Source organism: Chlorocebus sabaeus, chromosome 23 (genome assembly GCF_047675955.1).
Source record: "Chlorocebus sabaeus isolate Y175 chromosome 23, mChlSab1.0.hap1, whole genome shotgun sequence".
NCBI classification, from domain to species: domain Eukaryota; kingdom Metazoa; phylum Chordata; class Mammalia; order Primates; family Cercopithecidae; genus Chlorocebus; species Chlorocebus sabaeus.
Genome location: NC_132926.1, coordinates 9,267,582 through 9,391,219, shown reverse-complemented (window position 1 = coordinate 9,391,219; position 123,638 = coordinate 9,267,582). Strand labels below are relative to the sequence as shown.

Here is a 123,638-nt window from a genome sequence, read left to right as displayed (position 1 = left end):
GAATTACAGGTGTGAGCCACCACACCCAGCCTAAGACTGGCTGTCATGCTGATGGGTTGTCATGGCAACAGGCAAGGGCTGTAGCTAGCTCACCTGTAGCCAGCTCACCTGTGGCCTGTGGCCAGAATCCCTCTAGTTTTTTCTGTAGGTAGATCCTGAGACATGGGAACTGAGTAATGAGAAGGAAACTTGGTCCTTCCTCCTGGTACTGCCTCTCTTAACATAGGACAGGAGGCAGGAAATACTGGGTAGAAGAGAGTGGTTCTCTCTTCTAGATGCCAGCTACAGCTGGCATTCAGGTCTGCTGATGTGCTTTACGTCCCACTGTTGTGGTTTCAGAATGTCGTACCCATTTACATTACACTTTTCATCTTGGAGTCTGGACCTTGTGAAAACAAGATGAAAACTCAAAGTTAAAAAAAAAAACTGTTGGCCATAGTCCCAAGTTTTGCTGTCACATGAGGGCAATCTATGACTTTGTGGATTTGTGGGTTAAAAAAAATACTTTGGATAATAGGATGCCCTAACTTCATCATCAATTTTCCGAACTTCGGCAGCCTCTCTGAACAATTGACTTCCTTCACTTGGGAATCTAACTTCACTGGGTTAATCGGATTGGGTTATTTGGTCCACGCCTTCATTTGCACTTCAACAAACTATTCTCAAGGCTACAGGTCTTGATCTTCTTATCGATCTGTTCCTCCACTTTGTTTTTATCATCCTACTTCTGACCTCATCAACAAAATGTCTTACCGTACCTGTCATTTGGGAGTATTTTCTATAACAAATGCTAAATTGTTTTCACTCCTTAGCTTCCTGGTTTGCTATCAGTTAGAGTTGCTGATACTACCAGTGTATGTTCAGCTCAGCACTGACAAGATGAAACAAAACAAAAAAGCCATAGCAGCTATAGTTGTCCTAGGAGTTTCCAGTCTTAGTGAAACAGTCAAAACAATTTTGAGAGGAATGCTGCCTTGGAAGATAACAGAATCCCAAAGACCTCTGAGTCGCTGGCTGCCTTCTCTTTGCCAGGCTACTTTCCCTTCTCTGCTGCTTCTCTACTAAGAAGCTTCCAGGCACGTCCCTCCCTGTAAAGTGGAGAAGGGGGGCATCTATTTTTAAATTTTATTTATTTATTGAGACTGAGTCTTGCTCTGTTGCCCAGGCTGCAGTGCAGTGGCGTAGTCTCGGCTCACTGACCTCTGCCTGCTGGGTTCCAGCAATTCTCCTGCCTCAGCCTCCCAAGCAGCTGGGATTGCAGGCGCCTTCCACCACGCCCGGCTAAATTTTTCTATTTTTAATAGAGACGGGGGCTTCACCATGTTGGCCAGGCTGGTCTCAAACTCCTGGACTTGTGATCTGCCTGCCTCAGCCTCCCAAATCGCTGGGATTACAGGCGTGAGCCACCGTGCCCGGCCTAAATTTTATTTTAAATACAGATAGGGTTTCACCATGTTGTTCAGGCTGGTCTTAAATGCCTGAGTCAAGTAATCCTCCTGCCTCAGCCTCCCAAAATGCTGTGATTACAGGCGTGAGCCACTATGCCCAGCTGGGGGTATCTATTATGCATCAGGCCCTGCATTTAATTCTCAGAATCAACCTGTGAGGCAAGTTATTACAGAAATTAAGGAACAGACGGGTTAGTTACTTATTCAAGTAAGTTTTTCTAGCAAAAACGTGGTACTGAAATGCATATGCGTCCTGCTCTTAACAACCCTCTAAGGGCTCCCTTCTGATGAGCTCTGTGTTGGATTTTGGGGTCAGTCTCTTCCCCCAGGTTCTGATCTCCTCCAGGGCAAGGATTGTATCTTCAGTGCACACATGAGGCACTCCACAGATATCAGTTTATTTCTCTCCCGTTCCTATTCCTAACCCCCACCCATCACTAAACACAGGCTGGAAGATGGTTATCTAATGAAGTGCTTTGCATTCTTTCTTCATAACTCGAGGATTTGTGTTTATGCCCACTTGATTTTATTGAAGAAATAGTATCAACACACATGATATGAATAATACAAAGCAGTAAGTACATTAAGTGCTTAGTTCGGCGGTAGAGGAGAGGAGATTAATGAGGGCAGAAATAGACATAGTAGAAACAGATTCCATGAAGGAGGTGAGATCTTGAGCCATGGAGGTTGAGCAGAATTTAGATATTAATCTGTCCATTCAGACCACGAGCAGGCTCCTATTCTGTAGTAGGACTGGTGCTAGGTATGCGAAATGGGACGGGGTGAGGAATCAGGGTAAATAAATGGGAGACTAGAGAAGGATATTTGGGACCAATTGTAGTGCTTTCTGTGGAAGAAAGAAACCGAGGCTCAGAGCTGTCACATGAAGAACACTGTGTCCTCTTGAGAGATCAGGCAGTGGGAAGAACTGACCTTTCTTCTTCCCCCAAATAATTATTTTCTTTTATTTCATTTTTAAAAGATTAGTCAAGTGCAGTAGTCAGGGAAAAGAGCAGAACAAGGAGTTCCATCTGTAACTAACTGTGAACAATAGAGATAATTCACTACCTTTGGACCAGCCCAAATAATTTTTTTTTTTTTTTGAGACGGAGTTTTGCTCTTGTTGCCCAGGCTGGAGTACAATGGCATGTTCTCAGCTCACTGCAACCTCTGACTCCCAGGTTCAAGCGATTCTCCTGCCTCAGCCTCCTGAGTAGCTGGAATTACAGACACCTGCCATCACGCCAGGCTAATTTTTGTATTTTTATTTATTTTATTTATTTATTTTTTTGAGACAGAGTCTCATTCTGTCACCCAGGCTGGAGTGCAATGGTGCGATCTCACCTCACTGCAAGCTCCGCCTCCTGGGTTCATGCCATTCTCCTGCCTCAGCCTCCCTAGTAGCTGGGACTACACATGCCCACCACCACGCCCGGCTTTTTTTTTTTTGCATTTTTAGTAGAGATGGGGTTTCACTATGTTAGCCAATGGTCTCGATCTCCTGACCATGTGAGCAACCTGCCTCAGCCTCCCAAAGTGCTGGGATTACAGGCGTGAGCTACCGCGCCCAGCCAATTTTTGTGTTTTTAGTAGAGACGGGGTTTCACTATGTTGGTCAGGCTGGTCTTGAACTCTTGACTTCAAGTGAGCCATCCGCCTTGGCCTCCCAAAGTGCTGGAATTACAGGCATGAGTCACCATGCCCAGCCCCAGATAATATTTTTGGTAAGATGAACGAAGGATGGAGGCCAACTGCCAACCATCAATCAGTATCTCTTTTCAATTCACTCCAGTCTTCTCAGAAAGAAAATCAGTTTTTAGTGTCAGAAGGACACAGCTTTTCCTGGAGATCTTCCAGCTTTGAGTTAATTAATCTCACTTCTAAAGCTGTGACGTCTTATTTAACAAATCACACAGGCCTAGAGGGGTCGGGAAAGAAAACATTTAGACTTGAAATAACACTCTCTTAAAAGATGTCTATGTGAGCAGCAGGCAGAGCTCAATCTACTGTAATGAAGATTTACACACAGTGCAAATTTATGACCTACAGGTCATATGGAAAATTAGGACCCGTGCCAACCATTTTAATTCTTTCAGGATGTGGGCTCAGTGTTGAAGTTAAAAAGATCATAGAGAATACCCAGTTTTAGTCCTGATCCCTTGTGGTGAAGAAATTGGAACTCAGAGAGGTCACCTTCGCTCTTATAGTTAGTGGTACAGCTCAAATTGGAGTCTTGGCTCCAAGAACAGTGTTCCAAACACATGAAGGTTTAAAGCAGGTAAAACGCCTGCACATACAAAGGATACCTCTGGAAGAATGTGGGTAACTGTGGTTCCCTCTGAGAAGGGAAAATGAGTAGCCAAGAAACAGGAACAGGACAGAGACTTTATATTCACTGAATACTTTTTTGTGCCTTTTGAATTTTGTACCACGTATATATGTTAGCTAATCGAAAATAAAAAAATACTTTCAGAATTAAAAGGAGTTAAGAATCTATTGCTTTGTTTCCCCCATTGTATCATATGTGTGTAAAGCGTGTTTTTTCTGACTCACGCTATTCCGGTATGTAAATGATTCCGCAGGAGCCCGGTTAAACACTTTGAAAGTGCTGATGCCCATTGGTTACTACTTTGTGGCTAGAACAAGAAGCCAATGATATTAGAGAGTTCCAACTTCCTGCCAACTTTGACTGTGACAGAATCTGGCAGGATAAAACCCAGAGAAACACAAATCAATTCAGAGCCAGTGATTTCATTCATTTCGGAGCAGGATATAGTAATTAACAAACCTTGATGGAAAGGTCTCCTTTAGCCAAAACCTCATCCTTTCCAAGACAACGGAAGAGGGAAAGGTGGGAATCCAATGTGATTCACTAGTAAACACCTTCAGTGGGCCGAGTCTCACACTAGGAGATAAACCTGGCTGCCCACTGACCCCAAGGAACTGCCCAGTAGAGGAGATGAACATGCCTGTGTCCAGACGGCAGTGTATCAATGGAAGGTCTAATCATCTCCTGGAGCCTTTTCAAATATAGTATTACAAAAGAGGATGGTCTGTCATGTACGCCGGGGAGATTTAATGCATGAATCTCATGTGAACGAGTCAAGGGAACTTGGCTTAAACGTCCCAAGCTAGTTTTTCTCTTTTTCAATTTTAAATTCCAGTTGATGTGGAAAATTAGAATGTGGTGTGTGTTAGACTTAAAACAATTATAATCCAGGTACTCACTGTGCAGTAGGGGAAATCCTCATTCCTTCATTGGGCATGGAGGCCCTACTATGTGGTTGGTATTGTGGTGGCTACAGAGATTTATGCTTTTACTTTCCTGTTAGGTATCTACATATAGCTATCTATTCATTTTGTGTACAGAAGTATTATTTTAGTGGCTGTTAACCTGCTAAAGTCTAAAGTTATCTGTACTTGCTATTTAGTCTACAGTACATCTTCTAAATGATGCCCTTAAACAATTTAATAATTCAACTATTCATTAAGTGCTTACTATATGCCAGGCACTCTGATAAGTGCTTTATATGAATTATTTCACTTAGTTCTCATATCAACCCCAGAAAGTACTAACGGAGGAGGAAATTGAGCTTCACAGAGGTTAATTTGTGTTGCTTTACACGTGGTGAGACAAGCATGCAAATCCAGACTATTCATTCAACCAGTGTGCAATGACCGCCTATGTGCCAGGCATGGAAGGTACAGGATAAACACTGCCCAGTCCCTGCTCTCCTGATGATTATGATCTGTGCGTCTTTTTGATTCCAAAGTCCATGGTTTTGACAACGACACTATACTACTTCTCAAAATCTGTGCAAAAGGGAGTCACATTTTCAAAGGCGATTCCTCCTGACAGAAACCTGGGCAGGCGTCTTTATTCCCCAATCCTCCTTTCCCTGTGCTTACTAAAATCAAATTTCTGTTGTGTGTTCGTATCAATTCCGTGCCTTTAAGATGTATAAAAAGCATCTGGAAGAATAGGCTGTGATAAAAGACAAGGGCTCCAGCCCTAGCTAGTTCACTTACTAGCTGCCTGACCTCCGGCAAGCGACTTAACTCCTCTCAGCCTTAATTTTCCTGTCTGAAAAATGGATATATTACTACTGCATGTGCTTGCAGGGAAAACTAATTGAGACGGTAACCCCACCATATAGTACTCGTTCAATAAAGGGACGCTGTTGTTATTAAGAGGATCAGGAAGTGCAAGAAAACCTCAGGACCGTGTGTCACGGAGGCTCGTCTAGGCACTTCTGTAATAGCGGCATTCTGTTCGTGCAGTCGTATACGGGTCTCTCTCTTCAAAGGTGCACGCAGTCTGATTGATCCCTGTGTCTCGGAATTCGTGCTAAATATTGAGTCGGTGAATGAATGAACGAACGACAAAAGGTAAGCTTTGTCTCTCACTTAATTAAGACGTTCAGATGGGGAGGCGGTCCATTACCCAGGTCATCGATACAATCCCCCTACTAATGAAGTTAGTTACTTCAAGTTTCAGCGCACTTAAACTACAAAATGGGCAAACGGACACCTCAGACCTCACAGCGCAGTACTGAGATCTGATAAAACGCTGGATTTCAAGCCTTTGTAAAAGGAACATCCTCTCCCAACCTGGGCGTGCTGCCGGGTATCGGAGACGTCCCCGCCCACACTGCAGAGGCCGGCGCCGAGCCCCCGCTCCGCCCTCTCTTCCTGGTTTTTCCCGGCAACCCGCCCCTCCGGCGACACGTGACAGGGGTGCCCGGCCGGACCCAGCCCCTGATTGGCCGGGCTGTGGAACGCCTCGCGATTGGCCCGAGGCCGGCGGGCCCCCGCCTCCCTCCTCCTCCTCGCCGCGGCCCACGTGAGGGGGGCGAGTCACGCGATTTCCGGGAACCCGTCAGGAAGGACATAAACAAAACAAACCCGAGGCAGCATGGAGAGGGGCCGTGGCCCCTGCAGCGGAACCGGACCCAGTCCCTGAGCCGCCCCTACACCCACAGGTGAGCGCCGCCACCCGCTGCCCGGAGCCCCCAGGGGCCTGGGCTGGGGGACGAGCGGAGCGGGGGACAGAGGGCCGCTTGCCTAGGCGGCAGCAGCGCTGGGGCTCTGGGCCGGGGCGGCGCGGGGCGGGGGCCGGGACCACGGCCGAGTGCGAGGGCGCGCGGGCCTTAGGCCACCGCCTGCGGGTCACGGGGGCTCCGCTCCCCTCCCCCACCCCCGGCCCGGGACGGTTACATAAAAGCGCGGGGCGGCGGTAGATGGGACACGCGGGCGGGCAGTAGGTTAGGCCGGGGGTGGGCAGCGCCGGGCGTCCGTCCTGCCGGGCCGCCCGGCCCTTCCCCGCTGCCTCCGAGCCCGGGGCCGCTGCTGCCGGCAGTCGGCCTGTCAGAGAAGAGAGCGGGTGGGAGGGGCCCGAGAGGGGAGGGGAGGCGAGACTGGCGGGGGAGGAGGGGAGAGAGGGGCGTGTGAGGAAGGGCCGGGGCCGCGGAGGTTGGAGCCAGGCTGGCAGGAGATGAGGAGGCGCGGGCTGGGGGTAGGGGGGTCCAAGCAGGGCGTCTCGGGGGTAGCCGCTCCCCCTTCTGTCCCCGCCTCGGAGGCGACGGGCGAGAGGGGCCTCCCTCCCGGGATTTGTTTATATGTCTTCTCAAAGCAGCTTGAAGCGGCTCAGGGGCGGAGCCCTCGGAGCTGAGTGGCAGGCCTGGCGTCCAATGGACCGGGCTGATGGAGACTTCTGCACCAATGGGCGTGGGGGAGGCGGTGCCGCGGGGGCCACCAACTGGTTAGGCTGTGCCGGAGGTGGGCCGGGCGGGGCGGCCATGTTAGATGGGAGGGGACCAGTGGTGGTGGGTCACTGAGAGGGGAGGAGACAGGGCAAAGGGCGAGGGAGCCGGGCCGGGGGTGTTTCGGGTGTCCGAAGGCGAGTCCGATCGGACCAGGAAGTAGCTCAGGGGAGCCTGACCCCGACCCGCCTTTCTCCTCACACGAGCTGAGGAGGCAGGGAAGTACCGAGGGCAGTCAAGCCTCCCCTGGGGGTGGTTCCTGGGACTAGATGGAGCTCAGTCTCTGGATTCTCCCTCTTTCTTGGCCCTATGCTTCCTGACAAACCTGGCCGCCAAACCCTGTAATCGCCCTCCTGTTAACCCAAGAAAGCAAATCTTTCTGCCGTTTCTGAGCTGGCTTGAGCCTTAAGACTACCTTAAGGAGGTACTTGGATAAATAGCGGTCTGAATTTCTGTACCAGGCCTCAGATAAGAGACAGGGAGTGAGGGGGAAGTTTTGCTTTTCTCAATTTTATAAAAGAAAACGGGACTAGAAAAGCTGAGAAAGTTGAGGGCTGGGCGGGGTTTCTCTCCACCCCCGCCATCAGGATGCCTTTTAAAGATTAGGCCCCGTGCTTGTCCTAGTCTTAGTAGTAATTTGCTCCTCTTGCTAACATAAGTTGGTAGCTCACATTAATCAGCTTCTTGAGAAAACAGCCCAGAGAAAGTTATTTAGTTTCGAAGGTTCTTTAGGACTTTCTCTTGCGAATACCCTGCAGGTGAAAAATAGGATCAAGGCCTGGAATTTGTTTTCCTTTTTTTTTTTTTTTTTTTTTTTTTTAAAAAAAAGCAGAAAACAAGACTTCTGTGTAAATCTTGTGATCTGTCGTAAACTAGTTGTCACTTGATTGTACTTTTAAATATCTTTAATCTTTTAATCCAAAATAGCTAGGATATACACCAGAGGCAGGGGAAAATGGTGTGAATAATTTGAAAATAACTTATTTTAATCTAATTGTATTATGATTATTTTGGCATCCTTTTGGCCTTGTTAAATGCTTAATTTAGGCTTGTGTTTACATCGGATTACAACCTGTGGCTACGTTGGTATTGTCAATGGTACCAAACTATTGATGCATCTTTGGTTAAGTACTTAGGCGTAGGAACATGCCTTGGATAGATCGTGCAGGGGCCAATCAAGAGTTAGCTGTATTAAGAATTTGCTTTATCTTCTATTTTATTAGCTGGAGAAAAAGAATAATTGGTAAATGATTCATCAATTTTTTTTTTTTTTTTTTTTTTGAGACGGATTCTCGCTCACGCCCAGGCTGGAGTGCAGTGGCGCCATCTTGGCTCACTGCAAGCTCCACCTCCCGGGTTCACACCATTCTCCTGCCTCAGCCTCTGGAGTAGCTGGGAATACAGGCGCCCACCATCACGCCCGGCTAATTCTTTTGTATTTTTAGTAGAGACGCGGTTTCACCGTGGTAGCCAGGATGGTCTTGATCTCCGAATCTCGTGATCCAGCTGCTTCGGTCTCCCAAAGTGCTGGGATTACAGGCGTAAGCCACCGCGCCCAGGCTTTTTTTTTTTTTTTTGAGATGGAGTCTCCCTTTGTCGCCCAGTCTGGAGTGCAGTGGCACGATCTCGGCTCACTGCAACCTCTGCCTGCCGGGTTCAGGCAATTCTCCTGCGTCAGCCTCCCCAGTAGCTGGGACTACAGGTGCGTGCCACCATGCCCGGCTAATTTTTTTGTATTTTATTTTATTTTTTTTTTAGAGACAGAGTCTCGCTCTGTCGCCCAGGCTGGAGTGTAGTGGCGCGATGTCGGCTCACTGCAAGCTCCGCCTTCCAGGTTCATGCCATTCTCCTGCCTCAGCCTCCTGAGTAGCTAGAACTACAGGCGCCCGCTGCCACGCCCAGCTAATTTTTTTTTGTATTTTTTAGTAGAGACGGGGTTTCACCGTGTTAGCCAGGATGGTCTCCATCTCCTGACCTTGTGATCCGCCCGCCTCAGCCTCCCAAAGTGCTGCGATTACAGGCGTGAGCCACTGCGCCTGGCGTGTATTTTTAATAGAGACGGAGTTTCACCATGCTGGTCAGGCTAGTCTCGAACCTCTGGCCTCAGGTGATCCACCCATCTCGGCTTCCAAAGTGCTGGGATTACAGGTGTGAGCTACTGCGCCTGGCCTGATTCATCAGTTTTTGTAGTTCTTTGGCATGACTGACTCGGTTCTGTTAATAACGATACATGAAAACATCCCTGATTATTTGATAAACTTGAATTCTTAAGTATAACTTTTGCGGTCAATAAGGGTATTAGCTTATTTATCAGTTCTTATTTTTTTCTTTCTTCTTTTTTTTTTTTTTTTGGAGACGGAGTTTCCCTCTTGTCGCCCAGGCTGGAGTGCAGCGGGAAGATCTCGGCTCACTGCAATATCCGCCTCCTGGTTTCAAGCAATTCTCCTGCCTCACCCTCCCCAGTAGCTGGGACTACAGGTGCGTGCCACCATACCCAGCTAATTTTTTGTATTTTTAATAGAGACGGGGTTTCACCATGCTGGTCAGGCTGGTCTTGAACTTCTGGCCTCAGGTGATCCACCCACCTCGGCTTCCAAAGTGCTGGGATTACAGGCGTGAGCTACTGCGCCTGGCCTGATTCATCAATTTTTGTAGTTCTTTGGCATGACTAACTCAGTTCTGTTACTAATGATACATAAAAACATCCCTGATGATTTGATAAACTTGAGTTGTTAAGTATAACTTTTGGGGTCAATAAGGGTATTAGCTTATTTACCAGTTCTTATTTTTCTTTTCTTTTTTTTTTTTTCCGAGTTTTGCTCTTGTCACCCAGGCGGGAGTGCAGTGGGAAGATCTCGGCTCACTGCAATCTCTGCCTCCCCGGTTCAAGCAATTCTGCGTAGCCTCCCGAATAGCTGGGATTACAGGTGCCCGCCACCACACCCGGCTAATTTTGTATTTTTAGTAGAGACGGGGTTTCACCATGTTGGCCAGGCTGGTCTTGAACTCCTCACCTCAGGTGATCTGCCCGCCTTGGCCTCGCAAAGATTACAGGCGTGAGCCACCACGCCTGGCCTGTCAGTTCTTATTTTATGAGGTGGCATTGTGTTGCTTTTGAAACCTTAGCCCTTACAATGCCCTAGTTTAACAGAGAAGTATAGTGAAAATTAAAATAAAAACTTTATTGATACCTAGAATTTTCATTGATACCTAGAATATTCCAGGCAGTTTTCATTGTTGCATTGGTCGATAAAGTCAATCAATTAGCATTGCTTATATAATGCTCTCTTATTCTGAGAATGGCAAATAGATGCAATAGAACTTACTTGGGTATAATTCCTTCATATGACTGGTATATCAGCTTTGGGATTTTTATGTTCATAAACATAGAAGAGGTTAAATACTTCCAGAAGAGAGTCTGGATGCTCGATTTACCATCATTCTCTGTCTGTCATGGCAGGTGAAAGCAAACTTTTATATAGACAATGTTCTACTTAGTTTACAGAGTGGATGTGTGTGGGTTCTAGGATACTAGTGTGAGAAGTAAAGGAATAACTAGCATGGTTCCTGGTGGTGGTTAACTAAATACAAGTGACGAGTACAGTAAGTTTGTGTATTGATTCTATTAATGTAACTCAGTTTTTAAAAGATAAAGAGCTAAAATCACTGTTTGCTTTTAAAGCTTAATTTTCGGTCAAGATCGGCATTTATGTATATATTTAAAAAATACATATATATATGTGTATATATATATATATTTTTTTTTGAGACGGAGTCTCGCTCTGTCGCCCAGGCTGGAGTGCAGTGGCCGGATCTCAGCTCTCTGCAAGCTCTGCCTCCTGGGTTTACGCCATTCTCTTGCCTCAGCCTCCCGAGTAGCTGGGACTACAGGCGCCCACCACCTCGCCCGGCTAGTTTTTTGTATTTTTTAGTAGAGACGAGGTTTCACCGTGTTAGCCAAGATGGTCTCGATCTCCTGACCTCGTGATCCGCCCGTCTCGGCCTCCCAAAGTGCTGGGATTACAGGGTTGAGCCACCGCGCCCGGCCCATATATATATATTTTTGAAACGGAGTCTAACTCCGTCGCCCAGGCTGGAGTGTGGTGGCATGATCCTGGCCCACTGCAACCTCCGTTTCCTGGGTTCAAGCGATTATTCTGCCTCAGCCTCCTGAATAGCTAGGATTACAGGCGTGCCCTGCTATGCCCAGCTGATTTTTGTATTTTCAGTAGAGACAGAGTTTCACCAAGTTGGCCAGGCTGGTCTTGAACTCCTGATCTTAAATGATCCGCCTGCAGTGGCCTCCCAAGGTGCTGGGATTACAGGTATGAGCCACTGTGCCCCCCCCACCCCAGTTTTGTGATTTTGAAATAAATCCTTGCAGGGTTGAACTTGGATTTTTTTGAGAAACAATTCACTGACACTTTCACCATATTCAGTAGCTCATTTCGGGATAGATAAACTCTTAGACTAGACATAAATTTGTCAGATAATTGGTTCTGATTATTTTAAGACAAGAGTTGACAGACTTTTTTTTTGTACAGGATCAAATAGTTAATATTTAGGCTTTTTCAGCCTTATAGTCTCTTCCACAACTACTCAACTTTGCAATCTGTAGCATGAAAACAGCTGTAGAAAATATGTTCTGCATATTTTTGGGCTGTATTCCAATAAAACTTTATTTACAAGATCAGGCTGTGCCTCTATTTGTGCTTCCACGGCTATAGTTTTGTCAACCCCTGTTGTAAGACATCAGTCACTGAGGTTTTTTTTGTTTGTTTGTTTTTTGAGACGGAGTCTAGTTCTGTCCCCTAGGCTGGAGTGTAGTCGCAAGATCTCGGCTCACTGCAACCTCCGCCTCCCAGATTCAAGTGATTCTCCTGCCTCAGCCTTCCAAGTAGCTGGGATTACAGGCGCCTGCCATTGCGCCCAGCTAATTTTCGTATTTTTAGTAGAGATGGAGTTTCACTGTGTTGGTCCGGCTGGTCTCAATCTCCTGACTTCGTGATCTGCCTGCCTCGGCCTCCCACAGTGCTGGGATTATAGGGGTGAGCCACCACCCCCGGCCCAGTCATTGAGCTTTAAGTACTTAGATGTTAAGGTATTTCAGAATATACAAATAGACACTTTAGGTAAATTTGAGCATTTGTAGATTGTACACATCTCCTGCCTTGAAGAATTTTTAGTACAAGAGCATATGGCAACATTGTATTTTGTATTTTTACTTTATTTACATATAAATGTTTTCTTGAAAAGCTGTTTAAAGTAAATATTGGTACAAATCTTGTTGATTTTAGAGACACATTCTGATTGAAAAAACTTTGGCCGTAAGATATATTCAGGATATGGTTGTCTTGAGGTTTCCAAGCACATTTAGCATATAATCCTTAACAAAACTGGCTGTTTCAAGAGATGATAGTCACGTAAATAGTCAACACATGTTCTTATATTTAAATACACAGTTAACTTAGAAGCTATGAAGACATTGAGTGCTTATTGCCTGACATGCTTGAAGAATTAAAGAGAGAAGGATGATTTTTCCAGGCCCAAAAGGTACAGGTTACCTCCTCTCTTTTTTCGGGGAAAATGTCAAGTGGTGCTAAGTGCCTAGTGAAGCAGAGATGCCATAATCTAAAAATATAACTGGCAAATACTTAAATTTTTTTGATAGCTTTTGCTTTGTTTTTAATGTAATATTTCACCATTTTTGTTGACTTGAACTGGATTTCAAGTGGAAGCATAAAAGTTTAGAAAAGAGAATATATTGACCTTTATGAACTGAAAAACATGTGGCCTGCAATCTTGTTTCTAGTTCTAGCTAGCCTAGGTTCTGGCTGGATGACTACAGATAATCTCAGTTTATTAATTTGTAGTGGTAGGGATTAATGATGTTTTCCATCTCACAAGGGGATACTGGGAAATTTTTAGTTACTATATTCTTAAACTCTTGTACTTTGAATATGCTAATATTTTGGGCTGCTTGAAACCACTTCTCAAATCTGGATTCGATTTTCTCTTGGCTTATTTGTCTTCTTATTAAACTGTGAGCTCCTTGAGGTCGGAGTCTGTGTTTTATTTCTGTATATTCACTGCCTCACACTGTGCCTGATACCTTTTAGTGCTCTTGAACTGTTTAAATGAATGCATGCATTGCTAAGAACTGCTTATCTGGTAAGTAATAAAGTCTACTATTAGAGATGTTGGGCTTTTCTTAGTTAGAAGGGAGGAATTAATCACCATCTGTTCAAACAAAAAGCCTTCATTCTAAAACTGATCCGTTCTTTTAAGAAAGTTTTTAGAGAAGCTATTTTGATGATGTTTAAAAATCTCTTTAATTCCTTTGTTAATTTGTTTTCAGATGAACTCCATTAGTTAGACTTGTTGAATATTCCTTGCAGGTATTAAAAAAAAAAAAGTTGTGCTTTGTTCTTTGGATTTGTCCTATTTGGCAAATATGGATGGAATCTCTTATTTCATGTAGGTTTGGGATAATTTTTCATCTGCATAGTAGGATCTTTTTTTTTTTTTAGGGGGGCACTGTAAAATCATTCTTGCTAATAAGGCTGACTCAACTTTGTGGGGTAGGCTAGGATTTGGAGCGAGTTTGATGCAGGGTGTGGCAATGGTATCACCAGCCAAGCCTTATATGCATTTTTACCAATTTATGACCTTTCCTCCAAAGTCTATGTTGTAACTCTCCTTCCTAAACAGCTTTCTAAACTACTGCTTTCCCTACTTACTCTTGGCAACTTAAATCATCCTCCACTCTGTCCTTTCAACACCAAAACCACTTTTATATCTTTTGGGTATTATTGATTTTGAGAATTTCCTATGAAAGCCTCACAAATTTGCTGTTTTCTTTTTCTCTTTTTTTTTTTTTGAGACGGAGTCTCTTTCACCCAGGCTGGAGTGCAGTGGTGCGATCTCGGCTCACTGCTACCTCCTCCTCCCTGGGTTCAAGCAATTTTCTTGTCTCAGCCTCCTGAGTAGCTGGTATTACAGGAGCACGTCACCACACTCAGCTAATTTTTTTGTATTTTTAGTAGAAATGGGGTTTCGCCATGTTGGCCAGGCTGGTCTTGAACTCCTGACCTCAGGTGATCCACCCGCCTTCACCTCTCAAAGTGCTGAGATTACAGGCGTGAGCCACTGTGCCTGGCCTGCTGATTTCTTTTTCTTATTTTTTAATTTCTTAATTAAAAAATATTTTTTTCTTGTTTTTTTTTAATTTTTTTTTTGAGACAAGAGTCTCACTCTGTCAACCAGGCTAGAGTGCAGTGGCGCGATCTCTGCTCACTGCAACCTTCGCATCCTGGGTTCAAGCAATTCCCCTGCCTCAGCCTCCCAAGTAACTGGGACTACAGGCATCTGCCACCATGCCCAGCTAATTTTTATATTTTTAGTAGAGTCAGGGTTTCACCATGTTGGCCAGGCTGGTCTCGAACTCCTGACCTCAAGTCATCTGCCCGCCTCGGCCTCCCAAAGTACTGGGATTACAGGCGTAAGCCAATGCATTGGCCTAAAATTTTTTTTCTTGAAGACTAGTGTGATAGTAAAGCTTGCTGGTTTTTTTTTTTTGTTTTTTTTTTTTTTGCCTTCCAGTTTTTTTTTTTTAGATTCCTGTTGTGCATTTGTTTTCTTCAGTGTAATGTTTTGTCCTGAGGGTTTGAGGTGCTCCTTTTATACAAGCAGTTTCTTTTTTGGCTGCTGATGGAATTGCTGCCTTTTCTATTATAGGTTAGTCATTTACTGAAAAATTTAAAGCATTACAAAAATAAAACATTTAAAAAGGTCTTTGATGATATGCGGGGGGAGGAATTAGGGGTAGGGTGGATGTACTTTTGAAAATATTCACTGTAGAGTTCCTTAAAACAGCAAGGCTTCTAGCATCCTACTGGTGTAGTATAAATGAAGTGGACTTGTGCAGTTTTTGTTGTTTTTTGAGACAGGTTCTTGCTCTGTCACCCAGGCTGAAGTGCAGGGGCACGATCATGGCTCACTGCAGCGTTGACTTTCCAGGCTCAAGCAATCATCCTGCCTCAGTCTCCTGAGCCTCCTGAGTATCTGGGACTACAGGTGCGCACCACCACACCTGGCTAATTTTTTTTTTTTTTTTTGAGACAGAGTCTTGCTTTGTCACCCAGGCTGGAGTGCAATGGCACACTCTTGGTTCACTGCAACCTCCACCTCCCAGGTTCAAGCGAGTCTCCTGCCTCAGCCTTCCAACTAGCTGGGATTACTGGGATGCATCACCATGCCCAACTAATTTTGTATTTTTAGTAGAGTTGAGGTTTCTCCATGTTGGTCAGGCTGGTCTTGAACTTTCCACGCCAGGTGATCCACCCGCCTTGGCCTCCCAAAGTGCTGGGATTACAGGTGTGAGCCACCGCGCCTGGCCCACCTGGCTAATTTAAAAAATTCTTTGTAAAGAGAGAGTTTTACTGTGTTGCCCAGGCTGGTCTTGAACTCCTGAACTCAAGTGACCCTCCTACATCAGCCTCCCAAAGTGTTGGGGTTACAGGTGTGAGCCACTGTACCCAGCTGTACAGTTTTTGAACTGCTTTTTAGTAAGGTTTTCATCTTTACCTTTGAATCCTCTACTAGAGTTGCCCACAGACTAGGAGAGGAAATACACATTGCAACCCAATGTTACGATGGTTTTTCAGAACAAAATGTTCTGAAATATGGAAGGACTGCTGACTCTGCCTGGGGAAAGCTGAATATTCATAGAAAAAGTGGTGTTTGAACTTAGTTTTGAAGATTAGTGAAGGAAGCATTCTAGTACAGTTGAAATATAAAAGATGTGTAGTGTGGGGTTGGGTATGAGATGGTTTGAGCTAAGGCAGAGGTGGGAGGGAGAATGGAAGAGGAGGAAACTGATTTGTAAGATTTAGGAGGAAATAGCTGTTTTTGCTTTCACTTTGTCCTCTAATTCTCTTCAGTCTGTTCTATGCTGTCAGGTCTCCAGTCTCTTCTCTGTAGCTCCCTGTACCTCTGACTTTGGTTGATTTGTCTTTTCCCGTAGTGTTTCATTTTTCTTTTAGTCCCACCTTTTCTAATGTGTTGGTACTAAGGTACCTTTCATTCTGACTCTATTTGTTTCTTGCCTTTATTTCACCTCCCACCCTCCCTCCCTCTCTCTCTTTATTCCCTTTGGGTTATATTTCTTTTCTCTCCTTCCTTCCTTCCTTCCTTCCTTCCTTCCTTCCTTCCTTCCTTCCTTCCTTCTTTCCTTCTTTCTTCTTTTTTTTTTTTTTTTTAGACAGGATCGTGCAGTGGCATAGTCATGGCTCACTGCACCCTTGACCTTGGGTTCAAGTGATCCTCCCACCTCAGCCTCAGGAGTAGCTGAGACTACACGTGTGTGCCACCATGCCCAGCTAATTTGTTTTGTAGAGACAGGGTCTCCCCACATTGCCCAGGCTGGTCTTAAATTCCAGGGCTCAAGCCATCCCTTGGCCTCCCAAAATGTGCGCTGACAGGCGTGAGCAACCGCACCCGGCCCCTTTGGGTTTCTCTTTGCTCCTACCTTTATGTTTTATTTGCTTTATTTATTTTTTATTTTTTTGAGGTGGGGTTTTGCTGTGTTGCCCAAGCGGGCCTGAAACTCCTGGTGTCAAACAATCACATCTCAGCCTCCTGAGTAGCTCAGGCTGCAGGTGTGTGCCACCTCTCATTATGTTTTATTTAAAAGCAAAGCAAAATAAATTCTTCCACACTATCTGCTTATTTTGCATGTAAATAGCATATAAATTGACTCCCTCTTGGGAAATCTTGTAACATCAACTCCTTTTGATACCTGTCCAAAGACTTAATTATCCATTTTTATGAATTTCTTTTTATGAAACGTTTTCCCTTGTATTCAAAGATGCTACTTCTTCAAAGGCCAGAATGTAGAATGTGACTGCCCGTGTGCCCTGTTTTCTATTTCTTATGCACCTACAAATTGTTCTATAACAAAGTCCAATTCACCTTTTCCCTAAAGCTTTCCCAAACTTTCCCAGGTAGTACTCTTCTCGGTAGTTTTCTATTATTTTCTTAACACCTCTTTTTAAAATTCAGCTTTATTGAGTTATAATTTATGTAAAAGAAAATTCAACCAATTTTGAGTTTTGACAAATACATGGTGTCATCTAACCACTGTTATATCTCCATCATTTTTATCACCATAGAAAGTTCCTCATGCCCCTTTCATTCAGTTCTCCTGCCCTCACCCTTGGCTCCAGTCACTGATTTGCTTTGTATCACTATTGTTTTGTCTTCTCTGGAATTTCATATAAATCTTTTGGTATAATGTGTTGTCTTTTGAGTCTGACTTCTTTTAGTTAACAGTGATTTTGAGATATTCATATTGTGTTGTGTATTCGTTGAGTCTTTTTGTTTGTTTGTTTTCTTCTTTTTGAGACGGTTTCATTCTGTTGCCCAGGCTGAGTGCAGTGGCATGATAATGGCTCATTGTATCCTTGACCTCCTGGGCTAGAGTGATCCTCCAGCCTCATGAGTGTCTGGGACTACAGGTGTCATCATCATGCCCGACTAATTTTTGATTTTTTGTGGAGATGGGGTTTTGTCATGTTTCCCAGACTGGTCTGGAACTTTTGGTTGCAAGCAGTCCTCCTGCCTCAGCCTCCCAAAGTGCTGGGATTACAGGTGTGAGCAACCTTTCTTACCCTGAGCCACCGTGCTGGGCCTGAGCCTTTGTTATTGTATGGACATACCACAATTTATCTGTTTACCAGTTGATAGACATCTGCATTGCTTCCAGATTTTAGGCTATTATAACTAAAATGGCTTTAAGTATTCATGTACAAGTCTTTTAGATACCTCTCTTTTAACATTAATTACATTTTATTTGGAAGTTGAGTTGCAGGGCTGTCAAGAGTGAACCCCCAGCATTCACAAATAGGCATTTTGCTAGTTCTGTGGTTTTGAGCATCTTTCAGCTTAGATTTATCATCTGTAAAATGGGACAGGCTGGAGATCCAAGCAAGCTAAAGAGCACAGGCCAATTTAAGGAGGAGATCTCTTTCTTTACTTCAAGTGATCATCTTTCTGGGAATATGTACCCAACGTCTAATTTTTTCCCCCAAAAGAGTAGTATTTGAGATCAGACATCAAATTTTATATGAAATTTCATGTGAAATTTAAATACTGGCAGTTACAATTTAAAAAACACTAATGCAACTGATTTGCAACTGAACACAATTTTGTGGGCATTGTTTTCTCGCTGCAGTCCAGTTTGAGACCTCAGCTGTAAATCTTCAGTTGATTTTGTCTTCTGTTTTAAAATGTGTATCCTCCCAGTAGAGTGCACTTGTTAGGTCCTTTTTACCTTAGTTTTATAGCCCAACATAATAACTTGCTGGTTGTCAAAATTCCCAAGTTAAAAACTAACGAGTTACTGTAAATTTTATTCTTTCCTCTGATTGGAAGGATATTAAGAATACTGCCTGCCTGATGGAGGAGTGGAACTAGGTTCTGATTACTCTATGTACTTCTCTAAGGGCTGCTGATTCTATTCAGTGCTATGTTTTCTCAGCAGTTGGAATAATCTGCCTCACTTGTTTGATTTATCTCAACACTTTTGAGACAAATATGGTATAGATTAAACTCTGCGTGTCTCTTTATTAGAAACTATGCAAGGTATTACAGATATACACATAAATTATATGTCACTCTATTTCCTCAAATTGTCTAGAACCATTTAGTGAAGCCAGTATAATGAACTATGAAAAGGTAATAAATTATATGTATTTGTTTGAACAATAAAGAGCAATAATCTCTCTAAAGAGGCCTTTTCCTCTTTATCTGCCATTTCTTTATTGTGTATAGAGATGACTAGTTTGGAGCTTTGTGAGTTACTTTGTAAGTCTAGAGATTCTTTTGCTGATTAAACCTGCATAATTGACATACACCCTCATAAGGCTGGGGGCAAGGGTGTTAAGTGTCCTGTGTTGCCTGAGTATCCCATATTCACCCTGGTTCTAGCTTGGTGGAATGTGGAATTTAGACAATTTAGGATTCTGAGAGGGCTGGGCATGGTGGCTCACACCTGTAATCCCAGCACTTTGGGAGGCTGGGTCAGGCAAATTGCCTGAGCTCAGGAGTTCGAGACCAGCCTGGGCAACATAGTGAAACTCCATCAGTACTGAAAAAAAAAAAAAAAATTAGCTGGGTGTGGCAGCATGTATCTGTAGTCCCAGCTACTCGGGAGGCTGAGGCAGGAGAATTGCTTGAACCTGGGAGGCGGAGGTTGCACTGAGCTGAGATCGTGCCACTGCACTCCAGCCTGGGCGACAAAGGGAGACTCCATCTCAAAAAAAAAAAAAAAAAAAAAAAAAAAAAAGGAATTCTGAGTTAACTTTGGTTTTATACCTTAATAGCAACATCCCAGGAGTATCACATACCAAGGAATAGATCTGAGAATAAAAATAGCCACCATTTATTGAGTGTCTGTTTTGTGCTAGGGCTAGATACTTTATATGTTGTTTTATTGTTAATCACAGTATCCCCACAAAGTAAAGGGGAATTCTTGCATTTATACGTAAAGTAAGGGAGATGAGAGTCTGGAATGAAAATCTTTTTTTTTTTTTTTTTTTTAATTTTTTTTTTTTTTTGAGACGGAGTCTCACTCTGTCACCCAGACTGGAGTGCAGTGCCTTAATCTCCACCTTCCAGGTTCAAACAATTCCCCCATCTCAGCCTCCTGAATAGTTGGGATTACAAGTGTGCGCCACCACATCTGGCTAATTTTTGTATTGTTAGTAGAGATGGGGTTTCACCGTGTTGGCCAGGCTAGTCTCGAACTCCTGACCTCAGGTGATTCACCCACCTTGGCCTCCCAAAGTGCAGGGATTACAGGCGTGAGCCACCATGCCTGGCCATGAAATTCAAAATATTAATTCCCAATGCATAACCTTTTACCTAGAGTTTGTTCCTCATAAAGTAAGCTTTTTAGGAATGTTAGAGCCAAAGAGGTACCAAGCTTTTCTCAGTGTTAAAAGAGATGACTGCAAAACCATGTTTATATAACCTCTGTACTGGCTCTTACATAGTTTATGCTGGTAGTAAAACCTGTTTCACAGTAGGAAGGAATTTGAAGAGAATTTGAAAATTATCTCTAGTATATTTCATGCTGCTTTTGAAACAGTGCCAAATCTGAGAAAAGAGGAAGGAAACAATTTTTTTTTTTTTTTGAGACAGAATCTAACCTGTAGTCTAGGCTGGAATGCAGTGGCGTGATCTAGTCTTACTGCAACCTGCACCTCCTGAGTTCAAGTGATTTTCATGCCTCAGCCTCCTGAGCAGCTGGGACTACAGGTGTGTGCCACCACGCCTAGCTAATTTTTGTCTTTTCAGTAGAGACAGGGTTTCGCCATGTTGGCCAGCCTGGTCTTGAACTCCTGACCTCAAGTGGTCTGTCTGCCTTGGCCTCCCAAAGTGCTGGGATTATAGGCAGTGAGCCACCATGCCTTGCCCCTACAACGAATTTTGAAGAAGAGCTCAAATCCTTGCTAACAACAGCATCAAAGTTGTTAGAGTGTGTGAAGAATGTATGGTGTCACTGGAATCCTGCTGTGTGCTCCAGTGTATTCTTGCTTGCATCACTGCCTGTTTTTATGCTGCTGCCATTAATTGTACTATTCTCTTTTTAACATTTTGTAGATTTCAGCAGAACAGCTTGAAAAACGAAGTGATTCTTTTTTTTTTTTTTTGAGACAGTCTCGCTTTGTCGCCCAGGCTGGAGTGCAGTGGCGTGATCTTGGTTCACTGCAAGCTCCACCCCCCAGGTTCATGCCATTCTCCTGCCTCAGCCTCCCAAGTAGCTGGGACTACAGGCGCCTGCCACCACGCCCGGCTAATTTTTTGTATTTTTAGTAGAGATGAGGTTTCGCCGTGTTAGCCAGGATGGTCTCGATCTCCTGACCTCGTGATCTGCCCGCCTAGGCCTCCCAAAGTTCTGGGATTACAGGCGTGAGCCACCGCGCCTGGCCACAAAGTGATTCTTTAAAACTTAAATATTTAATATCCTGCATAAAATATTTTGTTTTAATATGGTGAATTTATCTTCCTGCTGTGTAGCTGAATTCAGTTGATTTAAATTAAATTTAATTCTACTTCTTCCTCTATCCTCTTTTCCCTAGACAATAATTCTATCAGGTCTTTAAAATGGACTAAAATTTAAATATCACTCTTCTTGGAAATTAAAAAAAATTCAGTAGTACAATTTTTCATATTTTTACTATATGATATTACAGTGGTTCAAGACTCAGTTTAACAAACTAAGATCTCTGGAGCACATAAAAGATGCTCAATAAATATATATTGAATGACTGACTTTTTTGTAATGTCCTCATTGTGAAGAGCACCGCACTTTTGACTCCTTATCCAGAAGGACATGTGGTCTTAGGGGATTTCCCATTCATTTTCAGCCAACTCTTGTGTGGATGACGGCTCGGAAAGGCATTGCTTTTGGCACTGTAGTGAAATAGATGTGAGATGTGATGGTCATTCTCAGAGATGTCACAATCTGGTAGTGGAAGCAAGGGAATAGGAGAGAAGAGGAAAAATATGAGCTAAGGTATGAAGGTCAGAGTCTCACTACTGGAAATTTTTAGTGGAGTGAAGTAGGATTGTAACTGTCTTGAGGATTAGGGGAAATGGTAAAATCAATCTAATATTAGACTTTAAAGAAGAGTAGTGGAAGACAGGGTTGGAAAGATAGTGTCATTGTGTATGAGTGTGTGTGTGTGTGTATATATATGTATATGTATATATATGTGTGTGTATATATATATATTTTTTTTTTGAGATGGAGTTTCGCTCTTGTTGCCCAGGCCGGAGTGCAGTGGCACGATCTCGCATCACTGCAACCTCTGCCTCCCGAGTTCAAACGATTCTCCTGCCTCAGCCTTCTGAGTAGCTGGGATTACAGGCATGCACCACCATGCCCAGCAATTTTTTTTTTTTTTTTTTTTTTTTTTTTTTTTTTTTTTTTAGTAGAGACAGGGTTTTTCATCATGTTGGCCAGGCTGGTCTCAAACTCCTGACCTCAGGTGATCCACCCACCTCAGCCTCCCAAAGTGCAGGGATTACAGTGTGAGCCACTGTGCCTGGCCTTGTTTTTGTTTTTTTTTAAGAGACTAGGTCTTGCTATATGGCCCAGCTGGGCTCAAGTGATCCTCCTGCCTCAGCCTCCCAAAGTGCTGGGATTATAGGTGTGAGCCACTTGTGTCTGGCCTAAGGTCTGAGTAGTTTGGACATTATCCAAGAAATGTGTGGGAGTTGCTGATGACTTTGGAGCACAATGTTAATATGACGTGTGGTAGGTTAGAAAGAATAATTTTATCTTATATTAATAATTATTTTAGGCTAAGCGTGGTGGGTCATGCCTGTAATCCCAGCACTTTGGGAGGCCAAGGCAGGTGATTGCTTGAGCCCAGGAGTTCGAGACCAGTCTGGGCAACATGGTGAAACCCTCTCTACAAAAAAATGCAATAATTAGCCAGGCGTGGTAGCATGTGCCTATATTCCCAGCTACTCAGGAGGCAGAAATGGGAGGGCTGCTTGAGCCTGGAAGGTGGAAGTTGCAGTGAGCTGAGATCACGCCACATCACTCCAGTGTAGGTGACAGAGCAAGACCCTGTCTCAAAAATTATTTTAATAATTTTCATTAATTTTAATAATTATTTAAAAATAATTTTTCTTTTCTTTTTTTTTGTAAGAGACAGAGTCTTACACTGTTGCTGGGGCTGAAGTGCAGTGGCACAATCATAGCTCACTACAGTCTTGAACTCCTGAGCTCAAGCCGTCCTCCTGCCTCAGCTGAGTAGCTGGGACTATAAGCATGTGCCACCATGCCTGGCTAATTGTTTTATCAATTTTTTTTTTTTTAAAGATGGAGTCTCACTCTGTCGCCCAGCTCAGGTTGGAGTGCAGTGGCGCAATCTGGGCTCACTGCAAGCTCCGCCTACCAGGTTCACGCATTCTCCCACCTCAGCCTCCCAAGTAGCTGGGACTACAGGCGCCCGCCACCATGCCCAGCTAATTTTGTTTTTGTATGTTTAGTAGAGACGAGGTTTCACCGTCTTAGCCTGGATGGTCTCGAACTCCTGACCTCGTAATCCGCCCTTCTCGGCCTCCCAAAGTGCTGGGATGACAGGCGTGAGCCACAGCACCCGGGAGGCTTGTTGCCCAGACTGGAGTGCAGTGGCGCAATCGCAGCTCACTGCAAGCTCCGCCTCCCAGGTTCACGCCATTCTCCTGCCTCAGCCTCCCGAGTAGCTGGGACTACAGGCGCCTGCCACCATACCCGGCTAATTTTTTGTATTTTTAGTAGAGACAAGGTTTCACCATGTTAGCCAGGATGGTCTCCATCTCCTGACCTCGTGATCTGCCTGCCTCGGCCTCCCAAAGTGCTGGGATTACAGGCGTGAGTCACTGCGCCCGGCTGCCTGGCTAATTTTTACGTTTTTTTTTTTTTTTTTTTTTCTGTAGAGACAGGGTCTCACGATGTTTCCAAGACTGGTCTTGAACTACTGGCCTCAATTAATCCTCCTGCCTTGGCTTCCCAAAGTGCTAGGATTATTGGCATGAGAATAATTTTAAAATGGGGCATAAGAACTCGAGAGGAAGAGGAGGATAGAGACAGGAAGACTGTAGGGCAAATACCAGAATGGTAAATATAAGATGATGAGGGCCAAGTAAGGGTTGAAAAAGAGGGAAGGGCACAGTCAAACATGCATTTGTGTGCAGTACAAGGTAAGTGATCTGTATGTCTTTGTTAAAAAGAATTGGTATGATTTAACAAAGCGAGTAGGGGAGAAGAAGTTAAAGAATGAAGGCTGAAATCAGCCTTCTATCCCTGAATGTCAGAGAGTGATAGTATTATTGACAGAATAGGAATGTTTGGATGGGGAGATGGCATGTTGTATCTGAGGTATTGGAATATGAACATGGAGATACCCACATCTCAGATGATAGAGCTCATGCATACACATGTTTAGGTTTAAAATGTATATCTGGGAGTTCTTTAGAAATGATCTTTGAGGCCCTAAGAGTAGAGATAGTCTTGTGACGATGGGTTTGGTTGGAGGCATCCATTTACTGAATGACCTTGGACAAACCTCTTATCCTTGCTGTACTTTTAATTTATTAATGTAAAAGGGTTGGACAGGGACTGGGGGATAGTGGTTATCCTGATACCAAGACTATATTAACTAGATGTTTTATCAAAATACTGGTTCTTGTTACTTCACCAAGTTGTTTTATCAAATGACAGGGTATAGAAATGTACTTCAATCTGTAAACAGCTACACAGATACAAACTGTGAATATTTTGTCCCCAGTGGTAATCAGTTGGCTGGGATTAGAAATGCATCCTCTGGTTCTGTCTAAAATTGGTCCATGCTCTTATTCTTGTGCTCTGAACAACTTAATTGACAGATATCAAGGCTGCAGAAAACCTCCAATACCTTGCAATTGATAGTTTTCAGAAAAAAAATGCAGTCGTTCCCATTCAACTCAGATTAATCTAGACACTTGCTTTAATAGTCTTCTTTTTAGGGCCGGGCGCTGGGTGGCTCATGCCTGTAATCCCAGCACTTTGGGAGGCTGAGGCAGGCAGATCATGAGGTCAGGAGACTGAGACCATCCTGGCTCATATGGTGAAACCCTGTCTCTACTAAAGATACAAAAAATTAGGTGGGCGTGGTGGCGGGTGCGTGTAGTCCCAGCTACTCGGGAGGCTGAGGCAGGAGAATCGCTTGTACCCAGGAGGCGGAGGTTGCAGTGAGCCGAGATTACGCCACTGCACTCCAGCCTGGTGACAGAGCGAGACTCCGTCTAAATAAATAAATAAATAATAGTTTTCTTTTTGGCAGGGCGTGGTGGCTCATACCTGCAATCCCATCCCTTTGGGAGTCTGAGGTGGGTAGATCACCTGAGATCAGGAGTTCGAGACCAATGTGACCAACATGGTGAAAAACTGTCTCTACTAAAAATACAAAATTAGCTGGGTTTTGTGGTGCATGCTGTGTAAAAGTAGCTATGGTAAAAGTAGCTGCGTAAAAGTAACCGTGGTAATCCCAGCTACTTTGGAGGCTGAGACAGGAAAATGGCTTCAACTCTGGAGGTGGAGGCTGCAGTGAGCAGAAATCACACCATCAAGAAGAGCGAAACTCTGTCTCAAAAAAAAAAAAAAACTTCTTCCTTATTGGTTCCCAAAGAGCTTTGACTAAGCTCCCGTATGTTGCCCCTGTAACCCAAAGATTAAAGTTGGATAGAAGCCTTTGGAAAGGAATTGAACAAGATTGTAACTGAGAGTTCTGTCTTCCTCTAACATGACATTCTAAGGAGAGAGATCGCTTTTGAGATGTAGTATATTCTCTTTGCTTTTTAAGATTTTCAGTAAAAGGTGGTTTTCGTTATTTTGTTTAATTACATTTTTCGTGGCAGACCTAATTCACCTCCCATATTTTATTTTATTTTTAAAATTTTTGTTCTTTATTTTTTTATTTTCTGAGACAGAGTCTCACTCTGTCACCCAGGCTGGAATGCAGTGGCGTGATCTCAGCTCACTGCAGTCTCCACCTCTGGGGTTCAAGTGATTCTCCTGCCTCAGCTGCCCAAGTAGCTGGGATTACAAGTGCCCACCAACACACCTGGCCAATTTTTGTATTTTTAGTAGAGAGCGGGTTTTGCCATGTTGGCCAGGCTGGTCTCGAACTGCTGACCTCACGTGATCTGCCTGCCTTGTCCTCCCAAAGTGTTGGGATTACAGGCATGAGTGACTGTGCCTGGCTACCTCCCATATTTTAAAAACTCTCTTGAGTGTGAGGATAAAAGACTATTGGATTGATCAGGTATACAGAGTGTGCAAGGTGGTATGGCAAAAGGATCACAAATTCTTATAAGGTAATTGTAAGTACTGCTATGGCTAGGAAGATGATCTTTTTTCACCTAATCTGAGGGAAAAGATACACCTTCTTCCTCCTTACTTTCCTCTTTTCCCATTGTCCGTCCTTAAAGACTAGCAGCAGCAGAATTTGGAAAATAAATAATGGGCATGTTTTACTAATAATTGTGACATAAACTATAATAATGTATTTTGAATTTTACTTGCCTATTTCTAAATTTTGGAGTCTAGAGAACTGCTCTCAAAGGGTAAAATATTGTGATTCACCTGTAGTTTTGGTTACAGGATTCATATTACATAATAAAGGGAGAACTTGAGCCCCACCTTTCCCCCAGTGTATTCCTTGCATAGGCAACCTCTGCTGCTTAAATGTTTTGGAGACTTTGGGATATCTGATTTCAACTGTACCATGAAACAGGTAGTGGCTTGACTTAGTAAGCATCTGAAGGACTGTTTTGTTCTACTCTTGCAGAGTAGGGTAGTTTTCAAAAGGAAAGGAAAGGAATTGTTGAGCAGGACCTATGAAGTATAACAGGATGGATAGAATATAAGGCAGATGGGTCCTAGTTTGCTAAAGAGCTTGAGTAGTCTGATAAGTTGTCTTTCTTGCCAAACAAGGGAGTCACGTGGGGTATACACATTGTATAACCTTTTCAATCACCAAGGTTGCCTGTTCTTCTTGCCTCCCTGTTTCCTTGCCTCCTTGCCTCCCTTCTTCACTTCCCTTCCTTCCCCACCTCCCTGTCCATACCCCTCCCTTCCCCTGCCTCTCTTCCTTTCCCTTTCTTTCATTCTTTCCTGCCCTCCTGCCTACTTCCCTGTGTCCTTTCCTTTACCTCCTGTCTTAGTCTGTTTTCTGTTGCTATAACCACAGATTAGATAATGGATAATTTTAAAGAAAAGAGATTTATCGCTGGGCATGGTGGCTTATGCTTCAAATCCCAGCATTTTGGAAGGCTGAGGCAGAAGGATTGCTTGAGCCCACGAATTTGAGACCAATATGGGCAACATAATAAGACCCCGTCTCTACAAAAAAGAAAAAAAAGTAATTAAGTAAAAAGTAAAAGAAAAGAGATTTATTTGGCTCATGATTCTGAAGACTGCAAAGTCCAAGAACATGACACTGGCATCTGTTCAGGGTCATCCCATAGTAAAAGGCGAGAGGGTGAGAGCGCATGAGACAGAGGAAGTTGATCTGAATTCATTTTTTTCTATCAACCCACTCCCGTGTCCAGTGATAATGTCATTGATACCTACCTCTTAAAGTGTCGACATTCCAGTACTGGTAGGATGGCAATTAAATTTCAAACATGGCCGGGCGCGGTGGCTCAAACCTGTAATCCCAGCACTTTGGGAGGCCGAGACGGGTGGATCACAAGGTCAGGAGATTGAGACCATCCTGGCTAACACGGTGAAACCCTGTCTCTACTAAAAAAATACAAAAAACTAGCTGGGCGTGGTGGTGAGCGCCTGTAGTCCCAGCTACTCGGGAGGCTGAGGCAGGAGAATGGTGTAAACCCGGGAGGCAGAGCTTGCAGTGAGCCGAGATGCGGCCACTGCACTCCAGCCTGGGCAACAGAGCGAGACTCCGTCTCAAAAAAACAAAAAAAATTTCAGACATGTTTTGGAGGGGACATTCAAACCATAGCATCTTCCTTGCCTGTCTTCTTTTCTTTCTTTTCTTCCTCTTTCAACTTTAATGAGGATCAAGCCTTAGGAGAAATGATTTATTTAAATTAGGGGTTATGGCCAGGCACAGTGAAGTTGAGGTGTGGTGGAGGTTGCAGTGAGCTGAGGTGTAGGTTGCAGTGAGCTGAGATCGCACCACTGCACTCCAGCCTGGGGGACAGAGTGAGACTCTGTCTCAAAAAAAAAAAAAAAAAAAAAAAATTAGTGTTTAGAACAGTTTCTGCCTCTTAGAATTGTGGATCTGGAACAGTTTAAAGACAACAGAGAGAGGAACAAGACCCCTGGTCACATGAAAGAAATGAGCATGAACCAGCAAAGATTAGGAAAGATCAAAGTAGACCATAGTACATTAACTACATAGCAGTATAAATTTATTGGCATTCCTTTTTTGTTTTTCTTTTTTGAGACAGTGTCTCACTCTGTAACCCAGGCTGGAGTGCAGTGGCGTGATCTCAGCTCACTGCAACCTCTGCCTCTCAGGTTCAAGCGATTCTCCTGCCTCAGCTTCCTAAGTAGCTGGGATTACAGGCACCCGCCACCATGTCCAGCTGATTTTTTGTATTTTTAGTAGAAACAGGGTTTCACCATATTGGCCAGGCTAGCCTCAAACTCCTGAACTCAACTAAGCCTCCTGCCTCGGCCTCCCACAGTGCTAGAATTACAGGATGAGCCACTGTGCCCGGCCTGTATTCAGGCACTTCTTATCTAAAAAACTTAAAAAAAATTGTTGTGGTAAAATATATAAAAATTTACTGTTTTAACCATCTTTAGCTGTACAATTTTATGGCATTACGTACATTAACAGTGTTGTGTAACCATCACCACTGTCTATTCCAGAACACTTTTTTTTGAGACCAAGTCTCACTCTGTTGCCCAGGCTGGAGTGCAGTGGCACGATCTGGGCTTACTGCAACCTCTGCCTCCCCGGTTCAAGCGATTCTCCTGCCTTAGTTTCCCAAGTATCTGGGACTACAGGCGTAAGCCACCACGCCTGGCTAATTTTTGTATTTTTTGTAGAGACAGGGTTTCATCATGTTTTGACCAGGCTGGTCTCAAATTCCTGACCTCAAGTGACCCACCCGCCTCAGCCTCCCAAAGTGCTGGGATTACAGGCATGAGCCACCACCCCCAGCCCCCAGAACACTTTTATCTTCCCAAACAGAAAGTGTGTACACTTATTAAATAATAACTGTTGCAGCCCTTAGTAACCGCTGTTCTACTCTCTTTCTCTATTCTAAGCACCTCATATAAGCCTAATCATACAATATTTGTCCTTTTGTGTCTAGTTTATTTTACTTACCGTAATGTTTTTAAGGTTCATTCTTGTTGTAGTGTGTATCAGAATTTCATTCGTTTTTATGGATGAATAATATTGTTGTATTTGTCATATTTTGTTGATCCATTCATCTGTTTGTGGACACTTGAGTTGTGTTTACCTTTTGGCTTTTGTGCATAATGCTGCCATGAACATGGGTGTACACATATCTGTTTCAGGCTCTGCTTTCAACTCTTTTAGGTATATACCTAGGAGTGGAATTGCTAGATTATATGGTAATTGGATTTCGCTTTTTGAAGAAATACCAAACCGTTTCCCACACCAGCTGCAGTCCTACCAGCAAATGCACGAGGGCTCTGATTTCTCTATATCCTTGCCAATATTTGTTATTTTCCACTTTTTGGATAATATTCATCCTAAATGGTGTGTCAAAAATGTTTTAGCATTTACTCTGATGAATGTTAGATGACTCAGAAGAGCTACTTACTGTTGTGAGGAACTAGTTTCCTTAAGTTACTAAAAGGGGGCAATGGCCTAAGTCAGTTCCATATAAAAGGGGAGCTGCAGGGATTCTGGCCATCATATACAGCGTCTCATTATTCATAAAATACTCTCATTTACAAAAAGGTATGTTTATTTACAAAAAGATATGTTTATTATTAATATATATTGTTATTAATACATAATAAATATATATTGTTTGTAAAATACTCTCATTTACAATGAGGTTTCTATATTTCTTGATGTGAACTTTTTCTTTATATGTGGACTCAAGGATTAGCTGAAACTCTCAGATTCAAAAAGAGCACAATTGAGGAGCTCTTGAAAATATGTAAGCTGCCAGGACACACCAGTCAAGTCTTGGGCTTGGCTTTTAAAGTTACGATTACTTATTTCGGCAGTTCTAGGGATGAGCTTTTTGTAAGAAGATTATACCTATTACTTTACCTTTTGTCTTGCCTATCATACATAGTCAGCCTCAATATATGTTCAGAGAAACAAAAACAAAAACAAAAAAAGCCCAGGATAAGACGTAGCAGAAAGGGGCTGTGTAAGAATTTGAAGCTGTGGCTATTTTCAAGTGATACCATTGAACCTAAAAAAATCATGTGTTTCTCCTCATGCTTCAGCTGTCTAGGATCTAGTTCTCTGTTACAGGAATATCTTTGTCTGCCTAACAGCTTTTGTTATTTTTGAATGAGCCTCAGGTACAGGAAATCTGTTGATAAATAATATTTCTAATGTACCACAGTCCTCTCTTGAAAAATCCATAAAACTGTATTGGGGGCTGGGCGTGGTGGCTAACGCCTGTAATCCCAACACTTCGGGAGGCTGAGGTGGGTGGATATCCTAAGGTCAGCAGTTCGAGACCAGCCTGGCCAACATGGTGAAACCCCGTCTCTACTGAAAATACAAAAATTAGTGTGTTGGTACTTGCCTGTAATTCCAGTTACTCGGGAGGCTGAGGCAGAAGAATCACTTGAACCCAGGAGGCAGAGGTTGCAGTGAGACGAGACTGCGCCATTGCCATTCCAGCCTGGGCGATGAGTAAAACTCCATCTCAAAAGAGAAAACAAAAACTGTATTGGGAACTGGTGGAACAGTGCTATGAATAAAAGAAAATAACGACTAGAGGAATTTGGCCTTTCCCTTTTTCCCCCAACTTCCCTGGAAGAAATACAAATCTTGAGGTAGGCATGAGGGCAGGATGGAAGATTTGATGATCAAATACATTTAGGAAATGGTACCTGGGTATACTCACCTTTTGGTGATTTATAAAACACATTAACCACAAAGTTTCCATGAAGTCCTATATCAAAGGCAGTATACAACTTCATTTAATGTGTTTTTCAAACCTCACAACCCTTTTGTTGAGTAACCATTGAACATTCTTTGTAACAAATATTCCTTGGTTCACACTTTGGGAAATTGACAACTGCTTTGTAAATTGAATTTTGTGTTTATTTTTATTTTTAAAAATACAGACAAGGTCTTGCTGTTTGGCCCAGGCTCGACCTGAACTCCTGGGCTCATGCAATTCTCCTGCCTCAGCCTCCTAAGTAGCTGGGCCTGCAGGCATACACACCATGGTGCCGGGCTACTAGACCGTTGCTTTTGATGTATTTTAATATCAAAGCTTGAAGTAAGATATGGATATTCTTGAGTCCAAAGACTTGTAAAGCCATCCTGAAAAGCAAGTTGTTACACCTTCCTTCTCACTGTTGTTATTCTTGCCTTTTTTTTTTTTGAGATGGAGTCTCCAGGCTCCAGGCTGTCACCAGGCTGGAGTGCAATGGCACAGTCCCAGCTCATTGCAACCTCTGCCTCCTGGGTTTAAGCGATTCTTCTGCCTCAGCCTCCTGAGTAGCTAGGACTACAGGTGTGTGCCACCATGTCCAGCCAGTTTTTGTATTTTTAGTAGAGACAGGGTTTCACCATGTTAGCCAGAATGGTCTTGATCTCTTGACCTTGTGATCCACCTGCTTCGGCCTCTCTAAGTGCTGGGATTACAGGTGTGAGCCACTGTACCCGGCCTTATTATTCTGCTTTGTAAATATTAATGTACCCTTTGTATATGGTTTGCTGGTACAGGATACAGTTTTTGAGTAGTGTATCATTATGGAAAATGCTATGTAATGGTAAATTCTGTAGAAAACTTTTTTTCTTCCTTCACTTTTGGGTGGGCACTTTCATTCTTTGTGGTTGTGTTGTGATAAATGTTTTGGAAGAGTACTAAGCATTTCTGGAAAATGGGTATGAAATGTTGGGGATGAAGATAGTTTGTTGTGAAGTTGTATCATTAGTTTTAGAGACTGGGAGCCGTTTATCACTGAAAAGGAGTTCCACATCATAGAGTAGAATTGGTCCTTTCCCTGTCCTATTTGCTGCCACTTGTGAGACTAGGAGAAACAACTAGGTGAACGAACTCAACCCATTACTTGGTAGAGACCCTCTCTGGGAATCAGTGCCTTGAAAACATTTAGCCGTGCTGCTAAGTTATCACAGGTATTGAGCTTTTGAGCTAGACTCGCTGTAGGACAAATAATGAAAAACTAAAAAACAAAAACAAACAACAGGCCGGGCGCGGTGGCTCAAGCCTGTAATCCCAGCACTTTGGGAGGCCGAGACAGGTGGATCACGAGGTCAGGAGATCGAGACTATCCTGGCTAACACGGTGAAACCCCGTCTCTACTAAAAATACAAAAAACTAGCCGTGTGAGGTGGCGGGCGCCTGTAGTCCCAGCTACTCAGGAGGCTGAGGCAGGAGAATGGCATAAACCCGGGAGGCAGAGCTTGCAGTGAGCTGAGATCTGGTCACTGCACTCCAGCCTGGGCGACAGAGCGAGACTCCGTCTCAAAAAAAAAAAAAAAAAAAACGAACAACAACAACAAAAAAACAAAACCAGAAAGCATTGGCACAATATACCTATTGATGATAATCACCTTTCCAAATTTATTTTATTACTACATCATAGTGTAATATGTCATTCATTCCCATAATATTTCTATTACATAGTTAAGAGAGAGTAAGTGTTATTTCTCTGATCTGGGAGCTAAGGCATAAACTTAACAAATTTACTCCAGTTTGTATGGCTGTTTCAATTACGGGATCAAACTTGGAATCCAGATCTCCTAAACAATTGCTGTTTTTGCTAACTGCATTTACTCAAGTTTGTTTTGATGTGTTTAAATACATTTTAAAATAAATACATGTATTTGTATTGAAGTTTTATGGCTTAGACAGTTAAATAACCAGGAAAGAGTATTGTTTTTTTCCCTTAAAGATCAGAAAAGTGAGGCTTAGAAAGATGGCCTTACCTAGTGTTGTATAGTTTGGAGGTGAGAGCTGTGACTAGAATTTAGCCCTTTTTTTGTCCACTGTTGATAAACCAAGATGTCGGTAGATAGTGTCTTTACTGGATGCCAATAAGTGTGTATTGAATAGAACTCAATCTCTTCCTATTTTTTTAAAATTTTTAACAATTTTAAAATTTTTTTGAGACAGAGTCTCACTCTGTCACACAGGCTGGAGTGCAGTGGCGCTATCTCAGCTTACTGCAACCTGTGCCTCCCGAGTTCAAGCGATTGTTGTGCCTCAACCTCCCAAATAGCTGGGATTACAGGCGCATGCCACCACACCTGGCTAATTATTGTATTTTTAGTAGAGATGGAGTTTTGCCATGTTGGCCAGGCTGGTCTTGAACTCCTGACCTCAAGTTATCTACCTGCCTCAGCCTCCCAAAGTGCTGGGGTTACAGGCATGAGCCACTGCGCCCAGCTGACCCTATTGCTAGTAAGGTTAATTTTTCAGATTTTAAAGGATATCAAACTTTTTTCCCAGATCCAGGTTTTACACCAAGATTATACTAGTCCACTTTATTGAACACATGACTTGAATTAGATGCCTTTTGGGAGGCCTAAATCATAGGTCTAGAAAAAGTGACTGACCTTCTTATAGGAGTCAGGAGAGAGAATTAGGGCAGTGACTATGACTACATACCAGTTGTAGGACAACGGCATGAGGTCACATAAGGAGAAACTGCGCAAGAACAGGCCTTTGGCAGGAACAGGGAGCAATCTAGTTATACTGTAGCACTGAATTGAAAAGCACAGTTAACTCTGTCTCTAGGTGGGCACTTGACATTGTTTCCTAGGTTAGACCAGTGAGTTGGGAATGACAGCCCACTGGAGGGGAGAGTGCAGCAAAGATGCAGGAAACACAAATTGTAGTCAGTTTATTAATCTAATTAAGTAGAACAATGATTGAGTCCCTGGGCATGGTGTTGTGTGCCTGTAATCTCAGCTACTTGGGAGGCTGAGGCAGGAGAATCACTTGAACCTAGGAGGTTGAGGTTGCAGTGAGCCAAGATTGGGCCACTGCATTCCAGCCTGGGTGACAGAGTGAGACTTTTGTCCAAAAAAAAAAAAAAAAGGAAATTAATATAATGTATTACTTTAACCCTGTAGCCCAGACAATGTGCTGATTTCAGAAGGCATATTCGTTGTAAATTGATTGTTTACCAATATAAGAAGTGACACTACATCTAGACCAAATTAGATCAAGGATAGGGCAGTGTTTCTCAAACTTCAGAGAGGACCACAATCACCTGGAGGGTGTATTAAAAAACATTGCTGGTACCCACTCCTAGAGGTTCTGTTTTGATTTTGCATTTTATTTTATTTTATTTTATTTTTTATTTTTTATTTTTTTTTGAGACGGAGTCTTGCTCTGTCGCCCAGGCTGGAGTGCAGTGGCTGGATCTCAGCTCACTGCAAGCTCCGCCTCCCGGGTTCACGCCATTCTCCTGCCTTAGCCTCCCGAGTAGCTGGGACTACAGGCGCCCGCCACTTCGCCCGGCTAGTTTTTTGTATTTTTTAGTAGAGACGGGGTTTCACCGTGTTAGCCAGGATGGTCTCGATCTCCTGACCTCGTGATCCGCCCGTCTCAGCCTCCCAAAGTGCTGGGATTACAGGCTTGAGCCACCGCGCCCGGCTGATTTTGCATTTTAAACAAATTTTTAGATTGATGCTGATGTTAGTACTGCTGATCTTTGGATCACACTTTGAGACCCACTGATCTTGGACAGGAAAATGAAGCGAGTATAACTGTTCAGTTCCTCCTGATTAAGGTCTTCACGGTGAAGGGAAAAAACACTAACATTTAAGTCTGTACCCTGTCAAAATCCTGTGCCACGTGATTTGTAGTCATTGTTTAACTTAACCCTTGAAACCACTCTGCAAAGCAGTCCCCAGGCCCATTTTCCCTCAAACATAAACCTGTTAAAAACTTGCTGGAGTAATTCTTTCTTCACTGGCAGCTTATACCTTGTAACTGAAAGAATAATACTGACATATACCCGTACAAATGGGATTTTATTTAATGTAGAGGATATGTTAAGTTCCATTGCTAACTATTATGTATTCATTACTCTTCTTGTTGACTTACGAGAGAGATAAAATGTAGATTAATTTAGCAGTAATGATTATACAATAAATGGAATTAAATTTTGAGATATAGTTTCTCATAAAGAACATAAAGTGAATGAGAGCTTGACTTTAAAAATCAATATATTACATCTTTCAGATCACAGAAGAAATGAGCCTATGTTAATTTTGTGTGTGTGTTTTTTTAATGTTGCCAATTGGTTATTGACCAGCTGTACTTTAGAAAAATACAGGAGGAGGAATGGTAAATTTCAGAATAGTAAGTATTAAGATATGACCAAATCCTTGATAACCATAAGACTTATTTAAAGCACAGTATTTTCTGCTAATATTGTTTTTGAAAAGTCAACTTTTTTTTGAAACGTCAACTTGTTTTTCCTGGAACTCAGTGAAGTTGCTTTGTGTTGTTTGACAGACAGCATCATACAGAATTATTAAAAAAAAAAAAAAAAAAAAAAAAAGCAGTGATCCAAGCAGTTGAATTGGAAGCACTCTGGGGAAACCTGCTGTTTATTGTGAAAATCATCTTCGATCTCGGAATTAAAAGTAAAGCTGGAAAGGAATTTACAAACGAGAAAAAAAAGAAGTTTGGAATCGGATTCACAGGATCTGGGCTTGGAAATGCCTCAGGTAAATCATACAGAGTAGGTGCAAAGTTTTATATTTTCCCACTACAGAAAGTCAATACCATTGACTCTTAAATGAATCTTAACACAACTTTGCATACTACCTTTTTATGGTATCTTATTTCTGATCTCAGCTAGTTTTGAGTACATGTTCTTCCTTCCATTGGCTTCTATTTCTTTCTTTGCTATCACTTGAAGTTTAATGAGTTCTACATAGGTAGTATGGTGAATAGGAAGAAGGTAGACAGATCTGCTGGCTTTATGGGGCAAAACCAACTCCCCTGAAAATTAATCTGCCACAGCAATCCCATTTCTGTCTCCTCACTCTTCCTGTTTCCCAGTTCTTACCTTTCATTTATGCCAGCTGAATTTAGAAGTAATTAAGAGGAAATAGTGAGAGACTTCAGGCTCCCTTCCCCAACCCCTCTCATCTCTCTGTTTCTCATAGACACACACACACATACATATGTGTGCACATATAAATATCTCCTTACAAAACATATCTAAGAATGATTGTATCTGTTTATATTATGGCAGCGACTCTGAATTGATCGGTTTTGGTTTGAGGCAATCACTGAGACAATCAGTGAAGCCCTGTTAGTCCCTATTCTGCTTATCTAAACTCCTCCTTTTCTTCTCCAGTGTTTAGCTCTTGCCCCTTCCCTGTTTGTTTCAGTGCTGGGGAGAAACCTAGAAGTAATGAGTGGGCAGGGACTCTTGGGTGACTTTTTGTGTCTGAGCTATCCTTTGAGCATAGGGAATCAACAATTTGCTGGGATTGTCTGGTGACTTGAGACAGGCAGAAGAGGCAAAGAAAGGGGATTTGGTTAATGGATATTGAAAAGACAGTGGGCGGCCAGGCCCAGTGGCTCACACCTGTAATCCCAGCACTTTGGGAGGCCAAGACAGGCGGATCACAAGGTCAGGAGATCAAGACCAGTCTGGCCAACGTCGTGAAACCCTCTTTACTAAAAATACAAAAATTAGCTGGGTGTGGTGGCGCGTGCCTGTAATCCCAGCCACTTGGGAGGCTGCGACAGAATTGCTTGAACCTGGGAGGCAGAGGTTGTAGTGAGCCAAGATCACGCCACTGGACTCTAGCCTGGGGAAAGAGGGAGCTCCATCTCAAAACAAGAAAAGACAAGACCAGCGGCCTACTGCCACCCCAACTTCTGTGACAGATGGACTGCACATACCCTTTTAGAATGGTTGCCCATTCGAGGTTTAGTTTTATATTTACTGAGTACTTGAATTTGGGGCTTAAATTTTAAACTTACTTTCTCAAGCTAACTTTTTCTAGGAAGAAAGGTTCTGCAGGCCTGGAAATGTTGGGGGAAGGTAAGAGAAAGAGAAAAAGAAAAACAATAAGATGGGACGTACCAATGAAGAAAAATACGATGAGAAGGTCTATGAAAAGTCCAGTTTGTAAAAGATAGAAAGTATATGAAAAGAATAAGCAAATAGATTAATACCATTTAAAAACATTTCTGCAGAAACTTGTAAAAAAAAAAAAACTAAGAGATTTTTGGCCTGGTGTCAGTGGTTCATGTCTGTAATCCCAGCACTTTGGGAGGCCAAGGTGGGTGGATCGCTTGAGGTCAGGAGTTTGAAACCAACCTGGCCAACATGGTGAAACCCCATCTCTACTAAAAATACAAAAATTAGGCCAGGCGTGGTGGTGCGCACCTGTAGTCCCAGCTACTCGGAAGACTGAGTCAGGAGAATTGTGTGAACCCGGGAGGTGGAGGTTGCAGTGAGCTGAGATCACGCCACTGCACTCTAGCCTGTGCGACAGAGCGAGACTCTGTCTCAAATAAAAAAAAAAAAAGCTGGGTGCGGTGGCTTGCACCTGTAATCCCAGCACTTTGGGAGGCCGAGGCAGACATTGAGGTCAGGAGTTAGATCAGCCTGGCTAACATATAGTGAAACCCCCATCTCTACTAAAAGATATAAAAAGTAGCTGGACTTGGTGGCGTGTGCCTGTAGTCCCAGCTGCTTGGGAAGCTGAGGCAGGAGAATCGCTTGAACACTGGAGGTAGAGGTTGCGGTGAGCTGAGATCTTGCCACTGCACTCCGCCTGGGTAACAGAGCAAGACTATGTCTCTCCAAAAAAAAGAAATTGTTTATTGTTTCTCATTCTCTTTCTTCAGCTCAGTTAGATTTTAAAGTGAAGCCTTTCTATTATTTGACCCACTTTAGAAGGGTGAGCCCAGACTTGACTCTGAGGGATTTGTATAGATGTTAAAATGTAAACAGAAGATAGAGAAAAAAAACAAGAAGGAGAATTAATGCTGGGTCTCAAGTCTTTTTTTTCCCCCTTTATTTATTATGGAATGGACTGTGCCCTTTTCGGGAATCAGGATTAAGGCTACAGCGTTCATGCCCAAGTTACTGGTCTTACCAGGGAGATCTTTGGGTATTTAGTTGATTCTGTTTCCGTTACCTTCCTGCAGGCATTGGTTATACTAGATAGTGAATCCCAAACTGTCTTCCAGCTTGCTTTGGAAAATAAGACATGGGACTCACTTAGCAGCACAGAGTGAGAGTGATTTGCTGTATCTGCAGACCCCAGGAAAAGACAGGGAATTCTCTACTGATGATAGTTAAAATAGTGTTGTTAGACAAGGATGTGAAGAAATGTTATATAGCTAAGTGAAAGTACTTGATAGGTGCTGTATGGTGACTGGTGGCTAAATAAGCTTTAGTTTCTAGAAGATATTAATTGCTGCTGTATATTTTTTCAGTTTTTTTTGACAGGGGAAACACTTCTTTAAATTACAAACTCAATTCATTTGGTGTATTTCAAAGGTGCAATACTTTTCTTCATGTATCAGTGAAAGAAGTTAGAAATTAACTCCCCCCAAAAATAAGCAAATGGCAAACCAATGTCCGTGAAAGTCACAGTCATATATAGTGTGGCCTAGAAAACAGAGGAGCAAGACAGGCTCCAGCCACTTTCATGAGTTTCATCAAATACTGAATCTACTCAAGGGTGGAAAGAAAAGGCAACTTTCAAAAAGGAGTATGTTACTAAATGAGGCGTTTACTATACTCCTTCTTGAAAGCACCAGATGGGGAACATGTTTTCTAAACTAGATCTAGGAAGTGGATCCGTCCTCCTCCCCTTAAGGGCTATCCACTGGTTAATTAATAATAAAAAAAAAGACTGAAAAATCGCACACACACTCCCCTCAAAAAAATAGGAGAAAAAAACCAACAACATACCAAGATGTCCCAGATTACTCTCCAGAGTGGAACTGGGGAACAGCTTCAACAATTCCAGTTAGTTTGTTACAGAGTCATCCATAAGCATGCCTTGCTTTTAAACAAATAATAAGTTTTAAAACAACAAAACCTAGTACTAGTCACTTTTCTGACAGTACACAATTACTCAAAATTAACTAGTACTGGGAGGGGGAAAGGGGGACTCATACCTATGGGCCTTGTCCTACACAAGTGCATATGGGTAGGTACACGGCATTTGTCATTATTGCAAAAACGAATTTACTTTTATTTTTATTTATTTATTTATTTTTGAGACGGAGTCTCGCTCTGTCGCCCAGGCTGGAGTGTAGTGGCACGATCTCTGTTCACTGCAAGCTCTGCCTACCGGGTTCACACCATTCTCTTGCCTCAGCCTCCACAGTGGCTGGGACTACAGATGCCTACCACCACACCTGACTAATTTTGTTTTTATATTTTTAGTAGAGACAGGGTTTCACCGTGTTAGCCAGGATGGTCTCTATCTCCTGACCTCGTGATCCACCCGCCTCGGCCTCCCAAAGTGCTGGGATTACAGGCGTGAGCCATTGCGCCCGGCCTATTTTTTATTTTTTGAGATGGAGTTTCGCTTTCGTTGTCCAGGCTGGAGTGCAATGGGACGATCTCAGCTCACTGCAACCTCCACCTCCTGGATTCAAGCGATTCTCCTGCCTCAGCCTCCTGAATAGCTGGGATTACAGGTACGTACCACCACACCTGGCTAATTTTTGTATTTTCAGTAGAGACAGAGTTTTGCTACATTGGCCAGCCTGGTCTCGAACTCCTGACCTCAGATGATCCGCCTGCCTTGGCTTCCCAAAGTGCTGGATTACAGGCTTGAGCCATCGCACCCAGCCTGAATTTTAACTTTTAATCTTTAGTTTGATTTAAACATTGCTTTTAGTATGATGCCGACACCAGCTGTGCAGAAAGGACTCTGGAGAGATGTTCATAGCAGCACACACCTGCAGCTCTTCTTTGATTCTGGAGGCTCCAGGGCAGCCAATATTGCATCGTCAAATATGTTCTTTTTTTTTTTTTTTGGAGAGGTACTTTCGCTCTTGTTGCCCAGGCTGGAGTGCAATGGTGCAATCTCAGCTCACTGCACCCTTTGCCTCCCAGGTTCAAGTGATTCTCCTGCCTCAGCCTCCCGAGTAGCTGGGATTACAGGCACTTGCCACCACGCCCAGCTAATTTTTGCGTTTTTAGTAGAGACAGGGTTTCACCATGTCCAGGCTGATCTCGAACTCCTGACCTCAGGTGGAACACCTGCCTCAGCCTCCAAAAGTGCTGGGATTACAGGCGTGAGCCATCGCGCCCAGCTGTCAAATAAATTCTTTAGGCCTTTTTGTGTGAGTGTAGAACACTCCATGATACCTGACAGCTTTCAGGTCACGGGCCAGCTTTTTAGCAGTCTCCAGAGTGACAGGCTTCTGTTTGTTCTTGGAAAGTTTCTCAATAGTAGAGGGGTTATCTCTGATATCAGTTTGGGTCCCAACAAGCAAGAAAGGAGTCTTTGGGACGGTTATCTCAGGCACCCACTTTTTTCACATTTTCAGATGAAGATGGAGAGACCACTGAAAAACAGAGTAGAAATATATCTGTTCGTGGATAACTCAGCGGTTGTAATCTGTTATAATCCTTTGCCCTACAGTATCAAAAAGTCCAAGAGTGTATGGTTCTCTACCAGTCATAACGGTGACTGCATAGTTGTCAAAAACAGTACATTATTCTGATGGAAATTTGTTTGTTGTGTAGGATATCAGGAGACATGCTTTACCAACAGCAACATCACCCACAACACACTTAATTGTCTGCATTGCTGAAATAGTTTTGTATCCACTTTAAATATTTCAAATCTGATGTTGACCTCAGCTTCTCCACCAGGGCGTTGACAGCACTCTATTTTTTCTATTTTTAGGCATTTTCCTAATTTAAGTCTACAGTTCAGTGTTAGCCAAAGCTCTTAAATATACTATACAGTAGAAGAAAGTATAGAAATGTTTTCTGAAAATAATAAGTTACTTAGTGGGTGTGGAGTTGGGACTCATATGTGATAAATTGGTCTCAAAATAGTCTTTAACTTTCTAAAATAAAAATCACTCTGTTGTAGCCTAGTGTAAGCGGAATGGATCCGCCTTTCGGGGATGCCTTTCGAAGCCACACCTTTTCGGAACAAACTCTGATGAGCACAGATCTCTTAGCAAACAGTTCGGATCCAGATTTCATGTATGAACTGGTAAGCAACATTTTCTTGGTTTTAGTCTTGATTGATTTGGGGTAAAAGTTTGTGGGAGGGTTTTTTATTTATAAATGCCTGGGGAAAAAAAAAAAAAAAGATGTGCTTGGGCCAAGTTTAATTCTTATGATTATACCTCTAGTAATTTTGTTTGTTTTAATTTTTTTGAGACGGAGTCTTATTCTGTTTCTCAGGCTGTAGTGCGGTGGTGCAATCTTGGCTCACTGCAGGCTCCACCTCCCAGGTTCAAATGATTCTTCTGCCTCAGCCTCCCGAGTAGCTGAGATTACAGGCATGTGTCACCACGTCCAACTGATTTTTTTTTTTTTTTTTTTTTGGTGACAGAGTCTCGCTCTGTCGCCCAGGCTGGAGTCCAGTGGTGCAATCACGGTTCACTGCAACCTCCGTCTCCTGGATTCAAGCAGTTCTTCTACCTCAGCCTCCCAAGTAGCTGGGATTACAGCCACCTGGCACCATGCCTAGCTAATTTTTGCATTTTTAGTAGGGATGGGGTTTCACCACATTGGCCAGGCTAGTCTTGAACTCCTGACCTCAGGCTATCCACCTGCTTCGGCCTCCCAAAGTCCTGGGATTACAGGCACGAGTCACCACGCCTGGCCTACTTTTTGTATTTTTAGTGCAGACAGCATTTCACCATGTCAGCTAGATAGGTCTTGAGCTCCTGACCTCAGGTGATCTGCCCGCCTCGGCCTCCCAAAACGCTGGGATTGCAGGCATGAGCCATCCCACCTGGCCTACACCTAGTAATTTTAAAAGTATGCAGCTGTTGGCTGGGTGCGGTGACTCACGCCTGTAATCCCAGCACTTTGGAAGGCCAAGGCAGGTGGACCATGAGGTCAGGAGATTGAGACCATCCTGGCCAACATGGTGAAACTCTGTCTCTACTAAAAATACAAAAATTAGCTGGGCATGGTGGTGCGCACCTGTAGTCCTAGCTACTCAGGAGGCTGAGGCAGAAAAATCGCTTGAACCAAGGAGTCAGAAGTTGCGGTGAGCTGAGATCGCCCCATAGCACTCCAGTCTGGCGACAGACTGGAATCTCACAAAAAAAAAAAAGCATACTGCCGGGCATGGTAGCTCACGCCTGTAATCTCAGCACTTTGAGAGGCCAAGGCGGGTGGATCACCTGCCTGAATTTTAATTTTTAATCTTTAGTTTGATTTAAACATGCATTTATTTATTTGTTTGTTTGTTTGAGACGGAGTCTCTCTGTGTAGCCCAGGCTGGAGTGCAGCGGCACAATCTTGGCTGACTGCAACCTCCGCCTCCTGGGTTCAAATGATTCTCCTGCTTCAGCCTCCCGAGTAGCTGCGATTACAGGCCACCACGCCCGGCTAATTTTTTGTATTTTTAGTAGAGATGGGGTTTCACCATATTGGTCAGGCTGGTCACGAACTCCTGACCTCGTGATCCGCCCACCTCGGCCTCCCAAAGTGCTGGTATTATAGGTGTGAGCCACCGCGCCTGGCCTTACATTGCTTTTAGTATGATGCCGACACCAGCTGTGCAGAAAGGGCTCTGGAGAGATGTTCATAGCCACACATACCTGCGGCTCTTCTTCGATTCTGGAGGCTCCAGGGCAGCCAATATTGCTTCATCAAATACATTCTTTTTTTTTTTTTTTTTTTTTTTGAGATGGAGTTTCACTCTTGTTGCCCAGGCTGGAGTGCAGTGGCGTGATCTAAAATTAGCTGGGTGTGGTGGTGGGTGCTTGTAATCCCAGCTACTCAGGAGGCTGAGGCAGGAGAATCGCTTGAACCCGGGAGATGGAGGTTGCAGTGAGCTGAGATTGTGCCACTGCACTCCAGCCTGAGCAACAAGAGCAAGACTCCGTCTCAAAAAAAAAAAAAGAAACAAATTAACCCATCAAAAATAGTAAAAGATTATGTAAATATCTTCAAATCTAGTTTTTGATAAAGATAATGGACTTTTCAGTGGGAAAACATTGAGCAAGGCATATGAATGACATAAAGAATGTGGCACAAAAATAGCAGTTCCAAACAGGATCTGCCTATACTTATCATTTATTCTTGAGGTAAATAGACACTTAAAATTCATAAGAAAAACATTTTAGGCTGGGCGCGGTGGATCACGCCTGTAATCCCAGCACTTTGGGAGCCCCAGGCAGGAGGATCACGAGATCGGGAGATTGAGACCATCCTGGCTAACATGGTGAAACCCCATCTCTACTAAAAAATACAAAAAAATTAGCCGGGCGTGGTGGCGGGCGCCTGTAGTCCCAGCTACTTGGGAGGCTGAGGTAGGAGAATAGCGTGAACCCAGGAGGCGGAGGTTGCAGTGAGCCGAGATCAAGCCATCGTACTCCAGCCTGGGCGATAGAGCGAGACTCCATCTCAAAAGAAAAAAAGAAAAACATTTTAAAAACAGTTTTAATTACATCAAATTGAAACAACACAAAAATATATAAAAACTGGAAAACTGAGTACTCAAATGCATAAATCTACTAAAAATTAGTGAATTGTATACTTAATATAGGTTGGTTTTATGGTATGTGAAATTATACTTCAGTAAAACTGTAAAAACATAGACAGGCCAGGTGCAGTGGTCACGCCTGTAATCCTAGCACTTTGGGAGGCTGAGGCAGGTGGATCACGAGGTCAGGAGTTCAAGACCAGCCTGGCCAAGATGGTGTATCTACTAAAAACACAAAAAAAATTAGCTGGGTGTGGCAGCAATTGGGGAGGCTGAGGCAGAGAATTCCTTAAACCTGGAGGCAGAGGTTGCAGCGAGCCCAGATCACACCACTGCACTCCAGTCTGGGTGACAGAGTGAGATTCTGTCTCAAAAACAAACAAACAAAAACAAAACGCAGACAACACATATACACACACCCCCAAAAATTAAAAAAAAAAAAAAAAAAAACTCTGGAAGACTGAAAACTTCCTCATTTTCTTCCTGTGCCTCCACCTTCCAAACCTTTTACCAAAACATAACTAACAGGTTTTTTTTCTATGCATATGTAAACATATGTATATCTTTTTTTGTATATATATACTTTTTAATTGGATAATATAGATAACAGTTCTCTGTAACTTGCTCTTTTAAAAATAAAAATACATGGTGGGCAGTCTTTCATTCTTTCATGTTTGTACATTAGAGCTAAGCTGCATTCATTTCAATGACTGCAGAGTCTTAACTGATATTTGAAATTGACATCTCCAGTGGCACAAGCCTGTAATCCCAGCAATTTGGGAGGGCAAGGTGGGCGGATCACTTGAGGTCAGGAGTTTGAGACCAGCCTGGCCAACATGGTGAAACCCCGTCTCTACTAAAAATACAAAAAAAAAGCCTCTAAAATTCATGAGGAGTATTTGACTCTGCCTGCCCAAGTGTTGTTATAAGATCTTGCAAAAGATCTTACCATTCTGTGGCTGAATTCCAGCTCTCTTTGGATTGTTCTTTGCCTCTATATTTAAGTTCCCACTGAAAAGATATCTTCTGTAATGAGGGTGTCTTTATTATTTTCATTGTTATTAATATTTAAAATTTTCCTCTCTCACATATCACATTATTTGCTTTTTAATTGAAGTGTGCCCCCCCACCACTGCTAAGGAGATCCCAAAATCCTTCTAAGATAAGGAAATGTAAACTATTTTCAGGAAGAATGTTTATGGTAAAACTCAAGAGCCCTTGATATTTGGATCATACCTGAGCCTCTCAAGGGACACACTTTCCCTCTTTTTTAAATTTAATTTTTAATTGTTTGTTGTTTGTTTTATTTTCACTCTACTTTTTCTTGCTTAGGGAAATGATGGCATTATATGGAATAATAAAGCATCACGTCAGTAGCCTTTATGTTAAAACAGACCAAAAATCAAGTACTGATTTATCAGTTTGACATATGGAGGTGAATATTTCCTTCCTAAAATATGATGTGCAATTTCTTTTTTAAAACCTTTCTCAGGATAGAGAGATGAACTACCAACAGAATCCTAGAGACAACTTTCTTTCTTTGGAGGACTGCAAAGACATTGAAAATCTGGAGTCTTTCACAGATGTCCTGGATAATGAGGGTGCTTTAACCTCAAACTGGGAACAGTGGGATACATACTGTGAAGACCTAACAAAATATACCAAACTTACCAGCTGTGACATCTGGGGAACAAAAGAAGTGGATTACTTGGGTCTTGATGACTTTTCTAGTCCTTACCAAGATGAAGAGGTTATAAGTAAAACTCCAACTTTAGCTCAACTTAATAGTGAGGACTCACAGTCTGTTTCTGATTCCCTTTATTACCCCGATTCACTTTTCAGTGTCAAACAAAATCCCTTACCCTCTTCATTCCCTGGTAAAAAGATCACAAGCAGAGCAGCTGCTCCTGTGTGTTCTTCTAAGACTCTGCAGGCTGAGGTCCCTTTGTCAGACTGTGTCCAAAAAGCAAGTAAACCCACTTCGAGCACACAAATCATGGTGAAGACCAACATGTATCATAATGAAAAGGTGAACTTTCATGTTGAATGTAAAGACTATGTAAAAAAGGCAAAGGTAAAGATCAACCCAGTGCAACAGAGCCGGCCCTTGTTGAGCCAGATTCACACAGATGCAGCAAAGGAGAACACTTGCTACTGTGGTGCAGTGGCAAAGAGACAAGAGAGAAAAGGGATGGAGCCTCTTCAAGGTCATGCCACTCCCGCTTTGCCTTTTAAAGAAACCCAGGAACTATTACTAAGTCCCTTACCCCAGGAAGGTCCTGGGTCACTTGCAGCAGGAGAGAGCAGCAGTCTTTCTGCCAGTACATCAGTCTCAGATTCATCCCAGAAAAAAGAAGAGCACAATTATTCTCTTTTTGTCTCTGACAACTTGGGTGAACAGCCAACCAAATGCAGTCCTGAAGAAGATGAGGAGGACGAGGAGGATGTTGATGATGAGGACCATGATGAAGGATTCGGCAGTGAGCATGAACTGTCTGAAAATGAGGAGGAGGAAGAAGAGGAAGAGGATTATGAAGATGATAAGGATGATGATATTAGTGATACTTTCTCTGAACCAGGTATTATCATGCTTGCAAGCTTACCAGACTGACCTTTGTATTACTATTTTGAAATAGAAAGGTTTTGGTTTCTATTTTGTTTGGATAATTTCTTTATTTTAGTTTGGGAATTAAATGACTTAAACCTTGGCTTGGATGATCACTTTTGCTCACATAGGGATTCATAAGCTGATTCCTTGAGGGCTTATTTTTTATTGTTTTATTTCTTATTTTCAAAATTAAAATAGACATGGGAGCTTGTTGTTGTTGCCCAGGCTGGTCTCAAACTCCTGGGCTCAGGCTATCCTCCCACCTTGGCCTCCTAAAGTGTTGGGATTACAGGCGTGAGCCACTGTGCCCAGCTGAGGACTTAATGTATCTTATGTTAAGTGACCTGTTTTGTCATTCACTTGAGCATTTATGCTAAGACACCAATAATTTATTGTTTTAAAAATATTCCTGTTTAGGGCCAGGCACAGTGGCTCACGCCTGTAATCCCAGCACTTTGGGAGGCCGAGGTGGGTGGATCACCTGAGGTCAGGAGTTAAAGACCAGCCTGACCAACACAGCAAAACCCTGTCTCTACCAAAAATACAAAAATTAGGTGTTGTGGCACGCACCTGTAATCCCAGCTACTCCGGAGGTTGAGGCAGGAGAATCATTTGAACCCAGGAGGCAGAAGTTGTGGTGAGCTGAGATTGCGCCATTGCACTCCAACCTGGGCAATAAGAGTGAAAGTCTGTCTCAACAACAACAAAAAATAATAAATAAAAATATTCCTGTTTATGCATGTGTCTCTCTATTATAGTTGAGATAAGTTAGGAGTATACAGAATGTTGAACCAAGTGATGTTGGTTTATATTACTCATGCCAATACCCAACAAAGTCTATTTATGAATAATGTAAAAGAGAGCATTTTCTTTGTGTCTGCTAACATTTTAATTTATATCATGTTTTCCTATTTAAGAAAAATACATGCTGTAATTTGGTGAGCATGAAGGAGACTCTGCTTTATTTATATACAGTGCATATAAATAAAAGGGACAAAGAAAATGAAATCTGTGGGGGAACTGGTTCACTTTAGCATTTACATGCTTGGGCTTTTGGCACTGTTGGCTTGTGTGGTTTATTTATAAAAATGGTATTGCCAAGTGGCACATGGTTGAAAATGCACAAAGAAGTAAAGATCTTCAAATTTAAACTAAAGTTATTTTCTTCAAAAATAATGTTGATACTAACTCTGCATGAAAACTAAGTTATTATTATAAAAAAAGAAACCGAAATATCAAAGAGAACCCTTTTGTTATGATGATTGCTGGAATTTCAGGCAGTATAAACATGGATATTTAATTTTCTGAAAGGTGTTTAAAGTATAATACCTGTATTGTAACTAGTGAAACATTATTATTACTAAGAACTTTTCCTTTGGTGAAATCTTTCTATTGCACAAATGTTTAGATTTATGCATTTGACACAAACAAATTTTTTGATTTGGGTGGAGTTTCGGGTAAGTAAAAGATACTTGAATATGGAAGAAAAGGGTTTGTGCCTTCTTCGTTGGTTTACTGTACAACTCTATGTAGTCTAGGTAGAATAATGGTCTTTTTATAATACAGGAAAATTTTTCTCTTGGCAAGTGAATAAAATCTGCTTTGAGATGTTTCAAGGAGACTTTGACTATAGGTAGGGGTAATTTATATAACTCCCTGCACTTGGAAGATCATAGTGCTGTTCATGAGTGGTCCTTAAAGTCTTGACAGATCAGTCCTGTTGCTTTGAGTCTCGTATGTAGGAGTAGGGGAAGGGTGAGACAAAGAGAGGATGGGTAATTAAGGGAAATGGCAAATGTAGGGAAGGAAATGCCTTTAGCAGCTGGTGCTTAAAGGAATATATAGATCAGAAGGAGTCAGTAAATCCTACAGTAAACCCTACCATCATCAAGGCAGCAAGGACTACATTATCTACCTGACTTTTGATTGTAGTTTTGCTTTTCTTTGACTTTTCCCCCACAACTTTATCGGGGTATGTTTGCAAATAGAAATTGTATATGTTTAAACTGTACAACATATTTTGATACATGTACACGTTGTGAAATGATTACCAAAATCAGGCTAATTAACATACCCATCACTTCACGTTGTAGGGTGGTAAGAACATTTAACATCTACTCTCAACAAATTTTGCCTACACAATACAGTTTTGTTTTGTTTTGTTTTGTTTTTTGAGACAAGATATGGCTCAGTTGCCTACACTGCAGTGCAGTGGCACAGTCTTGGCTCACTGCAACCTCCGCTTCCCTGGCTCAAGCTACCCTCCCACCACAGCCTTCCAAGTAGCTAGGACCACAGGTGTGCACCATCATGCCCAGCTAATTTTTGTATTTTTTGTTGAGATGGGGTTTTGCCATGTTGCCCAGGCAAGTCTTGAACTTGTGAGCTAAGCCACCTGCCCGCCTCGCCTCCCAAAGTGCTGGGATTACAGGCGTGAGCCACCACTCCCAGCCCAGTATTGTTATATGTAGTCACAATGCTGTATGTTAGATCTCCAGAGCTTATTCATCCTGCATAACTGAAACTTTGTACCTTTTGACCAACATTCTTCCCATTTCCCCCAGCCCCCAGCCCCTAGCCCCTGGCAGCCTCCATTCCACTTTCTACTCTCTGATCCTGAGTTTGACTTTTTTTCTAAGATTTCACATATAAGTGAGATCATGCTGTATTTGTCTTTCTGTGCCTGGCTTATTTCACTTAGCATAATATCTTCCAGGTTCATCCACGTTATCACAAAGACAGGATGTCCTTTCTTTTTAAGGCTGAATAATATTCCTGTGGGTGTGGGCATGTGTGTATAACTCTTACATTTTCTTTATGTGTGTGTTCATTGTTGGCCCCTTTGTTGATTCCTTATCTTGGATTATGTGAATACTGTTGCAGTGAACATAGGAATGCAGATATCTCTTCAAGATACTGACTATTTATTTTGGCTGTATCCCCAGAAGTGGGATTGCTGGATCATATGATCTTTCTATTTTTAATTTTTTGAGGAACTTCCAGGCTGTTTTCCATAAAGACTGTACCAATTTACATTCCCACCAATAGTTTACAAGAGTTCTCTTTTTTTCCACATCCTCAACAACACTTGCTATCATTTATCTTTTTGATAATAGCCATGGTGACAGGTATGAGGTGATATCTCATTGTGGCTTTCATTTATATTTCTCTGATGATTAGTGGTATTGAGCATGTTTTCATATACTTCTTGGCCATTTGGATGTCTTTTAAAAAATGTTTATTCAGGTCCTTTGCCCATTTTTTAATTGGATTGTTTTCTTGCTATTACATTGTTTGGGTTCCTTGTATATTTTGGATATTAACTCCTTATCAGACGTATGGTTTGCAGATATTTTTCTTCCATTTCATAGGTAGTCTCTTCACTCTGTTAATTGTTTATTTTGCTATGTGGGGAGCTTTTTGGTTTGATGCAATCTCATTTGTTTATTTTTGCTTTTGTTGCCAGTGCTTTTGGAGTTATATATTTAAAAAATCATTGCCCATACCAATGTCAAGAATCCTTTTTCGTGTTTTCTCCTAGTATTTTTATTGTTGGTTTTTATGTTTAAGTCTTTAATCCATTTTGAGTTGATTTTTTAATATGGTATGAGATAAGAGTCTCCAATTTCATTATTCTGCGTTTGAATATCCAGTTTTCTCATAACCATTTATTGAAGAGACTATCCTGTTGTTTCTGGCACCTTTGCCAAGGATTAATTAATTGGACATAATGTGGGAATTTATTTCTGGGCTGTTTCATTGGTTTATATGTCTGTTTTTATGCCAGTACCATATTGTTATAATTACTATAGCTTTGTAATATATTTTGAAATCAGATAATATGATGCCTCCAGCTTTGTTTTTCTTGCCCCAGATAGCTTTGGCTATTCAGAATCTTTTGCGATTTCATATGGCTTTTAGGGTCTTTTTCCCTTTATTTAAGGATTGCATTGAATCTGTGGTTCACTTTGGGTAATATGGATATTTTGGCCATATTAATTCTTCCAATCCATAAACACAGGATATCCTTCTATTTATTTGTGTCTTCAGTTTCTTTCACCAGTGTTGTATAGTTTTCAGTGTATAGATTTTTCACCTTCTTGGTTAAATTTTTTTCTAAGTTTTTTTTTGGTGTGATACTGTTGTAAATGGGATTGTTTTTCTTATTTCTTTTTTGGATAGTTAGCATATAGAAACATAACTGATCTTTGAATAATGATTTTTATCCTGCAGCTTTACTGAATTAGTTTATTTGTTCTAACAATTTTATCTAACAATTATGAAGTCCTTTTTCTTTTTTTTTTCTTTTTCTTTTTCTTTCTTTCTTTTTTTTTTTTTTGAGGTGGAGTCTTGCTCTGTTGCCCAGGCTGGAGTGCAGTGGCGCGATCTTGACTCACTGCAAGCTCTGCCTCCTGGGTTCACGCCATTCTCCTGCCTCAGCCTCCCAAGTAGCTGGGACTACAGGAGCCCACCACCATGCCCAGCTAATTTTTTGTAATTTTTTAAGTAGAGACGGGGTTTCACTATGTGAGCCAGGATGGTCTCGATTTCCCTTACCTCATGATCCGCCTTCCTTGGCCTCCCAAAGTGCTGGGATTACAGGCGTGAGCCACTGCACCCAGCCGTTGTCCTTAGGGTTTTCTATATACAAGATCATGGCATCCACTAACAGAGATAATTTCTTTTCCTATTTGGATGCCTTTCTTTCTTTGTTTTGTTTCTTTCCCTACCTCCCTTCCCTTCCTTCCTGTCTTCCCTCCCTCCCTCACTTCCTTTTGTCTTTCCTTTCCCCTCCTCTCCCCCTCCCCTCCCCTTCCCTCCCCCTTCCCCTCCCCCTCCCCTCCCTACTACTCCTTACCCTTCCCCCGTCCCTCCCCCTCCCCCTCCCCCTCCCTCTCCCCTTCCCTCCCCGTCCCTCCCCCTCCCCTCCCCCTCCCTCTCCCCTTCCCTCCCCCTCCCCCTCCCTCTCCCCTTCCCTCCCCTTCCCTCCCCTTCCCTCCCCCTTCCCCCCCTCCCCTCCCTACTACTCCTTTCCCTTCCCCCATCCCTCCCCCTCCCCTCCCCTTCCCTCCCCCTTCCCCTCCCCCTCCCCTCCCTACTACTCCTTTCCCTTCCCCCATCCCTCCCCCTTCCCCCTCCCCTCCCCCTCCCCTCCCCCTTCCCCCTCCCCCTCCCCCTTCCCCCTCCCCCTTCCCCCTCCCCCTTCCCCCTCCCCTTCCCCCCTCCCCCTCCCCCTTCCCCCTCCCCCTTCCCCCTCCCCTTCCCCCCTCCCCTTCCCCCTCCCCTCCCCCTCCCCTCCCCCTTCCCCCTCCCCTTCCCCCCTCCCCTCCCCCTCCCCTCCCCCTCCCCTCCCCCCTCCCCCCTCCCCCCTCCCCCCTCCCCCCTCCCCCCTCCCCTCTCCCCTTCCCTCCCCCTCCTCCTTCCCCCTTCCCTCCCCCCTCCCCCTTCCCTCCCCCTCCCCCTTTCCCGTCTCGTCCCCCTCCCCTCCCTTTTCCCTCCTCTCCCCTCCTTTCTTCTCCCCTTTTCTTCCCTTCCCTCCCCTTCTCTTCCCTTCCCTCCCCTTCCCTTTCTTTTACATAATTTCTCTAGGTAGGACTTATATTATTATCAATATATTGAATAGTAGTTGAGAGAATGGGCATCCTTGTCATGTTCCTGGTCTTAGAGAAAAAGCTTTCAGGTTTTCATCACTGAGTACAATGTTAGCTATGGGTTTGTCGTATACGGCCTTTATTATGTTGAAGTACGTTCCTTTTATATGTAATTTGTTAAGTGTTTTTTGTCATGAAAGCATGTTGAATTTTTTTAAGCAAATTCTTTCAGATCTTGAAGCATGTTGAATTTTGTCACATGTTCTTTCCATATCTATTGAGATAATCATATTATTTTTATCCTTCAGTCTGTTAATGTGGTATATCATTGGTTGATACGCATATATTGAATCATCCTTGCATCTCAAAGATAAATCTCACTTAATCATGATGTATGATTCTTTTAATGTGCTGTTGAATATGGCTTGCTCGTATTTTGTTGAGGATTTTTGCATCCATGTCCATCAGGGATACTGGCCTGTGGTTTTTTTTTTTTTTTTTCCCCCCCGAGACGGAGTCTTGCTCTGTCCCCCAGGCTGGAGTGCAGTGGCATGATCTCGGCTCACTGCAAGCCCTGCCTCCTAGGTTCACACCATTCTCCTGCCTCAGCCTCCCAAGTAGCTGGGACTACAGGCGCCTGCCACCACACCCGGCTAATTTTTTTGTATTTTTAGTAGAGACGGGGTTTCACCATGTTAGCCAGGATGGTCTCGATCTCCTGACCTCGTGATCCGCCCGCCTCGACCTCCCAAAGTGCTGGGATTACAGGCTTGAGCCACCACGCCCGGTCTGGCCCGTGATTTTCTTACCTCATGTGTTCTTGTTTAGTTTTGGTATCATGGTGATACTGGCCTCGTAAAATGGGTTTGGAAATGTTCTCTCCTCTACATTTCCTTTGGAAGGATTGATATTAATTCTTCCTTCAATACTTGAGTTTTTTGTAAATTTTTGTAAGTTTTTTGTAACTCATTGAGAGTTTTTTGTTTGTTTGAGATGGAGTCTTACTCTGTCACCCAGGTTGGAGTGCAGTGGCACGATCTTGGCTCATTGCAATCTTCACCTCCCGGGTTAAGTGATTCTCCTGCCTCAGCCTCCCAAGCAGTTGGCACTACAGGCACTCACCACCATGTCTGGCTAATTTTTGTATTTTTAGTAGAGATGAGGTTTTGCCATGTTGGCCAGGCTAGTCTGGAACACCAGACCTCAGGTGATCTGCCCGCCTTGGCCTCCTGAAATGCTGGGATTACAGATGTGAGCCCCCGTGCCCGGCTGACAGTTTTTAATTACTGATTCAGTGTTCTTTCTTGTTATTGGTTTGTTCAGCTTTTCTATTTTTTCTCATGATTCAGTCTTGGTATGTTTCTAGGAAGTTATCTATTTCTTCTAGGTTATTCAATTTGTTGGTGTATAATTGTTTATAGTAGTCCTTAATGATTCTTTACATTTCTGTGGTATTAAATCTGATTTCTCCTCTTTCATTTTACTAAGATCTTTTTTCTTAGTTTAGCTAAAAGTTTGTAAATTTTGTTTTCATTTCAACAAAAAACTCTTCATTGATCTTTTTAGTGTCCAGTTTATTTATGTCTGCTCTGATCTTTGTTATTTTCTTCCTTCTGCTAACTTTGGGTTAGTTTGTTCTTCTTTTTCTACTTCCTTGAGGTGTAAAGTTTGGTTGTTTATTTGAGATCTTTTTTTTTTTCTTGATGTAGGTATTTATTACCGTAAGGTTCCCTCTTGGATTTACTTTTGCTGCATCCTGTAAGTTTTGATATGTTGTTTCCATTTTTGCTTGTCTCAACATATTTTTGTGTTCCTCTTTTGATTTCTTCTTTGACCCATTGGTTGTTCAGGAGTATGTTGTTTAATGTCTACATATTTGTGAATTTTCCAATTTTCCTTCTTTTTTTTTTTGAGACGGAGTCTCACTCTGTCACCCAGGCTGGAGTGCAGTGGCACGATCTTGACTCACTACAAGCTCTGCCTCCCGGGTTCACGCCATTCTCCTGCCTCAGCCTCCCAAGTAGCTGGGACTACAGGCGCCCACCACCATGCCTGGCTAATTTTTTTGCATTTTTAATAGAGATGAGGTTTCACCGTGTTAGCCAGGATGGTTTCAATCTCCTGACCTTGTGATCCACCTGCCTCGGCCTCCCAAAGTGCTGGGATTACAGGCTTGAGCCACCGTGCCTGGCCCCAGTTTTCCTTCTGATTTCTAGTTATACAATTGCCAAAATATCATACTTGGTATTATTTCAGTCTTCTTAAATTTGTTAAGACTTGTTTTGTGGCCTCACATAATGATCTAAACTGGAGAATGTTGTGTTTGTGCTTGAAAAGAGTATATATTCTGCTGCTGTCAGGTGAAATGTTCTATATAGGTCTGTTAGGTCCATTTGGTCTGAAGTGTTATTCAGATCCATTGTTTTCTTAATTGATACTCTGATGATCTATCCATTGTTGAAAATGGAGTGTTGAAGTCCCCTGTATTACTGTCTGTTTTTTCCTTTAGTTCTATTAATATTTGCTTCATTTACTTAGGTGCTTTGATATTTACTATATATATAAAACCTCTAGATGAATCAACAAACCCTTTATTATTGTATAAAGACCTTCTTTGTCTTGTGACAGTTGTTTTTTTTTTTTACTGTGGGTTTTTTTTTTTTTTTTTTTGGAGACAATCTTACCCTGTTACCCAGGCTGCTGGTATGACAGTACCAGTACTGTCACAGCTCACTGCAGCCTCAACTACTTGGGCTTCAGCCTCCTAAATAGCTGGGACTATAGGTGTGTGCCACCTCTTGTGACAGTTTTTGATTTAACATCTGTTTTGTCTGATACAAGTATAGCCAACTCTGCCCTTTGTGGTTGCCATTTCCATGGAATATCTCTTTTCATTTCTTCACTTATAGCTTACATGCATCCTTTTTATTTTTTTGAGACAGGGTCTTGCTCTGTTGCCCAGGCTGGAGTGCAGTGGTGCAGTCACTGCTCACTACAGCCTTGACCTGCCAGACTCAAGCAATCTTCCCACCTCAGCCTCCTGAGTAGTTAGGACTACAGGCATGCACCCCCATACCAAGCTAATTTTTGTATTGTTTGTAGAGATGAGGTCTCCCTATGTTGCCTAGGCTGGTCTCGAACTCCTGGACTCTAGTGATCTACCTGCCTTGGCCTCTCAAACTGCTGGGATTACAGGTGTGAGCCACTGTGCCTGGCTACATGCGGGCAACATAGAGTTGGTTCCTGGTTTTCTATTCATTCAGCCACTCTGTATCTTTTTATTGGGTATTGATAGGTAAGAATTTACTATTACCTTTTCTTAAATGTTTTCTGACTGTTTTATAGTCCTTTTGTTACTTCCTCTTTCGCTCTCTTCCTTTGTGATTTGTTGGGTTTTTTGTAGTGGTATGCTTTGATTCCTTTTTCTTTATCTTTTGTGTTATCTATACTACAGATTTTTCTTTGTAATTACCATGGGACTTACATGAAACATCTTTTTTAAGCTGGTAATAGTTTAACTTCTGATATACATAAAATATCTACACTTTACACTTTTTATTGATACCACTGTTAACATCTTTTCATACTGGGTATGTGTATCCCTTTAAGAAATTATTTCATATATAGCTTTTTTTTTTTTTTTGAGACAGAGTCTTGCTCTGTCACCCAGGCTGGAGTGCAGTGGCACAATCTTGGCTCACTGCAACCTCCTCCTCCCAGGTTCAAATGATTCTCCTGCCTCAGCCTCCCAAGTAGCTGGGATTACAGGCACCTGCCACCACACCTGGCTAATTTTCTGTATTTTTTTTTTTTTTTTTTTTAGTAGAGACAGGGTTTCATCATGTTGGTCAGGCTGGTCTTGAACTCCTGACCTCGAGTGATTCGCCCACCTTGGCCTCCCAAAGTGCTGGGATTAGTAGTGTGAGTCACCATGCATAGCCAAAATTATTTTATATATAGTTATTTTTAATGCCTTTTTCTTTTAACTTTTATACTAGCATTAAAAGTGTTTTGCATACCAGTGTTATAGTATTAGAGCATTCTGAATATGACTGTGTTCTTACTTTTACACAGTGAATTTTATACTTTCATGTTTTCTTTTCTTTTTTTTGTTGAGATAGAGTCTCACTCTGTCGCCCAGGCTGGAGTGCAGTGGTGTGATCTCAGCTAACTGCAGCTCCGCCTCCCGGGTTCAAGTGATTCTCCTGCCTCAGCCTCCTGAGTAGCTGGGATTACAGGCGACCACTACCACGCCTGGCTAATTTTTGTATTTTTAATAAAGACAGGGTTTCACCATGTTGGCCTGGCTAGTCTCAAACTCCTGACCTCAGGTGATGCACCCACCTTGGCCTCTCAAAGTGCTAGGATTGCAGGCGTGAGCCGCTGCCCCCGACCCATGTGTTTTCATGTTGTTGGTTAGCATCCTTTCATATCAACTTAAAGAACTCCCATTAACATTTCTTGTAAAGCAGTCCTGCTGGTGATGAACTCCCTCAGCTTTTGTTTTCTGGGAAAGTTTTTTTTTTTTTTCCCTTGAGAGATAGGGTCTCACTATGTTACTCAGGTTGGTCTTCAACTCCTGAGCTTAAGCAATCCTCCCAGTTCAGTCTCTCTCTTTTTTTTTTGGAGATGGAGTCTCGCTCTGTTGCCCAGGCTGGAGTGCAGTGGCGTGATCTCGGCTCACTGCAAGCTCTGCCTCCCAGATTCATGCCATTCTCCTGCCTCAGCCTCCCGAGTAGCTGATACTACAGGTGCCCGCCACCACGCCCGGCTAATTTTTTGTATTTTTAATAGAAATGGGGTTCCATTGTGTTAGCCAGGATGGTCTCGATCTCCTGACCTCGTGATCCACCCATCTTGGCCTCCCAAAGTGCTGGGATTACAGGCATGAGCCACCGCTCCTGGCCCCAGTTCAGTCTCTTGAGTAGCTAGAACTACTGATGTGCATCATCATTCCCAACTCAGGAAAGCTTTTATTTGTTTTTTTCATTTGTGAAGGACAGCTTGCTTGCTGGATATGGTGTTCTGTGTAGGTTTTTTTTTTTTTTTCTTCTTGAGACAGGGTCTTACTCTGTTGCCCAGGCTAGAGTGCAATGGCGTGATCCCAGCTCACTGCACTCTCAATCTCCTGGCCTCAAGCAATCCTTCCACCTCAGCCTTCCAAGTAGCTGAGGTGTATGCCACCACAGCCAGCTAATTTTTGTATTTTTTTGCAGAGATGGGGTTTTACCATGTTACCCAGGCTGGTCTTATACTCCTAGGCTGAAGCATTTTACCCACCTCGGCCTCCCAAAGTGCTGGGATTACTTGCGTGAGCCACTGTGCCCAGCCCAGTGGTTTTTTTTCTTTCAGCACTTTGAATATGTTATCTCATTCTCTTCTAGCCTTCAAGGTTTCGGCTGAGAAAACCACTGACAGTCTTGTGAGAGTTTCATTGTATATGACAAGTTGCTTTTCTCTTGCTGCTTTCAAAAATCTCTTTTTGTCTTTGACTTTCCAGAATTTGATCATAATGTATCTTGGTGAAGTTTGTTTTTTTTCTTTCTTTCTTTTTGAGACGGAGTCTCGCTCTGTTGCGCAGGCTGGAGTTCAGTGGCATGATCTTGGCTCACTGCAAGCTTTGTCTCCTGGGTTCGCGCCATTCTCCTGCCTCAGGCTCCCAAGTAGCTGGGACTACAGGCGCCCACCACCACGCCCAGCTAATTTTTTGTATTTTTAGTGGGGACAGGTTTTCACTCTGTTGGCCAGGATGGTCTCGATGATCTGACCTCGTGATCCACTCGCCTCGGCCTCCCGAAGTGCTAAGATTACAGGCATGAGCCATCGCACCTGGCCGAAGTTTTTTTTTTAAGATGAAGTCTTGCCACTCTGTCGCCCAGGCTGGAGTGCAGTGGCACCGTCATGACCCACTGCAACCTCTGCCTCCTGGGTTCAAGTGATTCTCCTGCCTCAGCCTCCTGAGTAGCTAGGATTACAGGCGCCCACCACCATACCTAGCTAATTTTTGTATTTTTAGTAGAGACAGGGTTTCACCATGTTGGTCAGGCTGGTCTTGAACTCCTGACCTCAGGTAAGCTGCCCCCATCAGCCTCCCAAAATGCTGGGATTAAAGGTGTGAGTCACTGCGCCTGGCCTGTCATTATTACTTTAAATAAGCTTTCTGCCCCTTTCTCTTTCTTTACTCTTTTCACTATTCCTATAATGCGCATTTCATTTTGCTTGATGGTGTCCCATAAATCCTGTAGGCTAACTTTATTATTTTTCATTCCTTTTTCTTTTTGTTCCTCTAACTGGATAATTTCGAATGACCTGTCTTTGAGCTCACTGCTTCTTTCTTCTGTTTGATCAAGTCTTCTGTTGAATTGCCCTGTGGAATTTTTCATTTTAGTCCTTGTGTTCTTTAGCTCTGGATTGCATATAGTTGTCTATGTTCTCTTGTTGCTCACTGAGCTTCTTTAATACAATTATTTTGAATTCTTTGTTAGGAAGTTCATAGATCTGCATTATTTTGGATCAGTTGCTGGTGCTTAATTTTCTTCCTTTGCTAGTGTCATTTGTCCCTGATCATTTGTGATCCTTGTAGCCTTGAATTGGTGTCTATACATTTAAACATGTGGGCACCTCTTCTAGTCTTTATAGACTGGCTTTGTCAAGGAAAGCCCTTCACTTGTCAGCTCATCTAGAGGTTCTGGGTGGACTTGCTGAAGGGCTCTGCAGGCAAGTTTGCTCCTGGAGTCCTTGGATAGGCTGGCCTGTTGCTGGAGTCAGCGGGCAGGTGGACCTGAGGCTTGGGTCTGTAGGGGTCATCCTGGTGCCTGGAACTGTGGAAGCAGGCCTGGAGCCTGGGTCATTTGGGGTCAGTCTGAAACCTGGGTCCATAGGAGCTGATGCGGCAGTGGGGTGGGCTTTGAGTCTGAATCTACGAGAACTTACCTGGCACATGTATCTGTGGGAGTGGACTTGGTCCTGACTCCACAGGCACCCGCGTGGCATGGGGTTCTATTGGGGCAGGCCTGTCAACTAGGACTGTGGGTATGAGCCTGGAGTCCAGGTCTCCAGGGATGGGTGGGCCCTGTGCCTAAGTCTGCGGCTGCTGGCTTGGTGCTGGGGTAGGCCTGTAACCAGGTTCTGTTGGGGCTAGCTTGGGGCCATGGGAACCATTTTGGAGCTTGGGGCCATACTTTTCTTTGATCTTTAACTCCAGTCTAATTTCATCCTTGATCCCTTGACTTCATTCCCTCTGGATATGATGAGAGATAAGGAGGTCTGTGAAGGGAGCTCACATGGTTAATTGATTGCCATTTTTATTTTCTCATCCCTTTGACTCTTACAGGGAGGCAGAACTAGTGTTGTAGTTGTTGTTGTCCTGTCATGTCACATTCTATTCCCTTGACCCTAGTAGGAGAAGCCTTATATGTTAGCATGTTGCTCTTACATAACAGGACAGTGGCTTTATACATTAAAGGGTCAAGTTCTCTTCTTGGACCTATTTGACAATTATTCCAAATTTGTGGATGGCATTTAATGCATTCACTTTCAGTTGACTTGAAGTAAAACTCTTTTGATTAGTATTATTTGGACAGTTCTCACAAATGTTAATGAGCAGCAGGCTTTCACCACAAAATTGTGTTAATTTTGTGGTACTATTTGGACTTTATTCACATTTGCTAGTAAAATTTTCTCCTTTTCCTAGAAGAGCTAAGCAGCTGACTTTAAAGATGCAAAAGTGAGGTACTGGTGAGGAACAGGAAGAAATTCTTCGTAGCAAAAGAGTAAGGATAGCTATAGTTTCTTCAGTCCTATTTTAGGGTGGATTGATTGGTTTAATTTATAGCTGACAGTTTACAAAGGCCCTTTTGTGAGGACTAGCTCCCTTGATGCTGTTTCTTGGCACTTGGCTACAACAGTTCATGAGCCTACAAAGTTTCAGGAAAGGTGCAAAATGGAGTTTTAGTCTCTTTTCTGGATTGGCTCCCAAATTTTAATAGAGCCTTTTCTGTGGACAGGCTACAACTCTTTGGGGTCATGAAATTACATGGTTGTAAGGCTAAGAACTGGGCTCCTAGAATGATAATTTATTTTGTAATTTTCACTAAACATTTTCACAGTTGATTTTACCAGCTTATTGACAGTCTGTACTAACCAGAGATGTGTGATTGAAATTTTAGGCAGTAAATGTGGTATTTGTTACTTTTACTTTTTTTGGTAATCATGTCAGATAGGAATGAGTTAGGTCAGTATGATGATCTGTCACATGAAAAGAAAAGGGAAAGGCCCTAATGGGAAATGTTGCATTAAACAAAATCATTGATTTGTTTTAAAAAATTTTGAGTGCCTACTTTTGTGGTGGGCACTTTGTATATTAGGTATTGGCTATACAGAGATGAAAAAAGTAGACATCTTTATCTTCATGGAACTTAGTGTTAAATGGGTTTATTTACTGTTATGATTTCTTAGAGTCTTTTAACATGTCTATGTGTACTTTGATTTGGCAAGAGAGATATGCAGGATGAGAGATTTTTAAACTTATCTGACTACATAATTCACTTTGGATAAAACCATATCTTATGGTAATAGTGTTCTTTGGAACCTAGTTTGAGAAATATTTAATGACCCTAAATTCAAGACCAGTGATCTTGGGGTATAATTGTTTTCATTCTATTTGATCATTGGTAGTCTCTGTATTGAAAGGTGGATGGTGACTGGGCATGGTAATTCATGCCTGTAATCTCAGCACTTTGGGAGGCCGAAGTGGGAAGATTGCTTGAGCTCGACCTCGAGACCACCTTGGGTAACATAGGGAGACTCCTGTCTCTACAAAAAATACAAAAATTAGCCCAATGTAGTGGTGTGTGCCTGTAGCCCTAGCTTCTCTGGAGGTTGAGGTGGGAGGATTGCTTGAGCCCAGGAGGTCAAAGCTGCAGTGAGTTGTGATCATGCTGCTGCATTCCAGCCTGGATGACAGCAACACCATCCCAAGAAAGGTGGATGGCTTTAGGCAACAAATTCAGAGAGAGAGAGAGAGAGTGTGTGTGTGTGTGTGTGTGTGTGTGTATGTATGTGTTTGTGATGGTGAATTTATGGTGTATGCTATTAGAAAACGTTACTATATTAAGTCAAAGAAAACTGATGGCTTTTAAATACTGGGAAAAAGGCTGAACACCTATAGGTAATAAAACTGGTAACTAATTTGGATGGGACAGAAGAAATAAAAACACTTCATGATTATTTAAACTTAACATGAAATATATGCAGGAAAAAATCTATTCAGATCATTTAATTAGGCACAAGAAAAGTGGGAAGCCCACTTGGAGCAAGACACCTTGAGTTGTGGGGCCTGACTTAGTCCCAGCTGTGCCAAATCATGTCAAGCCTCCATGAGCATTTTAGTTCATATAAATGGAGCTGATAACCTTCTTCCTAACCAGGGACGGTTTTTTGCCAGAGATGCAGGCGCCCGTAGAGAGGCAAAGGTAGTTACTGTCTAAGGGAGAATATCAAGTAAAGTATCCAGGAGGATGGTGTGCATGTATATATATGTGTGTATATAGGCTTAAGTGTGGAACACCCAATTACTGACATTGATAGGAAGGTAGGCGTGTTTTGGTTGGTGCATATGCCTGTGTTGAGGTGTTCGCAGTCAAACTAGGGTAATCTTATGTGAGCCAGTAATTTTTGCTTACCTAGTGTAACAAGGGTCTATTTATTTATTTATTTATTGAGATAGAATCTTGCTCTTGTTGCCCAGGTTGGAGTACAGTGGTGTGATCTCATCTCACTGTACTCCACCTCTTGGGTTCAAGTCATCTCCTGCCTCAGCCTCCTGAGTAGCTGGGATTACAGGTGTGCACCACCACGTCCAGCCAATTTTTGTATTTTTAGTAGAGATGGTTTCGCCATGTTGGCCAGGCTGGTCTTGAATTTCTGACCTCAGGTGATCTGCCCACCTCAGCCTCCCAAAGTGCTGGGATTACAGGCATGAGCCACCATGCCTGGCCACAAGGGCCTTTTTATTTATTTTTTATTTTTTGTATTTTTAGTAGAGATGGAGTTTCGTTGTGTGAGCCAGGATGGTCTCGATATCCTGAACTCATGATCCGCCCACCTCGGCCTCCCAAAGTGCTGGGATTACAGGAGTGATCCACTGTGCCGGGCCACAACGGCCTTTTTCAAGGCCATTTCTGTTGACACAATATGGCCCTTGCATCTTTTCCAAAATTGTGTTGATAATTAGAACAAAATAAATCCTATAATTTGAAAAGAAACATAAGCACAAATAAATAGGCCAAAGCCATTGCTTTATTCTAACACAGTTGTAAAAAATTAGACTTCTAGAAATGATTGTGTCACTCAACTTGTGCGTCATTTTTTAAGAAGAGCCTAAGGGTCACCATCACACTGCTTGCTGTTTTGTTTTAAACTACCACATGTGCACTAATAAAATGCTGTTAATACCAGCAGTGCTACAAAAGCTTGTCTTAACTGTTGCTCAGAAATCATTCTGCTTTCCAAATTGATTCTTTTTTTTAAAGTCATGTTTATTGTGGCATAATTTTCACACAGTAAAATTCACCCCCTTACAGTGTACACTTATATGAGTTTTGACAAATCATGTAATCATATAACCACCACCACAATCAAGATACAGAATAGTTTGATCACCCCCCAAAATTCCCTATTTTATTTTATTTAGATGGAGTCTTGCTCTTGTTGTCCAGGCTGTAGTGCAATGGCACAGTCTTGGCTCACTGCAGCCTCCACCTCCTGGGTTCAAGTGATTCTCCTGCCTCAGCCTCCCGAGTATCTGGGATTACAGGCACCCACCACCGTGCCCGGCTAATTTTTGTATTTTTAATAGAGACGAGGTTTCGCCATGTGGGCCAGGCTGGTCTTGAACTCCTGATCTCAGGTGATCCGCCCACCTCAGCCTCCCAAAGTCCTGGGACTACAGGCGTGAGCCACCACACCTGGCACTTTATGTTCTTTTATTGTCATCCCTTTCCTCCACTGCCAATCCCTGCCAACCACTGTGTCCATATAGTTTTGCTTTTTCCAGAGTACTATATAAATGGAAGCATACTTCTGATTCATTCTTTGTCTGGGGAAAACCTAGTTCCTCCAAGCAAACATGTCATCACCTTCTTATGTTTTCAGGAAGGAAAAATGACCATTTTACTTATGGCCAGTGCTACCTAAGTTTTCCTGGTTACCTTAGGTTTGGATTGTGTACATTCTTTGCATAGCTTATCCCTCTTCTTCATGTACCTAACATTAAGGATCCAGAGTACATCAGAGGTGGCCATTCTCTGAGGGTATTTTGGATTTATAGGTCATTCAATATTGGATCTGACCAACAGTTCTAGCAACTCAGAATTTAAGTATTTTCTGAAACTTCCTTTTAGGAAAATCCCCCCTTCTTAAACAGTGAAGTTAATACAAATAGCTTTCAATAAAATATTAACTGGAATAGGCATGTAAGTTTTTTATCTGATAGCCAGTATGAGAACTATCATCTTTTATACTTTTCCAAAAGAAGTAGGATGAGAGGTAGGAAGAAAACTAATGCTGCCTCATAAAATTCTGCCCAGTAGAATACTATCATAGAAATGTATATAGCTGGGCTAGGCATGGTGGCTCATGCCTATAATCCCAGCACTTTCAGAGACTGAGGCCAGAGGACCGCTTGTGAACCCAGGAGTTTAAGACCAGCCTGGGCAACATAGTGAGACCTCTGTCTCTGCAAAAAAAATATATTTTTTTGGAGACAGAGTCAGAGTCTCATTCTGTTGCCCAGACTGGCATGCTGTGGCACAGTCTCAGCTTGTTATATGCTCTGCCCCCTGGGTTTGAGTGATTCTTGTGCCTCTGCGTCCTGAGTAGCTGGGATCGCAGGCGTGCACCACCATGTCCTGGCTAATTTTTATATTTTTAGTAGAGACAGGGCTTTGCCATGTTGGCCAGGTTGGTCTCAAACTCCTGACCTCAAGTAATCTACCTATCTCAGCCTCCCAAAGTACTGGGATTACAGGTGTGAGCCACCGCCCCCAGCCTACAAAAATTTTTTTTTTAAATTAGAAAAAGAAAAAAATAAGAAAAAATAATTTAAAAAATGTACAGAGCTTTCTGTCTGAGATGTTTCAGATACATAAATATTAGAAGGAAGACATTTAAAAATCATAGTATATGTCTCTAAGTACCATTATCTGATAGTACTTTTGATATTCCTGTGGCTATCCTGTAATTGTTCTCTTAATCCTGTGTGAAGATAATAAAAATAGTATTGCATACTAACTTATAAAAACTAAAGAGAAACCCAAGGAAGATGAACAGTGTAGTTATCCATGTTTATTAATCTCTGAATGTTTTATGAGTTAGAGATTTACGTAATAAAAGTTCTCTTATAGACCTGGTTTTTATTGTCTTTGACGTGCCAGTAATGTTTTCAGATGCAAGGAAATGTATCAAGTTACAAATAGAAGGGATCTTTTCGTTTGTTCTGATTGATTTATTGAAATTTATGGAGCTTAAAAATTGCGGGACCTTTTTTTTTAAGGCTATGAAAATGATTCTGTAGAAGACCTGAAGGAGATGACTTCAATATCTTCACGGAAGAGAGGTAAAAGAAGATACTTCTGGGAGTATAGTGAACAACTTACACCATCACAGCAAGAGAGGATGCTGAGACCATCTGAGTGGAACCGAGATACTTTACCAAGTAATATGTATCAGAAAAATGGCTTACATCATGGTAAGAGGGGATTGCAGTCAGATATTTAGTGTCACTTTAATTAAGTTGAGATACTAATCCGTAATGCTTTGCTTACTCCATGTACCTAGACATTCAACCCTTCCTAGCAAACTGGAGATGGGGACTATAGAGCTGCTACGTTTGCATGACTACTTTTCATCACTCACAAATAGCTTTTACCAGTGTTAAGAGTTCTCACCTAAGCAGGGAGGAAGGACTATGTAAACATGATTTCATTTCTAGTCCCTTCTTAATCTACTTACCCATCCAGGAAATGACCAGGAGGCTGCTGATTTCTGACCTGTCAGTTGCTATAACCAGAAAGGGTTGAGGAGAAAGTGAACGGGCTCTCTTACATTCTTGTCTAATCCCCAGACCTAAATGTAAATGGGGGGACTGGAATTCAAATCGTAGTGGGGATAAAAGGACAAGGAAAGAAAAGAAAGGGAGGATGGTTATGGAGAAAAGGAGTGGTAGAGAAGAGTTGAATACCTGTAGTAGGAATCAAAAGAAGTTTATAAGCTTAGGTAGGTCAGGTCATATGCTGCGACTCATGCCTGTAATCCCAGCACTTTGGGAGGCTGAGACGGGAGATCACTTGAGTCCAGGAGTTAGAGTCTGCGATGAATTTTGATTGTGCCACTGTGCTCCATCCTGGGCGATAGAGGACGATCCTATTTCTAAAAAAATTTAAAAAATGACAGTCTTAGGTAGGTCAGATTTTTTATTGTGATTCTGTACAAATTTTATTTTTAAATTAATCCAAAGTTTCTAGTTCTTCTGCTCTGAATAATAAAAAAAAATTAATACCAACTCTTTACTGGAAAAAGTGGGGAGGGGAACTACTAGTAAGCGTGATGGTCAGTAAACAGGTTATTCACTCATCGTACAGATGTGAGTTGCTAAGGATTTTTGAGGACAAGAATTCCATCTAATATATGTTTGTGCCTCATTTTTCTCATTTTTCCTTTCCACTCGCAACCACGTGTACTATATTGTCGCTCAGTAAATAATTACCAAGTGTTTGCCTTCAGATGAGTTTTCTATCAGAAATGAAACATTAAGTCCAGTCAGTATCCCAAGTAGCATATGATGAGTACTAGGAAAGTTGAAGGGGTTCGGAGGACAGAGCCATCCCTTTTGCCTGGAGTGATAGACCAAGACTCCTTGAGTCTTCTATAATGTTATTTATCAAAGAAACCAAAGAAGAGCTTTTAAACAAGGTTATGCTTACTTGTTGGATTTTTGAGTTCAGTACAAAAATGTGTATGTCTGACAGTTTTCAGACATAGCATCAGAAACATCTTGGTTTGAGTAAAATCTCCAAGCTCTCTTCTGACTGTGTATTATACCCTAGTCCTGATTTTGGTGTTTAGTTGAACTCGTACTCATCCTGAGATTTGAGATGCTTAGTATGCCATGCGAATAATGAAGAATCTGTTATGCTGAGACTATAAGCCTAGGGTGGGGAAGAACTTGGAAAAAGTTAGAACTCTGCCATATCACCCCCCATTTCCTGCAGCCACAAGATGGGAAGGAGAGGAGGCCAGCCCTTCTAGGATAGATTGTTAAACATGCTACATGCCAAGACTTCTGAAAAGAAAGGGTAGTGGTGGGAAGTGGTTTAAAATGTGGCTGTGAAAAATGTGTCTCTTGTTAATTAAAGTGATCTAACTTAAACTTCTTTTAAACTGTTTATAGGAAAATATGCAGTAAAGAAGTCACGGAGAACTGATGTAGAAGACCTGACTCCAAATCCTAAAAAACTCCTCCAGATAGGCAATGAACTTCGGAAACTGAATAAGGTGATTAGTGACCTGACTCCAGTCAGTGAGCTTCCCTTAACAGCCCGGCCAAGGTCAAGGAAGGAAAAAAATAAGCTGGCTTCCAGGTAAATGCTAATAATGTTCACTCATGTGAAGAAAGTTTATGAGGTGAGATTAGGCCCTAAGTGAGTTTTTATAGAAGGACAACCACTTCAGCCATTATTCAGAAATTGTATTTTTCTTTTATAAATACTACAATGAGAATATTATAATTTTTCTTTTGAAAGTAGGAGATGATATTTTTGTTTTATGGAAACAGTTTTTAAGAGGGGAGAGATGAATGGACTCTAGTGCATTATGTTATAGTATAACAATAAAAAATTTTTCATAGCTTTATTTTGTGTTTGCTTTTTTAGTAAAGCAGAGTTATTGAGCTATAACTTACAGTAAAATGTATACCTTTTAATGTATACTTTTATGAGTTTTGACAAACATATCCAATCATATAACCACCACCACAATCAAGATATTGAACATTTTCATCATCTTAAAAAGTTGCCTTATGTCTCTTTGTAAAGGCAAACCCCTTCCTGCACCCATAGCCCCTCAAAACCACTTATCTATTTTCTGTCTCCATAGTTTTGCCTTCTGCATAATGTCATGTACATGGAATATACTGTATGTACGTAGCCTTTGATTGAACCTGTCTTCCTTTTTTTTTGAGACAGGGTCTCACTCTGTCACCTAGGCAGTGGCCTGATCTCCGCTCACTGCAACCTCTGCCTCCAGTACTCAAGGGATCCTCCCACCTCAGCCCCTTAAGTAGCTGGGATTATAGATGTGACTCATCATGCCCAGCTAATTTTTGTATTTTTTGTAGAGATGGGGTTCCACCATGTTGCCCAGGCTGGTCTCAAACTCCTGAGCTCAAGCGATTTGCCTGGCTTGGCCTCCCAAAGTGCTGGGATTACAGGCGTGAACCACCACGCCCAGCTGAATCTGTATTCTTGCATTCAACATGATGCATTTAAGATTCATCCATATTGTTGCCTGGAGTAATAATTTGTTCCTTTTTGTTGCTGAGTTGTATTCCTTCGGGTGGAGATATACTACAGTTCATCCATTCACCAGTGGAAGGGCATTTGGGTTGCCTTCAGTTTTTGGCAATTATGAATAAAACCATCAACATTCACTTACAGATGTTTGTGTGAATATATTTGCATTTGTCTTAGATAAATATCCAAGCATATATGTTTATAAGAAACTGCCAAACTATTCTCCAAAGTAGCTATGTGTACTGTTTTACATTCCTACTAGCAACACATGAGGGTTCCACTGGCATCACATCCTCTACAACTTTTGGTATTATCAGTTTTTGTTTGTTTTTATTTTTGTTTTATAGTCACTTTAATAGGTGTTTACTGATCATAGCTTTATTTCTAAATGTGTGCTAAATTTTTAAAAATCAATTTGCATAAATGATTATGTTGTGTTTTCTGGTAACTCAGTCATTTTATAAACATCAGTAGGCAGCGGTTTTGGATTGCTGTTAGAAAATGAAAGATGAATATTCACTTAAAAAAGAAAGCAGGCTGGGCATGCTGCCTCATGCCTGTAATCCCAGCACTTTAGGAGGCCAAAAAGAGAGGGTCACTTGCAGCCAGGAGTTGGAGAGTAGCCTGGGCAACATAGCAAGACCCCTTCTCCATAATTAAAAATAATAAAATTAAAATTAAAAAAAGAAAAAGAAAGTGAACTAATTGCTCCTTCCTTTCACAGAGCTTGTCGGTTAAAGAAGAAAGCCCAGTATGAAGCTAATAAAGTGAAATTATGGGGCCTCAACACAGAATATGGTAAACCTAAAGTTTTAAGAAGCTGATTAACCACCTATTGATTTGCTGAGCACTCTCTCTTTTCTTTGGTTTGTGATTTGCTTTCCCTGTATTCTGCCTAGTTTTTGGCTAGCCTCCTATTTGTTTATCTGTTCAGTAAGCCACATACTTATTTTCCTTCATTCTTGTCCTCCTTTTAGTATAAGTTTCTGTACTGGTGACTTCCCAATCTACATCTCATCTGTATACTAACAAGCTGATCCACTTGTGACCATGATAATGTATTTATTTTATTTTTTCTGTACAAGATGTGGAAAGTTTTACTATTAAGAATAGGCAGCAAAAGCAACCTGCATTTCTCGAAAGATCACAGTGATTTCTTCTGTTTTATAATTGTGTTACTGGGTTAGCCTCTTTTGTTGACTGATTTTAGTATTTTCCCTAAATTGAATAATGATATTTTAGGCTTCATATGAATAATTTAGACCTGTGTTTTTCAGATTTGATTGCTCATTGGAATTGTCTGTGTACTTGGTTAAAATACACATTTCTAGGCTTCTCTGCAGATCTTCTGAATTAGATTTTGTGTACAAGTAGAACTCAAGAATCCATATTTTTAACACTTGTCAGATCATTATCTTTTTGTGTGTGTAAGACAGGGTCTTACTCTGTTGCCCAGGCTAGAGTGCAGTAGTGCAGTCACAGCTCGCTGCAGCCTCTACCTCCCGGGCTCAGGTGATCCTCCCACCGCAGCCTCCCGGGTGTCTGGGAATACAGGAGTGCGCTACTACGCCTGGCTAATTTTTTGCATTTTTTATAGAGGTGGAGTTTCTACTGTGTTGCTCAGGCTGGTCTCAAATTTGTGGGCTCAAGCAATCCGCCCACCTCACCCTCCCAAAGTGCTGGGATTACAGGCATGAGCCGCTGCACCCAGTTAAGATTATTCTTTTTTTTTGAGACGCCCTGTTGCCCAGGCTGGAGTACAGTGGCTCGATCTCGGCTCACTGCAACCTCTGCTTCCCAGGTTCAAGCAATTCTCCTGCCTCAGCCTCCCGAATAGCTGGGACTACAGGCCTGCGCACCACACCCGGCTAATTTTTGTATTTTTAGTAGAGATGGGGTTACACTATGTTTGCAAGGCTGGTTTGGAACTCCTGACTTCAGGTGATCCACCTGCCTTGGTCTCCCAAAGTGCTGGGATTACAGGCATGAGCCACGGCACCTGGGCCCAAGATTAGTCTTAATGCAACCATTCTAGCACTTATTCAGGAACTACTGGTTTTGATCTAAACCAAAGTGCTTCTCGGCGTTTCACATCGTAGCACATGTAGAAAATTATCATCTCTTAGGCATCATGGAATATAAGAAGAGTAGGCTGCTCATGGGAGGAGGTCCCCATGAGCTGAGGGGATAATTATTTTACACATCTAGAACCCTTTTACAGCACTTCAGGGGTATGGGAAGCTCTGGTTTTGATCTTCTGTGATAAGAACACCTCCCTTTTCTCTTATTTTGTTTAAGCCTGATGTTATAAGACTTAGTATATTCCTTTGCCTCAAAAATTGTCCTCTTCAATGTGTGGTCCTTTTGGGCAAGTTGAATCTGAAAGTGTAACAGTGTGAAAAATGATCAATTTTTTGTTTCTAGAGGTTTTCTTAAGTTTAGCATGTCTGGCACATAGGTGTTCAATAAACTGTGCAGTTTTTCTTAATCCTTTATCTTGATTATTTTCCTTTGGTGACGGCAGAAAAAGAATTTTCAACTGTAAAGTTTTCAACTTATGAAATGAACTTGTGTTTTATTTAACAGCCACTCAGTAAATGAATGAAATAAAAGAATTGTTGGTGTGTTGTAATGCAAAGCTATCCATTTTCCTATTGTTCTTTCTTACTATTGAAACATTTTGGCCTTGAACTCTGCTAGTGGTGCCCTGGCCTCCTCCTAGATATCTGGAAGTCACTGTTACTTCTTTGTAGAACGCTTATTATCCATTACCTATCAGCCCAGTAGTTTCTAGAATTTGTGATTTACAATTTGAAAAAGATTTTGAGACTTGAGAACATAGGCTTGCCAACTTTATATTTTGCCAAGTGAGAACATTAAAAAGAACATCATCTACTATTGCTGTAATTTCATATAAGGAAGGATATTTTAGTATTAAAAATTTGAGAAGGGCATAATCTCATAATAGAAAATACATTTAGCTTTATGAAAAATATACTCTGTTGTCTTGATCATTTTTAATATGTCATGAACTGGCATTGTTCCAGGGACTAGCTTCAGGGGCCTACTATACTACTCATCTCATCCTATCCCACCAAACTTCCTTCTGTTGATTCCTCCTGCCAAAGCTTACTGGAGACTGCTCTGTGAATCCTGTGGAAACTGGTTGACTTCGAATGAGAAATAGAACTGTTAGCCCTTCACCCTGACTGATGTATTTTGTCCCTAAGAAAGCTATATGGAAAAATTAAAACAGAAAATCCCTTGATGAATATGGCATCAGAGGAGGAGGATCTGTTTATGAGTTGAATGTTTGGACTCAATTTCTGAGAGCCAGGTGCTTCTATTTCCTAAACCAGAGGTTTGTGGTAGCATGAGAGCGCTTTCCCTTTTTTCTCCCTGCCCCATAATGTGCTTGGACACTGTCAAGGCTTGAGAAGAACTATTCTGCTCAGTTTTACTTTAGATTTTGTAGTGTTTTTTCTTTTTCTTTTCTGTTTTTTTTTTTTTTTTTTTTTTTTTTTTTTTTGAGACAGAGTTTGACTCTTGTTGCCCAGGCTGGAGTGCAATGGCGCTATCTTGGCTCACCACAACCTCCGCCTCCTGGGTTCAAGCGATTCTCCTGCCTCAGCCTCCTGAGTAGCTGGGATTACAGTCATGCACCACTACACCTGGCTAATTTTGTATTTTTAGTAGAGACAGGGTTTCTCCATGTTGGTCAGGCTGGTGTCCAACTCCCGACCTCAGGTAATCCGCCTGCCTCGGCCTCCCAAAGTGCTGGGATTACAGGCATGAGCGAACGTGCCCGACCGTGTTTTCTCTTTTAAAAGTAACTTTATTTACTTTTAATGTATTGAGTATGGGAGAACCCCATTGTTTTCCCTAAGTCTAGCCTGTATGCAAATATCCTTGAGTAAGTAGTATTCTCTTTCAATTATTCATGGAGGAGAAAACACAGATTTTTTGTTTCAAGTGATTTAGGAGGTTAGCTGTACTTTACTTGTTCAGTGACACATTTTACATATACTGGCCCTGAATGTAGTTTTTTTATTTTTATTTTTATTATTTTATTTATTTATTTTTGAGATGGAATCTTGCTCTGTCGCCCAGGCTGGAGTGCAGTGGTGCAATCTCGGCTCACTGCAAGCTCTGCCTCCTGGGTTCACGCCATTCTCCTGCCTCAGCCTCCCGAGTAGCTGGGACTATAGGCGCCTGTCACTACGCCCGGCTTATTTTATTTTTTTGTATTTTTAGTAGAGATAGGGTTTCACCGTGTTTGTCAGGATGGTGTCGATCTCGTGACATCGTGATCCACCCGCCTTGGCCTCCCAAAGTGCTGGTATTACAGGTGTGAGCCACTATGCCCGGCCTCTGAAAGTAGTTTTAAATTGTCCCTCTCACTTTCCTCTTCAGCTGCAGTTTAGATTGGCCTCTTCTCAGTATTGCTAGATGAAGAATAACAAATTACTGGTTTTTACACCAGGCATTGTGGCATGCTTCTGTAATCCCAGTTACTTAGGAGGCTGAGGTGGGAGGATTGTTTGAGACCAGCCTGGATGATAGAGAAATACCCTGTCTCTTTAAAAACAGAACAAAAACCTCAAATCACCAAGGCAGTCTCTGAAGAGGTAGAGATTAAGTTCAGACCGTAGGAATCCTGTGTGCTGAAATAAAAAATGTGTTTTCCTCACAGCTTTACCGAGGTATAATTGAAGTACAGTACCTCTACACATTGAAAGAGTATAATTTGATTAGTTTACATATACGCATACATGTGTGAAACAATCAAGATAATGAATATTTCCATTACCTCCAAAAGATTCCTAGTACCCCTTTGTAAGTCATTCTGCTCTCCACTCCTATCCCTGGGTAGCCACAGTCTGCTTTCTGTCACTATAGAGTAATTTACATTTTCTAAGATCTTACATTAATGGAATCACAATATGTTTACATTTTTGCCTGGCTACTTTCACTCAGCATAATTATTTAAAAATTCCTCCATGTTGTTACCTGTAACTATTGAAGTTAGATCCTTTTTATTGCTAACTAGTATTCCATTGTATGGATGTACTACTATTTGTTTATCTCATCACCTGTTGATGGATAGTTACGTTGTTTCAAGTTTTTGGCTATAACCAAGGGGCTATGAGTATTTGTGTACAGGTATTTGGGTAGACATATGTGGTTAAATACCTAGATGTAGAATGATTGATTCATAAGATAAGTGTATATTTAATTGTATAAGAAACTGCGAAACTGTTTTCCAAACTGGCTGTACCGTTTTACATTCTTAAAAACAGCGTAGGAGGAGGGTTCTAGTTGGTCCACAGCCTTGCCAACACATGGCAGGGCCGATCTTCTTAACTTTTACAAATCTAATGGGTGTGTGATGGTATCTCATTGTGGTCTTAACTTTTCATTTCTCTGTAACATTGAGCCTCTTTCTTGTGCTTATTGGCTGTTCATATGTTTTCTGTTGTGAAGTGTCTGTTCAAATATTTTGCCATTTTAAAAAATTGGTTTCTCTTCTAAAGGTTCTTTATTCAGGGCCAGGTGCAGTGGCTCATACCTGTAATCTCAGCACTTTGGGAAGCTGAGATGGGCCGATCACCTGAGGTCAGGAGTTCAAGACCAGCCTGGCCAACATGGTGAAATCCCATGTCTACTAAAAATACAAAAAATTAGCCAGGCTTGGTGGTGGACACCTGTAATCGTAGCTACTCAGGAGGCTGAGGTAAGGAATCACTTGAACCCGAGAGATGGGGTTGCAGTGAGCTGAGATTGTGCCATTGCACTCCAGCCTGGGCAACAAGAGTGAAACTCTGTCTCAAAAAAAAAAAAAAAAAAAAAGTAAGTAAGTAAATAAGTAAATGTTCTTTATTCTGGATATAAGTTCTTTGGCTTGACTTTTTGTTTTCCTCATTGGCATCTTTTCCTTTCCTTTCTTTTCCTCTTTCTTTCTCTTTCTGTCTTTCTTTCTTGTTATATCTTTCTCTTTCTCTTTCTTTCTCTTCCTCTGTCTCTCTCTTTCCTTTCTTTCCCTCCCTCCCTCCCCATCCTTCCTCCCTTCCTCCCATCCTTCCTCCCTTCCTCCCTTCCTTCCTTTCCTCCCTCCCTCTCTCCCTGTCTCCCTCTCTCCTTCTCTCTCTTTCTCTCTCTCTTCTTTCTCTCTTTCTCTCCCTCTCCTCCCCTCCCCTCTTCTTCCATCTTTCTTTCTTATCTTTCCTCGCTCTGTTGTCCAGGCCAGAGTCCAGTGGTGCGATCTCAACTCACTGCAACCTCTGCCTCCCGGGTTCAAGCGATTCTCATGCCTCAGCCTCCCAAGTAGCTGGGATTACAGGCGTGCACCACCACGCCCGGCTGATTTTTGTATTTTTAGTAGAGACAGGGTTATGCCATGTTGGGCAGGCTGGTTTCAAACTCCTGGCCTCAAGTGATCCACCTGCCTTGGCCTCCCAAAGTGCTGGGTGGGATTACAGGCATGAGCCACCATGCTTGGCCCTCATTGGCATCTTTCAAAGATGAAACATTTTTAATTTCGATGAATCAATTTGTCAATTTTTTAATATTTCATGGTTTTTTGTGTTGTAAGAAACCTTTGCCGACTCCAACATTTACAAATGTTTTCTTGTATTTTTTTTTTCTTAGAATTTACGTAGTTTTAGGTTTTGCATTTAGGCTTATGATCTATTTTAGGTCAATTTTTGCATATGGTATAAGGTAAAAGATGATGTTCATTTTTTTCCATGTAAATATCTGGTTGATTAAGCACCGTACATTGAAAAGACTTTCCTTTCCCTATTGAATTGTTTTTGCACCTTTGTTCGGTCTATCCATATATTTATGGGTTTACTTCTAGATACTGTATTCTGTTTTATTGATACATTTATCTTCCTTTATGTGGATAAATTTTTTTTTTTTTTTTTTTTTTTTTTTTAAATAGAGATGTGGCTGGGCATGGTGGTTTATGGCTGTAATCCTAGCACTTTGGGAGGTCAGTTGGGAGGATTGCTTGAGGTCAAGAATTCAAGACCAACCTGGCCAACATATTGAGACCCCTGTCTCTATTTAAATTATTTTTAAAAAGAAAAAAAGATAAAAATTATATATATAGATGGGGTCTCCCTGTCTTGCCTAGGTTGGTGTCAAACTCCTGGGCTCGAGCGATCATCCCATCTTGGCCTCCCAAAGAGCTGGGATTACAGGCAGGAGCCATTGCGCCCAGTCATGTGGATACAAAATTGTCTTGATCACTGTACACAACTGTCTTAATTACTGTAAATCTTTAAGTCAGGTAGGGCTAGTTCTTGTTAGACCTCCAATTTTGCTCTTTTTGTTTAAATCTGTTTTGGCTATTACAGGTCTTTTGCATGTCTATATACATTTTCAAATTACTTTATCACCTTTTACAGAAAAGCTTACTGGAATTTTGATTGGGATTGCTTTGACTCTTTAGATCTATTTGGAGAGAACTACTATCTTAAAATGGAGTTTTCCGATCCATGGACCTGGTATCTCTCTCCACCTAGCTAAGTCTTCGTTAGTTTCTCTCTGCCATCTTTTACAGTGTTAACTGTACAGTGCTTGAACATCTTTTATTAGATGTAATCCTGAGTATTTTATGTTTTTTAGTGCTTCTGTAAATGGAATTGCTTTTGAAATTTTGAGTTCTTTGGTATTAATGTATAAAACATATTTTTGTGTATTACTCTTAGTTCCAGTAGTAGGTGTGTAGATTCCCTGGGATTTTCTGCTGACACAGTCATCATCTGCAAATAGGAATGGTTTTATTTCTTCCTTTCTGATCTTTATGGCTTTTGTTTTTCTGCCTTATCAAAATGTCTAGAACAGCCACAATATTAAATAGAGTGGTGATTGCCTTGTTTACAACCTCAGGGGAAACCTTCTATCTTTAGGTATGATGTTTGTGTTGTGCTTTTTTGTGGATGAGATGTCCTTTATCATTTTGAGAAAAATTCCTTCTATTTCTAGTTTTGTTTATTATGAATGGGTGTTGATGATTTTTTTGCATCTATTGGAGCAATCATGTATTGTTCTCTTTTATTCTGTTAATACATCACATATTCACCTGTTAAAGTGGTGAATTACATTTGTTAATATTTGGATGTTAAGCCAACCTTGCATTCTTGGAATAAACTCTACTTGGTTATGATACATCTTCCTTTTTATATTGGAATCTATTGCTAATATTTCATATTATTCTATTCTAATATGTTGGATTCCATTGTTAATGCTTTGTTAAGGATTTTGTGTCTACACTCAAGAGGGATATTGGTCTATGATTTTTATTTTCTTTTTTTATAAGGTTTTAGTACTAGGGCTATACTGGCCTCATATAATTAATTGGACCATGATCTCTCTTCCTTTTTTGTTTGACAGAGTTTTATAAGATCAATTTTATTTCTTCATTGTATCTATGATAGAATTTGCTATTAAAACCTTCTGGGTTCTTTTTTTTGGGGAAGATATTTGGTAATTTCAATTCTTTTACTAGGAAAAGCTATTCAGATGCTTTATTTCTTCTTGTATGGATTTTCTTTTTTTTTTTCTTTTGGGACAGTGTCTCACTCTGTTGCCCAGGCTGGAGTGCAGTGTGTCACGGTCTCAGCTCACTACAGCCTCTGCCTCCCGGGTTCAAGCAGTTCTCATGCTTCTATCTCCTGAGTAGCTGGGATTACAGACATATGCCACCGTGCCTGGCTAGTTATTTTTAGTACAGCTGGGGTTTCACTGTAGTGGCCAGGCTGGTCTGGAACTCCTGGCCTCAAGTGATCTACCCGTCTCGGCCTCCCAGAGTGCTGGGATTACAGATGTGAGCCACCGTGCCTGGCTTCTTTTTTTTAAGACGGAGTCCTGCTCTGTTGCCCAGGCTGGAGTGCAGTAGCACAATCTCAGCTTACTGTAACCTCCACCTCCCAGGTTCAAGCAATTTTCCTGCCTCAGCCTCCCGAGTAGCTGGGATTACAGGCACCTGCTACCATGCCCAGCTGATTTTTATAGTTTATTAGAGATGGGGTTTCATCATATTGGTTAGGCTGGTCTCGAACTCCTAACCTCAGGTGATCCACCCACCTCGGCCTCCCATAGTGCCGGGATTACAGGTGTGAGCCAGTGCACCCGGCCTTCCTGGCCTCTTATATGGATTTTAAATCGTGTTTTCAAGAAATTTGTTCATTTCATCCAAGTTGTTATATTTGTTAGCACCATATTTTCTTGTTATCCTTTTAATATCTGTAGATTCTAAAGTGATAACACCTTTTTTGTTACAGATATGAGTGATTGGCGTCATCTTGTATTTTTCATGATGGATCTACCTGGGTGGGGGGTGTCAGTGTTGTTGATCATTTCAAAGAACCAGTTTTTGGCTTCATTAATTTTCCTTATTGTGTATTTGTTTTCTGTTACATACATTTCTGCTCTTTATTATTTCCCTCCTTACTTTGGGTTAACTTGCCTTTTTTTTGTTTTTTGTTTTTTTTTTTTTTTTTTGAGATGGAGTCTCGCTCTGTAGCTAGGCTGGAGTGCAGTGGCGCAGTCTCGGCTCACTGCAGCCTTAGCCTCCTGGGTTCACGCCATTCTCCTGCCTCAGCCTCCTGAGTAGCTGGGACTTCAGGCGCCCGCCACCACGCCCAGCTAATTTTTTGTATTTTTAGTAGAGACGGGGTTTCACCATGTTAGCCAGGATGGTCTCTATCTCCTGACCTCGTGATCCACCCGCCTCAGCCTCCCAAAGTGCTAGGATTACAGGTGTGAGCCACCGCGCCTGGCTTAACTTGCTTTTTGTTCTGTTTTGTTTTAAAGCTTTTCAAGGTGGGGAAATCTGTTTTTAAAGCTTTTGTTTTTGAGGGACTTGGTTTGATTTATTTAATAAACATTTACTAAGGTCCTATGATTCGATATAGCAGGCACTATCAGGCTCTATCAGGTAGGGCAAGTTGCTTACAGGATGGTGGACATTGATGCATGTCTACAGTGTGTTGTGTTTTTTCATTGCCGTTTTTTTAGTTGGAGATGGGGTCTCACTGTGGTACCTAGGCTGGATCACAGTGGTTATTCACAGTTACTATCCTAGTGCAACTGCCTGCAACTCCTGGACTAAAGCGATTCGCCTGCCTCAGCCTCCCAAGTATCTGGGACTGCAGGTGCACACCACCACACCTGGCTACAGTGCAGTGTGTTATCAAAAGTGCATACCCAATAATCTTGAGGGTTTTTTTGTTGTTGTTAGTGTTGTTGTTTGTTGTTGTTGTTGTTGTTGTTTTTTGAGACAGAGTCTTGCTCTGTCGTCCAGGTGGGAGTGCAGTGGCATGATCTTGGCTCACTGCAACCTCCACCTCCTGGGTTCAAGTAATTCTCCTGCCTCAGCCTCTGGAATAGCTGTAACTACAGGCACATGCCACCACACCTGGCTAATTTTTGTTTTTTGTTAGACACAGGGTTTCACCATTTGGCCAGGCTGGTCTGTAACTCCTGACCTCAAGCAATCCACCTGCCTTGGCCTCCCAAAGTGTTGGGATTATAGGCGTGAGCCACCGCAGCTGGCCAATCTTGAGATCTTTTTAAAAACCAAGTGCCACATCATTTGAAATTAATCCCTTTGGATAGGAGCCACTTGTAATCATCACTGCTTAATACTTTCTTACACAGTCTCAATTTCTTAATTATCTGTTATTACATAATTAAAAGGAAAGTCTTTCATGGTAGTGACATAAGTGTTTTGTTCTGTCTTACAGATAATTTATTGTTTGTAATCAACTCCATCAAGCAAGAGATTGTAAACCGGGTACAGAATCCAAGAGATGAGAGAGGACCCAACATGGGGCAGAAGCTTGAAATCCTCATTAAAGATACTCTCGGTAAGAATAATAATAGATAAATTCATAGCGATTAATAACATATATAAGATGTATGATTTAAGGGGATATTAAAAGTTTTTAGTTGAAGGAAAAACTCAAGTGCTCTCATTGTAATCACTCTCCTTTATGAGTAATTTTATCTTCTGAGATTTAGTGTTTCATAAGCATGTGTTGCAGGTGACCACAGTTTGTAATTTAGACTTAATCATGAAACTATTTTAACATTTAAGAAAAACAAACTTCTAGCAACTTTAACCTTTCATGGAGGACAAAAGGTCCCAGAGCTGTCAAGCCTGCAGTTTGCACTTTAGTGTAGAGATTCTTACTTGTTTTACTCAGTAATGCATTTCACAGGATTCTAACAAACTTGGCTCTCTGGTTTCCCATCCCAGAAAAGATTGCACAATGTGGGGAGGATCAGAGAGGCAGGGATCTAGACGTCAGGCCAACTGAGAGCCAACAGGGAAGAGAGAGCTAGCTAGTATAGACGTAGACATGAGAACTCAGCTCAGCTGCTATAGGAGAAAGTCACTGACAAACAGTAACATCCAAGGCATTATATAACTCACGAAAACCCCCAAAATTTAATTTACACAATAAAAGGTCAAATGTTTTTCTTGAACAAAACTATATTTATATTGAAAACAATCAGGTGGAAAGTAGACCCTAAACATCAGTATTTTCCTCAGCAATCACTTACTTCCTGCTTCCATATGGATTAACTCTGTGCTTGACCTTTTCTTTAAATGGGTTGATGCTATTTTAATTTTTTATGTATTCTTTCATAGCATTTCTTTCTTTTCTTTCCTTTTATTTTTAAAAGCATTGTTATTCTTCCTTTGTTAGCTACAGGGAGAAATTTAACATTACAAGAAAAAGTTATTTTTACCTTTTTATTTTTTAATGTAAACATTTTATGTGTTTGGTAAGCTTATGTACTCCTTTACACTTGAAAGTTAGTTTTACCAGTTATAAAATCCTCAACTCATATTTTCTTTCCTTGAGTATCTTGAATATGATTCTCCATTTTCTTTTGGCGTAAGTGTTGCTATTGAAAAGCTAATACTGGCTGGGCGTGGTGGCTCATGCCTGTAATCCCAACACTTTGGGAGGCCAAGGCAGGCGGATCACTTGAGGTCAGGAGTTCGAGACCAGCCTGGCCAACATGGTAAAACCTCGTCTACTAAAACTACAAAAATTAGCTGGGCGTGGTGGCAGGCGCCTGTAATCCCAGGTACTTGGGAGGCTGAGGCAGGAGAATCGCTTGAATGCAGGAGGGGTGGAGGTTGCAGTGAGCCAAGATCATGCCATTACAGTCCAGCCTGGGGGACAGAGCGAGACTCTGTCTCAAAAAAAAAGAGAAAGAGGCCAGGCACAGTGGCTCAGGCCTGTAATCCCAGCACTTTGGGAGGCTGAGATGGGCGGATCACGAGGTCAGGAGGTCGAGACCATCCTGGCTAACACGGTGAAACCTTGTCTCTACTAAAAAATACAAAAAAAAAAATAGCTGGGTGAGGTGGTGGGCGCCTGTAGTCCCAGCTACTCGGGAGGCTGAGGCAGGAGGATGGCGTAAACCCAGGAGGTGGAGCTTGCAGTGAACTGAGATCATGCCACTGCACTCCAGCCTGGGCGACAAAGTGAGACTTTGTCTCAAAAAAAAAAAGAAAAGCTAATATTGCCTAATTATTTTTTCCTTATAAGTACTTTGCTGTTTTTGCCTAGGTGTCAAAAGGATTTTTCCTTTAAATACCAGTGATTTTACTAGGTTATATCTTAGAGTTGGTAATTTTTAGTTGACATTTTTATGTTTATAGTGTGCTCTTTCAATATGTACTTTCAATATGCTCTTTCAATATGTACTTTCAAATGTTTTTAGTGTTTGATCTGTTCCCTTGGTTTGCTTTTCTTCTGTGGGGACTCACATCTATAGGTTGGCTCTTCTTCGCCCATCTTTAGTATTTGTTTGTCTTTCTTTTCTCTCTCTTTCTCTCTGTCTCTCTCTCTCTCTCTACTTTCTCTCCTTCCTCTCTCTCCTCTCTTTCCTTTCTTTCTTTCAACAGTGTTCTTCTGTCACCCAGGCAGTAGTGCAGTGGCACAGTCTTAGCTCACTGCAGCCTCCACCTCCCAGGTTCAAGCGATTATCCTGCCCCAGCCTCCTGAGTAGCTGGGATTACAGGCATCTGCCACCACACCTGGCTAATTTTTGTATTTTTTAGTAGAGATGGAGTTTTACCATGTTGGCCAGGCTGGTCTCGAACTCCCGACTTCAAATGGTCTTCCTGCCTTGTGTCACTTTTTCTTGAATCATTTTTATCTCTTCATTTCTTTTTTAACATTATTTCTCCTTTTTGCCTTCTGTTTCTCTTAAAGCATTATTTGCTGTCATTAGTTGCTGATCTTAGGTTCCTTTTAATTTCAGGAATTTTCCCCTGTATTTCTAATTCTTTTCTGAATTCTGTCACCTTATTTCTTAGTTATTCTATTTCTGATTTATGTTCTTTCATGTATCGTGCCATTTTCTTTAATATCTTTTATTCTCTTTTTTCTTAGAAAAAGTTGTGGGATTCTGACCTTGATACTTCTCTGTTGTTCATATATATATATGAAATTAGTTCCTCTGAACTTCTAAAAGGAGGTTTGGTTCAGAATAGCTTTTCTTTTTTCACAGAGTCTCCGTTTTTCAGTTAACATTTAAAAACATGGCAGCCGGGTGCAGTGGCTTACACCTGTAATCCCAGCACTTTGGGAGGCTGAGGCAGGCGGATCATGAGGTCAGGAGATCAAGACCATCCTGGCTAACGTGGTGAAACCCTGTCTCTACTAAAAATACAAAAAATTAGCTGGGCGTGGTGGCACGTGCCTGTAGTCCCAGCTACTCGGGAGGCTGAGGCAGGAGAATTGCTTGATCTCAGGAGGCAGAGGTTGACAGTGAGCCAGGATTGTGCCACTGCACTCCCACCTGGGTGACAGAGCGAGACTCTGTCTCAAAAAAACAAAACAAAACAAAAAAAACATGGCACGCCAGCTTTGGTGGCTTTTTCCTATAATCCTAGTCACTTGGGAGACTGAGGCAGGAGGATCATGTGAGGTCAAGATTCTAGACCAGCCTGGGTAACATATCTCTGAAATAAAAACAAAAAAATGGCACCTGGCTTTCTGAGATTTCTTTTTTTTTTTTTGAGGCAGAGTCTTGCTCTATCACCCAGGCTGGAGTGCATTGGCACAATCTCGGCTCACTGCAAGCTCCGCCTCCCAGGTTCACGCCATTCTCCTGCCTCAGCCTCCTGAGTAACTAGGACTACAGGCGCCCGCCACCATGCCTAGCTAATTTTTTTTGTATTTTTAGTAGAGACGGGGTTTCACCATGTTAGCCACGATGGTCTCGATCTCCTGACCTCGTGATCTTCCCGCCTCGGCCTCCCAAAGTGCTGGGATTACAGGCGTGAGCCACTGCGCCCGGCCCTGAGATTTCTTGTTCTGCTCCCCTCCCTCATTTTATATGGACCATCTCTCTTTCATGTCTTTAGTTCCTTTCTTGCTCGATTTTAATTTCAACCCCAGGGTTTTTTGTTTTGTTTTGAGACGGAGTCTCACTCTGTCGCCCAGGCTACAGTGCAGTGGCGTGATCTTGGCTCACTGCAGCCTCTGCCTCCCAGGTTCAAGTGATTTTCCTGCCTCAGCCTCCCCAGTAGCTTGGATTACAGGCACACACGACCATGCCCGGCTAATTTTTGTGTTTTTACTGGAGATGGGGTTTTACCATGTTGGCCAGGCTAGTATCAAACTCCTGACATCGAGTGATCTGCCTGCCTTGGCCTCCCAAAGTGTTAGGATCACAGGCCTGAGCCACTGTGCCTGGCCAGTTTTTTTTGTTTTTATCATGGCTTGCTCTTGTCCTGCAAGAGTCCTGGCTGGTCCATTTTCAGAGTTCACAGAGGCTCAACTGTGTGCCCCTTCACTTCCAACTGTGGGCTCCTTGTACTCACCTTGTATTCAATATTGGGTTGGAGAAAATCCCTCACAGCTTTAGCTGCAGTTCTCAAGTTGACCATGCTGTACTTGCCAGTGGGTAACCTATTGGCTATTTAGACATTTTTTTTTGTTTTCATTTGCATTACTTCCTTTTCGCCCATCCACATAAATATTGATAATGCTGTTGCCGTACATGTCTTAAAGATTTTGGTAGTTTGTTCCCACCTTCTTGAATGTTGGGGTTCCTAGGGATACCTTATCACTTGTAAATATTTTCCATGGGTTTATGGTTTTGCCATTTAGTGGTCTGTTTTTATATGGGGAAATGAAGATTAAAAATCTATGTGGTGGCTGAATGCAGTGGCCCATGCCTGTAATCCCAACACTTTGGGAGGCTGAGGTGGGAGGATCGATTGAGGCCAGGAGTTCAAGACCAGTCTGAACCTGGAAGGTTGAGGCTTCAGTGAGCAGTGATTGCATCACTGCACTCCAGCCTGGGCAACAGAGTGAGACCCTTTCTCAAAAACAACAATAACAACAGCTATACAGCTCTATTCCCAGAATTTGCCTCTAGACCAGTTTAAATGGGTTGGAGTTTTTTTTCTTTTCTTTTTGAGACAGTCTCTTTCTGTCACCCAGGCTGGAGTACAGTGGCACTATCTTGACTTACTGCAACCTCTGCCTCCTGGGTTCAAGTGATTCTTACGCCTCAGCCTTCCGAGTAGCATGTGCTACCACATGCGGCAATTTTTTTTTTTTTTTTTCTGAGACGGAGTCTTGCTTAGTTGCCCAGGCTGGAGTGGAGTGGCGCGATCTCAGTTCGCTGCAAGCTCTGCCTCCTAGGTTCATGCCATTCTTCTGCCTCAGCCTTCCAAGTAAGGTGGGACTACAGGTGCCCGCCACCATGCCCAGCTAATTTTTTTTTTTTTTTTTGTATTTTTAGTAGAGATGGGGTTTCACCATGTTAGCCAGGATGGTCTCGATCTCCTGACCTCATGATTCACCTGCCTCGGCCTTCCAAAGTGCTGGGATTACAGGCATGAGCCTCCGCGCCCGGCCTAATTTTTGTATTTTTAATGGAGACGGGGTTTCACCATGTTGGCCAGGCTGGTCTCAAACTCCTGATCTCAGGTGATCTGCCTGCCTCGGCCTCCCAAAGTGCTGGTATTACAGGTGTGAGCCACCGCGCCCGGCTGACAAATACATTTCTTTTCTTTTCTTTTCTTTTTTTTTTGAGACAGAGTTTCACTCTTGTTGCCCAGGCTAGAGTGCAGTGGCACGATCTTGGCTCACCATAAGCTCCACCCCCCGGGTTCAAGCGGTTCTCCTGCCTCAGCCTCCCGAGTAGCTGGGATTATAGGCATGTGCCACCATGCCTGGCTAATTCTGTGTTTTCAGTAGAGACGGGGTTTCTCCATGTTGGTCAGGCTGGTCTCGAACTCCCGACCTCAGGTGATCCGCCTGCCTCAACCTTTCAAAGTGCTGGGATTACAGGCATGAGCCACAGTGCCTGGCTGACAAATATATTTCTGTTTCCATCCTTTTTATTTTTCTTAATACTTTAAAAAATGTACTTAAACCTCTGTTATTTGATTTACTGATTTTACCTTTTGGTCTTACTATGGAAGATGAGGAAGATGAGAAAATCTACATACTTATGCTGCTCCCACCTTTCTCCCTCTTCTCTTCCAATATTTCTTATTCATTCATTCACTTTTTTTAAATGAAGTAAAGGAAACTTAAACTGTATCCAGTAATTATAAAAATGACCCAAAACATCCTTCAGGTCTATATTTTCAGTTTCATGGGTGAAGCCCACCCATGGAACTTGGTGAGTTTAGAGTAATTGGAAGAGACTGACTGAGAGAACAGGGAAAACCAGGACATGGGAAGCAGTGCCTGTCGGCAGGCTTTGGGTTTGGGTTTGGACTGTTATTTGGACTGTTACACTTGTCATTTACCTCACTTTAAATGTTGGTTTATGATTTTTCATGGCTGTTCCTGGTTTGACAGTAATATGAAGGGTAGCATTGTTTTCTGAGCTGCAATAACAAGTGCCAGGGAATTCATTTGGGACCAGTATCAAGCTGAGGGCCACACCTGATCCTCATATGTTACCAGCTCCTTCCCTTCCCTTCATGGCCTTCCATTTCTGTGTCTACATGTGCCTTTTATTCTTTTTTTCAGGTCTACCAGTTGCTGGGCAAACCTCAGAATTTGTTAACCAAGTGTTAGAGAAGACTGCAGAAGGGAATCCCACTGGAGGCCTTGTAGGATTAAGGATACCAACATCAAAGGTTTAATCAGCCTCATTGGACCACTGGTCAGAAATGTCTGCGTTTTGTCACGTTATCCATTGTAAATTTTCATTCTGTTTTGCATGTCAGTTAGCATTATGTAAACATTTACAATTAGGTTACATTGTTTTAAGAACTAAGTAGCATAAGTGAAGCATGATCCAAAATACTTGATTATTGCATTTTCAGAGCATAAACCATGATTAAAACTGCTACTGGCATCAGAATTGAAAATCATAGTTTAAGTAAATGTTTAGGTACAGATTACAAAAATCTGTTAAATCAAAACATTTTGGAGGAGTGAAATAGTAAAATGCCAAGTATTGTGGCAGATTTATGCTCTGAACCACACACACAAAAAATTGAGGAAGCATTTTTTTAAACGGTCGGTTTAAATTGTTTTTAGAATTATTGCTTTTTGTTCTAATTTTCCACAACCATTAATCTCATTTGTATATGGCACACCCAGCACTTGTGCCTGTGGGCCATATTAGATGTTCATTGTCAGAGCTCAAGATGATATATATAAATATATATATATATATACACACACAAATGTCTGTGCAAGTAAGAAAAAAAAAGCATATTCTTTGTGCCTTGTATTTTGGGGAAACTATAAAACTGGTAATATTTTGTATGATGAAAACCCTAATGAGAAAAAAACAAGATATATAGATGGAAAAATTATGGGGTTTAAATGTTTTTTTGTTCCAACTCTTTTTCAGATTTTTTGAATGTATATAGGACTATGTTGAAATGTAGATATATGCCACAGAGTCTGTGTATTGTATAAAAAACAAAACAAAAAAACAACAAAAAAAAGATGGCTCTAGAAAACTCATATTTCGGTACTTGACCGGAAGAAGACAAATACTTGCACATTATTGCGATTGTTTTATTTTTTGTACCAAAGACAAATGCAACTGATATGGCAAACTGCCAGTCTAAGTAAAGTTTTGCACAGCTTACATGATACTGTATGAATGTATGAAAAAAAGGAGAAAAAAAAAGAAAAAAAAAGGTCAGGGTTAGGGATCTTACTGAACTGTGAATTTTATTTCTGTTTGGGTCCAATTATCTACAGAAGGAGCATCCATACGTACAAATATTATTTTGCTGTTCCTCTAGTTCGCTTCCATAGTAGATAAGTTGGTGGCCATTTAGATGTCTTTTATTTCTGCACTTACTGTAGGAAATTTTAATATATTTCATTTTAGTAAGCTATTGGTAAAATAGTTTTTGACTTTGAAAATTAAAATGTTTATTTAGCTTATTGTAGTATACTTCCACCAGACAACAAAATAGATTATTTTTATTGTATTATGTATATATATATATGTAAAGAAAGAAAAAAGCTAAAAATATCTGATTCTTTAGTTGCCACTTTTCCAATTGATGTATTATTGTGCATGTAATATTTTCAAAGATCAACACAGGCTTAAAACAAAAACAATTTATAGATTTTTATATTTTTGTACAGGTATTTTCAAACTAGCTTCTTCAAACTTAACATGTGACTTATTCTTCTATAGTTTCTAGAATTGAGAAACATTAACACATTTAGTTTTTAGGTGCTCTTTTTTGCTCATATAAAACAGCTTCATTAGTCAGTGTTTTAACTGTGTTCAAGCTTTACCTCTTGATGAGAAATTTCTTATGTCAAGGCAGCATTATAAACCTTCCCCCACAGATTTTTCCTTCCTGTCTCTCTTAACTGTTTTATTCTCAAATCTTGTGTTTTGAACTCTGAAAACTGGTAGCTTAAAAACTAAAAAAAGAAAAAAAGCATATTTAGCAAGGAAAAAAATACCAAAAATTTCAGGCACAGCTGCTGGTAAAATTATCTATTTCTCCATTACCCACTGTAGGATTTCTTTTTAAATCATACTTTGACTATAAAGTGTCAAAGTATAATTTGTTCTTTTCTTTTACTTCTTATACCCTATTTGTAAGCTATAGCATATGAAGCTATAGCTTGTGAAGGTTTGATCTAGAACACCCAGTAACAAATGAACAATGTTGCTTACCTGCATCTTTGACATCTTAAAAAAGAAACCCAAGAAGAATTGCAAGGATTGTCTTACCACCTTAGCTGAACTGTGATGCACAAGATTTTTTTGTGTGTTTGGTGGAAATGTACCTGGTTAGGACATTCATGCTAAACAGATGATAAGCTCAAGTCTAATGGTTTAATAGAATGTAAGTTCATTGTTTAAAGCTTTTCCTTTTTAGGTGAGAGAAGCAAAGCACAGGCTTGCAAGTTGGAAGTATATGAAGTCTTGACAGAATGTGTCTGGTGAATTGAAAAGTGTTTCAAACTATGGCAGTTTTGCAATCAGGTGAAAATCACCTCATGATATTCAGCTGATAAGGTTTATAGAATTGCCCCTTTCTAGCTGCTCTGTTGGAATTCTGGTTTTTGATACTTTTTTCCTGTCTGCAAACCAGAATTTGATTTTTTGGTCTTGCATTTCAAAAAAAAGACTTTGAATCTGTTTAGTAGATTCCATATCCTTGAGTTTCAGTGTTTTATATGTACTACTTAAGTTAAATAGTTAAAAGCTTTTAAATAGTTGAGCTTTTTAATGTTGACACTTTATTTTGTACCTATTTATATATGTATGTATATCTTAGAAAAGCACTTTGTTAAAAAATTGCATTTTATATGATTCCTGCCATTTGCTGCTAAATCTGGGCTGGTCAGAATGCTGCAGCGATACTTGATCTATATAAAAACCTGGCAGTAAAATGTAGAGTGAAAGTTAAATCCTCTTGCTGTTTTAACTTTATCATAAAGATGACATAGGCAAGCTGTGCAGCTTTACATTTTAACCAGGGGACTCTGTGGCATTTAAAACCGTCTAGAAATGGTTGTACTTTAATGCCAGTAATAATCTGCTTCCTCTATTGTCATTAAACTATATATGTTTAGTGTATCACACAAACCAATCTTATAAGGGTAATGTAAAAACCCCAACAATTGTACATGTTCTGTTTTTGAAAATTGTGGCATGTATTTTTGGGTGAAGATCATTAGAGAAGAGTTCTCTAAAGGTTTTCTGTGTTCATACATGGTATACAGATAGCTCATAATGAAGTCCAGAATCTTACTTTAAGTGAAGGCATTGTGATTCACCTCAAGTAAACCCATTGTTCCAAAGCAATTATAAACTTTGACTCTAGTACTACTATGATTAAAAAAAAAAAACCCAACAAAAACCTTTTTTCCTAGTTTCAGATACACTGGATTCTTTATAGAGTTTGTCTCCATATGAAAGCATGCTGTCCAGTCGCTCTTGTTAAGATCTTGTCTGAGTTTTGAATTGGGTGCCACACTTTTCCAGTCAATATAATTGCTTGTTCTACTGTACCATGTATGATTCTTGTCCTTTCCTATATCCTTCATGACAGATTATGATGTGGCTTTATATTGTGCCTTACTTGTACATTTAAAACTAAACGTCTTCATTCCCTTCCACTTCCTACATCTTCAACTTTGACCTTTTTGGTAAGAGAATCAGAACTATTACAAAAGCATCATGAAGGATTTCAGATGGGTATGGTTTCAAATTCCCTCTCTTTATAGTTATTTTATATTTGTATGAAAGACCAGTTTTGGATGGTCTTTGAATATGAGGGGGAAAGATTAGCAGTAATTTCACTACATCCCTTTTCTCTGACTTTCATGCATTTCTCATACATCTTCTTTCTGATGCTTGACTTTATTTGCTTCCTAGCAATAGTCTGCATTTAAAGAAAGGTGTGTTCAATTCATCAGCTTGAAATTGACTATTTCATTTTTCCAGGATTTTTTAGGAGAAGAGTACCCATTTTGTTTTATAAAAACAGATGACAAGTCTCTTTAAAAGAAACAGAAGTACAGTACTTTTGAAATACAATGCTGTTAGTTTGGATTTCTTTTTATATATATATAAAATATTCATACAATGATCTGATGTTTGCCTTCATTAATAAAGCTGTTAGTTTATTCACCAAAATGTCAAGAATGGATGTGCTTTTCTTTATTGCATACGTTTAAAAAATTTAGCTGCTAAGATTTAGTTAATGTTCTAATAAATGAATTCAAGTTGCCTTCAGCAAGAATTAACAAAAACTTACGTTCCCTTTATATAGTTTCCTAAAATTCTGTTCAAGTATTTTCTAGTTAATTATGTAACAGAATGTTAGCATCTCTCCATATCTTGAAACTTGAATTTTGAGAATGCATTGAATTATGCTTTCAGTGTTAAAGTAAAAGGTTTCAATTATCCTTCTAGTGAAGTCTGTTGTGGAATACCATTTCCCATGGAACTGAGGCCATTTCCACAACTTTGCACAGAACTTGCAGTCTTGTTCTTCCCTTGGATCATGACAAATTAAGTCTCACACAGTGCCGTAATACTTGTGGATTCTTTTGTAATCTTTGTAATCTTAATAAGGGCATTATGAGAAGACGACTCCATGTTTTTTTAATACTTCAAACACATTGGGATGTAACAATGAATGTCAACTGTAGGAATGGTTGTTTCGTTTTAAGGAATAAGCATGTTGGGGAAAGATGATGAAAATGTACTACTGAAAGTTATACACTTCCATAGGCAAATGGGATTATGTGTTGAAGCATAGTCCTCATGCTTAATAAACTGACTGAAATTGTAGAAATTACACCTAGGAACTGAGCTAGGCCAAATTGCCATTTTTGTTTAGATAAGAGAGTTTTGGAGGTAGTAGTGAGGGGTTACAACCTTAAAACTGCTTCCAAACAGTATTTTGGAATTGAAGACTTGGTGACTAGTGAAGAACATCAAAGTTGGGTATTTCAATGTGCCAAGTTTGGGTGAACTAGGTTCGGTTTGCCTCTTTCGTAACAATGTAAACACAATGGTGTAGTTAATTAAATTCTGGGTGGATAGGAGCAGGACTGATTACTGTGTCTTGCCCTTCGCCCTGTTTTTTTCAGAACCAAATAACAGAAACGTATATGTGTGTACTGTATCTGCCTTTCCACCACATTTTTATGACACTGTATTCCACTGCCTGCTTTTTTACCTTCTTTCCCTAGGATTTGTCCTACAGCTTAGTATTGTGGTTGACAACAATACTAGGGCTGACAGCACAGAAGTCACAAGAGAAGAGTGGAAGGGCAAGAATTCAAAGCATTCGTTCATACAATGTGGCAACCTCTTTTGCATAGTTGCGTAGGATCCTGTTTGTAATGCTATCATAAATATTCTGTAGTTCTGTTTTTTTTTTTTCTCTCTCCCAACTGGAGCTATGACACTTTTTATTGGATTCAGTCTTGTCTCTTGTCTAGAAAGAACTTTATCTTGTTGACGCATGAGCTGTTTAAAAATTATTCTATTAAATGTTGGTTAATAGTTGTGCAGTTTTTCATTTCAGAAGGAAAGGCAATGCAAATTTTGCCTTTGTTTTCTGTCACCTTCCAACCCCTGAGCACTTCTAGTCAGATACAGATTCATCAGTGTATGCAACATCCTTTGTAATTTAAAATAAAAAAAGACGAAAAGAAAAGGTTCTGAATTGTTTGCCTCGTATTTTCACCCTTCCTTTCTGTAATTGTATCTTGCTTACCTAGGTAACCATCCACTCCTCAAGAACCTATTCCAAAGAAATTCCAAATCACAGAGAGTGGAGAACTGCTGGTCTGCTGCTCCTCTCGTGGTGATAATCAAAGAGCTAACATTTTTTTTGACACGATAGGTTGATTTTTCAATGTTTTACTGATATTTAGCTATTAGAATTATTTGTTGATACAAGCATTTGCATTCTTCACAGTTTAGAGGATATTCTTATTTCTCCTCTTTGAATCTTTGGGCAAGTGTTCTCCATGGGAAATAAAATACTTTGGGTCTCTCCTGATTTAAACATTTGTATGTGTTTGTGTGTTTAATCATTCTAAGTAAGTCTCCAAGCTGTATGGGCATACACATAGAGCCTTAAGCCCAGAGACCTAAGTAAAGGCTACCATCAGAGTATGTGGCTGAAAGTCAGCCAGCAAATATTTGTTGAGCACTTACTCTGCCAGGACCTGTGGTAGGTACTGGGCAATAGAGAGATGAAAGAGAACTCCAGGAACTCACAGGCAGCATGTGAACAGGATTGCTGAACAACACAGGAGCTGTTACAGACATGCAAAGGGCTCCAGGTACATTATCGTTGCCGAGGTGTTTTCAACGACACAGGTACCACATCTAGTGGCATATATTAGAGAATTGATAGACTTGTGTTCTTAGTATCCTGGACCCTTGAGGAAACCCTCTTTGTTTCATGTGAGTGACACTGGGGCCATCAAGAAACAAAGGGGAGGGACATGACCTCCCATGGACTGGTTCTGCATCAGGACTTCTCAAGACCACTGCTCACAGGAGCCTCTGTCAAGGTCTTGAGACTGTTAAAGGGCTGGGTGAGCCAGATCAATATAGTCCTTAGGAAACTAAACCTGTGGATAGCATCCAGTTACCGATGGGTCATTCAGTTGGTGAGCTGTTTAGCCACAGTACAGTGGAGAATTTGAAAAAAAAAAAAAAAAGGCTGGGAAATACTATAATATCCCAGCTAAAAGGTTCAGAGCAGGAAGAAGGCGTTAGCCCTAGGGGAGGGAGTGGCATTCCTTAAGGACTCCACTAGGTGCTTTTTTGTTACAGCAAACTCAGCTGCTACTCTCAAGGGCCCAGTGAGGCTGGTGGTCTTGTACATTTTACAAAAGAGACTAGACTCAGGTGAGGAGACTAGCCCCAGACCTACCTTATATGATTATAGAACTCCAAACTCAGTTGGCTTGCTCCACTACAGAAGTAATTCGTATTCATCTATTTGGGATCAGGCCAAGTCATAGTCAGTATTTGGAAGGATGTCTCTGTAGCGGGGAATAAAGGCCTTAGAATCTGAAAACCAAAAAGAAAGCCAAAACCTAGCAGATAAACAAAAGCTAGTCTCAGGATCAGTGGGTAAAGGTGATAGGGGAAGCAAAACAGAGTTGAGAGGAATCAGTAATTGGGTGTAATGATCACCAGACTGCATATGTGTTCCTCGAAGATGGCCTCTAGCTTAAGGTTTAGGATTGGGTCTCCTTATTGGAAGGAAGTATATTGGAGGGTAGAGAAAAAAGGGAGCTTATGTTTTTTTCCTTAACTGCAGCATAGAGATGCAACTGGGGACTGTTGATTGCATACGTTGAATATCCAACAAGAAGCATGATGTGAAAGGATCCTAAGGGCATATGCGCAAGTCTGCCAACTGCTGCTGGCTTTGGGGCTTCTCTGCTGTCCTAAATAGGGAGCTTCTATGTGAGTATCCAAAACACTGGAGTGACCTGAAGAAAGTAAACCTCAGTTTCTTTACAAGGTTTTAACCTTAAAATATTACCAGGAATAAACTTTATAGAATAACTTAATAATAATTAATAAACCTAATAGAAAATGTATACAAGGCCTAGGATAAAGAAAACTTTGAAAGTACTGTGAAGGACACAGAAGGAAACTGAAATAAATTGAAAGATACACCAAGTTCTTAAACAGGAGCAGTGACATAAAACTAACAGTGCTAAGTTAGATTAAAAATAAAATGTTGCTAAAAAGTGTAATGTCATCCTAAGAAAACATACCAAGAGGTTATAAAAAAAAAGTTTACACAGGGATAAAATCGCTGGAAGATGCTGGTAGGCAGTGGGGGTGAGGGGGCAGTGATGCGGGGGACAAGGGAAAGAGGTATTTAATCCTAGCAGATATTAAAAGTCATTATAAAACCATAGTAGTTAAAACTCATTTTGATGCATGAATAGGCCAGTCAAGCAGAATAGAAGGTCTAAAAGTAGACTCAAATATACACGACAATTTAGTATGGCAAATGTGGCATCCAGAACCAGTGAGAAAAAGGTAGACTCTTCATTAAATAGTATTGGAATAACTGAGTAACCTCCCGAAAAAGTAAAATTGGGTGTATATCTCACACCATAAGCCAACATATATTTCAGAATAGATAATGATCTAAGTGTAAAAAAAAAAAAGTCACAAAAAACCACCCATAAAAACACTACAAGGAAATGTGGGCAATTCCTTTAAATCCCTGTAAGTGGAGAAGGCTTTTCCAACTTGGACCCTGAATCCAGGAATCATAAATGAAGAGTGATAAATTCAGTGTAAAACAAGATTAACAAAATGTTTAATACCAAAACACCATAAGCCAAATCAAAATTCTCTAGACTTTTTAAGGCTGTAGATGTCTTTTAAAAAAAATGAAAATAGAAAAGCTTTGAAACTCATCTCTAAGGACTAATCCTCCTAATATATAGAGTTTCTGGAAACGGATATGAAAAAAACCAACAACCCAATAGAACAACGAGCAGACAACAGAATACAAATAGCTCTGAAGCATAGGTAGAGTTTCTCAACCTCCTTCACGGTCAGATAAGTGCAAACTAAACAAGCCCTTTTCACCTAATCAGATCAGCAAAACTTCCAATGTTTGTTAACCTATCATGCTGACGAGGCCACGGGAAACGGGCATTTATGCCATGTTGCTGGAGGGAGTATGGATTGACATAATCCCTAGGAAGAGCAATTTGGTAATACGTCAGAATTTTTAAATGCATATATCCTTTGACCTAGCAACTCCATTTGCTGTGGGCAAGTCATTATTCCTCTCTGCCCCGTTTTTATCTCACAGAGTTGTGAGACTTAAGCGAGACACACATGAAGCACTTAGTACAAAGTTCCTGGCACATAGGAAGTGCTCCCAAAATGTTGGCTAGTAGTAGAATAACAGCAGCTAACAGGCATTCAGATCTTACCATATGCCACATTAGCACACTGTACTTGGTGCTTTTCATGTATTATCTCATTTAATTATCCAATCTGTGAAGTAGGTGCTATTGATTATCACCAGTTAGCCTCTGAGGAGACTGAAGCACAGGCATGCAGTGCTATGGACAGGATTTGAGCCCAGGCAGATGCCAACCCTGGGATACACTGCCTCTCTATTAGGTGCAGTGGGGTGATGAATACCTTACGAGAGAGTGTGTAGAGGCCTGTAGGAAAACAGACAAGCACAGAGCCCTGCTTACAACAGGTGGGAGCCATATTGATTTTTTGGGGAAAAGATGGCTTTCAGTAGAGGCTGTGCCACTTTCAAGATAGGTAATCTTGCGACAGGGTTGGTTGGTTGTTATTTTAATCTACTTTCAGCTCATCTCCTGAAGTGTGATACTAGTGTAGTGCAATTTCAAGGGTGGTTGTGAGGATTAAGAGAGATGAACATTCAGGTCCTAAGCATTTAGGTCCTCACAATCTATTCTTGCTGAAGTGACCTGAACAAAAGCAGATGGAGTGGGGTCGAGTGGGGGAAAAGCTTTCCAGGGAGAGGGAACACCACATTCTAAGGCTACACATCCAGAAGGAGCTTGAGCAATCCAGGAAGGGCGCAGCGTGGGGTGGCTGATGACCTTGAGGACCAGCTAAGAAACTTGGATTATTTACTAACAAAAATAAAGGAGCCACCATTTGTTGAGGGTTTCCTCTGACATTTCCATCAAAACTACGTAAATCCATCAAAACTACCCCAGCAAGGTAGATTTAATAAATCCAGTTGTATACAAAAGGGAACCACCAGAAGCCATAGAAGGGCTGCATACAGGGAGGCGACTTGATCAATTTCGTGTTTTACAAAGATCCCTCAGATCATGTGTTGGAGTGATAGGAAGTACTCTACTGACTCTACTGAACTCCATACTTTAAAAAATATATAACATTTATCATTTTCTCTTTTACTCCACAATTTATACTCACTGTAGAAAATATTAAAAATATAAGAAAGTTTGAAGAAACAAAAAATTGTCACTTGTACTTTCCAGAGACATCTCAATTGATACTTTTCTTCCAGTCTTTTTTTTCTATGCAAAAAATATATAGTTATTAGAATGCCTGACAGAAGGAAGATGGAAAGAGACCACTGTGACGCATTATTGATATTCCCTCTTCTCTTCCTCTCCATGGTATTAAGGCCATACCAAGAGGAGAGGCTGATTTCCCTACACGTGTCAGGGAAAGTCCCAACTCTGCGGCAGGGACCCAAGCTTGCCATTTTCGCCGGTCTCTAGGGGGCGCTGCCCCGAGACTGGGCGGGGAGGGAGAGAAGGCGGTGCGAAAACGCGTTTGAACTTGGGCCCTGCCGCCGCCCGTAACCGGCGTCCCCAACATGGCGGCTCCCCAAGATGTCCACGTCCGGATCTGTAACCAAGAGATTGTCAAATTTGACCTGGAGGTGAAGGCGCTTATTCAGGTACTGATCCCGGGACCCCTGCCGGGCTCCAGCAGCCCTAACCCAAGCTCTGCTGGTCTGTGAGCTCGGTAGTGTCACTCCCGAACTTTCCCCACTTGGTTTCCCAGGCCACCGGCTCCGCCCCATGACCGGCTCCCCGCCCTGGTCCCTATTTGGTTGTGTCCCCGTGACTGCTGGCCTTGATCCTTTTTCCGGGTGCCACCGGATCGCCCATCTCCAGAGCACCCAACTGTTCTCCGCCCCTGACCCAGCTACTGCTTGGAGGCTCGGCTTTGCCACTTCCACTTGCAGTCCTGATCGTCGCCCCGCCCCTGACCTCCTCACAACTTACCTGCCACCCTGCTTGGCCCCGCCCTCTGATGCTGCTTCCCCATTCTCTGGTAGCGCCCGGTAGGCAGCTAGCCCCGCCCCCTGCTGGCCAGCTCCCCTGGCATCCAAGGGCACCTGGCTCGGGAGGCACCAGGTGAAACGAATGTAACCTGGACCGTAGTTGTGATTTTATGCTTGAGGAAATCGAATACGGCGCCAAGGCCTAGGTTAGAAGGCAGGCCTGGGTCAATGGCAAAACTGGGACCTGGACTGGGAAAGTCAACCTAGGAATAACACCTTAGAGTGTTACCCCGTTTGAACAGAGAGGAAATGAGGTGTTTTCGCCTTAAGCCATTTAAGGGTAGAGGTAAAATAAACGAGTTGACGTAGACAAGAATTAGGAATGTAGACACGGTTCCATGAGTTTAGCAAAAAGAAACCAAGAGTTTTAAACCTTGCTTTTTGGTTTGTTTTGTTTTTCGTCTTTGTTTGTTTTGGCGACGGAGTCTCGCTCTGTCGCTCAGGCTGGAGCGCAGTGGCGCAGTGGCGCGATCTACTCACTGCAAGCTCCGCCTCCCGGCTTCATGGCATTCTCCTGCCTCAGCCTCCCGAGTAGCTGGGACTACAGGCGCCCGCCACCCCGCCCAGCTCATTTTTGTATTTTGTTTAGTAGAGACGGGGTTTCGCCGTGTTAGCCAGAATGGTCTTGATCTCCTGACTTCGTGATTTGCCCGCCTCGGCCTCCCAAAGTTCTGGGATTACAGGTGTGAACCACTGCGCCCGGCCTAAACCTTGGTTTTTAAAGCAAATCATTTTCAACAAAGTCACTAAACATTAGATGTAGACTCAGAGTTTGTAACGAGGTGTGGCAAAAAGTGCAGGAAAGTAGGGCTCCCCAGATAAACCAGATGCAGAATAAACCAAATTAGATGCAGAATAAACAAATACGGTGCAAAGAAGTGTGATTAAATTAATAACCAGAGAAAAAGTGAAATTTGATGCAGATATTTAAAACTTCTCGAACTTCACTTCTCCAATTTATACATTACAAAACTTCTGGGCCAGTTAGAGAAAAATAAACTTAGATTTCATACAAATGAAATCACATTTTCACATAATCTGAATTGCTTAGGCACCCTTCTGTACTCTTTCTAACTTTTGGGTTCTTGTGATTGCTGATGAGAAAGATTGATTATAGCTGAATGTATTGCACCCTTACTGTGTTCCAGCAGCTCTGCTAAGTGCTTTACATACATACATAATCTATGATGTTCTCTGAGGTAAGTAGGGTTGTGATGAGGAAACTGAGACACAGAGAATTTAAATAACTTTCCAGGTAACTTTACACAGCTAATAAGTTGCTACAGCCAGGATTCGAATCCACATGGTCTGTCTCCAGAGCCTGCTCTGAAAACTGGCACCAGTAATTCTGAATGTCCAGCAACAGATTCTAAATCTGCCCTTAAACATGTTTATATAAACACTCTAACTTATCACTGACGGTTTGTAAAATCACACTGAAAAAGTTAATCTCATCATATGAGGCCAGATCTTTAAACATCCTCATCTTACAAATTGAAAGGATCTAAGGTTCTAAAGTTATAGTATAACTTTCGCATGTCCATTCTTGTTGGGCATATAAGCTGTTTTAAGCTTTTTCATACTGGCCAGGTAATGTTTTGTTAAAATTTAGGCACTAAAAATTAGGTCAAAGCAGTTGTGTTTCTTTCTAGGCTTTTATATTAATTCAACATTAATCTAAAGAGGAATGAGAAAAATGCCAATGATAATGTTTTTGCTTGTGTTGCAGAGGTAAACAGCAAAGATCAGGATGAATTATAGTCAGTATCAGTACATTAATATTAGTTGGTCTAAACCAACTCTCTCACTGTATGGATGGTGTCATTTCATTTCATTGCCTTAAGAAAGGCCTTTCATCTGTTCAATGTCTCCTAGGATATCCGTGATTGTTCAGGACCCTTAAGTGCTCTTACTGAACTGAACACTAAAGTAAAAGAGAAATTTCAACAGTTGCGTCACAGAATACAGGTGGGTATTCTCAGAACTGAGATGCTGAGTATCTATCAATGAAGGGGGCTCAGTCCTGGGTGTATCCTCTGCTTGAGAGCCGTCTGGGTTCTTCAAACACCAGCTGATGGGAGCAGTAAACACTTAAGACAGTGAGGGTGACTCTGTACTAACCTGCTCTCCAGGTAAAAACGAGAAACCTTTACGTGCACAACACTGCCAGCTGTGTCAACAAGTGGATGGCAGGAACAGCATTATCCTTGGAATTTTTGAAACCCTGGGGCCACTTCAAATACTTTCTCTTCTCTACCATTCTTTCTACCCTATTCATTCATTCACTACCTCAATCCATCACACTCCTGGGTTTTTTTTTTTTTTTTTTTTTTTTTTAATGCTGTTACTTTGCTCAGCATCTTCCTTATTTCAGTAGTCACCAGTCACATCATGTACACATTCAATATGCCTGAATTCAACTGTGGTATATGTGCTGTCTCAGAAAACACTAGAGGGTGACAAGTAGCAGTTTTGTTTGTTTGTTTTATTTATTTCATGTTTTATTCTTATTACACTGGGCTGGGCAAAGGGTTGTGCACCACCGTATAGATCATGTTATTCTGTTGCTTTCATTTTTAAAAATGAAAATGAGGCCAGTAGTTTGAGAACAGCCTGGCCAACATGGCAAAACTCTATCTCTACTAAAAATGCAAAAATTAGCTGGGCGTGGTGGCACACACCTGTAATCCCAGCTACTTGGGAGGCTGAGGCAGGAGAATCTCTTGAACCCAGGAGGCAGAGGTTGAAGTGAGCTGAGATCATGCCACTGCACTCTAGCCTGGGTGACAGAGCAAGATTGTCTCAAAAAAAACCAATTTTTTTTTTTTTTTTTTTAAATAGAGATGGAGTCTCATTATGTTGCTTGGGCTGGTCTTAAGTTCCTGGGCTCAGGCAATCCTCCTGCCTCAGCCTCTGAAAGTGCTGGGATTACAGGCATAAGCCCAGACTATTGTGTTGCCTTCAGACACAATTGGGATTTGGGTTCTAATTGTTTCCAAGTTCAGGATCTAGATCAGAATCAGACGACGAAGACCACTGTTTTGTGGGTCTAAGGGCTGCTGAGAAAAAGCCAGGAAACAGGTATAGAGCTGACTATGGAGGGCTCATGTTTCAAGGCTCCCATCTGGGCATCCAAGGATCCTGCATGCAGCTCATAGGTAGAGGGGCCCACAGCAGCCCCTCAAAGTGAACAGGGATGGCACAGGCCTAGAGCTGGAACTCAGAAGTTGGAAGGATGACTGTGTCTGCACACCTAAAAAGATGTTGTCCATCTGTATCCTGGAATCCTGTGTAGGCCCTCTCCATGAGGACAGGAACAGGGTTGGCTCCTTGGCCTCTAGTTGGCCTCATGAGTAGTCCAGTAAAAGTCCTGCAAACTTGTCATTATCTGGAGACATTCCTGCCAGCTCCTCTTCACGCCCCTCTACTTGAAACACTAGGCAATTTCTTTATATTGTTCGTGATTCTTCTTCCTCAGTTCTTTAAATTTGAGATAATTGCATTCTTTTAAGAAACTCTGGATCTCCTGGTCACTCCAAGGGTTGATTACTGTTCTGATGGTTTTTCTGGTTTCTTGGTTTCTTCTTCCTTCTTTATTTCCTGAGGGTTTTCTAGTAATTTCAGTCTGATGTCTTAGGTTCTCCATTTTTATCCCTGAGTTTCCTGAGTTTTCTCCTGGGATTGTTCTCACCACAGCCACAGGACCTAATGTTGGGTTGGCAGAGAACTAGCACTTACTCTGCCCTAATGGGATCCAGGAGAGTCAGGAGGTACTCTGAGTGTGGAAACTTGCCTGCTCCTCTAGACTTCTGGAGGTCTCTTAGAAGTAGCAGTTTGAATAGTGGAGATGTTTCCACTGCTGTGCCTTCAGTGGGGGTGAGGTGGGTGTCATGGATCTGCCCATCTGTATTAGTTTGTTTTCATGCTGCTGATAAAGACATACCTGAGACTGGGAAGAAAAAGAAGTTTAGTGGACTTCTGACGTGGCTCGGGAGGCCTCATGATCATGGCAGAAGGCAAAGAGGAGCAAGTCACGTCTTAGGTGGATGGCGGCAGGCAAAGAGAGAGCTTGTGCAGGGAAACTCCTGTTTTTAAAACCATCAGATCTCATGAGACTCATTCACTATCATGAGAATAGTGCAGGAAAGACCCACCTCTATAAGTCAGTCACCTCCCACCAGGTTCCTCCCATGACATGTGGGAATTGTGAGAGTTACAATTCAAGATGAGATTTGGGTGGGGACACAGCCAAACCATATCACCATCCCTGGATAGGTCTTGTGGCACCTGGTCTTGTGGTATTGGAGTTTTGTATTGGGCCTTTCTTGCATTGCTATAAAGAAATACCTGAGGCTGGTAATTTATTTTAAAAAATGGGTTAAGCTGGCTTATGGTTCTGTGGGCTGTATGGGAAGCATAGCAGCATCTGCTTCTGGGGAGGCTTCAAGAAGCTTCCGGTCATGGCAGAAGGCAAAGAGGGAGCAGGCATGTCACATGACAAAAGCAGGAGCAAGAGAGAGAGAGATTGAGTGAGAGCTCACTTATTAAGAGGATGGCTTATGCCATTCATAAGGGATGCATCCCCATGATCCAGACACCTCCCACCAGGCCCTACCTCCAACACCGGGGGTTACCATTCAGCATGAGATTTGGGCAGGGACAAATATTCAGACTATATCAGGTCTAAAGACTTGTGCTTTTTTGGCCAGCACAGTGGCTCACTCCTGTAATCCCAGCACTTTGGGAGACCAAGGCAAGTGGATCACTTGAGGCCAGGAGTTCAAGACCAACCTAGTCAACATGTCGAACCTCCGTATCAGCTAAAAATACAAAAATTAGCTGGGCATGGTGACCCGTGCCTGTAATCCCAGTTGTTTGGGTGGCTGAGGCATGAGAATTGCTTGAACCTGGGAGCTGGAGGTTGCACTGAGCCGAGATTGTGCCATTGCACTCCAGCCTCGGTGACAGAGCAAGACCCTGTCTCAAAAAAAAAAAAAAAAAAAAAAAAATTGTGCTTTTCATATAACATGGCCCCCAAAGCCCACCAGCAACTCTGTTTTTGCTTAACAGAGGTAGACAGTCTGTTCTAAAGCTGGTAGAAAAGCTGGCCAATTGGACCTCTGAGAAACAGGATGTCTGTGTCCTGTGTTTTGCCTACCTAAGAGATTTTCAAGAGCAATTTTGAAAATGTGCAATTTTTGCTATTGGAGTTAATTATAGAATTTTAGCAGCGTCACCATACCTAGCTGACCTCTTCCTGCCTCCATCTTCAGTACTGATTTAATCATCTTAATTTTTTATTTTTGAAAGGATGTTCCTTTTACATGTTTTATATATGTGTCTGTATTTGTATATATCAACATTTGGTGAAAAGTCTCAGTTATGCCCCAGTTTTGTTTTCTGTTCCCCTCTTCCAAACAAGTAGTCACTTTTGTTACTTATATATCACTCAAGTTTCTCTACTCAAATATTTAAAAAGACAAATTTCTTTTTTTAAATTTCTTTTCTTTTTTTTTTTTTTTTGAGATGGAGTCTCACTCTGTCGCCCAGGCTAGAGTGCAGTGGCGCGATCTCGGGTCACTGCAAGCTCCGCTTCCCGGATTCATGCCATTCTCCTGCCTCAGCCTCCTGAGTAACCGGGATTACAGGTGCGTGCCACCACGCCTGGCTAATTTTTCAGATTTTTAGTAGAGACGGGGTTTCACTGTGTTAGCCAGGCTGGTCTCGATCTTCTGACCTTGTGATCCGCCTGCCTCAGCCTCCCAAAGTGCTGGGATTACAGGCGTGAGCCACCGCGCCTGGCCATTAAGTATAATTTTATTATACGTATATTATACGTATATTGGAAATCTTTCCATTTCAGTAATTGGAGACTGTCCTCATTTTTCTTTTTCTTTTTCTTTTTTTTTTTTTTTTTGAGACAGGGTCTTGGGCTGTCACCCAGTCCAGAGTGCAGTGGTACAATCTCAGCTCACCACAGCCTTGACTTCCCAGGCTCAAGCGATTTTCCTCCTGCCTCAGTCCCCCAAATAGCTGGGACTGCAGCCGCACGCCACCTCCCCCCGCCGGCTAATTTGTGTATTTTTTATAGAGATAGAGTTTTGCCGTGTTGCTCAGGCTGGACTTGGACTCCTGGACTTGAGCAATCGTGGCCTCCCAAAGTGCTGGGATTACAGGCGTGAGTCACCGTTCTTGGCCTCTCATTCTTTTCTAAATAGCTGTCTTTTTTTTTTTTGCCAGTTCTCTATCAAAGGGCATTCATTTGAACTGCTTCCACTTTTTTTTTTAAGCTAACTTATTCCTTGACAGACTTTTCTTCAACTCAGCATGACTTCAACTCTCCAGCTATACCTGTTACCTTCAGTATGAGTATTTTTATGTTCTTTTTAAATATCTGGGTGCTCACCCAGTGTTTATTTCCTTCACTAATTAAAATGACCTCACGAATACGTTTACATTTACATATTTATGATGGCACCTAGAAGGGACCTAATAAGCACATGGCCGGTAAATGAATAACCCCATCCCAGTTTCAATCTGCATTTCTTAAGTATTTACATACTGTTTTTATACCTGGAAATAAATACAAGATTCCTGTTTGTTTGCCATTTTTAGCTTTTATTTGAATGTCTTTTTTGTGTGTTTCAAACAAGATTGTGTGATACTAGAGAACTGGCCTCGTATCCTCAAAATCGTGTGTTCAGCACATGGTAAATCTTGGGCATTGACTGTGTGTAAGTATCTGTGTGTTTGTCTTTGTACATAGAGCTCTCAAACTGGAATTTGAGAACTACTCGAGCCCGCCATTCCTTTCTCCCGAACTATCACTGGTTCTCTTTGACAGAACTTCCAGGCAATCTTTCATGAGTAAATTGTACATTTCTCCCCCTTTTTAATCTCTCCCTTTTTCCCATGCATTCATTCTTCCATTCAGTGACTCAGTGCCCAGTATGTGCTGGGCACAAGGAATATATGTAGTGAATAATGCGAGATACAGCTCTGCCTATTGATAAAATTTACATTCTTTTTTTTTTTTTTTTTTTTTGAGATGGAGTCTCGTTCTGTTGCCCAGGCTGGAGTGCCTCCTGGGTTCACGCCATTCTCCTGCCTTAGCCTCCCGAGTAGCTGGGACTACAGGCGCCTGCCACCACGCCTGGCTAATTTCTTTTTGTATTTGTAGTGGAGACAGGGTTTCACTGTGTTAGCTAGAATGGTCTCAATCTCCTGACCTCCTGATCCACCCGCCTCCGCCTCCCAAAGTGCTGGGGTTATAGGCATGAGCCACCACACCCGGCCTGTATAATTTACATTCTAATAGGAAATACAGATTTTACACAAATAATTATGAAAATAATTGATGACATTTGCAAAACTTTTCCAATTCACAGTTGATTATTTCTTTTATTCTCTACCTCAGCAATATTTGGGGGCATAAATTGAAAGTCATCTCTGAGCTATTGAAATGGTGGATACACAAACTTGTTCCAAACCAGCATGTGCAAATTGATACGTAAATAAGTAAATTAGTATAATTGAGCAAATACATTGATATTTCAGATCAATAGCGTGATTGAAGCTAGAACCTGTTTTAATTTGTAAACCAAAAAATGTGAATGGTGTAATGCTATCTTTAATTATAGTCCCTCTGATGGTTCTCTTATCTGAAGTTCTTGGGGTTTAATACTTCTGGGTATGTCTGCTGACCCTCACTTATGGTAGGTTATTTCCTCGGCGTTTGGTTATTTTGGACTGTGAGCACTCATCTTCAGCAGACCTCATCTGAGGGACTTTGTGCGGCTGGGTCGAGGCCAAGTCTCTACAGAGGTTTTTGCATTAGCTTCCCGCCAGGTCTCCTGGGATGATCACAAGTCTGAGAACACTTTTTTTTTTGAGATGGAGTCTCTGTCTGTCGCCCAGGCTAGAGTGCAGTGGCGCAGTCTCGGCTCACTGCAAGCTCCGCCTCCGGGATTCACGCCATTCTCCTGCCTCAGCCTCCCGAGTAGCTGGGACTACACCACGCCCGGCTAATTTTTTGTTTTTTTAGTTGAGATGGGGTTCCACCGTGTTAGCCAGGATGGTCTCAATCTCCTGACCTCATGATCTGCCCACCTTAGCCTCCCACATTGCTGGGATTACAGGCGTGAGCCACCACGCCCAACCGAGAACACTTTTTATGTTAATTTCTCTTCATGGAGTTTCACGAACCACTCAGGGAAGATAAATTGAACTCTAGATCAGTGGGAGGAGCAGCTCCCTGGTTGGTTATAAATTCTCAGGGGAGATTTTTTTTAACCCGTCTATTTGGAAGTCATAGCAAAAAAAAAGGCAGGCATCCATGTTTTCACTCTGTGCTGGTAGATGCACATTTTTCTAGACTATTTTCCTGTGTCTATAACCTTTCATGGGTTTTGGATTTGTGGTGATCTCGGTTCATCTTCCCAACCTCAGCCTCAGATGGCCCAAGGCTTCATTTTTCTGTCCCTACGTGAGCTCTCAAACCTTCAAGTGCTCAAACTGCCTATTACTCGTCTTCAATGAAATAGGCACAGAAATTGCGAGTATCTGGAAATGAACAGCAGTTTGATATTTTAATGATATCTAAGTGTGGGATCAGTGTGCTTGTATTTCGTCATTGTTTTTCTTTTCATTTCGGGCCTGCCTTTGGTGACAGGAGCAGCAGCTCTGACGCCAGGGTAGCCGTGCATACTCCCAGGCTGACTGTTCCAGCTGTTGTTCCCTTCTCACTTTTGGGCCATAGGGGTTTTCCTTACTTTCTTGCAGACTTAGCTATGGATTCAAAAGGATGTGTGTTATATGTTACCTAGCATTCTGAGGTGTTCTGTTTTAAAAGGGTGCTTCAAGTGCTATTGTATGCCCTTGGCAGAAATAGAAATGTTCTTCTGTTTTCATGTTGACTTTTGAAATCATTTTAACATGGAGTTATTTTTCCTCAAAGGACCTGGAGCAGCTGGCTAAAGAGCAAGACAAAGAGTCAGAGAAACAACTTCTACTCCAGGAAGTGGAGAATCACAAAAAGCAGATGCTCAGGTAGGCAGGGCCTGCCCCTACCAGAGGCCTCTGCTGGCTCACTTGTTCCCTGACTTACTGGTCGTTTTTTTTGAGGGACAGTGTCGCGCTCCATGACCCAGGTTGGAGTGCAGTGGTCTGATCTTGGCTCACTCCGCCCTGTGCCTCCCGAGTTCAAGCAAGTCTTCTGCCTCAGCCTCCTAAGTAGCTGGGATTACAGGCACCTGCCACTACCCCTGGCTAATTTTTGTATTTTTAGTAGAGACAGAGTTTCACTGTGTTGGCCAGGCTGGTCTCTAACACTGGCTTCATGTGATTCACCCACCTCAGCCTCCCGAAGTGCTGGGATTACAGGTGTGAGCCACCGCAGCTGGCTGATTGCGTCAGTTGCACACACACGGGTGGAATGTTCTCTCCCAATCAGTAATTCTCAAGTGGGGGCGAGTGGGGAAGGGATAAATAGGGCCTATCTGAGCAGGTGGAGCTGTGCATAGTTTACAAAAGCATATTTAACATTATACTGTATTGTGTATTTTTAAACAAAAAATATGATTGCTTTTGTAATACAGGGTCATTTTTTTATCTAAAAAAATGGTACCAGAAAAAAATCTACAGAAAGAAAACCTGCTTAAGGTGGACCACAATTTAGAAGGTTTTGAGTGGGATGCTATCTAAAAAAAAAAAAAAAGGCAACAAAAACCGTAAATTAAACAAAATTGAGATCAAAAGATAAAACCAACATTGAGGTTGTAATTGCAGGTGTGTGCTAATCCTTGATTATATAATTATAGCGATATGCCATTTCTTGTTATTGAATTGGGAGAGGTTTAACTTTTCCGATGAAATTGTCAGACAACATGAAACAGTATCTTTCCCTTCACATTTGACTTTTGTAGCAATCATAAAGAGGGTTTTTCCAATTATCTTTGAGGTATTCAAATCATTCTCTCTCTTTTTTAAAAATTTATTTTTGGCCAGGTGTGGTGGCTCATGCCTGGAATCCCAGCACTTTGGGAGGCAGAGGTGGGCAGATCACGAGGTCAGGAGTTCAAGACCAGCTTGACCAACATGGTGAAACCCTGTCTCTATTAAAAATACAAAAATTAGCTAGGCATGGTGGTGGGCACCTGTAATCCCAGCTACTCAGGAGGCTGAGGCAGGAGAATTGCTTGAACCTGGGAGGCAGAGGTTGCAGTGAGCTGAGATCGCCGCACTCCAGTCTGGGTGACAGAGTGAGGCACCATCTTAGAAAGAAAAAAAAAATTTTTTATTTAAAAAAAATTAAATTTTAGAAATGAGGTCCCGCTCTATTGCGCAGTCTGGAGTGCAGTCATAGCTGACTGCAGCCTCGAACTCCTAGGCTCAAGCGATCCTCTCACCTCAGCTTCCCAAGTAGTTGGGACTACAGGCACACTCCACTGTGCCTGGCTAGATCATTCTCTTTTGAAACCCCTGCTAAGTCGTCATTCGTATGGGTTTTCTCTTTGTCTCTTGTTCACTGGTCTGCCTCTGCCAGGTCTGTATTTGTGACTTTGCGTCTGATTTGAGCAATTTGCCAGCATCATCTTCCCTGAAAGCAGCTGCGTATGTAACAGTCAGCTGTCAGGAAGACACTGATTGGCAAAAACACAGGCACGGGGAGGCCAGTGTAAGCAGAGGGAGGGCTATATGAGTGGTGGGCAGTGATCCAGGGCTTGGCTGTTTCGCGATTACTTTATGTTATGATGGCTTTTGCTTTCCTGAGCCACCAAGCCTACTCAGATTGTAAACACTGAGTACAGAGGAGCCCTTGTATTAAGTATAGTAAGTTAGGCCAGACACGCTCAGCTTAGCATGGGTTTTAAAGCTGGGAATGGCCATCCACGATGTGGCATTACAGGCCAGAACAGAGAAAGCTGTCAATCTATACTTTGGGGCTGGGCGCAGTAGCTCACACCTATAATCCCAGCACTTTGGGGGCTGAGGCAGGAGGACTGCTTGAGCCCAGGAGTTTAAGACCATCCTGGGCAACAAAGCAAGACCCCATCTATTAAAAAAAAAATTAGCTGGGGGCATGGTGATGTGTGCCTATAGTCTCAACTACTTGGGAGGCCAAGGCAGGAGGGCAATGGGCTTGGGAGGTCAAGGCTACAGTGAGCCGTGATCATTCTGCTGCACTCTAGCCCTAGGAGACAGAACGAGACCCTGTCTCTTTTCTTTTTTTTTTGAGACAGAGTCTTGCTCTGTCGCCCAGGTTGGAGTGCAGTGGCGCAGTTTCAGCTCACTGCAAGCTCCGCCTCCCGGGTTCACGCCATTCTCCTGCCTCAGCCTCGTGAGTGCCTGGGACTACAGGGGCCCACCACCACACTTGGCTATTTTTTTGTATTTTTAGTAGAGATGGGGTTTCACCGTGTTAGCCAGCATGGTCTTGATCTCCTGACCTCGTGATCCGCCTGCCTCGGCCTCCCAAAGTGCTGGGATTACAGGTGTGAGCCACCGTGCCCGGCTGACCCTGTCTCAAAAAAAAAAAAAAAAAAAACAAGAAAAAAAAACAACAAAAAACTTTGGCAGTTGCAACAGTAGTTGTGCTTGCTTGGGTCATCATGCTTGTCACACCATACAGTGAGTATCTGTTTGCTTGTCTTTTTCCCAAATGAATGTGTGGTGGTAGAGGAGAGGTACAGACCCCTCCTTCATCTCTGGATCCCAGGGCCCTGCAGAACCCCCTTGCAAGCCGTTTCAAATGTAATGGATTCTTTAAAGTGGCAGGTGTGAAACGGCGGAGGAGGTGCTCATTAAGACCTTCAGCATAGAGGTGCTATTAGAAAACCACCCTGTCAGTTCATGTACTCTGTGTTTTGAGTTTTGAGTATTTCCAAAGATTAGCACGATTGGTTTGAGCTGGCTACATAAGAGTTCTGAAGTATGAGTTTGATTCTTAGACTCAGTTAACTTTTTCATAGTCTACCAACAACTGTCACATTTCTTTTTTTTTTTTTTTGAGATGGAGTCTCACTGTCATTGCCCAGGTTGGAGTACAGTGGCACGATCTTGGCTCACTGCAACCTCTGCCTCCCAGGTTCAAGTGGTTCTCCTGCCTCAGCCTCCTGAGTAACTGGGATTACAGGCACTTGCCATCATGTCCAGCTAATTTTTGTATTTTTAGTAGAGACAGGGTTTTACCATGTTGGCCAGGCTGGTCTCGAACTCCTGACCTCAAGTGAGCCACCCACCTTGGCCTCTCAAAGTGGGATTACAGGTGTGAGCCACTGTGCCCGGTCAACTGTCATATTTCTAACTCCAGGAAGCTGTTCACCAACTTTCCGTTATCACCCACAAGTTAGCGCAAGTGACGAATGTAGATCAGCTGTGTCAGTCAGGGCTCTGCTAATCCATCATGTTTCTGTCGTTCATGATTGGTCTGTAGTACGGAAAGAACAACAAACCTTGAAGAAGTGTTTTGAAAGATTGGCTTTTTGTGTGTGTGTGTGTTTTTTTTTTCCTTGAGACAAGGTCTTACTCTGTCACCCAGGCTGGAGTATAGTGGTACCATCACGGTTCACTGCAACCTCCACTTCCCAGGCTCAGGTGATCTTCCCTCCTCTGCCTCCTGGGTAACTGGGACTACGGGCATGCACCACCACCATGCCTGGCTAATTTTTTGTATTTTTAGTAGAGATGGGGTTTCTCCATGTTGCCCAGACTGGTCTCGAACTCCTGGGCTCAAGCAATCCACCCATCTTGGCCTCCCAAAGTGCTATGATTGCATGAACCACTGTGCCTGGCCACCATTTTTCATTTCCTACAAACTATATTAACTCAACAGCTGAAGGGCCAGAAATGGTTGTTCAAGATACTGGAGATGAGTAACTCATGGTTCTCAAGGGATGGCACCAACTAATGCACAGGCCATAGCAGTACAGCCTTAGAGGCAACAGGACAGAAGAAGAGCCTGTGTGCCCAGGTGGGAAGTTTGGATGTCTCCCTGAGTCCAGCCATTGTGGAGCTGTGCACAGAGGAGTGCTGTGTTCACAGCCCTTTGGGCTGACAGGGGTAGAGGGACAGCTACAGAGCCTCCCCGTGACGGCCTCCAGGGTCTGGTCAAGGGGTATCAGGACCTGAGCAAGAACAGTTGCTGGGGGACCAGGGGGAGGAAGTGGCAGGAGTTGGGATGGGCTCTGAAGGCCGTGCCTGGTGGCCTTCCCCCATGGTGGCCTTCCCCCTGGTGGCCTTTGTTGGTGGGAAGTGCTGTGAATTGAACTGACTTATGGCCTGGTGGAGTGCACATACTCACACATGAACCTTCCAATTCCAGCAATCAGACCTCGTGGAGGAAAGCTAATCTCACCTGCAAAATTGCAATCGACAATCTAGAGAAAGCAGAACTTCTTCAGGGAGGAGATCTCTTAAGGCAAAGGTACCTATTCTTTTATTTTTCTGGGCTCTGATAATAATAGATAACAATTGGCAAGGTATACAACCCACTGTAGGAAACCCCCTCTTGTTTTCAGCTTGGTGTTTAATTTGATTGTATAAGTAATTTTTTTTAAGTTTGAAAGAAATGCATACTTATTTGTAGTAAATTGGTAAAGAATGAATTACAAAATTAAAATATCAATTTTTTTTTTTTTTTTTCCTGAGACGGTCTCGCTCTTATAGCCCAGGCTAGAGTGCAGTGTCGCCATCTTGGCTCACTGCAACCTCTGCCTCCCGGGTTCAAGTGATTCTCCTGCCTCAGCCTCCCGAGTAGCTGGGATTACAGTTGCGCACGACTGCGCCCAGCTAATTTTTTGTATTTTTAGTAGAGACAGGGTTTCACCATGTTGGCCCGGCTGGTCTTGAACTCCTGACCTCAGGTGATCCACCCCCCTCAGCCTCCCAAAGTGCTAGGATTACAGGCGTGAGCCACCGTGCCCAGCCGAAAATATCAAATCTTATTACTCATGAACATTTTGGTATATTCCCTCCCTCATTTTTACTTCTTCTACATTTCTTACAAAGTCAAAATTGTACCATACATAAAATTCATATTCTTCTGTTTCAGCACAAGAGTTGCTCATTTAAAAAAAAAAAAACTTTTTAAGCCTAATTCTGACAGTACATAGTATGTAGATTGTATGTTAATACAATCCCCTGTGTGTGTTTGCATTTCTAATGTTTCAGGAGTGTAAGTAATACACCAGGGTACGTCTTAGAACATAAGGCTTTATCTGCATTTTGGATGTCTCCTTTGGAGGGATTTCCAGGGATGAGATGATTGAGTCAAAGGAATGAACATTACCAAGGCTCCTACATTGGCAAATTGCTTTACAGAAGGCAGCACTGGTTTAAGTTCCTACTAGCAGTCCACAGGGGCGTGGGTCTCAGCATACCCTTTCCAGCATTGAATGTGATCATTTAAAATATATATACTAATTGGATAGGTAAAACATGAGATCTCATTTGGATATGGGGCCTTCTTGCAGGGAGGCTTTTGTTGACATTCCTCCCCTTTCTCTTCCTCTGAACTTTTAGGAAAACCACCAAAGAGAGCCTAGCCCAGACATCCAGTACCATCACTGAGAGCCTCATGGGGATCAGCAGGATGATGGCCCAGCAGGTCCAGCAGAGCGAGGAAGCCATGCAGTCTCTAGGTAAAGCCAGGCCTGGAGCAGGAAGCTTCTCCCAGAGACATTGCTCTAGGGCCCTTGTCCCAGCACCTCTACTCTGGGCTCCTCCACCATAGTCCACACGAAGTTCACTGACTTGGGTGGCTTCTCCCTCATGAGATGACTTGACACCGTAGTCTTATCCAGAGTGGGATGTGCTGCTCGTATTTCTCTCTTTTTTTTTTGAGATGGAGTTTCTCTCTTGTTGCCCAGGCTGGAGTTCAAGCGATTCTCCTGCCTCAGCCTCCCGAGTAGCTAGGATTACAGGCATGCGCCACTACGCCTGGCTAATTCTGTATTTTTAGTAGAGACGGGGTTTCTCCATGTTGGTCAGGCTGGTCTCGAACTCCCGACCTCAGGTAATCTGCCCGCCTCAGCCTCCCAAAGTGCTGGGATTACAGGCATGAGATACTGTGCCCGGCCCATATTTCTATTTACTAGAAGACCCCACACCCCCATCAATGTTTCCTCAGGGGGAGCATTTGCAGGGGCCCATGTGAAAAGCAGAGGTCCCCAGCCCCTCTCCTAGAGAGGGTGTTGGCAGGGCTGGGTAAGGGGCCTGGGAGCCTGGTTTTCAGTGAGGGCTCTGGGGACCCATATGGCCTGGCAAGTTTGGGAATCGTTGCTTCAAGAGATGTTTGGTGAATCGGCTGCTGGTAGGACTGCTAGGACCTCATTTTACAATTATACTCCCCAATGTTATTTTTCCTATGAGTTCCTTTTAAAAGATGTGAATCACAGGCTGCAGGAGAGACTGCTTGAGGCCATCTGGTTTCCTCCAATAGTTTTCCCAGAGTGTCTCCTCCGTGACGCAGAAGGACATCAGCCCTCTCCAGGGTCCTTCAGTATAAGACAACAGAAAAAGGGTGTTTACTCCTTGAAACACTTTTGGAAAATTGCACACATGGACAAAAGTAGAAAGCATGGTATCCTGAATCCCCTAAGCCCTGAGCCCATTACCCCAGCCAGTCTCATTTCAGTTCTACCGTCAGCCCATCCCCCATCTGGATTATTTTGAAGGAAATCCCAGACATCGTCCATAAATATCTCAGTACAGCTCTCTAAAAGATAAGGGACTCTTTGGGGAAAAAGCAGAAACAACCCCGTAACTACAATACCATGATCACCCCTAGAAATTATAATTTTGAACCACTTTTTTTTTCAGTGTGCCAAATAGGCAGAAGCAAAAGGAAAGCAAGCAGGTGACCCCAAGGTCACTCCTTGGGTTTGCAACTTACCTGAACATTTGGGCTCGGAACCAGCCAGGGGCTTCCTCTTAGTGTGTGCTTGGAGAGAGAGGGAGCAAGGAGACAACTTGACCTCTGAGTCCAGGGCTTTTTTTTTTTTTTTTTTTTGAGACGGAGCCTCGCTCTGTTGCCCAGGTTGGAGTGCAGTGGCGCCATCTCAGCTCACTGCAAGCTCCGCCTCCCGGGTTCACGCCATTCTCCTGCCTCAGCCTCCCGAGTAGCTGGGACTACAGGCGCCAGCCACCATGCCCGGCTAATTTTTTGTATTTTTAGTAGAGACGGGGTTTCACCGTGTTAGCCAGGATGGTCTCGATCTCCTGACCTCGTGATCCGCCCACCTGGGCCTCCCAAAGTGCTGGGATTACAGGCATGAGTCACTGTGTCCAGCCGAGTCCAGGGCTTTTATGCTGTGGTGTGGTGACAGGATACCCCCTGCTAAGAGTGGGAAGGAGACACAAATGCTGGTGGCTTCTGGGGTGTTGAGAGGGTCCCTGTGTTCTCGGGGCCCATTTCGTAGAAGCGATAGCTATTGAAGAAAAGAGAAGAATACAGTTCTTAACCCTTTCCTTATGCCTCACAAATTCAGCTTGATTTAAAAGCCTACTAGGACCATAATTTTGAAACAAAAAGCTTATTAGGAATATGGTGTCTGGAATTTGCTGTACAATTGCAGGAGTTGGGAGTTGTGGGAGAGGGGGACAGGATTTCAGAGGTTGGTGGTCCTTAGTTAGGGGTGGTGGACACATGACATTTCATGATATCATGCTGTCTGCTTTGTGATGGTTTGAAATTCTCCATAATAATAAAGTTTAAAAAGAAAGGCCTATTCGGTTTTTACTTAGCAAGATCTCAGGGTTTTGAAATTGCAGCAGGCAGGTGTGGAGAAAGTGGGCAGAGAAGGATTCCTGTTCTGTGTTTGTTTTTCTCCTTTTATCTGTCATTTTCAAAACGCTGCTGTGTTTCCTCTGATAATTTATCTTACTCACTTATTACCTTTTAATTTTGTGAAAAGGTAACACATACAACATAGAGAAGGATAAAAACTCGAGCCCAGGACTGCCAGCAGAAACATAACAGGAGCCACATATGGAACTTTAAATTTTCTAGTAGACACATTTTAAAAGGTAAAAAGAAACATAAGAAATTAGTTTTAATAAGATAGTTTATTTAATCCATTATGTAAAATATTGTAATTTCAACATACAACTAATATTAAAAATTATTGAGATATTTTACATTCCTTTTTCTCTTTTTTTTTTTTTTTGAGACAGAGTCTCGCTCTGCCACCCAGGCTGGAGTGCAGTGGCGCCATCTTGGCTCACTGCAAGCTCCGCCTCCCGGGTTCACGCCATTCTCCTGCCTCAGCCTCCTAAGTAGCTGGGACTGTAGGCACCTGCCACCACGCCCAGCTAATTTTTTGTATTTTTAGTAGAGACGGGGTTTCACCATGTTAGCCAGGATGGTCTTGATCTCCTGACCTCGTGATCTGCCTGCCTCAGTCTCCCAAAGTGCTGGGATTACAGGCATGAGCCACTGCACCTGGCCCTTTTTCTCATATTAAGTCTTTGAAACATTGTGTGGATTTTGGCCAGGCACAGTGGCTCACACCTGTAATCACAGCGCTTTGGGAGGCCGAGGTGGGTGGATCACCTGAGGTCAGGAGTTCGAGACCAATCATTTGAACCCGGGAGGTGGAGGCTGTGATGAACCAAGATCATGCCTAGTGGCACTCCAGCATGGATGACAGTGAGAGTGCATCTCAAAAACAAACAAACAAAAAACATTTTGTGGATTTGACATTCACTGACATCTCCATTTGGATTAGCCACGTTTTTATATGCACAGCAGCCTTGCATGTCTAAGGGCTGCCATATTGGCCAGCACAGCTCTGGGCAGTACAAAAGGGACACAGAAAAGATCACTCTCTGTTCTGACCTCCAGCTGACCCCTACCTGCCAGCCCTCTGGTCCACTTCCCAGAGGCAACCACTGATACCAGTGTCTTTTTAAAAAAATATCTTGTGATCCTCCAAGCTTTTGTAACTTAAGCAAATGAAATACTATTTTATCTCCCTGTTTCTTACCTAAATGGAAACATTTCACAGGTGTTCCTTTACACTTTCCCTTTTCACTCAACGTATTCTATTCAGTGGCTGTTCTGATGATGCCTCACTCTGTTTTGTGAGAGAATCTCGCGAGGTACACCTTCTACCCTCAGCGTCAGGCCCAGATACCCATACTCAGAAATACATCTGACTCTGGGCACAATGATCGCTTAAGGAATGTTGGCATCTTCTTAGGTGTCACCTTCTTAAAGCTACAGCCAGTGTCCCTGGACTGAGGGACTGGTATGTGTGAGGGCTTAAGGCAGAGCCTGGCACACCTTTGCCCTTTTGCGATCCTGCAAAGAGCCAGTCTGGCCAGCAGATGTCCTAGAGGCCACACCTCACAGGTGGAAGGTTCTGGTGTGTTCGGCTGCTGCCCCAACACAGACCTCACAGTGCCCGCCCAAGATCCTCGGGTTGGTTTTGTGGCTGGTGGTTCCCCTGAACAGCGTCCATCTGCTTCAGAGAGCTGAGGAGGTGGCTGGGGGAGCAAGCCTCTTCTGCCCTTCTCCCTGGTGATATTCATGTTCGAGGACTCCCAAACAAACCGCCTCACTCTCTGGAGCTGATGGGACCTGGGGAGGAGCCTTTCCTTGTCCACTCCTTGGCTAGTCTCCACATGCTTTGATTCCAGCTCAGAGGAACTCACTCGAGAATGCTGGTTTTTATCAGCGTCCCAGCCAGCAGGGTGAGATCTTTGGATCTTGAGCTGCAGTCTCTCTGAGTTGGGCCTCCTTCCTCTCTTGTTTCAGTCACTTCTTCACGAACGATCCTGGATGCAAATGAAGAATTTAAGTCCATGTCAGGGACCATCCAGCTGGGCCGGAAGCTTATCACAAAATACAATCGCCGGGAACTGACGGACAAGCTTCTCATCTTCCTTGCGCTGGCTCTGTTTCTTGCTACGGTCCTCTATATCGTGAAAAAGCGGCTCTTTCCGTTTTTGTGAGATCCCAAAGGTGCCAGTTCTGGCCCTTTCAGCTCCTGTTTCAGGATCCTGGTTCCTGAGCTCTAGGCTGCCAAGCTGAGCCACACACCCCTCCATTTGTGCCACGTGCCTGCAGGTTGGATGGAACATAGTGCCCCACTTTTCTGCAAGTGGCTGGCTTGTAAAGGGTGAACAGAACCATGGGAGGCAGACCTGTCATTGGGATGCCGCCCTGGGGACATAGGAACTGCCTCCTTCCCCCATCGTGCACTATGGGAGGTCGCGGCCACTCTGTGGGGCACTTAAAGTCCACCCTCCAGGACCCGAGGCCTCTCCTGTCTCCCTCTCCCACCGGGCCCTTAAATGCCAGATCTGGTGGAGTGAAGAGAGAAGAGGTAGGAAGAAAGGTGATGAAAACTCCTGGTCATTCCTTGAATAAACTTGATTTTATTTAATAGAATAAAATGTATTGGATTTTGTAAGCTAGCCCTCTGGGAATGTGTGTTCCTCTTTCCTTTTTTTTTTTTTTTTTTTTTTGAGATGGAGACTTACTCTGTCGCCCAGGCAGGAGTGCAATGGTGCAATCCTGGCTCACTGCAGCCTCTGCCTCCTAGGTTCAAGAGATTCTCTTGCCTCAGCCCCCCAAGTAGCCGGGATTACAGGCGTCCACCACCCCACCCTGCTAATTTTTGTGTTTTTATAGTAGAGATAGGGTTTCTCCATGTTGGCCAGGCCGATCTCAAACACCTGACCTCAGGTGATCCACCCGTCTTGGCCTCCCAAAGTGCTGGGATTACAGGTGTGAGCCACCAAGCCCGGCCCTCTTTTCTTGATGTCTGGATTTCTAGGACATGAACTTAGATTATTTATTCATTCATTCAACAAAGAATTATCATTATTATTTTCTTTCTGTCCCCACCCAACAACAAGGAACTATTAAATAGCTGCCACACACATGGTGTTATAGACACTGCTGAACATTACAAATACATTGGTAAACCAGACGTGGTTCCTTCCTCAAGGAGGAACAGAAGGAGGCACAGAAATAAAATCTTCCAGACTATCAGGAAGGAGGGTCCAACAGCCCCTGTTCAACCAGGTGTGGTGACTGATACCTCTAATCCCAGCATTTTGGGAGGCTGAGGCAGGATGATCACTTGAGCCTAGGAGTTCAAGACCAGCTGGGCAACATAGCAAGACCCTGTCTGTATTAAAAACAAAACAAAACAAAACAGAACAGAAAACAGCCCTTGTTGGAAGTGGCTCATACCAACATCTGAAAAGGTTGAGAGATGCCTTTCTCTCCCGCAGCAGCCTGGCCAGGCCTGGGGGTGTGCAGTGATTCGGGCTGGCACATGCCTTTCTCTCTGATGTCCAGAGCTAAGTATAACCAAGGAGGGAGAAGCTAGTGAGAAGCTGAGACTGTGTGAGCCTGAGTTCTGTCTAGGCCAGATGGAGAGGGCCCAGGCTAGGCCAGCCCTAGAGGTGCTGTGTCTTTTGTGCTACAGGCCTGGCTGACCTCAAGCTTGAAATCCCAGCCTCCCCCACTATTGATAGCCCCAGAGGACTTAGGAGGGGCAGTGTGGAGGCTGAAGGGAAAGTGGAAAGAACATGGACTTTGACCCTTGGCTCAAACACTTGGTTTTGAGATTTGGCTCCACTGCTAATGGACCACAGGACCATTGGCAAGTTACCTTATGTTGCTAAACCTCAGTTTTCCCATCTGTGAAATGGAGGAGATAGTCCATATGGGTCCTCATAGAAGACCACTTGAGAATGCAAAGAGAATATAAAGCAGCAAGTGTAGCTGGCTGTCTTCAGACCAGGCCTGCCATGGCGTTTCCAAATGCTGCCACCCCCAGGGCCCTGGGCACTGAGATTTCCTGCAGCTGACAGCAGAGGTGCTTCAGGAAAAGCTGGGCCCGGCACTAGCATTCTGTTAGAGGTGTTTGAGCAGAGGATGTCGAGAGTTACGGCCTCAGTTATAAAGTGGCAGATCATCATGGCACCAAGTTATAAAAACCTAGCTGCACATCTCAGACTAGCTTCATGAGTGGATTCTAAATACACACACACGCACACACACACGCGCGCAAGCACAGATATTTTGTAGGCTGTATATCATCCTCAAACAATTCCTGGCCCCAAAAGGCATTCACTGCAGATTGTGCACACATGTGTCTTATTTATAGTCAAATTAAAGCTGAGAATAAAGCACAGATGGGAAATTCCCACTCAGATTCCAGCTGTAAGTGCAGCAGATGGATGTTATCAAGTTAGGATTTTCTTGTCTTAACATTTTTCCTTACTGCTTCCCACTAATTGTCAACATCCTCCTCACAATATGGAATTGCGTGGGCTCTATATGGCCTAAAAATGCTCCCTTTGACACTGTATTCCTCTTTTACTTGCCTCCTTCTGAAAATAGAGTCAAATGTGACCCATTTTGAAATGTCATTGATAACAACATCTTGCAACCTCCATCAGCCACCAGGGTTAATCCTTCCCCAAAGCAGAGCGCGGCCCTCTCGGTGCTCAACCATGAGAGGGCAGTGTCCACATTTGCTCTACCGTCTTGCAGTGAGTGTGGTAATCTTCATCGGTCCATTTGAAATGTTCTTATGGATATATATGCACTGCATGCATACGTATATATGTACTGCATATGTATATGCAGTATATATATGTAGGTATCAGATTTTTTTTTTTTTGAGACGGAGTCTCGGTCTGTCACCCAGGCTGGAGTTCTGTGGCACTATCTCAGCTCACTGCAACCTCCGCCTCCTGGGTTCAAGCAGTTCTCTGCCTCAGCCTCCCGTGTAGCTGGGATTACAGGCACTAACCACCATGCCTGGCTAATTTTTTTTTTGTATTTTTAGTAGAGACCGGATTTTACCATTTTGGCCAGGCTGGTCTTGAACTCCTGACCTCGTGATCTGCCTGCCTTGGCCTCCCAAAGTGCTGGGATTACAGGCGTGAGCCACTGTGCCTGGTCAGATTTTTAAAAACATAAATGTATGAAACTTACTTGTATTTTGTTTTTGGAATATGTTTCCTAAGTGGCCTTAATTTTCACTGTTAAACAGTAATGCAAGCTCAGATGCTCCATTTTTTTTTTTTTTTTTGAGTCAGGGTCTTTCTCTTTTGCCCAGGCTGGAGTGCAGTGGTGCGATAACGGCTCACTGCAACCTCTGTCTTCCAGGCTCAAGAGATCCTCCCACCTCAGCCTCCTGAGTAGCTGGGACTACAGGTGTGCACCACCACACCTGGCTAAATTTTGTTTATTTTTTGTAGAGATGAAGTCTCACTTTGTTGCCCAGGCTGGTTTCAAACTCCTGGGCTCAAGCAATCCTTCTGCCTCAGCCTCCTAAAGTACTGGGATTACAGGCATGAGCCACTGTGCCCAGCTCAGCTGTGACGTTTTGATGAGCTGACAGTCAAGGAGTTAAAGGTATGGAGTAGCCATCAAGAGATCTTTCCCTCAAAAAGTATTTACTGAACACCTACTATGTACCAGGCACTTGTGTTAGAGCTACACAGTGAACAAAACAAAGATTGTCTGTCGTCATGGAGCTTCTGGTGTATGGGGGATGGTGGGCAGATGATAACAATACCGGAAATAAGCGGTTTGGAAGAGTGGAGCTGATTGATGGTGATCTGGATGGAGAGGTGGGGGCAGGTTTGCAGTGTTAAGCAGAGTGGTCAAGGTTGGTCTCACTGGGGAAGGGTTTGAGCAAAGACTTGAGGCAGGGGAGGTGAGTCCTGGGGACAGTTGAGAGGAGAGGGTTCCTCACAGAGGGAGCAGCTGGAGCAAAGGCTGAGCAGGGCCACACTGGCACATCCGAGAAGGTCAAGCAAGGCCGCGTGGCAAGCGCTGAGTGTAGGGGCTCAGTGACCTCAGGATGACCTCCAACCTGGAGGCCATCTCCCACCCCTACCCACCCTTTTCTTACCTCTCACAGTTGTTGGCCCTGTTGGGCATCGGTTCCTCCAGAAAGCTCCCCAGCTATGTGGTGCCACACTCTCTTGGCTTCCCTCTTACCTCTCTGGCAACTCCCCTCCTATTCAGGCTTAAATGCCTCAGATCTTGTTGTCTTTGTATCAAGGGCGAGGTCATCCATGTCCCTACACACTGACCATATCTACAGGATGCTCAGCCATAATTCAAAAGTCGAATGTGCAGTGCAGCCCTCCCAGGCGAGCTCCAGACCCTGATCAGCTCCACTGCCCCATGGCTGCTGCTCCTCATCCGCCCCACGTTCCTCACTGCTCCCCACCCCACGGCCTGGGCCTTCCCGGGCTTCCCTGGCCTGCTTCCTAGTTTCCCCTTCTTGGGTCCCTTTTCCCTTCGTCCTGCTCATCTCCTTGAAACCTCTTTCCCACCAAACTAGGAGATGAGCGTTCGCTTTATTTGGACAGATTCGCATCAACCTTCTTCTGAAAAGAAGGCATCAATACATTGTGTTAGTGTATGTAGGTGGCTGAAAAAAGATAGTGAGGCGAGTTCTGTGTTCTTCCTTGGCTAATGGTGGTCTTCCCTGGGGCCCTGCTGGAGGGCTTCCCCTAGCTGTGTTTCTTCCCTAAGCAAGAGCAGAATAAAAATAGCTGTGGGCTAATCTAAGAGATAGCAGACAGGAGTCTCAGCCCTGTTGTCAGGAATGAAAGGCTCAGCCTGGGGGTGAGGGGAGGGATGGGTGTTACCACCCCAATGTCCCTTCAGTCCCCAACAGCAGGCCCAGGCTGCTACACACCAGAAGCCTCAGGGCTCATAGTGTTGGTCAACTTGCATCTTTAATGGGCCACAGTGCCTCAGTCAAGTGTGACCTTTGGTGGCAGAGACCTGGATTCTGGTTGTACTCTTCCTGGCCATATGCCTTCAGCAATGGATCACCTCCTCCGCAATAGTTCTGACCTCTTAGTGGTGCTGGGATGATCAAAGGGCAAGACACATGCCAGGAGCTCCCGCAGTGCCCCTCACACAGTGACCCTGGCGGCTGCCACATTCTCTCCCAAACAAAGCGGTCTCATACCCCTTTCTGTCTGGGGCTTGACTTTAGGAAAACAGCGCTTAGGCAAAGAAGAAGAGGATGCGGGGGTAAGCAAGAAATCAGGACCCAGGGACGGTGCAGAGTTTCCCAAATGGCAAAGGACTGAGAGGGGCAGAGCAGGCCCGGGCAGATTGGCCATCTTTCCCGATCCATGGAAAAAAAAGATGGGCGGAATTAGCTTAATGTGCAATGTTCTCTTTTTTCTTATTCTTAAATTTTTGCTCTTCCCCTTCCTCCCCTGCAATCTTGTTTGCTGGCAAAGAGTACCCCTAGATGAAATGAATCCATAGAATACCAAATGAATATGATGGAAGAAGGAGCAAATGGTGAATCCGTTTTAATCCGATACCCTGACTGGTACGAAGAACAAGAGTGCTCCTGGCAGAAATTTCATAATTTTTAAGAAAGTCATTCTTGGTTTGCAAGAGATAGCTTTTCCATGGCATTCTCCACTGCCACTTGAACAGGCTTCAGAAGCAATGGGTTAGAGGACCAAGAGGGTGTGAGCTGTCAGACTCTGCAAACTCCTGCTGCCATCCTGAGGGACCTCATCCTCCCATCCATTCCCATATCTTATTGAGTGTGTACTAAAGCTACGCTCTGCTGCATCCTGTAGACAGAAGAGTAAGATCCCACCTGCCTTGCAGAGCCAACAGCTTGTCAGAGGTTGACCTGAAGTCAGACAGACACTCAAGAGGGTGTATTGAGACCCCATAGTGAATTCCAATTCACTATGCTGAAAGAAAAAAAAATTAAGCTGAAAGCTGAGTCACACAAGAAATTGCCTTTCCTTTGGTTCCTAAGCAGATAGCTACAGATAACAGGTTAAATATCTCCACAGGTGGCTACTCTATGTTCACCTTACCTTATGTAAAGTGCTAATTTACTGAGCACCAGAGAATTCATAATTGACCATCCCCCTACCTGCCCCTTCTCCCTTGCAGCCTGTGGATGACCATACACCCTCCCTCCTTCCCTTCCAGCCAGCTTTTCCTCTTTAAATATTGAAGCCCTCAAAATCATCCTCGGAGAAAGGCACAGACCACAGACTGTTTCTGTGACTGTGTGTTTTTATCTTCCAGATATGTCCTTAACTTTGACAAAATAAACCTCGAAATTGATTGAGACCTGTTTCAGATACCTTTTGGTTTACAAAAGCAATATATATTAATTGTGGGAAAACTAGAAAATATATCTAACCAAAACAAATTCCTCCCCCAAAAGATAATATGGAGTCATAGTGCGGCCAGGCGCGGTGGCTCATGCCTATAATTCCAGCACTTTGGGAGGCCGGGGCAGGCAGATCACTTGAGGTCAGGAGTTCAAGACCAGCCTGGCCAACATGGTGAAACCCTGTCTCTACTAAAAATACAAAAATTAGCTGTGTGTGATGGTGTGTGCCTGTAATCCCAGCTACTCAGGAGGTTGAGATGGGAGAATCGCTTGAACCCAGGAGGCAGAGGTTGCAGCGAGCCAAGATTGCACCACTGCACTCCAGCCTGGGCGACAGAGAGAGAGAGAGAGGAAAAAAAAAAGTCATAATCCCATGTAGGGAGAATTGCCATTAACAGTTGGGAGTGGATTATGTGTCTTTTTCTTCTTTTCTCCCTCTTCTCCACCTTTGGTGTGATCATAACTCCGTCTCCTGGGCTCAAGCGATGCTCCAGGCTCAGCCTGCCAAGTAGCTGGGACTACAGACGAGAGCCACCACACCCAGCTAATTCTGATTTTTTGTAGAGACAGTTTCACCATGTTGCCTAAGCTGGTCTTGACTTCCAAACCTCAAGCAATCCACTGGCCTCCACCTAGAATTTTTATGTAATAAACTTTACATAAACCGTACAATTTGATGGGTTTTAGAATATGTAAGCCACAATCAAGATAACGAGTCTATTCCATTTCCCCCAGAGTGGTTCCAGGACCCTTTGGAACCTGTGTGTCCTCACTGTCCCCCACCCATTTCCACACTGTCTCCAGATCTCCCTGACCTGCTTTCTAACACCCTAGACTAGTTTACATTTGATCATTTACTATAAATGGATCACACAGGATGCACTAGTTTGGGGGGTGTGGCTTCTTTCACTCGGTATAATTATTTTGAGGTTCATGTGTGTTGTTGAATGTATGGATAATTCATTCCGTTTTGTTGCATAGTAGTGTTCCATTGCATGGCTGTATCAGCTTGTTTATTCATTCCCCTGTTGATGGACATTTGATTATTTCTGGATTTTGCTATTACAAGTAAAGCTCATATGAACATTCATGTACAAGCCTTTGCATGGACCTACACTTTCATCGGTATTCAGTGAAACACCTGGAGCATATTGGTTGAGCCATATGATAAGCATGTGTTTAACTTTATAAGAAACTCCCAAACTGTTCCCAGAGTAGTTGCATCATTTACAGTCCCACTGTGTGAGAAAGTTCTAGTTACTTTATGTCCTTACCAACACCGGTATTGTCAGCCTTTTACATTTTAGCCATTCTGGGCTGGGTGTGGTGGCTCACGCCTGTAATCCCAGCACTTTGGGAGGCCGAGGTGGGCGGATCACTTGAGGCCTGGAGTTCGAGACCAGCCTAGTAAACATGGTGAAACCCTGTCTCTACTAAAGATACAAAAATTAGCTGGACATGGTGACGGGCGCCTGTGATCCCAGCTACTCGGGAGGCTGAGGCAGGAGAATCCAGGAAACAGAGGTTGCAGTGAGCCAAGATCACACCACTGCACTCCATCCTAGGCAACAGTGAGACTCTGTCTAAAAAAAAAAAAAGCCCTTCTGGTGGGTGTGTTGGAGTCTTTATTGTGGCTTTAGTTTGCATTTCCTAAGGATAATGATGTTATGTGCTTATTCACTGGCCACATATCTTCTTGGATGAAGTGTCTTGCTATGGTCTGAATGTTTGTAATTTCCTCTCCCTGTCCTAATTAATATGTTGAGATCCTAACCCCCAAGGTGAGGGTAGTAGAAGGTGGGGCCTTTGGGAGGTGAGATTAGGCCATGAGGGTGGAGCCCTCATGAATGGGATTAGTGCCCTTATAAAAGAGGCCCAAAGAGGCCCTAGAGAGACCCCTGACCCCTTCCACCATGCAAGGACACAGCAAGAAGGTGTCATCTAGGAACCAGGAAGTTGGCCCTCGCCAGACACTGAATCTGTCAGTATCTTGCTCTGGGACATCCCAGCCTCCAGGACTGTGAGAAATATATTTCTGTTGTTTGTAAACTACCCAATTCATGGTATTTTGTTATCTCAGCTTGAATGGACTAAGATATGTCTTTTCAAAAAAAAAGTTAGTTTGTTTTTTTTGAAATGGAGTCTTGCTTTGTCGCCCAGGCTGGAGTGCAGCGGTGCTATTTCGGTTCACTGCAACCTCCACCTCCCGGGTTCAAGCAACTCTCCTGCCTCAGCCTCCTGAGTAGCTGGTATTACAGGTGTGTGCCACCACGCCAGGCTAATTTTTGTATTTTCAGTAGAGAAGAGGTTTTTCCATGTTGGCCAGGCTGGTCTTGAACTCCTGGTCTCAAGTGATCCACCTGCCTTGGCCTGTCAAAGTGCTGGGATTACAGGCATGAGCCAATGCACCCAGCCCTTTTCAAATATTTTGACCATTTTTTAATTAGGTTAGTTGGTTTCTTCTTGTTGAGTTGTAAGAGTTGAGTATTAGTTGGGTTAGCTTATCTCCTTTTCCATCAAAAGCTTTATAATTAATACACAAGCACTGCCATGAGCTTCTTATAGCTCCTTCCAAACATGTTCTTTTATATCCACAAAAGCAGGCTCAGGCTTAGCCTTTGGGTGGGATGCAGCGATGCAGCACACGTGCCAGCCTCTCTGCTGACAGGTGGCACCTTCTCTACCAATTGTTAAGTACTTTGCCCCTGTATTCAAGTATCTGTGAGTTTATGTGTATATATGTGTACACATGTGTGAACATAAAATTATCCAAATGGAAGATTGCTGTGCACACAGTCTTGCACTGTCATCAGTGTATCTTGGTAATCCTCCGTTTCAGTTTCCACAGAGCTGCCACGTTCTTTTTTTTTTGAGACAGAATCTTGGTCTGTCACCCAGGCTGGAGTGCAGTGGTGTGATCTCGACTCACTGCAACCTCTGCCTCCCGGGTTCACGCCATTTTCCTGCCTCAGCCTCCCGAGTAGCTGGGATTACAGGCGCCCACTACCAAGCCCAGCTGTTTTTTGTTTTGTTTTGTTTTGTTTTAAGTAGAGACGGGGTTTCACCGTGTTAGCCAGGATGGTCTTGATCTCCTGACCTCGTGATCCGCCTGCCTCCGCCTCCCAAAGTGCTGGGATTACAGGCGTGAGCCACCGCGCCCGGCCAGAGCTGCCACATTCTTTCAAATGCCTGCATGGTGTCCCACTGAGACACATTGTAAATAATTTACTCTGTAGGCCAGGCGTGGTAGCTCACGCCTATAATCCC

At 42.7% G+C, this 123,638-nt stretch overlaps 2 protein-coding genes and 1 pseudogene across 8 annotated transcripts; 2 read left to right on the top strand and 1 right to left on the bottom strand.

The window, feature by feature from the left end:
* Window positions 1–6,299: 6,299 nt before the first annotated feature.
* CREBRF (CREB3 regulatory factor) lies at window positions 6,300–89,909 on the top strand. 7 transcript variants are annotated; one of them, XM_073010522.1, is made up of 10 exons: window positions 6,300–6,430; window positions 35,453–35,667; window positions 39,528–39,625; window positions 41,038–41,163; window positions 45,110–46,196; window positions 64,370–64,564; window positions 66,266–66,455; window positions 68,110–68,183; window positions 78,140–78,262; window positions 84,422–89,909. In XM_073010522.1, exons 4-10 carry the CDS (start codon window positions 41,053–41,055, stop codon window positions 84,535–84,537), a joined length of 1,896 nt encoding a protein of 631 aa, XP_072866623.1. In that variant the 5' UTR covers window positions 6,300–6,430; window positions 35,453–35,667; window positions 39,528–39,625; window positions 41,038–41,052; the 3' UTR covers window positions 84,538–89,909. The 7 variants fall into 7 exon arrangements, with proteins under 7 accessions (XP_072866623.1, XP_008013502.1, XP_008013504.1 ...); XM_008015311.3 differs by lacking the exon at window positions 39,528–39,625 and having other exon boundaries at window positions 35,453–35,681; XM_073010520.1 differs by lacking the exon at window positions 39,528–39,625 and having other exon boundaries at window positions 6,301–6,430; window positions 35,457–35,667.
* LOC103244985 (cell division control protein 42 homolog) lies at window positions 39,632–41,031 on the bottom strand (annotated as a pseudogene).
* Window positions 89,910–94,698: 4,789 nt separating the features above from the next.
* On the top strand, window positions 94,699–114,636 carry BNIP1 (BCL2 interacting protein 1). The gene is made up of 6 exons (XM_008015314.3): window positions 94,699–94,827; window positions 97,093–97,185; window positions 104,174–104,265; window positions 108,539–108,640; window positions 109,738–109,856; window positions 113,975–114,636. Exons 1-6 carry the CDS (start codon window positions 94,744–94,746, stop codon window positions 114,169–114,171), a joined length of 687 nt encoding a protein of 228 aa, XP_008013505.1. The 5' UTR covers window positions 94,699–94,743; the 3' UTR covers window positions 114,172–114,636.
* Window positions 114,637–123,638: the final 9,002 nt, after the last annotated feature.

Coding starts and splice junctions, on each gene's coding strand:
- CREBRF (XM_073010520.1), top strand. Junction 41,164..45,109: donor CAGATTTCATGTATGAACTG/GTAAGCAACATT, acceptor AACCTTTCTCAG/GATAGAGAGATGAACTACCA. Junction 68,184..78,139: donor GGGCCTCAACACAGAATATG/GTAAACCTAAAG, acceptor TCTGTCTTACAG/ATAATTTATTGTTTGTAATC.
- BNIP1 (XM_008015314.3), top strand. CDS start 94,744: ATGGCGGCTCCCCAAGATGTCCACGTCCGGATCTGTAACCAAGAGATT. Junction 104,266..108,538: donor CACAAAAAGCAGATGCTCAG/GTAGGCAGGGCC, acceptor TTCCAATTCCAG/CAATCAGACCTCGTGGAGGA. Junction 108,641..109,737: donor GGAGATCTCTTAAGGCAAAG/GTACCTATTCTT, acceptor CTGAACTTTTAG/GAAAACCACCAAAGAGAGCC.